At 39.0% G+C, this 119,470-nt stretch overlaps 1 protein-coding gene across 2 annotated transcripts; it reads right to left on the reverse strand.

The window, feature by feature from the left end:
* Positions 1-5,991: 5,991 nt before the first annotated feature.
* On the reverse strand, positions 5,992-93,182 carry GALNT1 (polypeptide N-acetylgalactosaminyltransferase 1). Of its 2 annotated transcripts, none has more exons than XM_048313045.1 (13): positions 92,964-93,182; positions 67,754-67,923; positions 50,681-50,910; positions 43,192-43,366; positions 29,792-29,958; positions 23,745-23,952; positions 22,090-22,260; positions 20,526-20,643; positions 19,379-19,559; positions 11,925-12,064; positions 10,894-10,992; positions 9,996-10,130; positions 5,992-7,358 (listed from the first exon to the last, which is right to left on the reverse strand). In XM_048313045.1, exons 3-13 carry the CDS (start codon positions 50,817-50,819, stop codon positions 7,212-7,214), a joined length of 1,680 nt encoding a protein of 559 aa, XP_048169002.1. In that variant the 5' UTR covers positions 50,820-50,910; positions 67,754-67,923; positions 92,964-93,182; the 3' UTR covers positions 5,992-7,211. The 2 variants fall into 2 exon arrangements, with proteins under 2 accessions (XP_048169002.1, XP_048168994.1); XM_048313037.1 differs by having other exon boundaries at positions 67,754-67,928.
* Positions 93,183-119,470: the final 26,288 nt, after the last annotated feature.

Consider the following 119,470-nt stretch of genomic DNA (forward strand, 5'->3'; position numbering starts at 1 on the left):
GTCAGTGGTGATTTAAGATCACTCCAGATTTATTTGTCACAAATCTGACTTCAGGAACCAATAGAGTTAATGGATTATACTTAAATGGTTTCTGAAGCTTGCATAAGGCTGGAAGATCATTGATCCAATTGGACTGAAGTGTCCAGGAACAAAGTATATCTTAGGAGACTGATCTCTGCACATTCAGGAAACCCAGCCCTGGCAAGCCCATAGCCAGAAAAAACCCAGAACTTATGGATCTGGTTTCTACAAAAGCCATGACTCAGAAGAAGATATAATTTCCTCCAAGTCACATTCCAGCACTGTGGCATAGGGTTGAAATGCATTTTTCAAGGCAAAAGTACAAGGCAGAAAAGTGGAAATGGCACGATTCCTCGTGGCAACCCAGAGCCATGGAAAGGAAGGAGAACAATGAAGCGTCTCCTCACACCAGGGACCTGACTGAGCAGGGTTGAGGTGGCACTGGCCAGTTTCTGTACCAAACAAGACAGGCAGGGCTAATCATGCCTACACCATTTAACAAAGTTGTACAACAGCCTCTTGAGTATAGATTGGGTGCACATGCTCCTGCTGCCGGGTTCAACTTCAGTCCTAATTGAAGCAGTTTAATGTGCTTTGTCTGAACTACTTCACGTAAATACGCACATATGCACAATCTGTAATTGAATAATTCTCTGTTTTCATTCAGTAATTCACATTCAAGATCACAAAAAAACAGGCCAGATCAGAATAATGATTGGCTTTGACTACAAAGGGTAATTCTGAGAGCTACTTCATTCAAGCATGCCCTAAGTATGGGTAATACAGTTGGTTCCTGTGGTTTTCAGCATCTGGGAATGTGAGAGAGGATTTTGGGGTTTGAGATTTGTTTCCAGTTCATCCACTATCTAAGTACAGCCACATTTAAATGGAATTATGTGTGCAACTTGATCTCACTGCCTCAAGCACACATTTCTTTCATTATTTCACACAGGGAGAGGTTCTTTACTGTGGGTAATGGAAATGATACTTTCCACTCCCAGCACTTCCCTGACTCTAAAGAGTACAGGAGAAAGCACAAGCAAAGGGTCATTGGCATTCAACAAGCCATCGCTTACCCTATTACAGAGATCATCTATAGTGACAGCTGTTATATCCTGAGATCCTGGAATACTTACCACCAGAACTGGTCATTTGAGCTGTGTCTATCTAACTGGCATGGACTGAAAATGCTAGTTTGCTAATCTGGGTAGCTACCTGAAAACATTTTCAGACCAAAATGATCCATTAGAGACTCAGATACCCTGATGAATCAATTCATGAACATCAAAACCAGGAGAGAAAACAGCAGCTAGAAAATTCTTCCTGTTTTCACTGAACTTAAAACAAGTTTTTGCTCTGAAACAACCCAGATCTCCTCATCGCACAGCCAAGGCAACTACAAAACTTACTCTCAAGTTCTTTGGTCTGAATATTTCCAATGCTGAAGTCACCACAGCAATAAAAGCTGGGCTTCTTTCCCACTTCTTGTGGACTGGACATGGACCCAACAGTTTTCCTTGGACCATTTCACAGGATAGGTGCCTCTCTTTGCCAACATTAACTTTGTAGGAAAGGCATATTTCTAGAATTTACAGGAAGTAGTGGTGAAGTCTCTTGAAACAGTGGTTTAACCTCTGTTCTATTAGCAGTTCACTCTCAGTGTATGAACTACACATGGCCAACTGCTAATAGTCCCAGAAGCAGGAAGATGACAGTATCTGCGAAGTAAAGATTTATGATTAACTTTGAAAGGCACAGTGAAAGGCACAGAAAAGTTGCAGGAAAGGAAATTCTGATTAGGTACTGGCAGGGAAGTAGGGGATTCTTCACCATGAGAGGGGTCAAACAGGTTGGCCAGAAGGTTGTATCCTTCAAGACAATGAGAAGCTGACTGGGAGAGGTCCTGAGCAGTTTGATCTAACTTTGAGGTCAGCCCTGCTTTAGCAAAGGTTTGGACCAGATGACCTGCAGAGGTCTGTTCCAACACAAGAGAAAAGCAAAAGTGGGAATGTCTGAAACGTGTGACTGAACCAGTATCATTAAGTACTGAGAAAAAGTCCCAAGTTATTTAAGACAGCAAATTAACCAACCCTAGGTGACTAAACAGCATACATGGAAAGAAAGCAAAAATCTATAAATTTGACTTTATGCAAAATGGAACAAAGAATTACTTCTGTAGTCTTGTATAATAAGCTAAATGTTCCGAAGACTAAAATGCCACTGAGGATCACTTCCTGAAAACATTTACTTAATGCAATATTGGAATGCCTAAAAAATAAAGCACAAATAATGCACATTTCTAAGGCAATATATATGTTCTCATCATTATCCTAAACACCACAATCTAATTCTTGAAAATAAATAAAAAATAAAAAAAAAAGAAGACACAGAGAAAGGTGATGAAAATGAGACAGGACTTCACAAGAGGTGATCCCAAAAGGCTTTTCTGAAGAATACGAAGATGAACGACATCGAAGTTATGAGAACTCCTAATGATATCCATCCAGTGAAAGAAAGAAAGATGCATTTAAAATTGAAGGAAGTACTATGTGTCTTACTATTTACTCCAGGGGTGAGGAAACCAGTCATGATTGTTTCAGAGGCAGGTTGCTACCTATGCCCCAAACCAGTGCTATGACAATTACTCGGTTTGTTGTCAGAAGTAGCAGTTTGCTTTCTTCTCACAATGCAATTCTGCTATGGAGCAGTATCACCAAGCCTGGCAAGGTAAGGATCACCTGACACTGCATGAAATGCAAGCAGAATGCTACAAAAAAACCCTCTAAGATTCATTAAGAAAGTGAACAATGTTGTGAATTAGTTTTCTTCTCAATGCCATAATTTCTAGCCTTTAGATAACCTATTAGTTATGTGCCAGTTTTGTTTTCTGCATTAGAAACTTACTATTTCTATTACTATAGAAAAGTACTAATTTATTGTTCAAAGTACCATACACTGTGCTCACCACCTTTACATATCACAACTATGCTTAGCTGAACAATTCTCAATCATCAGTGGTCAGAGTAAGATGCAAACCTGAGAACTATTTGCTTTAAAATGACTGTAAGAAATGCTATAATAGACCTGAGAGCAAACAGCACTGGGACACTCTGCAAGTTTCAAACTTTGCACATTCCTGTCTTGTCCTAAATCTCTACTGTTTAAAATTTCATTCAAATCAGATACAAGGCTCCTAAAGCCATCAAAATTTATTCTGCAGCACTTATGTTTTCCCACATTTCTTCATTTGAAAGCTTGAAGGAACAGTTAACGTAGTGAAGGAAAGATCTGAGTTACTATTTCTTAGCTAATCTTGTGAAGCACATTTGCATCTCCTCACTTACCTTGAAGGGGAAATATAGCAGAATAAATCTGCCAGGGTTTTGCTCATCTCTCTGAATGTGCTACATTACTTGAACAAAGACAAGAAAGAATTAAAAAGGATTATCTTAATTTTGTTTCTAACTTGTAACACAGATTCTCTCTTTTGCTTACAGTACATACCTCAGATGAGGACCATTGCTGTGATAAAATGAAAAGTGACTGCTAAGCCCCTTTGAATGGAACTACCATAAAAATAAAGCTACTAAAATACAACTTAATTTAATACTGATAAAACAAACTGACAGATTGAGACAACAGTCACATGTACACACAGATAACTTCTGCAACTTTCAGTATCTGAACAGACTGAAGAAGACCTAATCAGACCTGGCACAATGTAGTTATCTAAAGTTTGTACCATAATGTATAATTTACTTCAACTTAGTTAAAAGGCACTGGTGTTTCTCAATAAATGTCATTGCACACGCAAATGAAAAGAGATGGAAAATGGAACACAGCCTTTAGAACATGCATAGGAAATTTATGCTAAATACATTGAGCACAGGACAGACAAAGGACAACAAGAGAACTTACCAATTCTCTTCAAAATATAGGTACTGATTTTTTTTCACTACCCTGCATGTATTTGCTATCAAGGTCAAATAAGACAGCAGTGGTCTTTCCCCACCCCCCCCTCCTATGTCTGAACAGCAATAAATGCTGAGGAACTGGAGTGGGATTTCTACTGGAAACTATTCATATGTCTCATAACACGGGTGTAACAGTAAGGAAAGGCAATGCTTTGGTTTTTTTGAAACAGGTTAAATAAAAATTCCTACAGAGATTCTTAAAATTCTATCTGAAGACTTCAGCACAAGAAGACAGACTAGATAGAAAGGAATTAAGTATGCCTGCAACTGATACAGCCAACTAATATTCCTACTCGAAGCTGGTATATAGAAACACTCTGCCTGTAAATGGAGGACCACTGCTGGGTGACACAACTGAGCAGGGTCCTAAGGACCACTTGCAGCAGGGAGCTCTGGTGACACAAGCTTCTGTGTCAAGAGAAGCTCTAAGATAACTCTGTGTGGGAAGCTGTTCCGTGGCCATGTTTGAAAAGTGCTTAATACGACAGTATTTGAAATGCACGTTGGTGCAGGGAATTTTTGCAGAAGCCCTGTGTTGTCCACCAGCACAGCACAGCTGCTGGGTACGTGCCACAGAGACATGGACAGGCTAAGCACAGCCCACTGCCTGCAAAACCAGCACCAGTTACCCACCATGGGACTGGCTGAGCTGAGGGGTTTGGAGCCAAACACCTCGGGGCTGCAGCCGCTCTTGGGTCTGCTGCTTCCCCTCCCCATACTCAGCAGGCAGGAACTGGTAACATATAGGCTGGAAATCTGATTGCTCCTTCAGCTTGCTGACAACTTGATACATGCAGTTTAAGTTGTGCAATTATTTGTACTGCAGTTTTATGTGACCGATATATAAAAGGACTTGTTGAAATAAGAAGGGTAAAATCACAGTAACTTTGAGGCCTGCCTATGAGTTTATCTTGCAAGCCATGGCACTTCAGTTTTGTTAACAGGATATCACAGCAGGAATCATAAGTGTTGAAAATACAAAGTGAAAATGTGTTTTGTGTGTTCAGTGATGTGCTGTGTGCATATGAAATCTGAAAGAAATTAAGAAATTTTGAAAACTTACAGGACTTTTGCACTGCATTTCTGATGCTCCTGCTTCTCACTCCATGAAAGCTTACCCAACTCTGATTTAGAGCCTCTTTGCTGGAAATGTTTTTAAAAGGATGTTTTGTGTTTGGGAAATTGTTTCTGAAGTAAAAGATACCACATTTTTAGGCACCACCACACACACATGCCCTAAAAATGGCTAGTCTGCTAAGATTAAAAAAAAAAAAAAAAATTACACTGTCACCCACCTTATCCACTTCACTGACCATAAGAAAGGAATAAGTCTTCTCACATTCCTCACATAACCATTAAGATGGACTTTTTCCCTTTTTTCTTTTTTAAGTCATCTTGGCACTTTTCAATATATTTCTGTTAAACTGCTTTCATAAATCCACTTCAATCTCATACAATTTGCAGGACTATCCAAACAAAGGGGTCACTATAAGACAGTTAGATATTTGGATGTTTTATCTGATATTAACCCCACACTGTCTCAGCCCATGTATTTTTAAAGTAGCGATGTAATAGTACAATTTGTTAACCATTCCCCTGCTTTCTGCATGAAAACTCTTGTATACTGCCACAGAAATAATGGAGATAACACTGACTACAACAACCTGGGATAGTAAATCTAAAAAGGCCTTAACAGCCAAATATAATTCCACACAACTTTTGCATGAGTCTAGGTTTAATTTGCTTGACAGGACAGTTGGCCAAACAACGACATTTATCATAAAAATATCCTCTCCATTAAGCAAATCTCATTTTTCTTTCCAAAAGAAAATTCAATGAATACTCTGAGTGTTCAGTGGCTCATTTTCAAGATCAGCCCATACAGATTTTTTTTAACAAAACAAAGCAATTCAGTTAAAAAATGCAGACCAATGTAATGACATAATCATATTGCTTTTGGCTATGTTAACTTTAAAAACCATGCCAATTTCGCTATTTTTCTTTAGGTTTTATTAGAAAAAAGCAGCAGATCAACATTACAATTCAGAGTCTAATCTAAATATGCACTTGACAATGAAGCACATCTGAATATGAAGTGAAAAAGGATTCCAGAAAACCTTCAGTTTTGCCAATCTTCTGCTACCCAAATCATGTATCTTTTCTTCTGGCTTTCTGATGACTGAAATCAAACAAGGAACAAAAGATTTATTGCTACGAAAACAAAATTGTAGTAGAGTAGTACAAGTCTTGGGCGCTAAAGCATACTCAAGTTAACCTAATTTCAAAGTGTACTTAAATCTTTTGTTTGGCCATGAAAGTCCATAAGCTGACTGACCCAAGTATAAATTGAAATGGCAGGCCTGGGAAAAAAAAAAAAGTTAGACAGCATGTTAACCTCCAGTTTTCAGACAGTAATAAAAAGATACAATTCCAACAGCCAAGAAATTAAAATTTAAAAAAAGTTGATCTGACATTCAAGAGCTCAGTTTATTCTTATGCTCATTTTGTTTGCGCCCAAAATAGTTTTAGACTCGCCAGGAAAAACAGAAAGTATTTATGGACTATCACACAATTGAAAAAGAGAAACAATTGCCTTTTGACTTGGTTATTTTCCCCCACTGAGGTATAAAATCTACATATAAATTTGATACTTCACTATAACAAATTGTACTTTTCATAGTTCTGATTTAGTTTCATTAAACCCTGTTTACTTTTTGTTCTTAAACCACAGAATTCTTATGTCATGATACTGAATCTGGTTTCCAGCTCTCTCTTTCATTTATTTGTGGATCTATATTTAGCAGTCTGGTTACCACTGCTAACCAGGAAAAAAAGAATTCTTGAAACTTTCTTCATTACAACAGCACTTTCAGCATAGGTTACTGACGTGCAAGCAAACTAAAACGATATGTAGCTCTTCAGAGAGACTATTTCATTGATTATGTTTCCACTGTCCAAAGGTTCTCTAAGTTATTTGCTGGAAGAAACTCTTTCAATCTTGTAAACATCAGTGGGCACAGTTTCACTGCTATGTGTGGTAGTTTCACATCCTTATACAGGAAGGCTGGTTCACAGATACTGAGAAGCTGCAGGAGTTCTAACAGCTGAGGAACTGTGGATTCTGCTGAGCAGAAGTTTCTTCTGTTGCTACTTAACAGTGTAGCCAAAGTATCAGCCGAGGTAGCCCAGTCAATCTTTGCTTTTCTTTAGAACCCCTCAGAATATTTCTGGAAGGGTGACGTTGCGGAGCAGCCACTGCTGGGAGCGGCTGCCGGTGCAGTCTCTGATGCTGGGTACCTGGCTGTCCTCTTCAGTGGCTTTGTCCAGGCACTGGTTACTGTTCACATGCAACAGGGTTAATTTCTTGAAGACAAAATAAAAAGAAATTAGCTTTATAAAAATCACCAGGCATAAGGCAACCAAAAAATTCCTAGTTGGCATCAAAACTTTTTCTGTAAGTAAGAACTAGACAAGACCCTGTGGTTACAGACTCCAGATCCCAATCCTAAAAAACACTTAAATATGCTATTTGACATTGTAGATACTAAAAGCAGTGCTTTATGAAAAACAAAACAGTCTGAACTTGTAAATGATGTTCTTTATCAAGCAACATCCACCATTCTTTAAATAGGACTATACAGCTAGGGATCTTTGAAGAGTTAGAAATTACAGGTTGGTAAGACATACAACTTCAATTATTAGTTATAATAGTAGCTTTTATCAGATCAGAATGAGTATGTTTTCAAAAGTACATTTTTTTCCTCAGCTGGGGACACAATACTGACTTTACACTATGTTCTTTTAGCACTTCTTCGGCTCTTTTCCAAAAGTATGTTCTTTTATAAAAAGTATGTGCAATTTCACGTAAGTATACATCTTTTCCAATACCTACTAATCTCATTTATACAATCTTTGGTAAACCATTCCATCTACACCTCAGCACTACCCTCATGGAGAAGAGCTCTTCAGAAGCTGCATTTCCTGCCACTGTACTATGGATACTCCTCAGTGCACCAACTTGCCTATGGTACCACAGGCATTACCATCAGTGTTTCCTCTCTCATTCAACAGCTCAGCCTGGACACTGGAATGACTGGAAAGTCGTGGCCTTATGTGCACAAGCAGCAAAGCATAATTTAAAAAAAAAATCAAATTCAAAAGCCTGAGCACATCAATCCCCGGCACTCAGAGAGGTGCTGAAGAATGAAGGAAGGAGTCGAACAGAGGCAGAAAGAAAAAAAAACTACAGAAAAAAAAAAAATCACTCAACTATGTAGGCAGGAGTTCTTTTAAGTACCTTATAATTTATTTTTGAGCTTTATTTGCCATCTTTCAGTAATGTTCTGAAGATTATGCCTGGATTTTCTGCTACAGAATATAGCAAAAAACCACATATAACCAAATTTATGGCTAAAGATCAACAAAGGGGAAGTCTGTGGCAATCACTGCAAGACAGACTATTGCGATTAGGTGCCTAAAGATGCATTTTTCTTAGCACTGATAAGGTAGAAACCTAATGAAAACCACTTGCCCTTTGGTAAATCACTGTAGGTGGTAATATTATTCATGTTATTGCTTAAGTCAGGTAAACTAACTACATTAAAACCAAGAACAAATAGTTCCCAAGACCAATTTAATCCTGCAAGCCTTCAGCTTTCTTCAGTGTCCTATAAACAGTTGCCAGCAATGTGCAGAAATCCTAGTAGAGATCCATTGTCTTCCACATTAATGACATTCTAATCAGAAAATCATACTTATATATTTGCTCTTAGTCTAAAAGGCTGCAGGCTTTGTTAACACCTCAGCTACTGAAGTCTATAACAAGTATATTTAGTCAGAAACAACCCCCACCTTGCTTTTTAATTAGTGAAATTACTTTTTAGTAGCTAAATATCTAAAAGTTCTTTTTAAAAACAGTCGTTGCAAATATACTGGCAAGATTCTTCATCCACAAATTGTCTCACAACTGTCTTTTGTAATAAGTGATTTTAAATTAATAAGCTTGAGAACTACTTTTTTTTAACTACCCATGAAGTCAGAGTTCTTGACTGCATTACTCAATCACAAAATCATTTTTAGAGCTTGCAAATCAAATTAATGATGAATTGATCCATGGACAATGATTTCTAGATCTGGCAGATCAGCATATGAACCTCAAAGTAAATTTGAACATTATGTACAAGAAAGACCCTGACTTAAATAAAGGTGTTTTAAGCACCTATACCTCAGACATACCATGATTAGAAATGTACAATCATTTTTATTAGTTTGGAAAGCTCATTTTTTAATTAGACAAGCATTTCCTTGTAACTTTGTGCAAGAGAAGACACCAAGTGCTGAATTTGTCAAACATCATTGTCGCAGCGGGGATTACTGCAACAAGTATATTTCAAACCAGGAGTCCCGTGGAAACGAAGTATATAAGGACAGATTCGTGGTAGATGTTTCAGAGGTGTTTATTTCTCCAGCTGCATGGCCGGGGCTCTGCTCAGGAGCCCCGCAGTCACGGGACCCGAGGGTCCTTGGCGTTATCAGGGAACCCAAACCAACCAATGGGGAATGAGGCTGGCCAGGGGCAGGGAAACCCCGTGCCTCCCCCCCCAGGGCCCCTCTCCCAGGGCTCCATGGCAGGGGAGGGACCCCAACACATCATTACTCTTATCTTTTATTGGTCCAGTAGACACCTGGAACACTTCCCCATTTTTGATCTAACTCTAACACAACACTACGCTCTCTGACTATATTTCTCCAGAGGGTCCAAAAGCACATTCAAAATGTTCTTCCAAAAGCTCCCCCAAAACTCACCAGGTAATTAAATCAACACAGATGTCCACTGTGTGACTACATAGTGAATTAATAACAGAGGGAACATGATCCTGACTTTTGTTTCCTGTTTTGTCTGTCCAGCAGTGGTCCCACACTGGAATAATGTTGCTCTGTAGGCTCATGTAAAAGCCCAAGTTGTCTCATTTTACAGTCAAAAGTCATTAGAAGACTTACCACTGGATCATATTCCCAAAGCTGATTTCCTTTTAGATGGTGGCACTTGAGCATTGTTACTGGGCCGTTAAGTTTGGATACATCTAAACACAAATCATCTGTTCGAATTTCTTTGTTGGCAGTATATGAGAAAACCTAGACAGAAAAAGAATGAGAGGAACTGAAAAACAACTGTTTCAACCAAAAGATTCCTGGAGTGAGGGGAAAGGGAAACATTTGTGCATTACTTCACTTATCCCCACTAATTTTTTCTTTTGTTTTCTGTTCCCTTCACAATAGTGAGGCATAGAAACAATTTTTTTTTATTCGAACAAATATAAACACTGTCTCAAGCTCTTCAGTCAAAACAGACTTCTTTTGAATTGAAGATTGCTTGCTGTGAAGGAACAGGAGAATCCCCAAACACAGGTAATCTCTGTTTATATGAAAACAATTCATCAAGAATCATTAAGAAAGTAGAACAAAAAAATAGATGAAAAATATATCCCACACTGACACCCAGAAAAACACATATTAACAAAAGTTTTTCAGGCATGGGCATGTTTGTTTGTTTGGTTTTTTTAAAGTAACAATGCCAGTCAGGAGTTCAAACCAGAATGCATTTCCAGAGAACCTACAGGAGGTGAAGTCTAGCTCACAACAGTATTGTCCTCCCATGATTTTGTTTTTGACTTTAAAGTTGATCTAAAATGTACTGCAATCAGGCCTCAAAAACATACAAGTACAAACCACCACCAAATCTTCTCATGCATTTCCTCTTACAGGCATTTCCTTTAATGAGGGTTTCCTAAGTATATTTTGAAGATAACTACTGAAAACACCCAAGAATTTCCCCAATGAGCAGTAGTGTCCCAAATAATTCAATACATTAAGAAAATTCCTTTTTAAAAATTGTCACCTGATTGCCACCCATTCCATGGCAGTTAAAGATTCCAACTTTCTCATTTTCTTTTCTTGCCATGTTATCCAGACATTGATTTGTCTCCACATTTCTTATCTAGGAGGGAAAAAGAGCACATCACCAAAGGTTGATATTTTTATCTCCATACACCAGAGGTTATGTGAAATAAATGACCCACATCAGCAATGAGGCATCACTGTCCAAGACTCAAACTCCCAAGCAAATGTTCAAGCTACCAGGTTACAGAACCATGATTGTTTCTGTGCTTTCTTTGGGGGATCCTTCCACCTTGGGAGCACTTTTTGCTCAAAGACTCAGTTACAACAGAATGGACACAATGGAGTCTCCAGCCCAAAACCTTCAAAAGTATTAATCCCTGTATCACTGTACAGTAAGCAGGCAGGAATATCAGGTCTCCTGATAGTCATGCAGAAGCACAAATGCCTGCTCCATTTTGCTAAAAGTGTTTCTTTTTAAACCAAACAGTACAAAATCACTCGACAGCAAACCTGATATTTAGTTCAACATGACTTATAGAGGAGAGGGTGCCTACCTATTTAGGACAGCATCATCTGCACTATTTCTACAGTCACAGCAAGGCTTAGAGGTCACTAGAATTTTCTGGTCACTGATGAGGGTTCTGGGGTAAAGTTCAGAACAGCTTTTAGGCAAAGACCTTGCTTGACCTAGTACAGCTTTCAAGCAAAACTTCACTCATACTGTATGCAGAGAACATTATACAGAAAGTTATCCACAGCTACATTTCTGAAGGAATATTTCCAAAGCCATTTATATGACATTTTGTACTGTAGTAGGAAAAAGGAAAATATTCAAATTACAGTACTGTATACCAAAGTTCAGTGTCTGCCCCACTAAGAAGCCAGATTTGTCATTTTACCTGTGACAGAAACACGGGTGCAAGATACTTGAACTTTGCTGGAACTTGCTTGCACTACTCAGTTCAAAACACAACTTACTGCACAACGTACTTTACATAGGGAAGATGAGTATGAAAGATAAAATCTTACCTCTCCCAGAGAAAAGTAATGGCGTGGGATTTGGGAATCAGGATAAACATTCTCCAAGTACCAGGAGAAAGGCCTGCACTGGAGCTTGCGCCTTAGCCCAAGTCGTGAAGATATGTCCCCATAATCAACTTTAGTAACTCCTGTAGGAACAAAGGAAGTTGTTTTCGATGGCTGCCAATAAATATCATTTAATTCCACTTCATAAGAAAACACATCAGTATAATTTACTACTTCCATTAAAGGCTTTCTCTCTAAAAAGTCACCTCTATACAAAGGGGTTTTTGTTTAATAGAGCATTATGCTGTTTATACTCAGAGAGAACATGTCTGAACCTGTGACTTCTTTTTCCACAACAGATAGAATCACTACATCTGGGCTGTGCATGACAATTTCTTACCTGTGGTTTGTGGAACAATTTGAATGTAGTTGCTTACTAAGTTAACAGAGGAGAAAGGCTGAAACCTTTTTAGTTACTAATGCCATTCTATCCCCAGTGGTAACTGGAGTGCGTATCTATGCAGCATAACACAGCAGTCTCCTTCTGTGGAGCAAGGAGAATTCCAATTTAATTTATTTCTGTAAGCCAGGTACCACCTGCTGGACTCTTCCTCATCTATCTAGCTGCACAAAGAAGCAGGAAGAAAGCAGCCTTCATACAGAGCACTAAACCTTAAATAATTCAGCATTTGTTCAAGATAACCGCAGCGTTTGCAGGAAGTATGTTCACCATTATGACTGCTATCATTTTCTGGTGGTATTTTGCTTGCCTTTTTATTCCTTTGCTCCTCATTTATCAAAGTGCTCCTTTATCCTGCATCTTTCTACTCCTTTATGGTTGCTTTAATTCCTTCTGAAAATTAATTTGTGCAAGTCCCATCTGCAGATGGGCTGAGGATGGTGCGCAAGAACAGTAGGTATTTTTGTTTCGCCTGAATTCAGCACTATTGTATCCAATACAATATTCCAATAATAACAATTAATAAGAGTAGGATAATTTCTAGTTTTCAAGCATCATGTCTTTTTTCTGTTTCCCACACCACACTCCATATCACACAGGTCAAATGCAGTACAGTACCAAAAATCCCAAACAAGAACAAAAACTAGTTGTGACAATTTAAATTCCCCTAAGAGACTACTAATATGGCTCAATTGGCCAGCACACAGACCTCCAGATGCACACATCTTTCAGAAATCTCTCCACTTGGAGGACTGCAAGTAACCTCTAAAATTCTTGAGCTGGGAAAGAGTTTGAGACATTTCTAAGCTGGCATACTGTGTATTAAATCGACTTGCCAGCAGATGGTGTCTTTCTACTCAATTGAGACAGATAATTGGATCAAACTTTAGCTAACTGTCTGTAAATGTCAATGAAAAACACAATTTCAATATTCCAGAAAGAAAAAAATGTTAGCCAGGTTTTTAGGCTTTTTTTTTTTTTTTTAATTAAAGACTTCATTTTAATAAATATATTGGAAAACTATACTGGTAAGGGAATGAAAGCAAAGGAAAGCTTGTTTTTATAGAATCCCAAAAAATTTCAATCTGGGCTTTCAAGTCACAGAAGAAATCCCAAAATCAAAAAACACAAGACAAATTAAAGAAAAAAGAACAAAAAAATCAGCCACAGAATGCTGCTCTATCTTCATGAGAGCAAATATTTGCTCTACAAGAAAAGCAACACTCTTTCAAAAGCTAATGTAAGAACAGAAAGTTTCCAACCACAGCTAAGTACTTGATTCTTCGTTTTTCAGTGATGCAAAAGCAGCTGATGGATGAAGCAGTTTTCATGCCACTCTCACAACAACTATACAACACTCAAAACTTACTCAGGTTGCTACACCAACCTCCAGAAAACAACACTGTTAAGGCTTTGTCACATTACTGAATGGCAATAAGAATTAAAGTCACAGCCATAAATAATTAACTGTAAAGTGAGACTTCACAGCATACAAGCAAGCTGTTTCTTAAGGTAGTTTTAAATGTCACCACAAAAAAGTGCCAGCTCATTTTTCTCTGTTACAAGGTATTCCATTAAACCATTTTTATTCAGAAAGGTTTTTAAAAAATCCTCTCTGAAGTCAGGTCTGCACCAAACCATACACAAAGACTACAGTTAGCATCAGGTCAGCAGATGGAATGAAGAGCAGAACAGGTAGAATTGCCTTGAGGGTGTCCTCCACTAAGGCTGAACTATTCTGTTTCCAAGATTTCTGGTACATTACCAATACTACTCTAAACCAGCTTGAGTATTTCTATCCCGTGCAGTGCCAGTTATTTATGAGGAATTTCTTTTGGGGGGAAAAAAAGACTTGAAGAAAACAAGGGAAACTGCAGCAAAGTATAAAGCCTACCAAAAATTAAGTACAGGTTTAAATCATTATTTCCTCCACAGACCAGTAAAATTTATATGTATATCTACAACAGTGACATATGACCTTCTAGGAGTTTTGGACATTTTGTCAAAGGCTCAGCTAAAAAACAAAACAAAAACCAAACTGCAAAACATGACTTAGCTCAGATTTCCTCCCAGGAGAGAATTATGCCAGATTCTAAAGGTATGCACACCGTGAGGAAGACAGCCATGTCCACTTGATGTTTTCTCAAATCTTTGGTTCATTTAAAAAAAAAAAAAAAAAGAAAAAAATCATATAATCACAGAATGGTTTGGGTTGTAGGGGACTTAAGGATCATCTCATTCCAACCCCTCTGCCACGGGCAGGGACACGCTCCTCTACGCCAGGCTGCTCAAAGATGCATCTAACCTGATCTTGAATACTTTCAGGGATGGGGCATCCACATCACACAAATCAGAAATAGTATTTAAGAAACCTTGCTACTGTTGTCTTTATTTGACCATAACAATATATTTTTCCTCAACCTCCCTGCCCCCAACCCTAATCACATTTAAAAGTTTGGGCCTCCCTGATGATTCTATTTGTCACGCAGCTTGCTGTTTGCTGTGGGACAATCACATGCTTTTTTTCACACACATGCTTAAAGACAAACAAAATATAAATATTGGTAATGCAAAAAAAATCAACACCAAGTCATCCAGCACCAGCACCAGTTCTTTTGTGCAAATATAAGACTGCACTTGCTTGTACCATCACTATTCTTGAAGTTTGGTACACAGAACCAAATCACTCTGATTATTAAATATAATGGTCTTTATTTATACCTTTACAAAAACATAAATGTAATGATGTCTATCAGTAGAATACTCCTTTAAGTTTAATATTCTTTGGCACCTTATATTTAAGCTTCCCATCAGTCTTGTTGCAACAGTTGTGACATCCTCAAAATTTCAAGAGCCAAAAGTTTCCTTGCCCAAGTTTAATAGTGTGTGGCAATATACTTATGCTAAACTCCCTTGAAAAAAAATAGCATGTTTTTATCATCATGAATATAAATTGCTCAGTCATTTTCAAAAGCAGAGTATGAAAACTGTTTCATCTAAATCTAGTCTTCTGATAAAAATAACTTGTTTTTATTTAGTATTATGAAACTCTATCAGCAATAATAATTTAAAACCAATTTGAATAGCTACATTCTTTGCATTCCCAATTAATGCTAGTAGGGAATAGTAGTTGAATACAAAACCACAGGGAAACACTCAGTATGTATTTTGAACACAGGCTTAGCTACACCACAAGATGTGGACTCAGTCCCTCCTCTGTCCTCCCTATCAACCATAAATAATGTTTTCCATTTCCAGTCTGTACATACTGCACCTTGACTTACCATACCTGGCTAGAGAACAGTGCATGCAGCAATTAGATATGAGGCCTACAGATCCAGTTTTCAGGATAACACACCCCTGTCACTGTCTAGGTGACTCCTGCTCAGGTAATTCCACAGTGCTGTCTTTTCAGGCTTTCTGCCTGCCCACTTAGTCCCAGGGCAACACATTTTCTGGGTATATCCCAGAATATACCCTTTGGGGCATACATTTGGTCACCAATGAAATTAATTTCCGTATAAGTTATATAAGGCTGTACCCAAGCTCACTGGAGCTGCTTTTGGGGATGTCTTCAGCTCACCAGCCTAATGCCTTGCAGCTGCTGCTGCCAAAGGGGCAACTTCCCTTGCTGAGCTTCACATTCCTGCTGTACCTCCTGTGCTGCTACAGGTTCTAACTTAACCCCAGGGGACCCAGCCCACAGGAGAAATAATCCTGAGAAATCCAGCAAGTCATAGAAGCAGCTGATGCAGATGAAGGATCAGTAAGTGAGGGGAGGTGAAACCCTATTACCTGCCATACCAGCACACCTGCCATGAAAAGCAAGGCACTCCCCTCACAGCAAGCTGTGAGACTGGCATCACCACCTTGTGAAGCCTCCTCACCTTGGACAATACAGTCTTAATATTTCAGCCTGGAGAAAGTGATGAAAGACCAGCACTGGAAATAAAGAAGTGGCAGAGCCCACAGAAAGAATGACTGGAGCCAGGAAACAGATTATTCACATGCTGGATTTGTTTTCTGAAAGCTGAAGAGAAATAGTCTGGGAAACAGGGCCCTGGTGTAACACACAACTGCGAGAAAAGCTACCAGCTAATGAGAAAGGCCTGCAGCCAATGCCTGTGCTGCCGGGGAGAAGAGCTGCTGCCTGCAAAGAGACAGGCTTGATTTTGGCTGAGCAGCAGCTGCAACAAGTTCCTGCCCAACCTCCATCTGTACCTAACCACTCCTAAGCAGAGGAGTAGGCTTCTAAAATGCACACAGGCTTAAAACAGACAAGTAGCATTTTCTACTGGGCTATAGTTACAAAAGCAGAAAAGGATTACAGGCTTTCTTTTCAAGAGGGCAGCTTTCCATTTAACTGCATTACATCAATAGTAAAAGTCTCTTGAGTTCCTATCATTCAAGCAGCAAGCCTTTTTTTCCCAGACAACACAGATTACGTGAAGTGGGAAAGCTACCTGAGAATCTTACATTTGCTTTCCTGGATGAATCCCTCTATGTTTCACTATCCTAGGGGAACAGAAAAGAAAATATAAAGGAGGAAACAAGTGTCTTTTTAGCTAGGCTCAATGTTGCTTGTCAGTGTATTATCTCCTTCGAAATCCAATTTTTTCATCCATATCAACTAGTGAGAAAAATTCTGGGTGCACAGAGGATTGCCTGCTTTCCACACTCATCTGCACCCAAGGCTTGCAAACCTGCATCAGCTTAAGAATCCTCACCTCGCTCCTTGCAAGAACTCGTGACACTCTCATAGTAATACTGAAAGTACACATTTGTACTAGCAAGCAGTTTCACAGGCTGCATACTGCGCTCTGCCTGAGGATTACTACACCAGCATTCTGTAAGAACTATACATTTAAATTTTTATATTAGAAGGATATCTGGAAAAGCTAAGTGAGCCAAGCTAGCAGAGATTCACTGAGTTCCTAAACAACTAATACCCACAGGAGACTTACTGAAACTTGTACTGATGCTATTTGTTGTCAATGGGTAAAATCACAGTCTGCAACACTCAGCTAAGATTGGAGATACCAGAATAACAAGAACAAGGTGTTTGTGAACTTCCCAAAATAGTAATTCTTGTTAGTTAATATCTACTGGCTCTCACAATTTATGTGGATTTGGGAGGGGTGAGAGGCATGAGCGGCACGGAGTACGTTTGTGTGTTCATTCTCTGAACAAGAGGTTTTCACCAGAGCTAAGGAATGACCCACAGTACTGGGCATTCTCCTCAGCCCCGGGCAACAAATCAATTTCAGAATAACCCAACTTATTCAGATACAATATGATCCTATTCTCGAGACACTTGAAAATTCTGGCATCGAACTTCAGTGCACGGTCAATACGGTCATGGAGACACAAACGAGAGCGTGTGACAGGCGGCAGGTGCAGATGCTCTAAGAGGAGCTTGGCAAGAGCACATCCCTATCCAACAATCACTCAGGCCATTAGCATACAAATTATGCAGACATGCATCTCTTGAAAGGAAAGAAAATATACAGTGCAGTAACAGAGAATTGCTTGTTACTTTCACCATTTCAGAATTTTTACTGTCTTTGGAGAATGCATACATAGTCTACAGTACTGCAATGCTATGAAAGTCCTATCAAAAAAACCCTATCTTACAAAATTCGAAGAGTGTAACTCCTTTTGTAGCTTATGCTTACCACACCAAATTGAAGGAATATAGAGATTACATATAACGTAACAGAGCCTTATCATGGCTTATCAGTAATTTACATTTTGGAAAGGATTTGATTATTTTTTATAATTAGGTCTTCCTGCAACTTTGTATATTTTAAAATCTAGCTTGACATGGATGCATAAGAGCAATCTTAATGAAAAAAGACTACAACTATTTATATACAACTTTTCTGAACATGCTCATGATTGAATTCATAATGCTGTATTAATTACAGGGCAATAACAATAAGTTCTTAGCTTCTGATTTCACCTAAAAAGCTTTGAATAATATCAAGACTTTCTTTTAATTAAAAGTCTTACACAGTCTCATTTGAGTAAAACATTATTTTATGACAAAACCACCGTAAATCTGCACTGTCAGTTGCTCTCACAAGCATCTCTAAAACCCACAATCTAAAATTTAATGCTGTTCAGACTCATATTGCATTGTATTACAGCTTTCAGATGTCAATAGTAATGCAGGTTTAATAAGCAGGTCATAAGGAAATACTAGTTTTAAGGAAATTTACTTGGAAAAGCAGATGTGGCATATAAAACTACCACTTAGTATATAAGGTCTAATGTCTCAAGTATTTAGAAAGGTTGCCTGTTGCCACCCAAAGTTTGTCTTTTTTATACAATAAATATAACCTGTAGTTGAAAGTAATAATTCAATATTTCGCAGGCTTCCTTTCTTCTCCTGTTTTTTTTTTTTCCAGCAAATGTCAGTTTATGGGAAATTTACTCTCATACTTTACATCCTCTTGTTTTGTTAACATCCACATAAAGAAACATAGTAAATACCATCACAGTCAATTGTATTGGCAACTTGCCCCTATACTCTAGATAGTGAAGTACAGATTCTATCAAGACAGACAATATTCACTTTTGCCACTCCTACTTCTGGGTTTCATTTAAATCACTTCTGATGTATTCAATGTGGAATGCCTACAACATAGAAGCCAGAGCCCAAATTTCAGCACGTTACGATACGAATTCAGATGGCTAGTTTTCAGCACTACAGCTGAGCTCTTTCATGTTCCACTGAGTTCCAATTCTATTGCACAGGAAGCTCATTCATAAATCACGTTCATGTTAAAAAACAAACAAAAAACCCTTCAGGGCACATCTCTGGCTAACAAAAGTCTTCTTCAATTAAGACCTTACTTTTTGTACACCTTAATTGAGTTCTGTCTTAACAAACTTCAAAGCAATAACATTCTTATATAAATACCCACTTTATTTCCCAGTAGTAGCAGCATTTTAATTGTTAATAAGTATTTCTCATAACCAAAGACCTGCTCACCTGGGGAAATAATGTAGAAAAAGTTTTTGAATTCATCCATCCAGACTTCTGCGAGCCGCCTGTTATTTTTGTTGATTATCTGCCCTGTACCTCCTGGGAAAGTGTACGGTGTTGCTTTTCTGAACACATGCCCAACATGAGAACAAGTTACAATTTCCAAGGTGCCACCACACTGCCAGATCTGGAAGCGATAGAACAATTATTGCAAAGTTACAAGTTGTTAAAAGAAGTTCCAAAACATTAATCACTTGCTTCTGTTCAAGGTGGGGAAACAACATTAGCTGAGGTCTAGAACAAATGCATACTGCGTGGAAGAGAACTGCATGTTTTTTCCTGCTCAACAGCCAAAGACGCTCACAAGCCCAGGCAAGACAGCATGTGAAAGTACTTCAGCCCCCAGAGCAGTACCACATCAGCCAGAGATTACTTTAAAGAACAGGGCAAGCTGACCACAAAGGAAGGAAAAGGCTCGCATGAATCACAGGAACTAACAGGTGTCTAAAATAGTCCATTATGAAACAGAATCTCCATGTATAAGAATCCATACACTTCCCAAGTCTCTGAAAATATTTTCAGTTTTATTTTGGACCTTGAAAAATGGCAGATTCAGAAAGCTGAAGTACTTCAGAAGAGTCCACCTATGTACCTTCTGCTGACAAGTACAATGAAAGGAAATTGTGCTACTTGGTAGCAACAAAAATGAGAATAACAATGGTTAGATCCAAAACCAAATGAACACATGAGATCATGAAGTTAGTAAAGAGCAAGAAGAGAGGGTTTGTAACAGAGGTGCTCACATTTCACTGACACATTAAACAGCACACTGACAACATCACCCTTAACTGATGCTCCCCCACCACCTTTTCTAACCAAATTACTTTTAACAGACAAACACACACTCTTCAGAATAATCATCTTAATCACAGAGATGGTTAATCTTTTAATCACAAAGCTCTACCAACTATTCACCATGCACATTTCACTGACAGGTACAGTCTATGTGTATCTCTGCTTGAGGAACTTAATGGGGATGGGAAGTGGAGCTGCAAGAGAAGAGCACACTGGTGCAGGCAGCAGATCTTGTGAACTCAAGATGCACTGTCCTAACAAATTAATGATTAATAAAACACTGCAGAGTTTTACCTACCCTGAAGGAAATTTCTAAGTTTTCTCCACCCCAAATATCCATTCCAGCATCGTATGTTCCAATTTCCTGAAAGTAATCTCTGTCTATTGAAAAAAGGCCTCCTGCCATTGTAGGTGTCCTGGGGTGGAAAAAAAATGCACATCAGTCACTAAAAAACCATACTTAGATACATTTCACACTTACACTGACAAAATAGCTGTTTATTTCCCAAATTCCTAACATGTTCCTTCTCAGTAAGCTTCCACTCAAACTCTGTTACCTTTGGTGTACTTGCTAGCTCAAAATTTTCCAGAGCTGGAATCAGGTAGTGGCAATTCTCCTTATTTTCTCACTTCAAACTGGCATCTGGATAGAGAAACAGTCCCTAGAAAGCTGCTGTCACTCCTGAGAAAGACTTCTGCCTCCAATGCTGGTAACTCATAAAAAAGAAACCAGTTTCACACAGGAAAATTATACTTCTGGCTACTGCTTTTGAAACAGTTTTGGGAGGCCATTAAGCAGCCTGCTTGCTTTCACTTTTATTGCTTCATGCAAGAAAATTGTACAGTCAGGGTTACATCCAGATTTTCCTTACAGACTCCTTATTGGTAGAAAATAATAAAACTCTGCTAGTGGCTTCTCAGAGCTTTAGAAACATCTCCCAGATTTCAACTTTTTTGAGACAACTAATATACAATAAGTAAATTATATGTTAGGCTGCTGACATAACTTTGTAGTTCAATTATTTACACTTCTGGCAAAAATGGTTTTATATCACTAGCTATTTTCCTGAAATGCTTTGGGCTTTTTCTGAAAGACATATAAAATACAAGGTAGGTCACAATCTAACTACAAATTTATATGCCTTTTCCCCACTAAAAAGGAAATAGGGGGAAGGGAGGAATACAATTAACCATAACCTGAGAAGACCTCTTAATTTCTTAAACTAAAGACAAAACCCCAAAAAACCTAGCAAAGGTCAGATCCTGAGCTTTACTGCAAGTGAATATTGCCCAGTTTCCAGAAAAGTAAGGACAGAATATGTATGTCAAAAGGTACATATTACATTCAAGCTATCTTTCTTATTACCTTTCTCATAAACCTACACGATATCCAAGTATAAATTCACCTCCCATCCCCCCTTTTAAGACAAAGTTTGCATATGAATGCACATACACAAATACACACACATACCAAAAATCAACGCATCTTTACAAAATACAGTTCACTTTGTTAGAATAAAAGATAAAAATAAGGTTCAATTTAAAAAAGTAATAATAAGCTTTGTTAAAAACTTGTGTATCATTGTGCTATCTGAAAACTAGCAATTCTGCAGTAATTAAGATAGATACTGAAAAGTATTTCCAAAGTGACAAACTGATTGATTCCTTTACTGCTACCAAAAGTTACCGACAACCAATCAATGCAGAAACATTTATGTTATTCCTTCAATCAGACAAAAAAGATGCTACAATGATTAACTAAGTACTTAACAACCTTAAGTACTTACTTTCAAGTTTAACATAAAAAGGTTATGAGCAAACATTAGACAAAGATTTTAACCAATTTAATAATTTCTCATCACCTAACAGGGAGGGTTCGGTCTCCTTTCCGTCGATCCATCTCTCTCTGAGGAACAGGGTACCAACGAAAATTCAGCTTCCAGTTGAATCCACCATAGGTCATATCAGATCCTGCCATATATTCAAAGGTGTCATCACTGATTACATCAATGATGGGACACACTACTGTCCTCCTAGGAAAAGGAAAGAAACAAAATCTATTAACCAAAAGTGTCAAAAAAGATGTTTGGGGTTTTTTTTTAATATTGTTCTTAACACATACAGTTGAAATTTTTATAACGCCATCTCTTAACAACACTATTCAATAAATTATTAACAGGGAACACTCAAATTCTACCTTGCTAATTGTAATTCTGATACAATTTTGGCAATGCCACATCTTTTTTAAAATCATATTTGCATTATTACCAGTAATAAATATTCATCCCTCTGCAGACAGAAATAATGATCCCAACTTTCTCATTGTTACGTAGTAATTAGATAGAAAACAAGAGGTCCTTGTTTCTAGTTGAGTGGCCAAAGTAACTTTCATGTTTTGAAAGTAAAACTTGGGCATTAAGTCTGGGTAAGTATTTTTATATACCCTCGGGACTAAGCGATGACAGTCATTGGTAGAGAAGTACAACTACTACATCATAGTTGACAGAAGGTGGCCTTGTTGACTAGTGTCCTGATGTTATTAATACATATATTCACAGAAACCAATTCTAATCATCTTAAAGACACTTAAGTGTCATGCTCAAGCAGGCTTCCTCTCATGGGAAGCTCTTTAAAAAGATTCAGAGGTTGCTTGCAACTGAATTCAAAGAACTTAAGTGGAGGCATTTGCACAGATTGTAGCAATGGATGTACAGTAGTCTCACAAAACATGATTAATGACAACAAAATTTACTTTGTTTTTGCATAGTGCTGAAAAAAGATTTTTCATTATTTGTAGCTTATTCTTTATGTAACACTATATTTTGTCACGTTGAATTTTAAGTGTGGTTTTTATCTATAACAATAAAAACTAGGGATCTTTAACACCATACCTAATACCTATTCTATTTAATACGTTGTCTACTAACAGACTAGTGCGCAACTACAGCTACTGTTCAGACGTATGCATACTTTACAATGTGGACAATTCTCTCACTTTCATCCCCAATACAATTTCCATCACTGATGTAAGTGTAGATCATCATCATTCCGGTAATTATTCTAACTTTAGAAAATACATCCCAGAAGACCAAGACACAGCACAACCAAAACCATTATGTAATAAAGAAATCACAATGAGAGCCTGGAAACAGGTCTTGCTCACAATGTTGGTGCTACACTACATAAGGGCTCCATTTCTTTCTCAAGAATATCTTCCCAAATTCTTGAAGGAATAGTCCAGGCTGCAGACTGAAGACCTCAAATTCCCTTAATTCCTCAATTTCATTCATTGCTCCTGCTATTTAACACATTATTCCATGCATCCCAATATAGACTTCACATGAAACGGAGTTTTACTTTTAAAAGTTTAACTGAATTAGCCTTTTATCCTTACACAAATGAGAATTTATTCAGCCCTTACGAAAGTAAATATTTGCTTGCAGGCTATTTTGTAATACTTGGAAAATTTCTTAATAACTGGAAAACACTCAACATGGGGGAATAGATGGATAATTACCTGTCAGCTTTGATCCTTGCCAGCAGAGGTTCAAGCCAGCCTACTGTACATTCACAATGAGCATCTAAGAAGGTGATGACCTGGCCTTTAGAAGCAGCAGCCCCCTTTAATCTTGCTCTAATCAATCCAGAACGCTGTTCCATACGAATCACATGAACAGGTACTTTTAATTTTTTCACATAACTCTCCAGTGGTCTTTTCAAGAAGTCTGTAAAGAATATCAAAACAATGAAAACTGTTGGTTATGTAGTTCAGCTTTTTTTTTTTTAATGAAGAGACTTGAATTAAGACACATTTCCTCTTTTCTTGCCTATCCTTTTCTACTTTCTTAGCTGGTTTCCTCTACTGCGTATTCTTCACTTCACAATACTCCTTCCCACATCTCCCAAGTGTTTCACTGGATAGCACAGAAAGTTCTTCCTCCTCTTTATTTCTTCGTTATGGAAAACACAAAAAAGAAGAGAGGGTAGAACGCTTACACAAAACCTAGATGGGATAGGCAAGTTTTTACGGCAGAGAAGATGTGATTCTTACTTTCAAAAACACGCATAAGTGCTCTTGGACATTACACTTCTCCACCAAGGAAATACAGAAATGGTTTGACTAGGTGACCATAATGATTTGTCTCCTACAGTAATGCATCTTACAGATAATTTCTTTGTGAGAAGTTTAAAACACAATCAAACTGACTTTTCATTGTGCCTTCTCTGGGGTTTTCTGGCTAATATTTTTTCCTATTAAATTATCCCTATAATACCTAAAAAAAAAAAGTAATCAGCCATACATAAACGAGAATCTGTAACAACAACAAATCTCAATGTAGCAAGAATTATGCAGAACAAGTTATTCAGAATACAACAGTTGATTACCATATGCCTAGAGACTCAAAGTTACCTGCACTGCAAAGAGCTATTGGGTTGTGATAAATGATGCCAAAGGAAGAACAAAGAAATGAGGGAGAATCCAATGGACAGTCACAGAAATAGACTTCTGCAATAACTCGCAGATTCTAAATGTGAAAAAAAGGCAAAATGGTCTTACTGCACACTATGGAATATTACATTGTACACTCAAAGGACACAGGAGCTGAAAGTTGTACTACAGGAGTGCAAAGCCTGTAGCAGGATTTCACATAAGGTAGTAAGTACCTCATACAAGAGTGACACTGGAGGGGATGGGAAAGGCTCAGCATGAACTCTTAGGGGGTCTTTTGTAAACCTCAAGAGGCAGGGCTGACTTGAAGGTGATTACCATTCCTTACCACTTCCATGGATGAATGACTTCTAATTGCCTTCACATTTTTTTCTGTGCATTGTTGGACTGCCATTAAAACCCACAGAACTAAGTTCTGACATGCCTTGAAAGCTAAACTGTGCTAAAAGTACATAAGAATTTGATACATCTAAATATTTGTTTCCAGAGAAACTCAAAGCAAGTTAATTCTTATTTTGCATATGAACAGAGACTCAAATTAATAAATATTTATTAGTACAAACCAAGCGTATACATGTCTGAACATTTTGCAAGGCTTTGTCTCAACAGAGATCATCTGAGTCTGTAGCAAATACAGACTTATCTCTTTACAGTGTAGCTTTCCAAAGACACTAATTTAAAAGAAATAGTATCATGGCAATGTTTATAGCTTTAATGTATAAGGCTCCCATGATATATATATAGAATGTGCAGCATTCCTCTCTATGCTCACCATCTTACGAGCAAGTCACACAAATCACCACGTTTCTCTGCACATTTCAGGTGTAGTACTGATAAGCTTTTAAAGTAGTTCCATCCACTTTAAACTTAAATGAATGAATATGGGCTGTGACATTGGTTCTTGAATGTAGTTACATTAACAAAACAGTAAAATTCTGGCAGGGGGAAGAGAGAAAGATTGCAATAATACAACTGCAGCCAGTCAAGAACTAGCATAAAACACAAACTTACATTACAGAAAGTCATGCCCAATGTATTGCATATAAAAATCTTGAGTCCTACCTACATTTTCTCTGTAAAGTATTTAAAATTTCAATTTATCAAGTACTTTTCAACTTTTTTTCTCTAAGAAAGAATCACAGATGCGTGCAGTGTTTTCACTATGGAGGGAAAAAAGTTAAGAAGAGTCCTTCTCCCATGTTTAACCATGTCCATAAGAATATTCTTATGAACTATCACCTTGTTCAAAACTTCAGAAGGGACAACTACCCCTCTGACATTGTGACAGACCTTCAGTAACTGTGTTCTTAAAATATTACTAGAGCTTCAGCAAAATAGGCAGAAAAGATAAAGCTTGATGTCTCATCCCTATAAAAGCAGAGTAAATAATTCAGGCATCAAGATTTCCAAAGTTCCTCTGCTACCAGCAGTTAGGGTAAAATGCTCAAATCTAAGCAGCTATTTTCCCTCCAGAACACCCTCTCTAATAGCATCCCTTACAAATATACATCCCTTACAAATTGCTCCCTTTGTTCAAGTAGCAGGAATCTAGCTTTTGTGATTAGTCATGCACCCAGAAACTAGTAATAGTTTCTTATTAGGTAAGCCTTGGTTTTTTCCCTTAAAGAAAAAAGCAAATATTTGAATAATCTTCTAATGACTGTAATACATTTTGGCCTACAAGAAACACCAGGATCAAGCTGTGAAGATGATTTTTTATACAAACCTGTTGGTCATATTTATACAAAATTCTATATTGAACACTGAGATGAGAAGTTTTATGCATTATAGTGTCAGCTGCTTTTAAGTGACCCAGGATTAGAGCTGATTAATTTTTCAGCATTGTTTCATTTACTTCAGAGTGAGGTTTGATAACATTTAAAAAAACCTCAAATATCTCCACAATACTTCTAATTTGGAACAATATTAATTAATGTAGTTTCATAGGTATAACTCTTTGTGGTGGATATTCCTTTCAAGATTTTTCTCTGTCAAAACTCTGCATAGTTTTACCTAGGACTGAGCATCTTCTGTGCAAGTAGCAGAACTAAGGAAGCCAAAAGAGCAAATATATTCTGTTCAAGTCAACTAAGTGCATTAGTTGAAAAATACCTTGCCAATTCTATTACTGAGTCACATTGATATGAATATAAATGAATATAAATGAAAAATTAAGTCTCAAACCTTTTTTTAAAATTAAACTACAATAAAACACAGATTTATCATTTTTATAAGCATGCAAACATGGTTTTTTAAGAAGTATGAACATTTTTACAAGTCTTGTTGGCAGGATTTTGTTGCGGTCGCATTGCTTTGACCTGTATCTCTGTAACTAAGTTCTGTGGATGTGATCTATCCTGATGTAATCTGCCTACCACACCTGGCTATTGGGTGCTGACCTGCTTTGGAATACCAGCAAATCCTGATTTCCCCTGTTAACTGTTTTGAACTAGTTACCAAAGACCAGTACTTAAAAACTAAAGGTGCAATTCTGATCAGTAAATAGAGAACAATGTTACAGATATGCCTTGTCTCTCCAACGCTTTTCTTTTGGGTGTAAATAAATGCACGATATTATGCAAATTCATTCTTCTAAGAGCATGACACTAGCAGGTACAAAGTGTGCTTCAGGCAGACTGAATGCTTACTTTATTCCAGTTAAAATGACTCTGATGTTAGAATTCAATATACAATACTCAGGCTGAACATTGTCTTTTTCTGGAAAAGTATGCTGGTTTAATTCAACACAAACAGAATGCTTAAGTAGCAAACACAAACCCTTCACATCTTCAGTCATCATACCTTCTGTTTTGTTTAATGTAAAAGCATGCTTGATGGAACCGTAACAAGTTCTTGGAAAACAGAACAACAAAAAAAAAACCTCGCAGTAATTGTTGAGAATAACAACAAATAAAAGATGCCTAAGTGATCTGAAATGAAGCTCACAGACTTCAAAAAGAAATACTGGAACAGGTTCAGTAACACCACCAAAAAAAGTATGAAATGCTCTATCTTTCAGCCTGGAATTAAGTTCATTTGTTTATATTACCAAACCCAGAAACAGAAAATTTAGCTAGAGAAAGCCACATGCTTTTTAAAGTGGACTATAATTCTATTATTCATAGTGAGGACATCTCTATTGCTACATTGAAATTGATTTTTTTCTAAAACAGAAATTGAAGAGGCAAAACATAAGTAATATGATGTCTACATCATTCAGATATTAGCTTGCTCTTCATTTCTAGGTCATACTGACAGCTGACCTGTCACAAAAAATAATTAGCACTGATTTGAATTCGTGCCAAGAACTGTTTTGATTTAAAAAAATGTGGAATTTTTATATAAAGGTTAAAAAACTGCAACAAATCAAGGGCTATAATTACACATTACCCACAAGTGCAAAAAGCAAAGATTTGATGTTGTGCAAAAGTTGATCGTGCCTCTCATTTAATCTGGAACACGTTTATGTGGCACTTTGCATAGGCATTTCTCCTCTGCTGCCGGAATGTAATTGTATTTAATGCTTCTGTCTTTTCTTCCAAATTGCGCTGGAATTAGCTGAATCATTTAGAGTTAGGTAAAAAAGGAAAAGCAAAAGCCAGTGAGAGTGCCCGAGAGAGGAAGGGAACAGAGACAAGTGCAAGCACAACCCGAGTGCGTGAGCTGCGCTTCCTCAGGAAAGCCGATCGCTGAGAGCGCAGTTGGCTGACGGGATCTTCCCTCGGCTGCTCCACAACAGCCGTGCTCCACACCTACCCAGCATGGAAAAGGCCAGCTAACGCGCCACGCATCACACACACACCCCCCTAAGCTGAAGAAGCAACTCAGTATATTTTCTACCACCTTAGTGCAAAAATCCACTTCTAATGCTCCTCCACCTACAAAAGCTCCTGTCAGCCATGGTAGATGGTTCCTAACTATCCTAAAACCTCCCGTCAGCCACTGTAACCCACATATCATAGTGCTACTTCGAGCAAATCCAGTGTCTCTCTTCATACATGCAGATCTGGGGCAGATCCTGCTGTTTAGACAACAGTCAGACATCCTACCCTGAATTTGGAATTACCATAAGCAGCAAAACACGAATTTTGCATCACTGGAATCAGAAGCAACAGGCTGAGCTGTGTGAGCAACACTGAGCATGCTGTGTGTAAAACCCTTCTCTGTGCGACACATCGGAATTCCTTCTGATACAGGCGACAGCCTACAAGTGGTGACTGTCAAGACTTTTTCTCTGGTGGCCTACTAGCCATTAGTTCTAGGAGAAAACTTTTGAAATAGAAATATAGAAAAAAAAGGTGGATCAATATAAAAATATAGCCATGTTTTAGATGAAAAAACCTGTACTACCCTCTCACCTCCATTTACCAGCACAGGGGAAAAAAGTACTTCATAACCTCTACCAACAAGAAATATTAAGCAAAGAACAAGCCAAATATCAACTATTAACCAAAATTAAATGCTAAGTATTATATAGATTATTATTTTTATTTCTAATATACTGTAATTTAAAAATACCACGAAGTTTAAAATCTAAATAATATTATATTTTAAGAAAAAAATCAGCTTTAAGTTTTGCTTATTACACATGGCAAGTTTCATTCTGTAGCATGGAGTTTTCGTCTGGAGCACTATTTATCAAGAAGTGGAACCTTCTGCAGCATAGACAACTGAATTTTAACTTCCCATGAACTGAATAATCAAAACTGATCCCTCTGAACCCCAAGCCTAATGGTGGCAGTGATAGTAAATTCAAATGCGTGCAACAAGCAGAATTGCCTTTGCTAGTATTCACCAGGTGATTCAAGTACTAAACACCCTCAAGCTGTATGAACATGCTAAAATTCTAAATGGAAAACACTAAAACTGTAATAGAATAAACCCACTAGCAAACACAAAGTCCATGCTGCCAACAGAAGAGTAACCAGACTGACAAACTTACACCAGTTTTCAGTGCAGAATGATCCATCTGTATTTCAAAATGGGCATTGCTCCCTCTGCCTTCCCCTGCCCCAGGTGCTGGGCTTTGCTAAGAAGGGCTAAGCCCACATCAAGTCAGTTTCAGCTTTTGAAGTATAAAGAGCAGCAAGCTAAAGCATCGATGTCATCCTCACCTCTTTCACTGGCATCATCGACGAGGACGATCTCTTCCAGCATGTGCCGCGGGGAGCGGTTTATCACGCTGTGAACGGTCCGCAGCAGGGTGCTCCAGGCTTCATTGTGAAACACAATGACCACGCTGGTCGTGGGAAGGTTGTCTGCATACACCTTCGTTTTACACCTAGTAAAATTAAAGCATGTGTTTGTAAAGGTCAGGCCTTCAGTTGGAGCTGCAAGTCTGGTGGGGTTCATCTCTTGAGTATTGATGCTAACATTCCTGATACATCAATTTCATGCAGAGTGTGACAAAGGAGCACACAGTGCACATTTGATACATGTTCAAAGTGCTCAGAAGTTCATCAGATTAAAAGAGAATTATATTCACATTCCAAAGTTAGCATGGAAAACCATAGGTTTAGCTGTCCAACAGCACACATATAGGGGATTCACGTAAACTATGACATACACTTCAAGTAACCCCATATGCCGCCAAAATTTTTACATTTTGCAATGCTATTCTAAAACAATCGATGTTTTCATTATTTTCTAGAAAAATCAATACACTGTACACAAAGTACTGATCACAATTCTGAAAAAACTCCAATTCTGCTCTAAAAAATAACCACACAAATTTAAGTGTTCTCTGCAGAGATCTGTTCCTCCTGCACATTTAAAAATGACACGGTTACTTATGTAAGATTTCATGGTATTAATCCTCCAAGAATCAAAGTTAAAGAGATATATGCAGATCTTAAACACAAGGAACACACTGAGGTGGAAAAGGAATTATATTAAATGGAGCTCCATTCCAACAAAAAAGCTTTTATTAGATCCCAAATTGTTAAGTCAGTTCACTGTAATGTAACCTGATCTAGGCACTACAAAAATACATTAACGAGTATTCATGACTAGAGTCCTACCAGCAGCACTGTCCAAGGGCTTGAGAGGCAGAGTGCATATCCTCTACCCTAAATATACAGAAGCAATGCTTAAGGAACAGCCTGCCAATACAACAGGATTATGGTGGCAGCATGCCAGACAGTGACACCAGGAATGTCAGCCAGAACCAGGCTCCCAACATCAGTATTTTATTTTCTGGATAACTCAGCCAGAGCACTTCTCAGAGAGAGCAGCTCTCACAGCAAATCGGCATTTCAGCTCTGAGGTGGTGACAAAAGCCCAGCATGCACAGACATCTCAAAAAGGATCAGTAAGTCCAGGTGCAAATGAAGAAATACCTGGAAGAGCTTCTGTGAAATCATTTCTGAGAACTGAAGCAGTAGGATCAGGCACTATCTGCCTTCAATATTATACCTACTTATTATACAACTATGCCCCATTTAATTATTCATCACACTGAACTAATAAATCTTTATGAATAAAATCTTTATGGAAAGCTTCCATATATCCCTATGTTATCCTGATTTATTTCACATGTGAAAAAAAAAAAAAACTTGCAAAGCATGCCAACTGAAAAAGTTACTTCTTTGGTAACCCTTGAAAAATAAAATAGGTTTTCACAAAAATGCTATGAATTTCAGATGAAAAATTCAATCATAAGCCATGTAATTTTATCTCCATGTTTGCCACTTGTTCAGTCTGCTTTGCTACTTTAAAACCAAAATGTTTTATTCCTTCTGCTGCACTGCTCTCTAGACCAGAAAATAAGTCTCTGACTGTAGACATTCAGCTACAATAGTAATACAAATCCACCATTGCTCCTCTACTTTTTGGAAGAATATTTGTAAAAAAGTCAAGAGAAGCCTGTTAGCAGTTCTCTGTGAAAAACAGTAACAATGTGTCATTCACCAGGAATATCATGCTGGGATAGCCCCAGGATCTACTATTGTAGTACGAAATCTCTCATCTTCAGCCTTGCCTTTTATCATGGTTTTACAGAAGATTTTATTTTACTGAGCTCAAATCTCAATGAACTGGTATAAACATCAGCCAGGTGATCAGGGACTACAATGTTTATACAGCATTACACTGTCTGAAGTATAAATATATCAAAACATTTGAGTTCTGTCTTTGAGGGGGAACTTTTTAGCACCAACAGGAAGGCTTACAGGAATTTTTTGGGGACACCCCTCCCTACCGCAAGGCATCCCTTCTGCAGAAGGTGAATCTCCACTTTGCCATAATGAAACATGTCGATTCTCCCCCCCAGAGATCAGCTCTTCCTGGGCTAACAATTTAGGAGTGACCCTGCACTGGCACTTGGTTGCTGGCTGGGTTTAACCCATGACACTTGTTTACCAACACGTGAAAGGCTGCCAGGCGTAACACAAGGGTGCTTCATAACAAAACTTGGCATTTTTGAATGCTATTCTTAATAAAGCGTTTGGTGTGAAATTATTCTGGAAAGATTCATTGATGCAGACAAGGTAACTGAAAGAATTGATGGTATGAAACCTGTTTTTTAATATCCCTTTTACCTGCCCTTTTCCATATACCTTTTAGCTATATCTGTACAAATTGTTATGAATACATTATAAATAAAACCTCCTGTTTTTAATTTTGAAAACACTGGTAACTCCTTCCCCCCCAGGAAAATATCACTGCAGAATATAAGACAAATAAAAGAGAACACTTGATGCCCATGATTAGACATTAGCCTTCTAAGGAAACTTCATGTTTTATTCTATTAACAAACATTTAAATTAAGAATTCTTTTTGTCTTTCATTTGAAAACAAATTACCCCAGAAAAGACTACTATAGAATTTAAAATACAGCATTAGCTTCAACCAAGTTATGCAACATTAGAAGCAGAATAAAACCATGAGGGGTATGACACACAGCCTATGAATTAAGGATAATTTGAATTTTAATGAGCTACTAATACATTATGTTCCTTTTGTTGGATCATGCCTCAAACAGCTTTAAAATTGAGTGCATAATATTAGGAAGGCATACCATCTCCAGTAATTTAATGAAGACTCCAAACAGCAGCTGAGAATGTCTGCTCCACATGGAATGCATCATCCTTTCCTTAATCTACGGAATTCACTATGCAAACTCTCAGCTAATGTGACTCCATATATTATTTAGATTGTGGAACTCCCCAAAAACATCATATACTTTAAATACAAACAGAGACTTCTGTCCTATTACCTAAAAACACATAAAAAGAATAGACCAGATTATTAAAATATGATCAGAGTGATGATGGTGTTTGTCTTCCCAAGTCACTGTTCCAGGTGATGGAGCCCTGGGGATGGCTGAACACCTGCCTGCCATGGGCAGTGGTGAATGAATTCCTTGCCTATGTGGCTTTTGCTTTCCTGATTAAACTGTCTACCTCAATCCATGAGTTTTCTCACTTCTACCCTTCTGACTCTCTCTCCCAGCCCACTGTAGGGGCAGTGAACAAGTGGCTGCATGGGGCTTAGTTGCCAGCTGGGGTCAAACCACAACAGAAAGTGGAAAATTACATAGGAAATAGAATTAAAATTATCAAAGATTTTAATGCCCCATCAAAATCAGATGTGAGAAAAAATAATTAAGTTTAGTACCTATACTTTTTAAAGCTGTTTTACAAACACATAACTGTAAAGACATGACTCTGCTCTGACCTCTGTAAGATGCTCACACATATTCTCACAGAATTTCATCTCTTTGAAATCTTGCATCACATATTCAGAATACTGAGTACTGCATTCTGTCTGCGGCCATCAACATAAGAAGGACATGCACTTGTTGGAGCAAGTCCAGAGGAAAGCCACAAGGATGACCAGAGGGCATCTCTCCTATGCAGACAGGCTGAGAGAGCTGGGGTTGTTCAGCCTGGAGAAGAGAAGGCTCTGAAGAGAATTTATAGCACCTTCCAGGACCTAAAGGGGGTATAGAAGAGCTGGAGAGGAACTTTCTACAATGGCCTGTAATGACATGACAAAGGAGAATGGCTTTAAACTGAAATAGGGTCAGTTTAGATTAGATAATAGAAATAAATACTTTACTGTGAGGGTGATGAGAAACTGGAACAGGTTGCCCAGTTTGTGGATGACCCTGAAAGTGTTCACAGCCAGGCTGGACAGGACTTTCAGCAACCTGGTCTAGTGGAAGGTGTCCCTGTCCACAGCAGGGGGATTAGAACTAGGCGATCGTTAAGGTCCCTTCCAACCCAAACCATACCATTCCACGATTCTATGGGTCTGTGAGAATAGTTTGGCCCAGTTCACTACAACCACATAGCTAGTCCTAGGTCCGCATCTCCCCAAGAACACAGGGCAGTGTAACAAGTCAGAATACTTTATAACTTGAAATCAAGTTTAATGGACTAAAAGCAAAGAAAGTTGGACAGATCCTAGCATATAACACTGCTAAAGAAGAACAATGACAGCAAAATAAATACACATTGTTGCCCCTTACACCCTGTAGCCAGAACTCAAAGTTTTACATCCATTACAAAAGTTTTTAAAATGAAAGGCTAAAAGCAATGGAGTTTTGTTTTGCTTCTCCATTATTGTGACTCTCTGTGAAGGTGAAAGTTGAATCTTTCATAGAAGCTCTACAGGTTTTATACACAGAGATGTTCAGAAAAAAAACTCTGAGAATTGTATTCAATAGATTAAGTATAACCACTTGGAAACTACCTGATGCTACTTCAAATGCATCTGAAGAGCCTCTGAATAAACTGTTTTGCTGCATTCTCTTTCAGCCCAGAGTACAAATAGTCCACAGGAGACATTACAAAAATAACCAGAAGAGACAACAAGTAAGGCAATTATGTCCAAATAAAATTAAGCCATTAAATCTCAGAGTTTAATTGCAGCTTCAGCATAAACTTGCAGAGAAAGAAGACAACTTTTCATTTTGCACTTTCTACAACACCACAACCAAATATACACTCAATCCTTCTCCACATCTGACAGAAATGGAAGCCTCTCTTCTCTCACACTGCTGAGGCAATAAGGAAACAAATGCACTTCACCACTGCAGGGGCAGAAGAAATCTACCAGGTGATCATACAAGATGCTTCAATTGAATTCATCAGAAGGTGAAATTCTTCTGATACTTATCTGATCTGCTCAATCTCCAACCCAGAGATAAAAAAAGCTACCCACAGCCAGGCATGCAGAGACTCCAGAAACCTGGGACATCACCTGCACTGTCCTCATGCCACCTCTCTCAGTTTACTGCTGGGTCTTTGACAAACACTCCAACTATTACTTTAGGAAAACCCCCAACTGTGCAGCCATCTTATTACAGAATAGCACTTGGCAATTTATCAATGTTCAGAAATTGCATTCACAGATCAATTTAGGAATCATTTCTGAAACCCAAGATTGAGTGCTACATGTGTAGTGTTGGCAAATCTTGAAAGACATCTATTTACAATGTTGGTAGTGATCTGTCTGCACATCCTTCAAACTTATGCTAAATCATTTCTGAAAGTGACAAACAAGGATTTACCATTTGGATAGCTCTTAAATACATTTTCATAGGCTAAAATAAAAAATCACACCCCAAACAAAGCTACAAGCAAGGAAGAGGTCTTGTAGGAAATCAGTTATACACTACCATAATGCTCATGCAGTGAGACACAATGAGGGAAACCTCATTCACTGAGGCAAAACATGAAATAAATTTTAGGTCATTTTCTAGAAAGATGAGGCCATAATTATAGTCTGTATTAGAAATAAATGCTAAATTTCTAAGTACTACAGGGCAAATGTCTCACCTTCTGATGCTGCCAACATGTTATTCTCCACAGAGGAGAAATGAGAGAAGAAGTTACACATTGGAACATTATTTTTTATATGGATTTTTCAAAACAAGGCCACTGATGCTTACCTAATCATGAAAATTAACAGAGTCAGACACTACCTGAGCCATGATTTGCTCTACTTGTTTCCAGTTTTATTCCCATATTCCACCAGCCTTTCAAAGGAACAAGTCATGAACAATAATTTACAGTGGCTCAAAAACATTAACAGCAGTAAAACATGTATGCAATCCTTGTTTTCTAGCCCAGTGCACACAGCCCAGAGCACTCTGATAAAGGACAGAGAAGGAACACAAGAGTGTCTCCTGTGCACTGAGCAGCTCAGTTGGGAAGTCCCAGTGGAGCTCAGATTGTGCTCGTACGTGCAGTACGATAACACAGTGGCAATGCATTTTTGAAAGCTGAACTAGCAACAGGTTGGGGCAGGAAGGGAAGCACATTTAGTCATCTTACAAATTTAGTACAATCTTGTATCTAGCACACTACAAACAACAGTTATAAGTAAAAACTGCAGTTATAAATAAACTGCATCTCAGGACTTAAATTTGACAATGACACATTGGAATAATCCAAGTCTTGCTGAAAATCAGGTTAGAGCTGAAGTATTGAGGAAATACTACACAGCACAGCCTCTGTAATAAATTTGTTTAATATTACTGATGCAGTACAAACAACACACATTTCAGTATCAAAATATATTGAGTGTCTCTGGAAAGCAAGCATCAGTATCCTTTGACTTGAAAACACACATTTATTTTCCTTTGAGGTTACAAAAGTTAATTCCAGATCGATAGAAAACAAAATCGGAAAATCTGAACTCCCCTTGTGAAACCTCAGGTTTAATTACTGATATCTGATGAATATCACTGCAGTGCTATAAAATGTCAGCATTCCATTGCTTACCTGTTCATATGCCTTAAGTTATAGGCCGCAATAAAGTTAATGTAACAGAGCTGAGGCACAGCTATGCCCAACAAAAAACCTCCTCTCTACTTAAATCACAACTGAAAACAAGTTTTGAAATAAGACTGCAAGAGTCACCCCGAAGCTGCTGAGACTGACCTACATTTCCATCAAGGGAGAACGCCCTGTGGCAGAATGTCAGAGAAATTGTCAAAACACTACAACAAGAACCACCAGGACTCAAGTCACATGGTGCTTTTCTGGTAGACACTGCCTTAGTCTTTCCTGGATCACAGAATCACAGAATATGCTGACGTGGAAGGGACCCACAAGGACCATCTAGTATAAGGAGCAGCCTCATAATATCATTTAAGAGCAGGTGTTAGTGAATCTGCTTTTTATATAAATTATAAGAATGCTCCAAGCTCCTAAATTGAAGACAATCAAGCTGGATAAAGATCTGATTTTCACACAGAAGCAATACAGCCGAAAGGACTAAAAGCACTTCTTCTGAGAAAGACGGGATCACTGGCTGTTGTAACATACCAAACCACATTTCACTACTCAGACTTTGCACACAGCCATGACTTAACTTGCAACTGAACAAAGAGAAAGCACTGCAGATAAGGTTGCAACAAAACTTCACACTACCCTGAAGCTGCTTCTTCCAATCAAATCAGAGCAATTCATTTTAGGAAGAGGCCTTCTTTTCTATAATTCATATCACAACTTCAATTAATCTTTGTGAACAGGTGCCCTGAATGCAGGCAAATCCCTTATCCTTATCTAGACATTTCAACGCAGCCTGCTTAATATCTGCCTTCAATAGTATTACATAATTTACCTGACATCAAGAGTATGAAATTTTCCTTTCTTCTGATTTCAAAGATTTGGATATAAGAAAGGTCGCATTATCTCATGAGTCAAGTAGAAATCTTCTTTAAACCCTGAAAACAAAATCCAAAATGGTTCTTAAAACCATTGTGGTTACAGAATTCAAGCAGAACTACATAAAAGTAATAGTAGCTGCAATTGACTATTTTCCTTGTCCTAAAAGCAATCACAGAAAAGCATCTCTTGACAGAAGCAAAAGCAATTCTGTCCACAGAGACTGAAATTGAACCTTAAGATCTCTAGACCAATTATTTTCCATACCTGACCTAACAATCTGAATAAATTTCCGGATATGGCAGCTCATCCAAAATGGATAAGCATGAATAAAAAGATTACAACTAAGAAGGAGATTGCCAAGTATTTGTGCACATATACATCTGTGTGTGTGTGTGTGTATAATATAATCTATATCTATATCTATATCTGAGTGTATAGTGTTAACCCCCTCCAAAAAAAGTTTACAGGAAGTAAGCTGATTTTTAATGGGGTTTTTTTTCCCCACTAAGCTTTCTCTAGGAAAAAGGTTTCTAGGGAATTTCTTTCACCTAACTCACTAAACCAATGTGAACAAGAACAATTCCTAACACTGACTCTACAAGGGGCCAGTAACAAGCTATAGGCACCATGAAAGCCAGACAAAAAAACATTCCCGCTTGAAAGAACAGTAAAGTCTTTAATACCTCACATGCTTTCAGACTTCCATGACATTGCTGAAAGTTACATTGCTGGTGATGAGGTCAGCAGATTTTCTTTACAGATGCCAGGTTAATTAATAGCCTGGATTTCTAGCTTGCATCAAAAGCTCCTGAGTCTTCCACCATTTATGTTGACAACTTTGCTCTTTTTTTATAATGTTTACATTACTGTGACCAGAGCTAAATGAATACCTAGTGTTCACAAACTGCATCACAACTTATGGAGCTATTTAAATCCCTACGGCCTTATGGGGATTTCAAAACTCAGGTTCTGAGAAAGCTTTTTTCCCCACCATATTCCACCTAATCCAGTGTGACTGTGGGCTGCTGCAGAAAGCAACAAACCCACCTTTCACCATTACATTTTTGTCCCGTTCCCTTCTTTCAACCAGATCTGGTAGTCATATGGCTGCTGTGTGTGTTGCTTCAGTTTGCTGAAACAACAAACTGTATTTTTTTTCCACTTTTTGGTGTCCATCCAGTCAGTGAACATCCAGGCCACACAATCATCAGATTAGTATCAATAGAAGTGATGAGAAAACTTCTTTCGTCTGCAATCCACATTTATACCAAATTATATGTAGTATGAAACTATGCCCTTAGCTATTCTCCTGAATTAAACTAACTATAAGTAGAAAGCACACTTTCACAAGCCTCACATAGAAGCAAATACCTTCAGTGCTGCCTTTTAAAAACCCATGAAATATTACGTTTGAGTTCCAAGAGCAAGCTCTTGCATGTGTGCTTTCATTTGTATTACAACAAATAGTTCTACTCAAGCTATTTTCCTCACATTGAGATTGTGTTAATTTTAGGGATATGTTATATTTTGATTCAACTGTAGAATCCTAAAGCATAGAGCAAATAAATTTGCTTTTACAGGTAAAAAATCGAAATTCCAGTGTATTCTCACATGCATATTTCATACTTAAAATCAACGTAACATTTTTAAAGCATAGATATGAAAAACAGATTGTGGTAACTGAAAAGCATTATATTGTATCATCTAATTAACAGTGCCTAAATCCAAATTCTGTTCTTACTCATCAAAGATAAGACAGAATCAGTCAGAATTACTATTTTACTAGATTTACTCAGAAAGAAGCCCAGCATAATTGCCATAAATTCCCCAACATACATGTATAACTTAAACTTGGAAGAATGGTTTTTAACCTGGAAAATTGTCTACTTCCTCCCAGTTGTGAAAGGAAGCTTGGCAGCAGGAACTGAGCAGGGTAGTTTGATTCAGAAAAAAACCCCCTTCAATAATAATAATCTGACAACATTAATGTACCAGTTAAACATGAAGGTCTCAGAGATATGCACCTTTCTTTTTTCCATGAAGTGGCTGAAGTCACAGTTTGTATGGATTCAAACACAGTTCACTCAAATATGTAGGGCCATCTGGCTGAAAACTCTGCTTATACCCTAACAGGAACTATAGCATTCAAAATGCCAGCACACCTACCTTCCTGAGTACAGACAGTTTGAGAAAATGATAGTTAAAAGATCCCAGACTTTATGCAGAACTAACTGAGTTATAACAAGATGTCTGATACCTTTAATTCTGGCAAAATTATACCAAACAGGGAAAAATGACAAGGAAGACCTTTTATGCCAAATTGTATGGAGCCTGTAGCCTTGGAGAAAGGGTTGCTGAGGGATCAGCAAGGAGCGTGGATACTCCTCCTTGCTGCACATCTGCTTGGGGAAGCCCATCACCTTTCCGAGAAATCTCAGCCTGCAAAATATGACACCCTGCTAGCACTGCATCACCAGATCCAGTGGGGACCAGAGCCTACATGAACACAAAATCATTCTGTCCCAGCTATGCCTCCATTGCTTGAAGCCTTGATTCCTTGTGCCTGAAAAAGAAGGGTGTTTTAAGCAGCTCTTTCCAAGTGTAAAAACCTCAGAATTTGGTTTAAACTCTCACAAAAGGGAACAAATGTCCACTTAAAAGTTTTATATATTCCACAAATTGTTAAATAATGAATTCAGGCTGGAAAGCTCAGTCTTAGAACACAATACTCATTCTTCATTTTGCAAAGCAGTTTCTGAAGTCACCTCCAACTGCACCGAGAGCCAAACCAAGTCACAAAACACGTGCAAATTTCATGCTTTCAAACCCCGCCCCCCCTACTTTCCAGTCCGAACACCAATCTAAGGCACACAGGAAAGCTGAACTCATACTTTACTCACTGGCACCTATTTTATTCATTGCCTCCCTCATCTTCAGCAAGATCAAGGCAAGACTCTAGTGCTCCTGATCATCCATCTTTTATTCTTTGCTGTCATGTCAAGCCCACAGCTGCATATTTTCCTGGCAACTGTGAATCAACTCCCACTCTGATGATTGATTCACAGACTAGAATAAGACATACTTGCAAGAATTATTCTATTAACAACTTAAAACCAATCTGGCATGCACAGCTGCTTATTCCCCTGCAAGAGCTTTTGTCCAGAGGTTGTAGCCTTGTCCATTATACTAGTTTGTTACACTAACATGTCCCAGTCCAGATTCTGGTTTAGCTTTTTCTGCTGAGCAAATCACACTCAGCTGGGATAAAGAGAAGTGGAACAATGATAACAGACACAAGGTGACCAGCAATTCAGGCACATGTCAATGATTTTATAGGTGTCCATGTGCCTCAGTAATTTTGTGCCAAATAATAAAAATAAATGTAAACCTGTAAATACAACTGGGGGACACTTGCCAGAACAGAGATGTCAGCTTCTGTAGATGTCTTGTACTGAGGAGTTCCCTTAGCTGGAGAAGTGCCTAGAAGTTATTAAAGAAGCTCGTATTTTTGTTCTTCTAGTAAGGGAACAAAATTTCTTGGCCACAACATAAACAGGATGCCCTGAGTGGGTCATCTGCAGAGATTAACCTATGAGCACTCCAGGACCAACACACTTGTCTTTACACAGGTGATAGGGGTTTGGCAGAACTAGAAATTAATTGAAGGATAATGCACTTTACTGCAAAAGCTGCTCTCCAGCTGACACGTTATGCCATTCCCATTAAATACATGTGGCAAATTGGTCTTGGCACTCTTAATTCCACCAGTTTTCCAACGATTAACCACTAGGCAAAACCTCTGCAGGCTTCTGCACTTCAGAAAAACTGACATGCTGGAGAATTAGAGGACTTGAAATAATCACTTCTTTCCACCACACCACATTAAAGGAAGCAACCCACAAAACTTGTGAAGAAAATAATTACATGGTTGAATAGCTAAGTGTGCCTTTGAACATATCCTGCTTTTTCAAAACCTTGATTGAAAGTACTACTGGCAGCTGTGCTGTAGACACATAAATGTGGTAAGAAATGATTAAAAATTACCCATTCTCCTTCTCCATAAACTATTTCCATATTACCAGGGACATAGATAGAACAAATTATAACAGAAGTAATTCCACTAATGCAGCACAGTGTTTCTGACTTTGGAGTATTTTGGCTAATCAGATAAATAGTTTCATAAGACATACACACAACACCAGGGTATATTTATAAGTTTCACAATTCTGAAAATGGTTACAGTGTTCTGGAATAGTAATACTGATCCACCCATACTGATTAAGATACCCTTGCATTGTCAACACAGTACTGTTCTCAAATTTCCCAGAGAAATGTTAACGTACTCCACGACTTCTTAATTAGCACAACCTTATAAAGTACACACTGAAAAGATAACAAATGGAAGAGGTTTTGGGGAAGCATTTTTCTCTCAAAAACTACTAAAAATGCAAACACATGTAAATGTTAAATTTTGGCAGGAATTTACAAGAACAGAAAAATCCAGCTCTGTCCTGAGACTGTACCTAAAATTTTATACTACGATTCCACTTTCACACACAGAGTATAGCAACAGCATTATATCCAGAAAAAATGGAAGAGAAGCAAATGTAACATTATAAAACTTGTAGCACATGTCTTACTGTGAAACACAATAGCTGCAGAGCATAGCCAAATGTGAAAGACAGAAATTTCTATCTAGCTAAACTGGATTTTGAAATTGCAATTTCACTTGATTGCAAGCTTGAGTGATGCCTAGGTAATAATTTTTTAATAGTTTATAACAATTCCTCTCTCCATTTTTGGCTAATTCAAAGTCTAGACCTCAACAATTGAGTCAACTTTTCAGATCCTCAAATGTATGTTTTCATATTTGAAAATCGATTGAAAACCTACATTATTTCAAACTTGTGAAATCATATTTTGAAAAATATGCCTCCATTATTAAGAACACTAGCACTACCAGGAACTTGCATGCTACACAGAATCACTTTCATCACAACGGATGAAGGCACCTACAAACCAGATCTTTATCACTCATTAAAAATGAAAAGCAGCAAGAGCATCATCTCACTCTGCTAATATTATCTTCTGAGGTAGGAGATGAAAACAAATTCCTCCAGCAGCTAGGCCTTGTGTATACAACAGCAGAGCTTCTAAAGAAATGGGGTTTCTATAGCATCTGATTCTTGCAAGAGAATGTAGATAATTAGGAAAATCTTGTTTCATAAGCTTTATTCAACCTGAATGTCCCTTTCATAAAGAAGGGGGGTTGAGGTGAGGGGAGTCATCAGCTATTCTGCCAGAGTAATCCCAGGAGAGTAAAGCAATCTTATTTTTTGTTAAAATAAGGCTACAATTTTCTTTTTAATTACTTATGACTCAAATAGCTCTGAAAGGATCAATATTCCAGAGGCAAGATCAAAAACAAACCAGATGGATATTAGAAAACATTATAATGCAATCTAAATGAGGCTTAGCACATTTCATTAGGTAAGAAAATTTTTGAAGTATTTCTCTCATCACCCAATCTCTTTTATTTTATACAATGCAGAATTTTAGTCTGCCTCATTACAAGCAGTGCATGAATTTTTTAAACAAGTGATTTTTTCCTGAAATGCCAATGCTTAAGTTAACTTTCCTTCAACCAAAATAATTTCTGTTCCCTGAACAGGCTTCATACTTGTAATCAGATTCAAAGTTAAATAACACTGAAGAAAACTAGTTTCTGCTGGTCCATCTTATTTTACAAATAAGTGTCTTATATACAGGAAATTCTCCAACTGTTTGCTTGAAGAGTAATATCTTCCAGAACTGAACTGTTGCTTTGGATTAGTCTTTGCACATTCTTCATTTAAATAGAGTACATTTTTAATACAACATAAAGTACTTACCCTTCTAACCTGACATCAGGTAAAGATCTGTTGAGTGCAATCATTTCACTTGCCATTAAATTAAATTGATTTATTTTAAACATTTCTTTCATTTTCTCTTGCTCCTCTTTTGGAATGACCACAGGCTTCCCCATCTCTCCAGGTCCTTCATGTGGTTTTTGTATGGGTTCTGGAACTTAGAATAAATAAAATGTTACTAACTCCTTTTATGCTTGTTTTTGTTTGCTTATACATTAATTCACAATGTAGGCATGCTTACATTTAGAACAGTCCTAAACCCACCAGGTTTTGAAAGTGAAAACCAATCTTCACATTTGGGAGTTTAACAGAAATGGTTAAGTGCTATTCTTAGACACCAAAATTCATGTAAAAAACCAATAAGGATTTATTTCTATCCACCATTACATCATAATTGACTTTAGTAAAGTTCCTGTAAAGGAAAATTCAACTTCTCCAGGAAAACCTGTGTGTGCAAGAAAAAAATGGGATATAAATGACCTCATCAGAGTCTACAGCTTCCTCATGAGGGGAAGAGGAGGGGCAGGCACTGATCTCTTCCTGACCAGTGACAGAACCCGAGGCAATGGCCTGAAGCTGTGTCAGGGGAGGTTTAGGTTGGATATTAGGAAAAGGTTTTTCACCCAGAGGGTGGTTGGGCACTGGAACAGCTCCCCAGGTTGACCGAGTTCAAGAAGCATTTGGACAACACTGACAAGAAGCACAGGGTGTGACTCTTGGGGTGTTCTATGCAGGGCCAGGAGTTGGACTCAATGTTTCTGATAGGTCCCTCCCAACCCAGCACATTCTGTGACTGTGATAAATGATGTTCCAGAACAGTAAAGGGTCGATTAAAGTAAAAGTGTAGCTTTACATTTATTTCCACATTTTTATTTTGACAGAATGACATTAGCAGCAACAGTTTAGAAACAATTTCTCTTGTTTACACCAATGTTATTTTTATGCAACAAAATTACATTTTGGAGTTTAACATTAGTACTCAAAAACAGTAATACTACACATCTTAAACCTTGAATATCAAATATTTGATCAAACTAAAGAGAAAGAAAGGGAGAAAAGGAATTCAGACTCTTGAATTAATTAGGGTTTTAAACAAAATAAGTAAAAAAAACCAGAATAGTTTTTAAAAAGTTACACTTCTCTTTACAAGTACCATTCATTCTTCTCCCAAACAGAAATGCTCAAATGCTGAATTTGAGGTGCATTATTACTTTACAAACTCAGCAAAAGTTTTAATTTAAAAAATAGTAACTTAAGATCTAAACAGAGGAACAAAGTATTTTAAAATAAAGGCACCAAATCCCTGAGAACTAAGCCTAGCTTCAAATTATCTTTAGTTTGGATTTAGGATAGCACAGTGTAATTAAACTTTAGGCAGAGATTAAATAGCCACATAAAAAATTTTAAAAAAATTTTACAAAAAAAGCCTGAGCCTTCCATCCTTGCTGAAACACTAAGATCTAAACATGTATTACAAATAAATGAGGCTTTTTGCTGGTCTGCATTTAGGTTCAATTGGTAACAAGCCCAGCGTGCTCCTTGAGAAACTTTCAAGAACCCGAAGCTACTGCACTAGTGGCATTCACACAGTAGCATTTAGCAGAGGAAATCCTCCCATCACAAGGGTGCTTTCTTTTTACCAAACTCTCTGATTGCCAGTTGAGCTATAAAACCCTAGAAGATGCCAGCCAGCCACTCACCCACTGACAATCGATGGAGTCAGCATGTTCAAGCAAACCCTGAACAGATGGGCTGAGGTGCTCGTTTCAGCCATGGGCTAAGCTGAGCAAGCAGTTTGCTTTGCATTTTTGCCCCTTAAGAAGGTATGGTTGCAACCTGCATCAAAACTTGCTGACTTGCAATTGCATAACCTTTTAAACTACAATTTGTGCCTTCTGGAGGGTAAGTAACTTAAAATTATGGTATACAATAAAGTAATTATTTGGGCTTAATTTTATATATTCAGCTTGGTATCATTATGTGGGCTATCACAAAGATTTTTATTAAGTGTATAACAATGAGTACATAGGTTCACTTAGACAGAAAATGATTAGACAATGGGTGTCCCACATACCTAAAACAATTTAAAAACCCTATCAGAATATAGTCATGTGCACCATGCTTTTCAGAGTTCTGAAGAGTGAATGCCTTATCCTACCAAATTACCTATTTAGAAGAAAAAATAAATTTCCTGTTTCATTTATACTTCCAGTTCTTTCTTAACTTTCACTAAGCCAGCTAAACTGATTACCTAAATCAGCCAAAACCTCATCTCTCACATTTGCAGATCTTGCTGTTAAGATGAGACTTTAGCACATCAGTGACTGGGCTCCTGGTGTACAAATTCCACAAATTCATCAGTTGAATTTTTAAATTTCATTAATAAATACATACTGCTTGATTACACATTTTACCTCAGTACTCCATTCTCCTTGCAGAAAAATCCAGCAACAACTAACTAGATCCAGATATTTTGTGCAACTCACTAAATGCAGACAGTCAAACTGGGGCACAGGCAGGGCAATGACTTTCCAAGAAAAGTTAACCATCTTCTCTCAAGTTTCTGAGAACCATCTTGTCTGGGGTTTTTTTATGGTTATCTGCTTTCCCACAAAAGCACGTAGTTTTCACATAAACACAAACCAACAACGTTCTCCAAAAATGACTAATAAACGCATTGTTAAGCATTCAAACCACAGGGCTCTTTTGTCAGTTAAATACAAAAAAAAAAAAAATTTCCTTTGAAGGACTCCATGTACTAATGATATGCTTCTAACAAACAGAAATTTAATTTATAGCTACAGGTTTCAGAACTAAATGAATGACTGAATCACCCCTTGATCAAGTAAGAAATCTAGTAATGTATTTCCAGACATTTCTTGTTTGTATCAGTAAACCATTAGTTTCAAAGAGGGCTTGATGTCTTCCAGATCTTCATTAAAAAATCAGGAACTCTTTATGTCTGTGGACTACAAATTTCTTTTTACCAGGCAATATGCTTGACAAAAACCAGATACTTCAAAATCTAAGACTATCTGAAGACAGGAAAAATGGTTGGATTCTTCTGGTGAGATGTCTTTAGGGCCCAGGTAAACTGACCAACGCAAAGTCCAGCCACCTTTGGAGGCTTCGCCATAATTACAAGAAAGCTATTAGGACAGGTGAAAGTTCAGAGAAGTTCTGCCTCTTACACATACCTCAACCTTAATAGAACAAGACTGATTTATGATGAATGGTTCACATTTTCAAGAATTGTATCTTGAAATTGCTCGCTTTTCTTCTTAGGATTTTTTCATGCAAATGAGATTATTCAGAAGTAAGACATAATTTAGAGATTCCATCTTTACCAGAGCTCTAAATTCAGAACACAAGGCCTTGATTGGCAATTGACAAAAATGGCTGGTCCTAGTTTAACTTTGTCATTGCTCCAGGAAAAGCGCATAAGTAGCAAGGAGCTGAGATTACAAGACTCTTGCAACACACCAGTCCTAATTCTGAAAAATTCACCACCACCCGGGGCTTCTAATCATTATACAAGGGGAATGCAGCTTGAGGGAGGAAAAAAAAGAGAAAAAGGATGAATTTGAAAGTTTAGTTAGAAACCACATCAAGTGCCAAAGCTGGAAGTTGTTTTGCAACCATACCTTTAAGAAGCCTATAGCTGGGGGTAAAGAATGACTCATTTCATCTTCATTTAAGTCAAGACCTCAGAGATGACATACAGGGTTCTTACCTAAGACAGAGCTACACAAAAATAATCTTTATAACTTTATTACTAAAACCGTGGTACTACCTAGGCATATTTTGTTTACAAGAAAGGTCCCTAATTGGACTGTTAGAGAACAGCTTGAACCCTCTCTTTAAGTCTGGAACTTGTTTACATTTGTTAAGCAAGCTCTATTCCAGGCTGTGAAATCTAAAGTGTAATGCCAATCCCCATAATGCTCAAGTAATTATCCTATGAATTTCAGATTTGGAAAAAAATACTGCATAACATGGATGATGCTTACTAAGGTTAAGTGATTTTTTTTTTTTTCCAATTCATAGCAACCTTTAAACTAACAGCAACAGCCTTCCACAGACAACAATTAATTACTCTTTGTGAATTTTACAGAGTAATCATCGAGAATTACAAAAAGGGAACCACCACCCAGAAGATGTGGCAATAGGAAGAATATGTGTGGCATTTTAGGTACGGCGTGTGCACCGTCCACATCATCTGGGTGGCTCAGAGTAGGTGAGGCAACCTCAGAGCTGAGCATTGGGAGAGAGCTTCCCCCAGTCTACTCCCAACCTCTCTGGGGTGGTCACGGCAGGGAGAAGAAAGAGCAGCAATATCAGTTAGGACAAGCACAGGCTCCCTCACAGCTCCCATGGATTGTTGCTGGAAACAATACTGATGGGTGTTCCGATCCCAGTTCCCCAGGTTACCTCCTGAAGCTACTGCAGATGTCTTCTGCCATGGTGGAAGGGGTGGGCAAAAGCTTGAGTCCACAGCCAAATCATCCCACACAATTACAGTCACTAGATTCCAACTATCCCTCCCTATGGTAGAATCTTAGTTCCCCAGGTTTGTACTCACCAGACCCCATGCCAGGCTCCCTTTTCCCAAGGCATCTCCACTTGAGCTGTCTTCCTGCCTGGCTAGTGGCCTGTCTCTTTTATATCTCACCTTTTGTCCCCTCAATTCCACGCTTGTGTCATTTCAACTCCCAGCCCTCAGACACAAAGACTTTTATCTCACTCATCCTACAGTTCCCCATAATCATGTACACTGATTTTTCTACAGTTGCACATTCCTTTACCATTCCTTATTTTGACCAATTTAAAAAATGTAACAGCAGTATACCTAAAATCCAGTATTAGATAAGCTGAAGTTCCTGATTTAAGATGGTAGTATCTTATGCCATCAATACCAAGGAGAAAGATTCTTCTCAAAGACAATTATGACTGTGGCTCTTGCCTAATTCTAAAAAAAGAAAATCCCTCCATTTTCTGTATTAAAGACCTATGGAAAGTATCCTTCTAACTTCATGAAAGCCCAAACTGTCCAAAATTATCCTCAAAATCCTTTGCTCTTGCTGAAATAGGTAAAGACTGATTTTTCCTACTAGAAAAGCACAACTTAAAATTGTCAAACTCTTCAGAAAAACTTACTTATATGTTGAGTAGGTTCATTAAATGCCATGGAATTCTTCCATGAATTGCAAAGAGAAGCTGTATACCAGAGTGACATGGACAAGAGGCTATTAAATTCAGAACACTTGCATAATTTATGCTGAATCAAGAAAACTAATTCAATTATGAAAATTAAAAGCAGAGGAAAATGTGAAGTGAAAAAGCAGATTTGATAAAAGCTGAACAGACAAAATAGCCTCAATGTTATCTGAGAAGACTCCAGGCATTCTGAGCAGGAACAAATCCACTACAGCTTCCAAGCCAGTAAACTATTGGAACAAGTAAAAATATTTATGATCAGGCACGCAGCTTGGTTGAAAGGAAATGTCACAGGGTCAGCCAAGGTTTCTAGCAGGCCTATTTCTGCACATACCTTATACAGATCAGCTGTTTAAAAAAAAATTACCCAAGAAAATGTACAAAACTACACACAAGGTTTTGTTTGGGTAGTTTTTCATTTGTTTGTTTACCAGCCAACTATAAGATATTAAAAATATATCAAGAATTTTAACACACACAGATTTGGGTAAAGGTCAGAATGAAGACTGTACTCAACTAAGTAAAACTAGTGTTGCACAGGGAAAGTCATAACACTATACTGTCAAAACAGAAGACTTTCCCTCACCTGAAGGTTCCCCCAATGACTTCATGTGTAAAGTCATCTGAAATTTCAACATTATCAATATATCACACTAAGTTGAGAGATATTGACTTCACCTGCTGTTTGCTGGCATAAGTTATCTGCTTTATGGGAAGCCAAAAAGTGGATCTATTCCTACATCACAACACATCAGTCATTGTCTTACCATCATAAGAATTACCAAACTTCTGAAAAAAAAGAAAAGAGAGGACAAAAAAAGACTGAGTTCCTGTAGAAGGCATACTTTCTACATGAGCCTACTTAATTTTCTCACCACTTTCCGCTTACTGAAAAAGAAACCCAAAAGATGAAATGCAAGCAACGGAAAATTTAAGTTACTTCTGCAAAATTCAGGTGTATTAGAACCTTTTTAAAATGTTTGTATGCAGTTGTGGAAACAACAGACCAGAGGTGCTAAGCACAGAAATTCTACATTCTATAGAGTGTTCTTCGGGGAGATTTATTGGCTTGTTTTTGTCACAGGGAAAGAAAACAAGTAAACCAAATCTGACATTTCCTAAATACCTCCCTAGTGTTATTCTGTAACAGAGCAACATAATTCTTAAAATACTTCAAAAAATTTCCCAGGAAGGTCAAGGTTCATACCAGATGTCAACAGGTGAAAAAGTTTTTTGTGATGGAAAGCAATAACCTTGAGTGCAATTGGCTGACTGGACTTAACAATTAGCATCTCTGAATAGGTTTCCAATATCAGCAGTGAAATACAGACATAGCCTTTTTGGTGGGAGAGACACCAAACTACAAAATCAGATGTTTCACAAACAAACTGGAGGCAGCAGCTGCCTGCAGTTCTAAAAGCATATGCTGAGCCATTGCAGGGATGAGAAATCTCCCTGCACCACTCCTTTCTCCCATGTGATCAACTATGCTGACTTCCTAAAAATAAAGTTGGCAACATCAATAGTAGTGCTGCCAAAAAAACCCAAAACAAAACAACACCACACTCCACTCGTCTAATTGGTACTCAAAAACAAAGATGGCAATAATAAAACTGAAAACTTATCTGAAGACCTTTAGTAGTGAATAATACAGCTATCACTTACAAGTTATGTACATAAGCACGTGCTCATACTTGTCACTTTTACATCCAAGTCCATTCTATTATCATAAACCTTTTCATGACAATATTCACTGTGCCTTATTGCTAGAGTCATTGTCCAAATTTTGGCTTAGGTGGGTTGTGGGGCAGGAAGTGTCTTTTGGTTTGGTTGGTTCAAGTCTTTTTTTGCAGGGGCAGGCAGACAAATGAGCTTGGCTGTTGGCTTGGTTTGCTTTACTAGCAAGTCTAGTGAAGTTAATAGTGACTTTGCTTTCTCACTCATGGAAATTTAAAATATGCTTTAGACTGCATTAACACGGCTTACATTTCTGAGCTTCTTGTTGCATAGTTTTTTAGGGTTATTTCATACACATTAGTGCTTAAAATTCTACATCTTAAATGTTTTAAGTCTGCAACACACATCTCAGGAAACATGGTTATTTCCTAGTCATTCAAAGAACCATGGAACATTCTGAGACACCTAAATGCTGACACAACGCTACATTGTTGGGGGAAAAAAAAATCCCATATCTTTAAAAAGAGAGCAATTTTAAAGGAGCATAATTTAAAGAATACTCAGGCAGAAAACTTACCATCTCCAGCTGGCAGGCCTCGTTCCTTTTTCTCATCACATTTATTGCATTCACTGAAGTACAGCAATAGAAACATATCCAGAAGGACCCAAACCAAAGAGGTGGCAAGGACCACCTTGCAATATGCAAATTTTTTCATGGCACTTTAAGTCAAATACAAAAATAAAAAAGTATAAATAAAAACATCAACAGGTATTTTTTAATCCAGTTTGAGAGACCACGTTCTATATCTGGAAAAAAAAAAAAAAAAAAAAGATGTCACAAAATTTACCTGAGGACAGATGCTAAAAGCAGAAATTTTAACTCTATTTTAAATGTAACAATTTAATTACCAAATGATGTATGTAATAAAATGAACACTCTATGCATTTCAATGAGATTAAGGGAGCAGGGTCAGTTATAGCAGCATTATTCCAGTCCTTTATGATGTTAACATTCATCATGTGAAACATTAAAATGAGTGACCAAAACAGAGCCCTTGGCTGAGCCACTGGAAAAGAAGGTAGGCACTCTAATGACATGAGAAGAAACTCTCTGGATCCTCTGGAAACCAGAACAACTTCAATGAATGAAAACCAGGAACATCTTGGGAAGTAGGGTCTCAGTCTCTACTGTGTGAATCCCACGGCTAATATTTCTCATGCTTCTCCCATGAAGCACACACTGACATTCTGGGTCCATCACTAGGAATGCTGGCCCACAAATGCCAGGATTTTACACAGGGTCTAATTGCATATTACACATTCATCACAAAGATAAATGCTTTACTTTCAGCAAACCAAAAATGAACATCCCTTTTGGTAAAATTAAACAGTAGGCAAGGTTAACAACGTACCCATAAGCCACCATGATCATTTACTAGGTATGCAAAGCTAAAGTTAGTGATTCTGATACTTAAACTGACTTTATTAGTTTAATATTTGATTACAGAGTAAACCTTTACACCTTTTCAACATGTATACATTACAATTTTAGAATGCCAACCTTTGAAATTCTCTTTTGCCTTATTCCAGTTACAGACTTTGTTACAAAGACTGCATATTTCCATGACTGGTAGGGCAGAATCAAGAACAGCTTTGAGCTTCTTTACACTAAAATATGGAGGGGTTTAAGTTTTAATTTTTTTTTTTTTACCACCACTGACATATTTCAACTCAAAGTACTTCTGAAATGTTTACCAGTGGGAACAGCTTATGACTTAAAACCAGAACTGTAGACACTCTTAACACAGAAAATGAAGGGAATAAAATAAAGAGACTTCAAAGACACACTAGGAGATTTTACAAATTACATACACAAAGTTCTTCTTACATGCTTTCAGTGAAAACTGAAGAATTTACTGAAAAGGGGAACTTTAGCCACAAGCCTTTGTGCTGGTTTGGGCTGGGGTAGAGTTAATTTCCTTCACGGCAATCAGTAGGGGCCATGTTTTGGATTTGTGCTGGAAACATGTTGATAATTCAGGGATGTTTTTGTCACTGCTGATCAGTGCTTACGCAGAGTTGAGGCCTTTTCTGCTCTTCACCCCACCCCACCAGCAAGGGAGCTGGGAGTGCACAAGAGGCTGGGAGAGGACACAGCCAGGACAGCCGACCTCAACTGACTCAGGCAATATTCCATACCATATGGAATCATATAAAGCTCAGCATATAAAGCTGGGGGAGGAAAAAATAAAGGGGGGCATGTTTGAAGTGATGGCTTTTGTCTTCCCAAGCCATTGTTACTCATGATGGAGCCTCGCTTTCCTGATGATGGCTGAGCACCTGCTTGTCTATGGGAAATAGTGAATGAACTCCTTGTTTTGCTTTGCTTGTTTGTGCAGCTTTTGCTTTAACTCAATTCATTTTTCATTTTAATTCTTCCCATTCTCTCCTCTATCCCATCGGGGTGGTGGGGAGTGAGTGAGTGGCTGCTGCATGGGGCTTGGATGCCAGCTGGACATAAAGAACATCAGCTGTAACTATGCAAAAACTTCATTAAAAGCCTTGTTAAGACTTCCCTTCCTTTAGTATTTTACTGTCATAATTTGACCCCTGCCTACCTCCACCCTTCTTAAGGGAAAATACCACGACTTCCCTCTTCTAAATACAGCTTATTTCTTCTTATCGGCAGCAGACACATTCCTATCTCCCTGCATCCCTGTACTCTGAAGTCACACAGGTTTGGATGGCGCAGCAACACAGAAGCCTGTGACCTTCCACTTGTACAAGGTTAGAAGGGTGTACATCCCCCTCTGCTTCCTGCATAGGTGCACATCAAATGCCAAGAATGAATTTTGTTTGGGATCTCAGCTTGTATCTATATAGTTTTGGGGTACAGGGATGACTGTATGAAATTAAGAACTGCAAAAGCATCTGTAACTAACAACTTGATGATAAAGTAACAGATGAAATTACCACAATGAAACATTAGGTGATGTATGTTGAGAAAAAAATCCTAGGGGTTGTTTTGTTTGGGGTTTTTTGGTTGCTTTTTCTGATCTTTTTTTTTAAATAGACATGAGGGTAGACCTGAACTCTGGATCTTGGGAGCTGTACTATAAAGTTCTGTAAAACCAGCAGCAGCAGCAAAAGAAAAATAAATTTGTTACAGACTACTATGTAGAAAACAGAAACCAAACCATCACTGTGCCATTACACAGTATCTGCTTTCCCATCTTGAGTGCTGTGTGAACATACAGTCTTGTCATTTCAAAAAGGATATAGAAGGATTAGAAGGAACAAGTGAGAAGTGCAAAAGGATGAATACAACGAAGAACAGCTTCATTATAAGATGAAAGTAGCATTTTTCCTCTCTGGAAAAGATGCAACCTAAATCAAGTGGCAGGTCTATAAAATCAAAAGCTGTACAGAGATGGCAAATAGAGATCAACTGTTGCCTTTTACTCCTTCCTCTTGTATTGGCAGAAATCAAGTGAATTTAGCAGCAAGAGGTTAAAACCCAAAAAAAGAATGTATTCCCTACAATGGTAGTCATCCAGGGGAACTGCCTGCCACCATCCCCTGCCAGGGCTGCAAGTCTCTTCATCAGCTATTAAATACCAAGTCCTCACTCCTACTTCAGGCAGTCCCTGACCATGAACTTCTGAGTCACTGCATTCCAGGAGAGTACAGCGAGGAAGCATCATTCCAGTTTCCCCTATTCTCTGCCCTAGATATGTATATCAACCACTGGCAGAAACAAACACTGTATACAGACAAAATTTGTCTGACACAGTACATGACTGCACTTAAACTCTTCACACAATAGGTTTCTTTTGCTCCAAACTGGGACACCATAGAAAGGATTTGGCAAAGAATCAAGTCATACCACCACCCTGCTTGTACTTAAAGAACACAAATGCTAATAAAATAAAACGCGTTTTGAAAGAAAACTCTATCAATTCTTATGATTTCAGACTTCTTGAAGTTCAGACTTGCGTGATATTAGGCTATAAAGCAGTGTAAAACACACACTGCACAGTGCTTTGGGGTCCTCAAATTAGGAAGACATCAGGAGAACCATAATCTAGACTAGTGTCCATAAAAATACCAACTATATCAAGTGTTTTAGAATGCACAGCCTGGTGGTATATCTGCCTCTAACACAAGAAAATTCCTTTGTCAGTTCAGTGAAATGTCAAAGAAAGACTTTGCGAACCCTTGGAATCCTCCGAGGGTTCAGGCAAGTGATGAAAAGACAGCCATGCAAAAGCTCAACACACTCTGTTTTCCATTGATAAGGCCCTTCCCTGTGCCTTTAGATGAAGGCTCTCATTCCCTTGGGCAGCCTACCATCTCATGAATTACACTGTATTTTCACCCCTGGTTTTATGACAGCACTCTCCCTCTCTGCTTCCCCGCAGAATTCAGGCAGCACAGCAGTGAAGCAGAGGGGCCCAGAAACTCTGATGAAGCAACTGCTCTCAGCATACTTTGACCCAGAGCTCTGGGAAGAGGGCTCTGCCACCCAGGGCTTGAGCCCTATGTTTGTCTTCTCCCTCTGTTGCTGGAGAGTTGGTGGTAGCCTCAACCATGGGAGGGACGCTCTGCCTGAGGTGTTGCTTCTTCAGTGGAAGAGGCTATGGAGCAAAGTGAGCAAGAACTAACTGTAGGTGGATGTATTTCCACAGAGACCTTGAAGTGCCACAAGTTGGAGCCCCACGATGCAAAAAAAGAAGAGGCACCTAAGCCTTGCACTCAAAGCGTAAGTGGATGGAGACTCCCAAGACAGGGGCTGCGAGAGACAAATCCAGGAAATTAGCTACTTGTGGCAACAGAAGGAAAGCCTGCAGAAGTGCCCTTCCAGAACAATTATACTGGCTGGGATGCTGTACGAAGAAAGACTGACGAATATGCCTGAATTACATTTCCTGAGCACGTGAGGAGGTTCCCACATAATCCTGGAGTACAAGTCAGAACGAAACAAGAGTAGCAACAAGAAAGGCACCTTAAGGATATATAAAAAAAAAAAAGTCTGAGAATAAAGCAGATCCAGTGCTGAGCATGGCAAAGGCTAAGATACTCAGTGGCTTTTTCAGCTTCTTTGTTATTGGGTTCCCCATTCCAGAACCTAGTGGCAGAGTCTGAGAGAGTGAAACTTTACATGCAGGACACACAGACTGAGTCAGGGATCTCTTAAACCACTTGGACATGTGCAGCTCCATGGCATCAGAAAGGTGGCATCTGAGGGTGCTGAAGGAGCAGGTGGATCTTACTGCAGGGCCGTTCTCTATCGTCTGTAAAAGGTCTAAAATGGTGATCCAGAGCTGCCTCAAGATTAGGAAAAAAGGCTCTCATCAAGAAAGAAAAGGAGAATCTGGAGAACCATCTGCTAGTCAGTCTCACTTCAGTCCTTGAAAAGATTATGTAAGAAATCTTACATACAAACACACAAAAAACCAAACCAAACAACAAGCAACAAAACAAACCCAACCCCAAACAGATCACCGCAACACAGAAACCAAAAGGGGAACAGGCAGCATGGATACACCAAGGCCACACCATACTTGAACAACTCGGCAGCTTGCTTCAAGGAGAGCACTGGTTTGGTGAACAAAGGAAGAGCAGTGAATGGTGTTTGCATTAGCTTCAACAGGGACTGTGACAGTCTTCCAGAGTACTTTTTCAGAACTTAATGAGATTTAATCTGAAGAAGTGGGCTATCAGGGGGGTGGACAGCCAGGCTTTATGTGTTCTGACCAGCAGTACAAAGTCCAGCTGACAGACAATCACTGGTAGCAGCTGTCTGAGGCCAGAACTGGAGCTGATACTCGTTAGTGTCCTTACTGAGAAGCTGTGGAATGGGACTGAAAGCATACTCAGCAAGGTTGCTGGTGACACCCAGCTGGGGTGAAACATGCAGACAATAACCTGAAACAATATGCAGGAATGGATCTGGGTGTCTGGTTCAAGGGAGATCCAAAGGTTAGAAAAACAGTCAGGTTAAAACCTCAAAAATTTAGTAAGTAAAAAGTACAAATTCCTGTACTTAAAGGCCAAGTTGGATAGGCCCCTGAGCAACTTGATCTAGCTGGTGGCATCCCTGCCTTTGGCAAGGGGCTGGAACTAGAATGATCTTTGATGTCCCTTCCAACTCAAACTATTCTATGATTCTATGATTATTATCCATATAGGCTGGGTATTACCATGCTAGGAAACTGCTCTGCAGGAAGAAACCTTTGAAGCCTGATAGCAAATTTAAAATTAATAAGCAGTGTGTCCTTATGGCAAAGAAAGTCAACTGCATCTATAAACTAGTCCAGCAACCACAGAAATAATCCCCAAATGCATAGGTTTAATAACTGCATTTACCTACAGAGTAATGTAATAAAACTGAAGATTTTTGCAAAACCAAGTATTTTTCATCTCTTCAAAATACTGGATTATAGATGACAAAACTCTTACACCATGGAAGAAAAAAGAGTATTAAAAACACCTTGGGAAGGGTAGAAACGAAGGCTGTACTTTATCAAGAATAAAGACAAAAGAGGAAAAATGGGTACATTCAAGTCTTGTTACTTCTGAAGGTCAAGTGAATTTTTCTTCCCTGTGACAAAATCCATGATACATTTGACACTATAGGAAAAGGTCATCCTTAAAATTACTGCTCATATAAAGAGCATTGTTTCACATAACCACCTCTTTTACACACACAGTTGGCATGGCACGAAAACTTGCTCTTTTTCAGTATGGCATACAAATACTCAGTCATTTTTATCTTTGGATCAACTTTATCTCTGTTTATACTAGTGATCAGTCTTCAATACGACTTTGTGGCAGACCTGACAAAGGACTTCATTGCCGTTATTCAGCTAAATCAGGATTCTACACTGGATGCAGCACGTAACCAGACAAAGCTGATGTAAAGTTTGTTTTCCAGACTTTCAGATATGAATAAACAGAAGCTGGCACAAAGTAAGGGCTCGTCAAAATCCTGACACAACATCTGCTATATTTAAGCTACTAATATCAATTTAAACTAAATGGCAAATGATTAACTGAACAGCATCTAAGGAAAGACTGAAAGCCTACACAAAGCTGAATTTTCAGCTTCTCCGTCTACTTAGTAATGACAGAAGTGATGCCAACACTACAGTCAGGTTTCAGAACTACTTTTGCTACTGTGCTGATGTGTTTTGATTTTTGTTGTTTTTTTTTTTTTACTGGCCTATGCCCTAAATTGGTTTTAGTGCTTGTTTGCAGAGAGCTGATTACCATCAGAACGTCAGTAAACAGGTCAGTTTGAGGATAAACAAAGCACTACCTTTCAATGCTATAAAAGCAAGTGTAAAAAAATGTTTAAATCAGAAGGTCAGCCCATCACCTGTGGAAAAAGGGTTATTCTTCATCTTTTTCACAGAAACACAAATACATCCAGTAAATTTCAACAGGCAAAAATAATACTAAAGAGTTTGAGGGTGCCAGTACTCTTCTGCTCAGAAGTTAATATAAGAGAAGTAGGTTTCATGGGGCTATGCTCATTGGAGGGATTTTGAAAGGTTTTAGTACTCATCTGTTGAGTACAATTCAGCAAGTAAGTTCTGAGGATGTGATGAGAGAAAGCAGATCATACCAGTCTAAACAGTATGAAAACAAATCATTAAAAGCAAACCTGCTCTTCAGAAAAATCTGAGAAATGTAGGTCAGTAAAATAAATTTCTATTCCTTTTGCTCTGTGTAGGAAGATTGCACTTTTAATTCATCAGAAGTGATGTTTTAATTCATAAGTCAATTTTTTAATTGACCATTTGAAAAAAATATCAATTAAGTTTCTAAAACTGGTAGGCCTTGGAATAAAGGCAGAATAACACAAACATAGAAGTAGCTGACTACAGTTGAAAAACAAGGATGAACTTCATATACCAAGGCAGAAGCTATTGGTTCATACCTCCTTTCCTACAAATGAATAGAATGCATCATTATACTTACAAAAGTAGAAGCTCTTGTGAGGTTAAAATCTCTCATCACATAGAAAACCAATACCCAAAATGGAACAACAGGTATGCACTACAACTACAGTTTTATCAAACTGTTTGTAACTGTATGGGAACCATGCGACCGAGTACTTGAACCTCTGATTCTCCCTGTTTAGAATCACAGAATCATTGACTACTTCACTCTGGAAAGGGCCTTCTTACCCAAGTAGTCTTTACTCAACCCCTAAACTTTTATGGTTAGTTCTAAGTACTTCTACATAGTAAGGAAATTACATTTCTGAATTGAAAAAAAATTGGCTTTTAAAAAGTTTGACTTTTAAAACAAGTTCTTTCAGTTAATTCAGGAAAGTTAATTGAAAATACAATGCTACTTTGGTACCTATAGTTTTCAGAAACCTCTTAGCTATAGTCACTGAACTTCTGAAAACAGCTTATAATTTTGCAAATCAGTTCTTAATGGTTTCTCAAATGAGTTTGTAAGCATGCCAAATGCCCTCAATAGAGCATTTTTGAGAATGAAATAAAATATTATTTACACAACTGCTCAAATGAAAACCTTTGAAATCACTTAAATTACCCTTTTTCCCAGTCATAGTCAGACCTTTTTAGATTGACTTTAAGAAAGCCTTGTCTTGCTTGCAGGAAGAAACTGCAATGGGAAAGGTTTCAAAGGACCAGATGAACAATATCTTAATCAAATAATAAGAGTTCAAACGAATCCAATCCACAGATTTTGGATTTACATTCTTTTTTTACAGCAATTTTTGCTATGCAAGAAAAGGAATAAATTGATCCAGGAGGGAGATGAAATATTCCCTATCAGAATATCACTGTAAATATTGCAAGAGCTCAAGAGGATAGCTAAAATTTGAAAATTAAGAATACAATAAAAGTACAAGGACTCCTGCTGTCATATAACCAGCTGAGATTCACTAGATGTCTGCTCTATGACTTTGAAGTAGATTTCAAATGTCTGAGGCAACAACTTCATTTCTCAGTTGTTCTACAGGTCGAATGAAAATTATCTAAAACCAGACATCTCATTCAGGGATTCTCCACATATTTCCATTTTTTCAACTGCTCTAAAATTTAAAATATACTTCTACTATGTCCAGTGAGAAATCAGAATACATTACTTAATATTGCCAATCCTATATCAAAAAACAACTACACATCTTTTTACAGTACTGCTTCAAATATTTAGAGTACATCATTAGCCCATGTTAACTGCAACACGTAACAAAATGAATACACAGATATACAACACCCTGAAGCAAAGAGAAGTAGGAGGTGTTTGCATGGGCATTAAGCTATTGGGTGTTGCAGTACTGGCAGGTAAGTTCAAACCACTACTATTCAAACCTTTTCCCTCTTAGACTGAAAAGCAGAATTGCCTCTCCTGACAGGTGCAGAATAGGCAATCCTTTTAGGAAAGCAGATTTATAAGCCGAAAGACAGTTATTTCTTTTCCTGAAACAACTGCAGTCTTAAATTGGGTTACTGACACCTCAGATGCTGACAGAGAGCAAACATTCCTCTTCAAAGCCATAGCTACTTCACATGTACACTCTGGGAGGGCTGCTGAGGGTGCTTGACTAAGAGTAACAGCCAGCTAGAGAACACAGGCAGTATTTTCATCACTGAGTATCAGAGGCAGCACAAAGACAATGAGCAATTCATGAGTGAAAAGCTTTTGTTGTTAACAGCAGCAAGAGATGATTTAAGCTCATAAACCCTTGACATGCAATAATTAATGGCTGAAGATGCATCAGTAAGACCTATTTGAGCCTTCTGCTACCCTTCACAGCAGCCTAGAAGGCTGAAGTGGACTAGAACCACTGAGTAGTTTTTCTTTTTGGAAGATTCACAGATGGTGACCCAGCACTTAGCTTTTTCAGCACAGCAACACTCTTGCCGATCAGCATCCCAGAGCTATAAACTGACTCCAGTCTTTAATAAATCCCTGAAGAGCTGTGTTAGCTGTCTTTCAACCTCAACACTGCAGGACTTTTAGAGGAAAATCGAGGTCACATCAACACAGGTGTTCTAGGTGAGGACCTCCATTTCCTTGAGAAAAACAATTTGTCATGTGAGGTACAGACTGCGCAGGTTTACTATTACTCAGAAGAAACAGTTTAAAACTAAGTAATTTTAGGCTCCCTATTGGAGCTAAGTGGTCTTTTAAGAGATTAAAAGCTGAACTACTCAAACTTTATATTGAAGTGGAATAGTGTCACAGTAGTAGAGATTAGGCTATTAGGATCCTATTTGCTGTCTGCAAGGAAAAGCTGTAAACACCTCCATATGTTTAGGTACTTGATCATGTGACAGGATGTAACACAGCATGAAGGCTTCTAGCCAAAAGCAGCATCACTTGGCCTTACAAGGCATACGTTCACTAAGAAACAAAGCATGTAAGCAGTCAAGAATTTCTAATGATCAAGAAGTCATACATTCCAAAGATTATTTTAAATAACTTGGCAGGTGCCAGATGAGCTGTAAGTAGAATAGGCTAGCTGATAGGACTTCTTTTAAAGTTAAAATTCCTTCTGGAAAAAATTAAATTTAGTATTGTGAGAAAGATTCTTTAAGAAATCATATGCAGGAGATTAGATTATGTGGAAGTAAAAGAACAGTAAGCAGTTTCATAGTCTCAATGCTCATATTTTCCATCTTCCTTTAAAATGTTTCTGCATGGTTCAGAAAACCAAATTGTCTTCCAAAATGTTTTAAAAGTTCTATATTTAAATGTCTAACAGAAAACTCAGAATTTACCAGCTGAGACTGAACTAAAATGGATACTATCCTTATCAATAGGTTGCTCTTCAAACAAATGTGTCAAATAACAGAATTTTCTGCAGACGATACTTTCTTCAGTCTGCACATGTCAATGCTCGTAAATGTCAGGCAGCATTTGCTTTTGAAGTATTTTGAGGAAATAAGCAAATTCTTCTTGAAAACAGTGACGAACACAGACAAAAGGGTTTCAAATTTACTCTCTGTTCTTCTATTAAGTTAGAAGAGAAGAAAATTAGAAACTCAGGTGTCAGAATGAAAGAACTACAAACTTCAAGGAGAAGTCTTTTTACTACTTGAAGGTCAGGTGAATTCACCATCACGAAGCTAGCTACACATTTTTCATAGACAAATACCTATGCAGGCTCTGAACAATCAAGTGAATAAATCTTATACAAGACATCCTTGACAGCTTCCTTGTATGTTGTAAGAAATTGTTAAATCTTTCAAGCTAAGTCTCAAATGTTCTAAAATATCAAATCTCTATAAAGCTTCTGATTATTTTTTAGGTATATATCAAAGCCACAAGCTAGAGCAGAATAAAATTATTCATTAATTCTTCAAACACTTTAAAAGATGGCAGAAAATTACATAGGCAAATAGCCATCATTAAGGGTGAATCACTAATGGGCAAGAATTTGATTTAAAGAAAAGCAGAGTCAGCTAATTAGAGAAAAAAATATAGAGGAGATTTCCAGTCACTAGATTCAATCATCCTTGTCTGAGTAACTGCAGAAACCTCTAATCCTGAAAACTTTCTACTGTAGATTAAAAATCCAGAAGGGAAAATTGAAGAAATACCAAATAACTTTGAAGAACACTTTTTCTCTGCCTTCTCTGCCTATGTGGTAAATATTCAAAATAGTGTTTTAGAAGAAAAGCTTTGAAAAAAACACAGATAAAGAAGAAATTATGATACATGCTGGGGCTATAGGGTGTTTATCCCAGAGGAGCTGGCTGAATTCTGCCTAGAGTAACAGCAGAACTTGCTGACAAATCAAATATAGGCGGATATCAAGTTAAAAACTGCTGATAAGATAACACATACTAATCGTGAAGACTTGAAGAATTGGGATATGTAATTTGAAAACATAAAGGCGACAATCATTTAATACATTTAACATTGCAGTTCTACTATCGCAAGTAAAATGAAGAATGATATTGCAAGTAGAATGAAGAATGGCAAAGAATTCAAACAAGTTAACAAGTTCTACTTCCCATTCCTTTAAAAGTGGCACTGCAGATAGTTTAAAATAGAAATTGAAAAGCACCACACCTCATTATGTCTAGGGAAACATCAAAATTCTAACCAAAATAAATCAGTAGTTTTGCAGGGCTAAACACTTTTTGAAATACAGAGAAAACATCAGATCTCCATCCAGAAAAGTCTAGCAACAACAACAAAATATCAGGAAGTATGCATGCTTCTCTTTCTCTAGAAAGAAAAGACTGATGGGATATGGAGAAAAAAAAGAAAAGCATTATCAAATTTTGCAATACATTCATGAAATTTTTGCAATGTTTCTCCCAAAAACTTGTGCTTTATATCCATAGGCAAATAAAAAGTCTACCTAGAGAGCAAAAGGCTGTATTTATACAGAAAGGCCATACAGTTTATAAGCATACATTCTCAGATAAGCCTGTTCTCACATCATAAAGCTGTCTGCTCAGCAGGTAACTTCTGCTGCTAACAACTGCTTTGTTCTTAATTAACACACACAGTATCGCACTAAGGAGAAGATTCTTCACATCCATCCTTCCCTTTCCCCCTTAGACTTCCTTGGTTTAGATGCAGTTTTTCTTAATTCTGTCTTTCCAGAGATCGCTGATGTCTTAGGTTACAACGTAAGACGTAACCAAAAGTATGTGTTCTATCACCATCTGTTAAAACCGGGTAGGGCAGGGTTCTTTATCTCTTCCACGACACACCCCTGACAACTCCCCCTCTAGGGGATATCTTCTATTAATGGGCCATCCAGCCTCACTGCATGACTCATAAAATTACATCCTCCCATTGTGAGGTGCTCTGCCCAGGGGGAGGAACCAAGTATTCCTACCTGGATATACTCTGAGGTTTGGAACACCACACTCAGCCCTTTCCTACTGGATTCCCAGAGGACAAGAGCTACATAACCACCACTGGACCTTCTGAGGAGGACCAGACCCTTCTACAGGATCACTGCTTCAACAGAACCACATCTATCACCTCAAGAGGACTGCAGCCACCATTTAACTGGACTGCTACTACCACCCTGCCCGACAGGGTGTCAGGTTGCATCCTGACCCTGTCAGTGTTTCTGTACTAGTGCATTTATTTTTAATTTTCCTATTAAATTGTAGTTCTGATTTTGAGTCTCTCACTGGTTTGCTTTCAAACTAGTACAGCTGACAACACAAGTTTGAGAAATATCACACTTTTAAGTCCTTGGTTTCAATTGTTAATCCATGCAAATGTACATATGGTATAAAAAGAACAACGATGAGATTTTTTTCAACCATGAGACTCATAAATTTTTCCATGTAAAGTTTATTTCTAAAGTAGGCATATTTTGGGTTCTACACTGAAGAGGTGAACAAGAAGAAAAGAACTGTCAGATAAAAAGCTAAAAAGGCAGAATAATAAACGCAGAGTTCTGGAAATCCTGTAGAACTTGAGAACATTTTCCAAGACTGGACAAGGCAAGAAGAAACTGATAGGGAGAAGCTGCTAGAATAGTTTGCAAGCAGAACAATACAGCAATGGCTCTTCTTCAGGACTAGAGTCCTGGATCTTTGTCCATGTGGCATTTTGGTCGTCAGCACTGGTACTGATATTTCCACAGGTACTGAACTTAAGCTCTAGAATTCAGACTTCAGGTGAGCTACAGAGGTTTGTATGCTGACCTGTGATGCCTGACATTACAAGAGAGTTTATAGAGGTATCAATACTGTCCATTGTGAACAAAGGCTTGCAAAGGCTGGTTTCACACTGAGACATTCTCACCACAGTTCTACTGTCCCTTTCCTTTTCAGTGCCTTTTTCTCTTTGCTATTCAGCAAGCAAACTATCCTTAACTCTGCCAGGGAGCAGCTATCACCAATTCAGGTCTCTGCAAGCAGATGCCCCCTCCTACCCCATTGTTCTTACATCTATGGTAGCTTGCTACCATACCAACAAAAATTAAGATAACAGGTAAAGTAGAGACAGGATGGAAAATGATCTGCTACTGCTGGACTCAAGACTGTAGAAGAAGAGGAAGAGAAAGTGGCAGAAGAACCCACCTATCTAAGAAATATAAAGTAACTCATACGATTCAAAAAGCATGGGGCACACAGCATCCACCCATCCAATTAAATATATTTCTGTAACTGTAAAGGTAGACAAATATTGGCCAAATCACAGAGATTTTAATTGGCCATGCCCATACTTCTTCCTAATTTTCAACTTCATTGACAAATATAGAAATTTACATTCAAGTTCACATTTGGTCAAAAGCAGCACTATGGAAAAGATAAGTTGAATTCTATAGAAACAGCAGTTGTATTTTGTTAACAGCTTCAAAAATCTGCACTTTTTTTAAAAAAAAGGCAAACATATCATGCTTTGAGTTCATTTGTGAAAGAAAATGCTAGAAAAACAAAAATCAAAACTTTTAAAAAATAGTTCTCACTTAGGCCATAGGAATTATTTAAACAAAGTCATTTTCAAAAGAAAATGCTACCTTTTCATTATTCTGTAATAAATGCTTTTCAAATGTAGCTGGATTTTATTTCTTAAATATTTCTTTTTATTTCTTAAGTATTTCTTTCTGTGGAAGAAAAATGGCAGATTCACTCAGACATTAAATTTCAAGACTATACTCTTCAAGCTAGTGATTCCAAAACATGTTTTTCATCTGGCCTAACTTGTAAGTTTTCATCCTAGTATGAAAGACGTTTGACAAATTTAAATAAAATAGCCGTAGCAAGAATAGGAAATGCATCAGTAAGGTAAAAAAGAAAATAAAATTTAGAATTTATTTGTTGTGCAGTACAGCAGTCCAGAGAAATCTGAAGAGTGTGATATGCAATTTGAGGCAGAAAGATTATTTTGTGGAAGAGTTCACTTGTTTCCCCAGTTACCTATAAGTGTGACGATAACAATTTTCTGCATAGTTGCATAGAGAAAACAATCAGCAGAACATTCGGTATGGCAGGTATGCATCAGACTTCACTAAATTACTTACATTTCCTCAAATACTTTGGTGCTTACTACTTTGCCATTCTGTTTTCCCAGAAACTGTCAGGCACTTCATGAAAAAAACAGCTAGTGTATTTAATTTGACACATGATTTTTGAAAGTATAAAGCTTGTAGCAACTTGAGCTTTTTTACAATTCAAAATTAATTCCTGACTAGAAGCCAAGAGACAGACTCACCATAAAAAAGGTCAGTCTGTCAGAAAACATTAAAGAAAGGAATATGATGGAACTGTTTTGGAAATTCAGCTATATATTAATTGAAAATCATGGAATTTGAGAAATAAAAATAACTGTTAAAATTTAAATTAAATCAGATCAGAGATCAGACACTTTTTAAAACATCTTTTAAAATTCTGTGCTCCAAGACATTTAAAATTACTTTTCAGTACCTTTTCTGAAAGATTTTCATGTTCTCTGAAAGCATTAGAATCCTTACAAGGAGAGTAGACATGTCTGAGAAGCCAGACCACAGCTAAAGACTTATCAACACACTATTACTGCGTAAGTAGCTGCTACTCCAACATGCCAACCTTCTGCTCTGCCAGCAAAAATCTACACAGCAAGGAACAAACTTAACCAGAGAACTGACACAACTGAAAAATAACCAAGAACAATTGTGTTTATTCAGCCACATTGGTCCCTCAGTGCAGACCCAGACCAATCCCCCCAACAGAAGTTATTTCTGCTCAAATCTGTTATCTCATTAAACTCAACATTAGAGTCAAAAACCACAGAAGAGGTGATTGGGCTACCATGAAAGAAATATCAGTGAAGATACCACTTGAGCAGCCAAAAGAAGTAAACACAGAAGTAAAAAATTTGCTCTACCTTTTTTTACCCTAGATTTTTTTCTTAGTAGCCTCTACTACTAAAGAGTATTAGGTAGTAATTTTGGATATAATTTTTCCTCTCCTCTAAACTGATACATGTTCCATTTATATCTTTTAAGCACTGAATTTAAGAGTACAAGTTAGATCTTTTCAAGTTGACTGGAAAAGGACCTACTCAAACATGAAACAGGCTTTTCCCATTTTACCCTGCTGAACCTGAACTTCAGAATTGGGCCCAAAGAGTCCTTCAGAACTCAGCCAGTGAAAACTAATCTATGAAAACTGCTAATAGGTTCCAGGAAAGAAAAAAATCAGGATGAAAAATTAGCACAAAATGCCAATACCGACGATTCCAAGTGCAGGACAGCATTTAACATACTAAATACAACTGCACTGGTTAAACTTTTCTGCCAAAGGAAATGGACTTGTCATCCCACATCTTTGCCTGTCCATCCCAATAAACTTTGGTTCTTCATCTTGCTTCAATCAAGCTTAAAAAAAGTGTGGGAGATGCACACACAGAGGAGGCTTCACGAGTACTCAGTTGTTAAACACCTCACTGCACACCCAGTGACTACACAGTGGTAGTTTAATAAATCTTCTTTGGTCTGACAAGGATGCTTTAAGGGTACTGTGTTTGTTGTAGAAACACAGAAAATGAAACTCAGGCTTTCTTAGGTCATCTGGATGGAAAGTTGATCTGAATTCCAGCTCACTGGACTAGATAACTCTTTTCAAGATATACTGAGAAGGTAAAGGTAAAATTAGGAAAACCAATAATGAGGTCTTTTATCCACTTGGATACTATACTTCCCAATACTCAGAGACAACCAAAGTAACAGTTTAATTAGGTCTGCGCTAATATCCAAAGGGTTTCTTACGGACACGTGTTCAGTAGCTGCAGAAAACTGAACTGGTCCAACAGGATGCTGAAGGAACAGTAAAATATGGAATACGCATGCGGAGTATTGACCCTGGCTGGATGCCAGGTGCCCACCAAAGTCACTGTTCCTCCCCTCCTCAGCTGGACAGGGGAGAAAAAATATAACAAAGGGTTTGTGGGTCAAGATAAGGGCAGGGAGAAACCTCTAACCAGGGACCACCACAGGCAAAACAGCCGCATGATGGGGAAATCAGTTCAATTTATTACCAATCAAATCAGAGTAGGATGAGAAATAACAACAAATCTTTAAAAAACTTTCCTCCCACCCCTCCCATCTTCCTGGGCTCAACTTCACTCCCAGTTTTCTCTACCTTCTCCTCCCCCTAGCAGCACAGGGGAACAGGGAATGGGGGTTACAGTCAGTTCATCACATCCCAGCTCTGCCTCTCCTTCCTCCACAGAGGGAGGATTACTCACATTTCTTCCCTGCTCCCACAGGAAACAGCCCTTGACAAACTTCTCCAACTTGAGTCCTTCCCATAAGCTGCAGTTCTTCATGAACTGCTCCAGTGTGGGTCCCTTCCATAGGGTGCAGTCCTTCAGGAACAGACTGCTCTAGCATGGGTTTCCTGTACAGTACCCCAGACACTCTACCACTAAGTGATGGGCTCGGCCTTGGCCAGTGGCAGGTCCCTCTGGGAGATGGCTGGCATTGCTTCCATTGGGCACAGGGGAAGTTTCTAGCAGCTCCTCAGAGAAGACGCCTCTAACTCACTAGCAAAACCTTGCCACGCAAACCTAGTGCAATGCAGTGACAAAGCAGGGGCACACAGGCAGTCATTGAGTGCTCCCTTTGCTCTGACACACACCCAAAGCTGCCAGACCTGACCAAAGCACCAAAAATTCCTGGAACACACTCTGTACTCACCTCCTCTGCAGGCTTACAGCCATCGGGATGGCCCACTAGCACTGGTGGCAAAGTCCCAACACATTGCTGTAGAGCACCTGTGGCAGGAACCATAGAGGAACAGACTGGCCTAGGCCATTCCGACATGAACGGAGAGGCAAAAGAGGTCTTCCACCAGCAAGGTCTTAAGGCTGCCCTAGAAGAAAAACAAATTCAGATAAGTTCCTAGCTCAGTACTGGCAGAGCTTGAGGTGGAAGGGGAGGAAAGTTTCCCATTTAAGATTTCAAAATCTAAAATCCCATGCAAGGAAGAAGGAGTCAAAGATTGTTTCTAAAAGAAGGCAGTGAACTGAGTTTGTGAGGAAAACAACATATGCAGGGTAGAGTGGAGAGGTGGAACAAGTCATCAACATTTTTTAGCCTTCCAGATGATATGATTTAAGTGGGAGGACTGCCTGTCCTCCCAAATAAGCCGTTATCTATTTTTGAGTTCTATATATGTCGTCCTCTATCCAATCATGAATACTTAGCACAACAAACTATGAATTGTTCTCAGTAAGGCAAGAAAACAGCCTCCTCAAAAAACAGCACACATTCACATGAGCAACTCCCCAGATGATCACTCTTTTGGACTAAATCTTCCTATACATATTCTAGTTTATAGATGTAGGGGTTTTTACATTCTTTCATCTCTCGCCCACAAGTTAAACATTAGCATTTATAATGACAGCTTTTGTAAAAAAAAAAAAGGTGTTATTACAGTAACACAGACTTGACGCTTAAGAAGCGACGTTTTTTCACTTCTAGAAAAAAAGTGACACCTGAAAGATGACGGCTGAGCCTTTCCAAGTCTTACCCGTTAAAACTTTAGCAATATTGAATGAATTCCTTCAAATCTCTGCCTTTGCCCAGTTAATACAGCAATGTCTGAAGGAAATTCTAAGCAGCTGAAAAGTAAAGAATGTGTCTTAACATTCAAGAGAATTTTGTTCAATTTTTAATGCAACTGTAATTTGTCTACACTTAGGTAATATTTGCCATATATTACTTAAGCTTGTATCTTGCACTTGCCACATTATATCTGAACCTACAAAGTTACTCAAGTTTCTTGCTCTGCCTGTTTAAACTGTTACCTCTGTACCACCCATATGTGTCCAGATTAACATCTTTGCACAAGGGAAGAAAAAAAAAGAAAAGATGCTGATACTCTGGTAAGATGACGGTATGAAGGAAGTATGCGGTAAGGAAGGCTAAGATTGGCAGCGATAGAAAAGGTGTTTGTCAACTGCCTAATCATTAATTATTACCCCTATACTGAAGCAAGTGAAATAAGCATAATATTTGGCAGTTTCCCGTCTTTTGCATACCAAAGTAGAAGGGCAAAATGTCTTGGCTTAAAGGCTGATTATTAAAAGAACTGGCTAAAGATCTCCTAGAAATGATACCAATTTTTACCAAATCTGAAAAAAAACAGGGAGGTTTCAAAGAGCCAGAAAAATATCTGGCAGGAAACCTAACATAAACATGTTTGTTTCTTTTCTGAACATGTTAACATAAGAGCTCATGACATAATTCTGAAGAGACCCAACCTCCTTTATCAAAGCAAATTAGCTTTTGCCTTCAAGAGGTTAAACAGATTTCTATGATGTATCTGACTAGGCTCTACACACTGCACTGTAACATGCACTACATACACAAAAAAATGAGTGTTGCTTATGGTAAATTAGCCTTTTGTGTAGCACTTTTCTTCACTAAAACTCAGGTGCTTACAGAGGAGGAGAACACGATCCTTTTTTACCGATGGGGAAATTGGTCTGTTACTGGCCAAGTGGCTGGCAAGTCCGGGAGCAAATTTTCTTCTATCTGCTCTAAAGTTTAAACTGAAGTATCTTTCTATACATCTGTCTGGTTACATGAAGATCCTTACTACAGTGATTTTGCTAATTTATATATGTCTTCAAAGGATCCTAAGATTCAGGCTCTTTGTTCAGTGCTGTCCACACACTGACTAGAAATAGTCCTTATAAAACACAACCCCAAAAAGCAAACAGTGAGAGGAGGACACACAGGGTATGGCCCACGTTGCCGCTAGTAAGCAAGGCACAGCTACCAAGGGCAGCTGTTCACTTACTTGTAGTGAGCTTCCACACACTTAAAAGCTTATTATTTCCCTTGATCTTTTCTTTGGGTTACAGAAATGCCAATTCAATTATTCCTTCTGCACATAGCACCTTTTCCAAATCATCAGTCACTACAGTCCTGAGGCAACTTAAGTGTGCCTACATCTTTCTTGAAGTAAAATGGCCAAAACAGATACAATACTTGAATTTCACAATATAGAACAGAGCACAAGGTTCAACTCCTCACCCTCCAGATTATACTACCAATTAGTAATGCCAATACATACACGCACCTCTTCTTTGTCAAAAGTACAGTGTTGGCTTTCATTTTATATTCCATGGTGAGGAATGGGGTGGCAGGAGGAACTTAACAGATGTCCTCCATACTTTACATTATTTTGACCTAAATATAAAGCATTTCACTTACTCTTCTAAATCAAATCCTATTCTCCCAGGCCACCTTTCCAACATTTAAAGCTTTTCTGAATTGCCATCCCACTTTCGTGTAAGTGCATTTATTCCCAAACACATCTTGTCTTTAGATTTCATAACCATATGCTAATTAGCCAGTATGAACAAGAATAGTTAGCTGAAAGAACTATACAAAATCCCATACAATATGCTTTCCTTGCTGAAAGAGAGCTACTGAAAAAAACCTCTGCCTACTGTTAACCTAATGAGTTTACACACATCCTAAAATAGCTTTTTTTATCTGTGCCATATTTCCTTAGTTTGTGTTGTAACCGTATCACATGCGGCTTTCTCCAGTCCACAAGCTTCCTGTTATAGAGGATGTTACACTGGCTTGATTATGCATTTCTGATCTTCACAGAATCATAGAATGGTTTGGATTGGAAGGAACCTGAAAGACCATCCAGTTCCAACCCCGCACCGTGGGCAGGGACACCTTCCACCAGAATAGGTTACTGAAAGCCTCATCCAGTCTGGCATTGAATACTTCCAGGGAGTGGGTATCCATAACTTCTCTGGGCAACCTGTTCTAGTGTCTCACCACCCCCACAGTGAAGTTCTTTCCACATCTAATCTGTATCTAACCTCTTTCAGTTTAAAGCCATTACCTGTTGTCCTGTAATTATCTGTCCTTGTAAAAAGTCCCTCCCCAGCTCTCTTTTAGCTCCCTTTAGGTACTGGAAGGTCTAAGGTCTCCCTAGAGCCCTCTCTTATCCAGGTGGAACAGCCCGAAATGTCTCAGCCTATCTGCACAGGAGACGTGCTCCAGCCTTCTGACCACCTTGGTGTCCCTCCTCTGGACTCACTCCAGCAGGTGCACTTTTTCCTTGCTGGGGACCCCAGAGCTGGATGCAGAGCTCCAGTGGGGTCTCACCAGAGCAGAGGGGCAGAATCCCCTCCCTCTCCCTGCTGCCCACACTGCTTTGGATGCAGCCCAGGACACGTTTGGCTCTCTGGGCTGTGAGTGCACATGGCTGGGTCATGTTGAGCTTCTCATCCATCAACAAAACCACTCCCCACACAACCTGTATTTGTACCCCAGGCCAATTCCCCATCCCCCCACCTCCTGCTTATATACTGAGTACGATGTCCTATGGTATGGAACATCCCTTCGGTCAGTTTGGGTCAGCTGTCCTGGCCATGCTCCCTCCCTGCTTTTTGCACACGCAAAGAGCATGAGGCACTAAAAATTCCTTGACTTGGAGTAAGTCCTACTTAGCAACAACTAAAACATCAGTGTGTTACCAACATCATTCTCATACTGAATCCAAAACACAGCTCTGTACCAGCTACTAAGAAGAAAATTAATTCTATCACAGCCAAACCACTTGAAAATGAAGAAAGGATTATTTGAAACTTTTTTAAACCTAAACAAATTTTAGTCAGTTGCTCTAATATGCTGACCAGATTCACAGCCACAGTGTTTGTAGATTGCAAAATATAACTGTCTCATTTTCAAGCAACTGTCTATACTGAATAGTCTCAATATTTGCATTTGTATTATGCAGAGAACTTCCTTCTGATACATTTAATATTAAAAACAGCAAGAATCATGCAGAGCTATCTATGCCCAATGAAATATCTATCCCAACTTGTCACACCCCACTTACCACTTTCACCTCTTCCTAAATATAATACAGATTGATTGTATGATTTTTTAGTCACACATTACCTTTCTAGTCTGTGCAGTCAAATTCTTTTGTATTCAGTGAAACACCTCCCCACACACACAAAATCATGCACATGCCATAAAGTATGAAGCCAACTCCATTGCATCAAATTACTTTTCTACCAGCTCAGTATGACCCTGCACAAGGTCAGAAAAATCAGTGCAAGAGACTGAACAAAAAAGCATTAAATTATTAGGCTGCCATTAAACTCTGGAGAAAACAGATCTGTAACACTGAGAAAACCACATCATCTTCCTGTTTTCTTGAAGTGACCAAAATACATAAAAAATGCAGAGTGTACAACAAAACAACCACAGTTTGGTTCCTTAAGTCTCCATGGTTTTATCTTATACAGAAAGGCAGCAAGGGAAAAAAAAAATCATTTGAATAAATCTTTCTTAATGGAGACAATCCAAAGATATTTTTTTTCCCTGCATGCAACTTGTCTGAAACAAAAAAGATTTATAGGCATCATTTATAATAGAATCAGCAAAACCATAAAGAGAGGTATTATGTTTAACAACTGTTAAGTACACACTGCTATCATATCATCTCCCCAAAACTTAGGAAAAAATCTGTCAAGGTAAGACTTGCTTTGATCAGACTGACATCTAAAGCGTATGTCATTACTTTTCTTGGCCTTCACTGACAGGTTGTTCACCAACCAAGCAATGACTCTGGCACACACAGCCATGCAAACAATGCAGGAGCACCTTCCTCTCACAGGCCTCCTGCTGCCCATGGGGACAGGGACCCAAAGCAACACAAGCCAACACAAGCAGTGTATGAAAGAGACCAAGAGTGATTGAACACATAGAGGTATTTTGAAGTAAATATTTTTAGAAGTGCACCCCAACCTGTACCCCCAAATCAAGACTACTGAAAAGCTCATTTTCATGTTACTTGAGAGTACTACATGGCTAGAAAGCACCACGAAAAAATAAAAAATACAAGACAGTCTACTGCTCTCACCAGTGAAGTGTCTACTGTCATATTCAGCATCACTACTAAATCTCTTTGGACTGTAAGAAATGGCTTTTTCATAATTCAAGCTACCTACACAGAATTGTTCAACTCAAAAAAAAAAAAAAGCAAGCTATCTTTCATAACCTCACAACTGCTCTCCAGAAAGACAAAAACCCAAATTATTCACAAATAAGGAGAAGCACTGCAGGTTTGTAAAGATGACAGAAATCTTTCTTAACTATCATGACTCAAAAACATTAGTAAGGCAATCAGCAAAACCAGTTTATTTTGATAGCATTAACTTACATCAGCCTTAAGTAGGAGCACAGAGCATCAATCCAGGCATGCTCATCTCCAGTGGGACTATCAACAAAGAGTTGTGTGTTGACTGCTGCGAGCTGGCAGACACCCTCTGCACCTTCTCTTCAGCCGCCAGGAAACACTACCCTCATTGTTTCACAAGTATGCAAAGCAACCAGTGCTGGTGTGTATGGAGGATGTGAGCCACAGTGCAAAATACATTAGACACCTCTCAGCTCCCTCGACTGACAAACATTCACTATGAAGGAACCCAGAAGCCAAAAAAAATTAATTCTGGCGTCAACTAAAGTTTTTTGTTTGCATTGTTTGTTTATAAAGAGTGGGTAGTGTCATTTGCCAGTAATGCTTCTGTTGTAATAGGCTATGAAAACATAAAGACTGAGCTGTACTTTGCCCTAAAAACTCCAACTTCCTATCCAATTTCAACTCCAGTCTTGTCCTTTCACCCCTTGCTTGGATGAGTTCAGGTGGGACCAGCAGCAGATGCACATGCCTGACACTACAGACAACACATTTGCTGTGTAAAGAGCAGTGACTTTGGACTTCACCAGCAACTCTTCACCACAAGTCACATGAAGCTCAGGAGACATCAGAAGGTTATCACTTACTCTAACAGATCAAGTAGTCATCTTCCTCAAAAAACACAAGTATGGCAACAGCCTTAGACCAAGCAGCAGCAACCAGGCAGAATCATCAGCCCCTCCACAGTACAAACCAGTAGTAACCCCAGATACCTACATATGTGTGTGCATGTGCATAGTCATGTACACAACGCGAATTTCTTCACTTGGTTTTTACAAATGTGGCTCAGTTTCCATTTTCAGAATACTGTGCTTTGCTAGAAAAAGTGTGCATAACATTAACACTGGCAAACATATCAATGAGGGTCCCTTCAGCTGAGAAAGATGGTGCTTTAACATTTTCTAGTCTTCCCTAACCTGTAAGAAGACTAAAAGTTTCCAGACCTACTGAGTAAAAACCTATCCTATTTAATCCTATTTAATAATGAATACAAACCAGCTAAATACATAGGTACAATAAAATCAATGACAGCTGCCCTCATAAATTTTACATTCTGTAAAATTGCATGCCCTATGATCAATGCTTTCTTCAACAGCATGCAGAGGGCTTCAGCAGAGCTTCCGGCTTTCTTCTAGGTATAATATTCAAATGAATAATCTGCAACCTCCCTTTCACTGATCTGATGCAAAACACCCAGAGAGTAGTAAATCTTACAGGTATGGATGGCATGGGAGAACAGAGTTTAGGGGAAAAAAATGTACATGAGTTATCCCCATACCCATTTTATTCATTTCCACTGATAATTACTAATGAAACTACAGAGTGAAATAATTACAAATATCTCCCATTAGCTCAGAGATGATCAGAGGGATGCAAAATTACAGACATCCAAATATACTGCTTTAATATTGCTTAAAAGACCACAACCTCAGCCTTCCATGGGCCAAGAAATCAGTTCGCAAGTGTTAACAACTGTGGGATAATAAAGTTACAGCAACTCTATCCTATATGCAGAGAAAGGGAACTACAGAATTGTTCTAGTCAAAGGCTTAGATTTTTTAAGCTCACACACATGGAGTATTATAGCAGGAACGATAGCACATTACTTAGAGTGAGAAAAATGGGAGGGAGAGGTAACTAAGCAAGATCCTAAGACTTGCCATTCACAAGAGGCAGTACTTGAAATAAATCAACCAGTAAATTTGTAAAAGCAAATATCACATTTACACAATGCTTCTCAACATTTACAAAGGACCTCAATGATATTAATATTTTCTCACAAAGATAACAAACAAAGTCCTAAGTGGTAGAAAATCCCCCAAGTAAAACCACCGCTCCACACATCCAATTATGTCTCTTTAGACACTGAGAAATCATTTCTTGCAGCACTCTGGCATGAGACAGACTACTGTCTATTCAGTTCTGTAGCCTCATCACAGAAGAAATATAAATATTAGAGTTCTAAACTAAAGCATTTGTGGCTGTATACAGAGCTAAAAAAGGCTGTTTATATATTTACTGACTTAGGAACTACATGAAATGATAAAAACTCTCACAAATCAAACAGGAAGTAGTCTCTTGCACTATGTAATTAGCACTTGTTAATCAAAGAGGAAAATGAGAAAATTGTATTCTTGTCCACAAGCTTTTACAAAGCCTTACATTATCACACATTACAACATTAGCCCCCAGTAAGTAATGGAAACCTTATTAGAGACAGCAGTTTAAGAGGTGAACAAGCATCATAACTCCAAAGTCCAAAATAACACATTGCTTATTAGGAGGACTTTAACTCAGGGAACAGTTAAGTTCACAGTACACAAAAGTAAACCTTCAGAAAAAAGTTACCCTAGGGCACAGACTAATACATAGAACCTCCCCAGGGGAAAAAAAAAAAAGTTTGGCCTAGGGACTCAATTATTTAAAAATATTAATGCTCTATTTAAAAACAAAATTTTGTGGTGAGGGAAATAAATAGTGAGGAGGGAATAGTTTCCTGCCTTCTGCCAGATTTAAAGCTCTTCAGTAAGACTGTCTGTCAGTGTCAGCAGGAGAAAATAAACCCAAACCAACAAACTGCTTGGCTGAGCATATGTCTTCATGCACAAATACTAACCCTCCCACAGAAATTCTAGTTTCGGATATATGCATCTGCCTCCAGGCAAAGCTCTGCTGCTTGCAACAGTATCTGAAATTTGGCTGAGCTGACAAATGACTATCATTTCTCACTTGCAAGAGTAGGAAGATCACTTTAAACAACAACAGCAACAAAATATTCCATTCTTCTAAGTAAAATAAAGCAGGCAAACTTTTCCTGGCTTCAGGTGAGATAATGGTCCCTAATTCAGGAAGTTTTGTTTACCATGGAGGAACACAGGAAACATTACGTTATCAAGTTTCCAAAACAATGGATTCAGTTAGTAATACAGATCCTAATTTTTTTCTTGTCCCTTTTTTTGTAAAGTCAGTAACTACTTTCAGGTTGTTGAAACAGAATCCTGAGCTATTAACACCGTCAAAACAAGGATGAGGAAACTGCGACAATAACCCAATGAATTAGCTTTTCTAAAAAAAGCACTGCTGTTTTAATGCAGCCTTTGGCAATGCAGCAATCCTGCCCACGGTTTCCCAAATCATGCTGCAAACCTTCAGGTTTCTTCCTAGAAATATCCCATTTCACTTAATTTACTAATTGCTGAGTCAGTCAGCTGTTTGCAGCATCTTTCTTTTTACAAGCACAAAGCCAAAAGATACCTCAGGATGCAGGAAATAAGGTATGCAGTTTACATATACACCATGCTTAAAACAAGTGAAAAAAAAAGAAGTCAAGAATGCTGAAAATCAGCACTGCAGCTCAAGGACTGCACAATAACATCCCCTAGTCCCTAAGCATTTGCTCTATCCCCACACTCCTTTCTGACAACATCACAGTTGAGTACAGAGTAGAGCTAATTCAACACAGAAATATATTGCAATCGAGAAATTTTTGCAATCTATTTCACAATAATTGCCTAAGCAAGGGAAAGAATGGCCAGGAAAAGACTTTACTTCAGCAGCACGGGTAGACTCATGAAGCTAAAAACCTAGCTCTTAAAATTTAAGAGTTGCCACTGTTCTTACACTAAATCTCAACATGGCTATTATATGGCAATTGTATCTTCTATTTTCTCTGATTCTGCAGTGTTTTTCAGTTATTCTGTATCAGTTTTCCACTTCAATTTAAGCAGCTCTTTAGCAGCTGGGCTGCAAACATTGTTAATTACATCATAACATCGTGAGGAAAGGATTATTAATCTGATACTTGGCAGAATGCTTCAGGGCCTGAGAAACTTTCACTACTGGAAATCTCCATCAGTTATTCAGATATGAATTTGACCATTAAGTATTTTCAATAACTGGCAAGACATGAGTTGCTTCCCTAAACACCTGACTGATTTAGGGTTGAGGAATAATTCTTGCTTGAATATTCCAGAAAGAGATGAAACAGGAATCTTCTATATAGAAGCTCATCCTAGTGTACATCAAAAGCTAGGCAGCAATATGAAAACATGCAGAATGTTTAAGTTTCTAATCAGCTCCTAAAACTAAAATTACTAAAGATAAAATAGTGTAACAAGTAGGCTAGGCACCTGCTATGCTGAAAGGAAGGCCAGGATATTGAGAACTATGACTTACAGAAGAATAAAATCTGAACTTTTTATTTGATAAGTGGGAGCTGCTATGCTATAGAACGTTTCAGGAAGCATCAAAAATAAAGAAGGCACCTTTCAAAAATACAGTTAAATAAAACGCAAAAAAAAAAAATTGTACTATTTTTGTTCAGTCAACACTGAATTATTTTTATCCCTTTAGACACATGGGAAAAATCCTTGGAAGTACTATACTGTCTTAAACCACTTACCCCAAAATGTTTAAACTTGTCATGCAGCAAAGCAAGCAGGGAGCTCTCAACACTTCTGCCCACCTCATGACAGGCCAAAACAAAGCCTCCCAACTCATTCAGCTCTAAGCTCAACTGTTTGACAAAGTTACATGCTTTGCAAAGGACTCCTTAACATTGGCTCAGGTGGAAAGTATCAACTGTCTTTTTTGTATATGCTATTTAAAGATATACATATGCTATATGTACTATGCTTTTTAAAGACTCAAATTCAGCTCATCACTACTAAGTAAACTAGAGAAAGCAGTGCCAGATCAAACAGCATTTCTAAAACCTTCCTCTGCAACTGAAAACCTCAGGCTTGCAACTTCCTCCCTGTGAGGCTCCCACCAAAACAGAAAACCATCCATTTGTCAAAATACCTGAGCTGGATTTCCATGATGATAGATGACCGTTTAGGTTCAAAATACTTTGATATAAAATTAAGAAGAACCAACTTATAAGTAGTAGCTCAAGTGCTTCATCAGCTTCAAAAGAATAGCAAGTGCTGAGAATGGGTATTTGCTTTGCAAGCTGAAGTGTTTTACAAACCAAGAATGCTCAAACCAGTGATTTGTCAGCATTGCTCTTAGATTTGTAGCAAAAAGTGTTGCATTCTTCCAGAAAGCAAGTTCTAAATAAACTCTAAATAAAAATATGATTACTTAAATATGATCCTTTCAGCAAAAGCCTTATCAACCTTCCATATTAATGGGAAAATTACAAACTGAATGGGAAATTAAATTTGATTTTCCAAACCGTGATGACATTCTGCTTATTCATCAAGAATGAATATGGCAAAAAAAGTTTGTAAAAGACTTACAAGTCAGTGTTCTCTTCACCACACGAATGTAAAAGAAAATTACAAGTATTTAAAGAACATGTACATCTAACTTCTTATATATGGTCCATGGTTTGGAATACCAGTAACTTTTTGCTCAGGAGACGTATTGTCTTATCCAAATACATAAACTGTCTTTCCCACCCCCTCAACCACTATTCCAACACACCCCAGGACTATATCGTTGTGCCCTATGCTGTAAATGAAAGTAGAGGATGTGCCTATTCTATATTTTACTGGGGCATATAAACCCATCCCAGATCTTGCAAAGATCCCACTGGTATATTCCCGCAAACTAAATCCTATGTCAAGAGCAAATTTTACCCTCGCCATTCAAGAGGGGCAGGAAGAAAGAAGGTCTGAAATTGGCTAGACAGGCAAACCATGCTAGTCAAAACTTTTACCTGCCAACAGGTAAATTGTCCCCAGTCAACACTTCCACATTCTCTTAACAGTTCTGGATTTGCCATCTCTTTTACTAATTACCTTGCTATTACCTCCATAACATCACTATTTGACAAAAGAAATAGTGAAATACTATTTAGACATTTTAATATTTTTGTGATCTTCTAGAGCAACACACTTACATTTTATTCTCTCTTGCCAACTTTTCTGTTTCCTTTTCCTACAGGTTTTATGTTGCCCAGTACCTGTCTGCCTTTATTTTGAGCTCGCAACGAACACTTGCCAAAGCCTCTAATTCTGACACAATGCAAACTACTTTTATCTGCTAAAAGATGCTTGGTAGCATCACTCACACCATCCAATCTCAATTCTCCTCAATCTCAAATATTTGCTCTTTGAGGTAATCTACTTCTGCAATAGTTTTCCACAAAGCAATGTCTCATTATCAGACTTTGGGCAATTTTTTTAAAGCAGAGGCCTAGCCTTTGACTATTTACAAGTTACATACGTACTGAAATAATTCCAAGCTGAGGAGCCAACAGTACAGTATTCCAATATCGTGACCCACTGATTTACTTATAATGCTTTGAAAAGTATGTCAGTGACTCATGAACATCACCAGAATGACAGGAAATTTGAGTGTAGCAGTATGTTTTGTGTTACGTGCAATTCGGAATTTTTTTGCTAATGTGCAGTGCAATCCCTGTTAGAAAGATCAACATAAACATATAATTCAGATACCAACAGATGAAAAAATAGTTACAATATATCCTAAGACAACCTACACTTCTTCTTAGGATTTATTAATTTCAAGGTGTGAAGTAACTACCTCTTTTCATGATTACACTGGTTTATGCCAAGAAAGTTGTTATAATATTATATATCATGTGTATAAAAAGCAGATAATTCAGGTAAAAACTGGAATGAAAGTATAGCTGACAACAATGTTAAAAATATGTCCATTCTTACATTAACATTTCACTTTAGTAACAGTCAAGTCTTTAAAATCATACCAGCTAGTAGCATTCATTCAGAAAAGTGGAGAATATCATATTTTTATTTGCAATATAAGAAGTCTTTCTTAATAGTTTCTATGACACTACAGTGTAGAACACATGTCCACCAAAGAAACAAGGTCATAACTAAATATCCAACAACTGAATTTGAAAGTTCCTTTATTAAATTTTTGAACTGCAGAAAGTTGCTTTATTAATATTCTCGTACACTCTTCTGTGCAAGTAGCTGTCACAGTTAAGAAAGAAGTCTCAGTTTTCTCAGTAAGAGTAAGGTATCCACTTTAATTTTAGTGCAGGAAATATTAGCACGAAGACAGTACATTCAGATTCTTTCCTTCCTTTTCCTCATGCAATTCAGAAAGCAAATAACCTAGGTTATCTCTCTTCCTAATTACATCAGCTTACATACTTTACATGCATGAACAATACATTAATCTTCTCCTCACCTTGTCTATAGTCTGCTCTCCTGTGCTCCTCTTTGGTTTTCCAACAGAGGAACAGGAGAAGTCACACTTATAAAATAGCCACTTTATCAGCTAATTGCCCCTTCTACAAGCAGCTTTCAACTGTTCCCATTAAGAATAAAAAATATGAAACTAACTCTTTCCATAAATTCAGACCAAACAGTTCCTACGCAAACTGTGGAAACTTTGTTTCAGGGAGAAGAAACATGATCAACCATTCATTAATGCAGAGTGGTTTAACTTTTACCACTATGCTCTTCTAAAAAACTCCCCTGTAGCAGCAGCTGGATACTTTTTTTATGATTTAAAAGGACCAGCTGCAGTACCAGCCGCAGCACACTGAAAAAAAATGACTGATGGAATGTTGATGCTTGGAAATAAATTACAGTCTATCTGCAAACAGCCCTTGTTAAAACAATTTATCCTGCCTTGTGGAAAGCAGAACTTTTGGGTTTATCTCCCACTGACAGCAATAACCTCAGCACCTTGTTGCTGCTGCCCCTTACAAGCTCTCCTTTATTCCTCCACCTCCAAAATGTTCATTCCCCTCACAATACTATGACATCTTCCCTATGCCTCTTAATTACCAAATCATCAAGAGGTATCAGATGCTAGGGTTTGTTCCAAGGTTTAGGTATTCCATCTGGCCAGTCAAAAGTAAGGCTCACTGCTGAACTGGCAGGCTAGAAAACAACAGATAACTGTAGAGTTACCTTTCTTCAATTTTCTCCCAGATTGTGCCAATTTAATATTTTGGGGATTTTTGCCCATCAAGTATGACTAAAAGCCATCTACAAATTGGAGCAGGAGGGTGGTAGGAGCACAGGGTAAGAATGATGGAGGGCTGAGGGTGAACACAGCAGGAGATCAAACTGTCTCAAAAAGGCAACTCTTCCTCTCCAGCCAAAATTATTTTTGCTGCCTTACTGGGGCAAGCTTCAAGTAAAAAACACTATTAGCTTTTACAAAAAGGAGTATCACAGGGCATGATGTCACCATATTTGACATACGATCAGAAACCAGACAGACAAACTGTGGGCAGGGAACAGAACCCCAGCCAGTGGTGGTACACCCAGGGAAATGCCCCTCCCATCACTTAAGTCTGGACATTTGATCCATCCATACGCAGGCAAAGCCAACAGATTTACGTTTCGTGTGTTCACTTTTTGTGTATTAAAATTTTGTCTTTAACTTCCCTCTCTCCCAAAGGAGCTTTCTTTTTGAAGTTGAACAGAAGCCAGTATTTCCTCCATAAGCCTTCATTTACAGTGGATACAAAGATTTTCAGACATATACACAGTTTTAACACAGAAGTGTTTTAAAATTTCCCTAGCCTACACACAGTCGACTTCATAAGCTTGGAGACTTTTCAGTTATGTTCCTTCATAAACATTCAAGTTTTTATAAATATTTTTTGGCTTTTTACCCTTCCATCTGAAACAAATCCCTTCTGGAAAAGGAAGGTAATTCTTCAGCAAGTATGCAGAAGGCTGGCTAAACTTCTCCAGTTCCAGCCATCACCAAACAGCCAAACTCCTTTCCTCAAAACCTAAGATTGGGATATGGCAATCTTAAACACAGTGTTTGTCAGTTGGGCCATTTTGATGATCTCCTCTTCAAGAAGCCTGATGATAATTACATTTCAATTTACTTCAAATATGCCAGTCTTCACTTTGCTCTTAAAGAAGTCTTGTCTCTCTCCCCTGACATATCCTAGTTTACCTTTTATGTAACAGTTTAATAAGTTGCTAAAACATAAAGAGACTCATTAAGTTATTCAAAACTACACTGAAATATCTTTAGTAAATTATGTCAAAAACTCACACGCAAAAGAAAATTCAAGACCTTACACCTTTTCTGGATACTCTCCAAGCACCAGTACAGTAAAATGAACATTCTCAGTCAGCTGACTTTGAGGTAATTTCCTTTTTTTAAAAATTTAAATACTTGAGTTACATGAAAAGTGATGATTTTTTGGAAAACACTGAGCTTCACTTTCAAACAGCCAGATCTCTAAGACATATGAAACCATGTATCAAAAGCTCCAAATTACTAGCAATTTCTACTATTTTGACTTCCTTCAGATACATTTCTCCACTCTCATTCTTGAATCATTACCATGTTCTTCTGCATAAAATTAATGATACACCCAACCACTAATTACATACCCAAACAAATGGAAGAAATGGAGAAATCACAAATCATGGAAACTTAAGCTGGTTTGCTACAACAATAATTGATGGGAGTTTTAAAGTAACAATTACCCAGCATTCTACAAGTGACAGATAAAGAAGCAGTCTCTTAGAATAATGAGAAATTCTTCTCGGGTTTGCTCCATAGAAACATACCACACAGCTCATCCCTGCCAACGGAAGCAGTTGTGAATCATAATTTCATTCACCTCTGCAATAAAAGATGGATTGGCTGTGAGAAAGTTGGTTTCAAATATTTTTACAGCCACAGAGTTGAAAATGTAGCTATGAAGATTGCAAAGTCAAACATTTGATTTGGAAATGAGTGCCTGATGTGCATGGTATTAACTCTTCTGCACAGAAGAGGTCATAAAGGAAGTCTGTTCACCTTAGAAACCACTCCATTGTGGATTCTTTGATTAAAAATGCTAGTGACCCAAACTAGCAGATTAGTACGAATTAGTGACCACAACTAACTGCTATTCAACTCTACTGCAAATAACATGGGGTATGCTAGAAAAAAAACACAAATAAAAGGCATTGTTTTCCTGGCAGAAGCCAAGATGTTTTATGAAGTTTTCCATACAGAGGAAAATATGATTAAAAAAGGAGTCCTTAGATGCCTCTCAAATATACATAACACCCGCAAAATATAGAGAAACCATTGTTTCAAGCTCTTAGAAGTTCTTACTGTGTTTGGGAAAGCACAATTTGGGGAGAATGAACAGTCATGATAGTCTAAAACTGCATAAGAAAGCTTCGATATGATCCAAAGCAAGAAAATGACATATTGTTGTACTTTCATGAATCAGATCCCAGTTGAGATTGGGTCAATTGGTTTCTTGCACACAGCAGATTTCAAGCATTAACTGCTTGCAGAAGAGTGATTTGTTTTCCTGGACATGGAAAGACAGAGTAAAAGCTGTGATTTGACAGCTCTGCAAGATCCAAAAGGAACTAAAAGAAAGAAACATGAGAAAGAAAGGAAAGAAAATAAATAATGTCTAATAACAAGGGGGTTGGTTTAACGGTTTTTATAGGGTTTCTTTTTTTAAAGATTTAACAAATTCAATATACAAGATTACTTTGTTTCCTGTGGGCATTGGTTACCGTAATTTTTTTTAAATTAACTACTGCAGGTATAAAGATTTTATGATTTAGAACTGCAGTGCAAAATTAGATATAGGATTTGACAAGTATATTTGGCTAGAGAAAAAAAGTTTTTTGCTGAGTCTGCATACACAATGTATTAATTACTTTAAAATGTTTAACCAGCTCTGTTTGCTCACTAGACTCCTAGAATTCTTCATGGTTTTTTAACACTTTTTTTCATTTGATGACATGACACCACAGCAGAATAATGTGAATAATATTATGAAATAGCATTTGAATTCGTAATAGCAAAAAAAAAAAAAAAAAAAAAAAAAAGGCTGTACCACACATCCTTCAAATATCCAAGTTAAGATTTTCCTCGGATGCTCTTGTGCACCATATTTAAGTATCTATCTTCCAACTGCACTTTTACAGAGTTGATGGATTGTTTAATATTTTCTGCAGGAGTCTGTTAGTGTTACTGGACAGTCACAGTACCCATGCTTTTTTCTTCAACATTTTGTACAGCCAAGTAGTATTTTAACTACCAACACATAACTTCAGACTTGGTAAAATATTAATGCAGCTCCCAGCAATTCAATGAATCTATTCACAGCCAAACACCAAATACAAATTTTAGAGCACAAAAAACCTATGCTGAACACTACTTTTTCTAAAGCTATACTAAGAATAATTTTAAGCTCTCATCACATTAGTTGTTTTGAAGGCTAGATTATCATTTACTTCTGGAACTCTGCGTAGCCTAAGCTGTCCTTAAGGATGATGTTGATCTATACTTTGAATATATACTATATATAGTATAGTATATATTCAAAGTATATATACTATACACTATAATTTGAAACTGTTTTATTCCAATGTTCATAAAACCTGTGATACCATATGTAAAACCAATTTGATGCTGAAAAAAAAAAAAGCCCCAATCAACTAAAACATTTTTGATAAGTATGCCATCTAACATAGCAGCCCCACTCTGTTCTGTTTTAGCAGGGAACTTGACAAAGAATGAAGAATTCCTGAGCACCCTTCCTGTCACATTATTCTCCCTGTTCACTTCAGTGCCCAAATAAACCACAGCAGAAGCTGAAGGAAAGGGACCACCGAGCAGCTTGGAGTTGTTGTTTCACAACTATATCAGACCACATTTTCAAAAGGTTACCAGGCTGCTCTTCTAAGAGGTCAGATAATCAGATTAAAGCTAAGGCTCAAGCAAATGTACGTTTAACTTACTGGACTTTCCCATCATATTTGTAACCCTTCTTATACACCCACAGCACTGGAGCAAGGAACAAGTCCCGATAAGAATCTAAAGGCCTTTCAAAGACTGTAAGAAGGTACAAAGAGTGTATTTTTAACCTGCATTAAGGCTCCTGGAGGTGGTAATGTGCTTCCCTACTCCCTAAAGTTATTGAACAACTTCACATTTTTCAATGCCATTTCTGAGACTTTCAGATCACAAAAATAAACCACAAAATCAAATATTTAGAAACGTCAGCCTGAAAAAGTTCTTCAACTTTATAACCATTCTTTGCAGGCAGAGGACCTTAAGGGGTGAGTTCTTTTTTCTTGAAATATGTATTTCAAATAAATGTATTTAATCATAGCACCTCTGCTGCACATTAGGAAGCTTAATATTTGTTGTATGATGTGTACATGTCCACACTATCTTCAGAATTTGAAAACTGAAAACAAAACAAGTTTACTAAACTATTACTAATTTAAGTACCTACCTTTCTTAAACCTCTGATCAGCAAGTCCTGAAGAAAAAATTGCAAGAGTATATTGGAAAATGGAAGAACAAAGTTACACACTGCCAGCAGGAGTAGGGGCTTTCTTTTCTATTCTAAGTAGAGCTGTTATTCAGGTATCTCTTTGGGACAGGACTGCTCTGGTGTGCTGTCTTCAACCGTTTTTCAGAGATAAAGATAGCAGACATTTGATTCATTCACATGACACTACAGACAGTAGAGTTTAAAACCACAAAGTGATCTAAAAAAAACCAAGTTACATGAAAATGCATACTTAACTTCTTTATGGCAAACTCACAGACTGGACATCCAAAGTAATATTCCAATCAGGCGAAACTGAAGTAATTCCTTACAGAAGTATTGTCTGGAAACAATAGTCAAAGCTGGGGTTTGCACCTAAAATTAGGTTTCAGCTTCTGTGTTTGAAAAGTGTATCAATCCCAATTACCCCGAGTACATAAGAAACTGAAAATTAAATAAATCCATTAGTTTAATTTTAACCTAAATGAGTCCTTAAAGATACTTTAAAAGTGCTCCATCAGTGAATGTTCTCAACTGAATGTATTTAACGCAGAAACATAATGAACAGGATATGCACATAAGAGCCTGGGCTGTTCTTAATGCTAAATTATTCATAGTGGTAATCAAACTGATGAATGTCACCGAGTGAAAAGACAATTTGATCAATCTTATTTTTTCATCCACAACTAACATGCATTTGGACCATCAGAAGATTTGGAGGCCTATCGTACATGTGGTTTGTTTTCTTTATTTTTAAAAAGTAACACCTAGAAAAGTTAAGAACTGACCTCGTGAAATTGCATCTACTTGTTAGCCACTTTTGGTTGGGGTGAGAGACAGCTTTATACTTGATCTTAGTCCTTTCCCACCCTGGCCATGGTAGTTAAAGTCATTTTTGAACACTGTTGTGGAGACACCTGGTCAAGGGAGGGGATTGTCCCTCTCTTCTCTGCACAGGGCAGCCTCACCTTGAACATTGTGTGCAGTTTTGGGCGCCACAGTATGGGAAAGACATTAAACTATTAGAGAATGTCCAAAGGAAGGCAACAAAGATGGTGAAGAGCCTTGAGGGGAAGCTGAATGAGGAGTGGCTGAGGTCACTTGGTCTGTTCAGCCTGGAGAAGAGGAGACTGAGGGGAGACCTCCTTGCAGCTACAACTTCCTCATGAGGTGAAGAGGAAAAGCAGGCACTGATCTCTTCTCTGTGGTGACCACAACAGGACCCGAGGGAATGGCCTGAAGTTGTGTCAGGGGAGGTTTAGGTTGGATATCAGGAAAAGGTTCTTGACACAGAGAGTGGTCAGGCACTGGAAGTGCCTGGGATCCCCTGGGGAGTGGTCACAGCACCAAGCCTGACAAGGTTCAGGAAGAGTTTGGACACTGCTCTCAGGCACATGGTGTGACTCTTGGGGATGGTCCTGTGCAGGGGCAGGAGTTGGACTTAAAGATCCTTGTGGGTCCCTTCCAACTCAGCATATCCTGTGATTCAGACCAATACTAAATACCTCTTTGTCTTTATAGACATCCATGGTAATTTGATCAATTTTTCATTCTGTTTTTCAGTCAGCTTCACCATGCAGGTATGTAATAAGCACTTTCAAATCTCTCTATATATACCGACAATTGATTCCAACCTGTTACCAGTATTTCCATCCCCTGGTCTGTTCCTCACAGATATCTGAAAAACAAACAAAAAAACCCAAAACAAAACAAACAAAACAAAACACCAAAGCTTTTTTAGAAAAAAAAGCAAAACCAAAAGTCCAACACCAAAACTTGTTTCCCTCTCCCTGGAAGAATCCTGACATTATCACTTTCCCTTTAATTTTCAGCATAATTCTGGTTATCAATATGCAATAAAGCACTGCCAGCATACTGAGTGTAGGTTTAAAAGGCATGAAAAAGAGAGAAGATAAAAATGACCCATGGCTATGGAAAAATAAATAGATTGGGATTCAAGTTCTTCAGGTTCTGTTGGCCTTTGTCATGTGATGCCTGTAAAATCAGACCAGTATTCCTGCCTCCTGTCGAGCTACTTATTGTGAGATATTTATGCGCGCTGTTATTATCATCATTCCTGTGGCTGACAGGAAGCACCAGCTGAAACTCCGGAGTCTATTCTAATGCACTGTAAAAATAAAAAGTCAAAGAACATGACATACCCTCTCTCTTGCCTGTAAGAAGTTTTCACAAGCAACTTAGATACTGAATATCATCCTGACTCAATTGTTCCACATAACCAGGATGACAAATTTTGTTGTATGACTTTATTTACACCTCGGGAACTCTGTTACAGGAAGATATATTGGAACTCAACGTGAAAATAGTACTGAATCCCATTACAAAGAAATATTATTTGTACAAAAAAGGCTAAGAGCTCATCTACAGTAGGAAATCCCATCAAAAAAATATAATTCCTAGAGATTCTACCACAGGCACATCTTAACCAATCTTAGTACTAGTGAAAACAAAGTAAACTTTTCCAAAAAATTTACAATATAACACTGGCTTGCAATTTACAGGACCAAGTCTTATAAAGCAAGATGAGAATTAAGCAACAAAAGAGCAGTTCACACATTCTGCCTCCAAAGGATGCTAATGGTCTATCAACTAGACAGCAAAACACTGAACCGGCTTATCTTTTGGATAAGTTTTCTAACAGAGTAAAGTTTCTAGAAGTTGATACCAGCATGGCACAAGAAGAAAAAAAAAAGTATGAGAACATTTCCCACCTTAATTAAGAATGAATTTCACACCAGCTGTACATGAGCTTGTCCCAGAGTCTGAACTACCACAGCAGCAAACTGCTGCTGCTTTATACTGTTCTTCTTTGCAGTACCTTCTCACAGGAGAACAAACACAAATGTCTTGAGGACCATCAGATTACACAGAACAGCAACACAACATAAGCAGTGCTCAAATCCCTACCGGAATATTTCTCTTAAACGCTGGTCAGCCAATAGAGGAGCAACTCACGAGCTGAAACTATCAATGAGAGTTGCTGTGGTCATTAAACGCTGATTCCAATGGAAACGCACCATTATGAAGCTCTTCCTCTTGAGGATAACTTTTTAATTCCAAGGAAATGAAACTGACAACTCCAATATGAAAATGAAATACTTTGGGAAAAAGAAAAAAAAAAGTCAAGCTCCACACCACAGTTACCTACTGCTTAAAGGAAGGAGGAAGAAAAAAAAAAAAGCAATGCCGTGGCAAGGTTTTTTAATATTTCAAAATAAAGCCCTGGATCACAAAAGCAAGGTTGGTAACTGGTATCAAAAGACAGTCTACAGAGACTAGCTTGCCAAGGGTACCTTTTCTAAACTAACCAAGTCTCCAAGCACATTGGCTTTCAGTGACAACTGAGGTTACGAGCTAAACACACCTTTTCCATGTTGACTGTTCAGTTCTATTGGTCAAAGAATGCAGGAATCAAAATCACTTTTCCTACAAGGAACTACAAACCATCACTCAGTAACATGCACAATCCGGGGCTTTAGAATTCAAGCTAATTGTCTTTTGTGGGTTATAAAAACACATTTATGTGAACCCAATGATAAGAATGCCTCCATGAGTTGGAAATTACTACAACAGCACATGCATGAAATCATTTATGCAGTGCTCAAAGTCACAGGCTTCCAATTTAGCCAAAAGTAAATGACCCTAAAGAACCTTCATATTTCATAGTGCAAAACCGTATTTAAGTAACCAAAAAGTGAATAATAGAGCAGTTAGCCTGCTCTTTAATACATTAGCTAAAAGTATATCAATTCCATTGATTTTTACGATGGGCTGATTTCACATAATGGATTAAGCTCTCTAGAAAGACTGTAAAGGGGAAAAATGCTTTGCCAGAGTTAGTGGAAGATGGTGTCAAAGTGCTTTTATGACAAACATGCAGTTAAAACATTTTATTTGGAGATGCTAAATTTAGAGTTCTTCTGTCAGGAATAGACCTGGTGCTAACAGTTGAGTAAAAGCCATGATTTCAACACTACAGATATAACTGAAATACTGAAAATATATTTTCCTTCAAATATTTTATTCCTAGCTAAGAAACAGGAAGTTTGAACTAGGAATATGTAATCAAATTTCAACATGGCAAAAGGTTAGCAGCAGGATGCTTCAAGTATCAAAGCTAGCAACATTTAAAGGCACTAATTAATGAGCTGAAAAAGAAAGTAGAAAAGTTAATAGTCATAGATTTGTCAAGTACATAAAACCAAAAATATAACCAACTGCAAGCTAATCAACCATGATGTACAGATAATATACTGGCAGATAAAAGTCAATGTTAATAAATGCAGAAGAAGTTTCACTGAAATTTAAATAATTACTAGTATGGTTAGCAACCTCCTAAGTTAAGTAGGCCTAGTACAAACAAGAGGATTACAAGCATCCCTGTGGAACTTGGGGAAGATCTCTGCTCAATATGAGAACATTGCTGCTGATAATTAAAAGTATCAAGATTCAAAAGCAGCAGTGGCAAGCACTAGCACAACTGCCTTCATATAAAACTAGTGCTTCATTCTTAATGATGACCTGAAAAAGGCTGCTGCAGCATTAGATTAGATAAAGAATTAGAAATTAAACAGAAAAGTTCAGAGGACAAAGCATGAAAAAACACGGTTATAAGAAGACTAAATGTTAACAGAAGGGAAATAATTTACACCTCAAAAATTAAGATGCTGCTCAGTGAAAGCAGGAAGTATACAGTCCAGAGATACACTTTTTTGATACAATGCATAATTGAATATTCACTTATCTCTAGCACAACTTTATAATAAAGAATCTGTCAATATTCAAATAGGACAGAAAAAATTGACTGGGATGAAGAACATTCCATGTAATGATCCAAGTCTACTTCCATTAAGCATTGGGTGCAAGACCCATACCATAACAGAAGTATCCAACACTTGCCTTCTTTAACACTTCTTATATCTGTCATGAGCTAATCAACCAGATGAACTCCAGATAAACTCCAGCATCACAAAATTTCAATACTAAAATCGCCATGTTGACCCTTCAAAGGAGGAGAGGGGCACCAAAACCACCTCCTTCCAAACAAACTTTAAAAATCAAGATCCTGAAGAGCAACACTGGAATGCAAAAGATCCACTATAACTTGGCCTGAAGGACAGCACCACATATTTCCAGATTTTGGTTATAATTTAAGACAGATAAAAGAACTCCAAAATTCTTAATAAGGTGATTGGTTAAGTATGAAACAGCACCATTTTAAACAGCACCACTACAACTATTAAAAAGTATTTTAATGCATCTTACACACAAAAATAATTTTATTTGAATTTGTAGGCTATTCCTTTTCTTTATAAGCACTGAAAGCTCCCAATACAGCTCAACTTGAATCTAGAGATGGTCCCTGTACTTCCATGAGAAGACACTTAAAGACACAGGCTGGGGAAGACTGTAGAGCCAAAGACCATACCATTTTGGTCCTGTGAATCAAACTTTTGTGCTACATGGACAGTCTGATACCATGCGCACTAAAACGAAAAAAAAAAATCACTAAAAATATAAAATGTAAAATCTGTCAAGAGTCTCTAGTCTCTTGAACAAAACATGATGTAAATTGCATTCAAAGGAGCTAAGTATTTGGAAGTAACTTATTTTTAGATGAGTGTCTCTGGAGCTACTTTTTTTCATAGCCCAAAGATTACACACTTTTTGTGATAGAAAAAATAAAAATATTTAACAAGTTTATAGCTAACATACAGGTTATCAACACATATGCAAGAAAGAAAGGACAGCAGGATACTATTTCCCTACAGCAGCAATTTGGCATTGAAATTTATTCCAAATTACTTCCATTCTTTTTCTGTAAAACTTATTCCTAACTCATTTGAACAAATCCACTCTGAAATGATGAGGGGGGAGGAATAAATCTTTGTATAAAAGTGAAACAGTACCACCTCACCATTAGGCTATGAAACGACTGTCACATGGTATTTTTAAAGCTTTTTCATGACTTTCGTTAGTGTCTTTGAATTGCCCTAGTCCTATAAGAACAAGGTACATGAGGAATAAGGTATACTCATTCAATGCAGCTTACGATTCTGAACAGACAGACATCATCCAGTAATAGTCCAAGTGCTGTCCTTATCACCTTGATCTCAAGGGTGGCTTGTATGTGGTGTCCTTGCCAAGTAACATCTGTATCATTTTTCTGAAGATGACCATGCTGCCACAATTTCCCTACTGACCATAATTGTCTCAGGCTTACATTCGTGTTTCACAGGTAAGCCTGAGAAAATGCAGCAAACAAATTCAAAGTGCTAGCAATACCACTCAAAAAAAAAGGCCAGCATCACAATTCCAAGTCACAGAAAACGATGAAGCTGGCACTAGAAAGTGAAGTGCTTTCTTCCAGATAAGTAATCCTTTGTATTCACAAGAAAAACGAATTCTGTGGTGTTCCAAGTGTTCAGGGTAGCATGATCTTTACAAACGAGTGAAGTTGAGAGCAGCAATGCATAATAATACATGGTTAGTTACATAGTTTTGGTTTGCACAGCTGTTGGCTATGTTCGTTTACTGTTCATCTAGTGCCAACACCATTTATATAAACAGAAGAGGCTGTTTCACTCCTGTTCATCGCCATAAAAGTTATTTCTCTCAGCAGCTGCTGCACAAAAATCAGTTTCTATTTCAGTATCTCACGCTCTAAGTTCACGAAGTGGCAGGTTCCAGAATCCACTAAAAACAAGTGTGACCTAAAGAAACTTGCCCATACTTAATAATAAACGGGGAGCGGAGGTGGAGGGGGCAGAAGACAGGCACTTCTGCTTTCCTAGAGTGGAAGGAGGTAGTAACCCTCTGTTAACACGGCTAAAGACACAGGAAAACCAAGTTCCATTAGGCAACCACTCAGAATGAGAGCTTCCCCGACTCTCTTCAGCTTTATGAATTAAAATGCAATAAAATAAGGCTGATCCGGAGCCCAGCAGATAAAATAAACTCTAGAATATTAGTCACATGTTACGTAATAAACATCAACTGAACGAACTTGATGTGACAGCGGTGAAGAGGTAGAGCCGGGGATGCAGCCCTGGTACTCCCCCCTGCACACACACACACGGCCACGCTGCCGGAGGCTGCTGACACACAGCAGCTCCCGACCCCTGGAAGCAGCAACAGGACGTCCCCAGCCCCACGACCCTTTCCCCGGCACGAGCACCTCGGGAAGGCGCCGGAAGGCAGCCGCAGGCTGTGTGTGCCCGTCCGCCCCGCCGCCTGCCCCCGAGCGGGCACCGCGGCGGGGTCACCCCGCTCGGAGGAAGCGGCGGCTCCTCAGCAAGCGGCCGGAGAGGGAAGAAGCCCGGCACTGCCTGAACTTGGCGCTTCCCTTCCCCCGAGCCCCAGCACGGCTGGGAGCGGGGCGGGGGGAAGCGGAACCCGAGGCGCCCGGAGCCCACACTCACCTCGGCCCTCCTCTCCGTCGCTGCCGAGCGGACGTCGGGGCGAGGCGAGGAGCGCCGCCAGCCCCGCCGCTGCCGCGCCTGTCACCGGGCGCCCGAGCAGGAGAGTCCCGCAGGGTAAATCCTCCGGGCGGCGGCGGGGACGAGCCGCGCTCCACCCGCTCGTCGCGGCGGCCGCTGCCTCGCACCAAGTTGAGGCGCGGCCGCCGCTGCCGCTGCGCCGCCGGCGGCTGCCGCTACAGCCACGGGGAGCCGGCGCCTCCGCTCGCCGCCTCGCTCCGCGGCCGGGGAAGCAGCGCTGCACCGCCGCCGCCGCCGCCTCGGCCCCCCTCTTCTTGCGGCTGCCGGGAGCCGCGCTCCGGGCGCAGCGGCGTGGTCACACGGAGCCCCGCGGAGCAGCCGCCGCCGCCGCCGCCTCCCTCGGCGCCTCGGAGCCCGCAGCTGCAGCCCCCCGGCGGCGCCCGCTCCGCATGCCCCGCGCTCCGCCGCTCCCGCTGCTGCCGCCGGCGGCAGCGCCCCCACCCGCTCTCCCGCGCACCACCGCTGCCGCCCGAGCCCCGCTCAGCGCCGCGTCTCCATCGCCGGCGGCGGCGGCGGCGGCGGCGGCGCGGGGAGGCGGGATCAGGGAAGGGGCGGTGACCGCCCCTCGCGGCCCCGCTCCGCCCCGCCGCTGCCCCGGATGTGCGGGGGTCGCCGTGGCGGGGATGTCGCTGCACGGGGCGCTGTCTCGGGCGTGCGGATGCCCGCCGCGGGAACCGCCGCCCGCCCCGGTGCAGCAAAGCCGGCGGTCGCCGCTGCCCTCGGTGCCCGCGGGTCCCCGGGCGAGGGCGGCTGCCGGCTTTGGCGGGTTCTAGTGCAACACGTATCGACCCGGGGGTCCCTGGCTGAGGGGGCCGCGCGGTGCTTCGAGCGCGGCCCTGCGGGCTGTGGGTGCGTGGCTGCCAGCCGGGTTGCGGCTCTCCGTGGTGTGCAGCGTTTGCAGCCGGTGAGCAGGTGTGGTGTTTTCCTGTGTCATCCCTGATGCGCTGGCACCTGCTGCACCCGCGCTTACGTGTGCTTTAAAAGTAGGTCTGGTCGGTGGGGACGAGCGAGGACCGCGTGGCACCGTCTTGTCCTTCCTACGCCTTGTGATGGGGGTCAGCAGCAGCTCCCAGCTCCTTGCTGGGCCCACGGTTGGCTTTGGCATAGCTTGTGTGCCGTCAACGTGGTGCGCCGACAGCGCTGTTGGGACGCATAGCTGAAACACGTTGCATTGGGTCATGAGGTTGAAAAAAGCCTCTTCTTAGCAGTGGCCCCTGGGCAAGGAAGCATCAAAATGTTACGTATGTGCCCTAGAACCACATTTGTGTACTAAGATTATTCAGTACAACCAGACAATTACTTCACACACACACACTCCAAGATATATTCTGACACTTGAATTCTGTGAAGTGTTTTATCTTCTCCCTAATCTTAAATTCAGCTTTTTAAAGTTTATAGATCAAAGTTTGTATGTCCCCTTTAGAAAGTCTAACTCACAAAGTTTCAGCGAGAAAACGTTGGGTTTCCTTGACGAGTGAATCTTAAGTCTCTGAAATGATGTATAACTTTAAAGAGGTATTTGTTTACAGAACCCAAAAACCATGCTGTGCTCATTATAAACATTTTCAACAAGTTTCTTGGCAGAAACCCTATATTCAAAATAGAACTTAAACAGGGAAAGGAAAAAAAGTGTGCAAAGTTAGGTGAATGCTGAACACATGTCATACTGATGCCTCACAATTTTGTGGGGAATTTTGCTGGTGCTTCCATTTATTTCTCTCTTTAAAGATCTTTCTGTTCAGTCACTGACTGGTTCCAGCCCTTTATCCACAACAGAACTTGAAGTTACCCTATGGTGTTTTTATTTTATTTAACCCTACGAGCGATTTTTTTTAAATTTTCTTTGCAACATCTGCAGGTGCTACTTGCTCTTGCTGCCCTCCAAAGTAACTTAGGCTTTTTTAGAGGCATTTAGGTTTTCCAGCCACTCATTTGGGATGCTTTTTCTTCAGACAAAACCAGCGAGTTCAGAACCCTCATGTACCCACACAGATCCACTGAGGATGAGTACTTAGTTTGCGAGGTAGCATACAGGACCCTGTTTATCCATATATTTTGATGCATATTTTGAAGCTCTTTCAGGCCCAGCCTCTTTAAGGAGAGTGCAGGCAGCAGCATGGTGGTTCTGCTTGAAATCCATCTGCCTGTTCTCCCCTCACTGGGGAAGAGTCAAAAGTGCAGGATAGATTCCTGAGAAGACATCTAGCCAGGGTGCACTGAGGATTAGACTAAAAGGGGATTTGGCTAATATTGACTGAAATAGTTTGAATTTAAAAAAAAAATATTTTGGAAAATGCCTAAAGGTGTAGTCAGGTGACAGAGTAAACATTCCTGTGAAAATACCAAGGTAGCCAATGCATAAACAGTAGGACAAGGGGGCATTCTTTGCCCAGTGGAGGGCTCTCACATATGTTCACCTTCAGTGAGCTGAATGGGATTCCTTGTGTGCTTAAACAACTTAAATGTTTGAGCTTTGCTGTATTGCTCAGCTGATACATCCACCAGGGAGTGTGCACTGTGACAGGTAGCTTCCCTGTGAGAGGCAATGCACACAGGAGCTGTCGAGCTGCCTTCACTCAGCATTTATAGGCTGGGCTCTAAATATGTGTGCGCTTATACCCAGGCAGATAACACAAGAAGTATCAGGCTTTTCTATGCAAAAAAGAAACCAAAACAAAAGTGTGTTTTATATTTACACTAAATTTTTTTTAAGTGATCTATTGTATGCAAGCAGCTTAACACTTTTTCTGTTATGATTGATGATGCCATAGGATGTATCCCAAGTGCCTCTGGTGGAATGTCTTTATGACACCTCAATTATCTATTCTATTGCATTGCAGCCAAGTCCAGGAAACTCACTTAGCAAAAATGTTATTAATTTCATGAAAAGAAAAAGTCAGTGTGAGATGTCTAGATACAGCCAAAGACACTTTAAGAAATGACATGAGTTCACTAAACTCTGTAAATAAAAATATATAATTTAGGAGTAAGTGAACTTTCAAAAATATAGTTTATAATTTAAGGACTGATTTTATGGTATTTGTATTTAGAGAATTATACTGAGATTCAGGTTTATGGATTGTTGAGCACTACTAAGTCAACTTTGTAAAATTACTATTGGAGGGATGTTTTACAACATGTACATCTTTAAGGCATGAGAACAAATAAATACTTTTAAAAATCTTTGTGTGGTCTGTAATTATAGTCAGTGCTAGCCTTTTGATTTCATGAGACTCTCAAATTCTTCTAACATACATGTTGCACAATTGCCTGGAGGGAAGCAAGAAAAAACTTCGAGTATTTTTCTTACTTTGGTTATGTGTTTACCCAAGCTGCACCACTCCTCCTCCCAGAACCCCATGAAATACCAGGTCTAAGGAAAACAGTAGAGGAGAACCTCCTGTGTAATTTGTACTACAGCAGGCACTAATGGGCACAGTTCCCTGCATAGGTAGGTCTCCATCCTACATCTGGAGCCCACCTACAGCTGCAGAGAGGTGAATTGACCATGACAAATGCCAAAGCTGCCAGATGAGGAACTGAAGTTCAGGCTACCTACAAGATAAATGGAAGCATCAGTGACTAGACCCCATAGGCAAGGTACATGTAACTATAATTCACATCAGCAGCATGACTTAGTGTCCTGAGGACAACAGCCAGGAGTAGCCTTGCCAAAGAACCCCCACAGAACTGGGATTAAAATACTCCCCAGCTGAAGGAGGTCACAGTGTCAGGGTTTTGCAGTTTGCTGCATCTGAGGCAGCAGCTCATTTGAACTGCAAATGGGCAGTACCTTAGTGGAGGTCATTTTGCACTCATTCAGTATTTAGATGGTACTTAGAAATCTTAGAAATAAAAAGTATACTTATGTGCCAGATAGAGTCCGCTTTGTCAAAAGGAAGAAATATGTAAATACTGTCTGCACATCAAATTTGGGGAAGTGTTTGTCTCACCAGAGCTAATTGCCAATGAGGAAATTGCCATTTATTGTTGAGGTTGGTACAAAGGGTGTCATTAACTAACTTTATTACAGCAAAAGTTGAACTGTATTTGCATTATTTCCATCGCATCGTCTTTGCTATACAAGCTGTCTGAAATAGCTGTTCCTGGAACGTCTCCAACAAAGCATTCTCTTCGGGGCTACTAACTGCAAATAAGATTAAACTTTAATATGCCTGGTAATCAGTTGTCTTTTAAAGAGTGCAGTCTGATTTCTTATGGTCAGTTGGGATCCCACATATCCTCGTCTCCTCTGTTTTTCAATTTGCTGCTTTCAATAACCCAAAAAGGCAATTTGCCAACAGATGTCCTTTCACCACTTTTCCTGAAATGGAGCACCATCTGAGAGGCAGTCATACACAGCTTCTACTCTAGAATCCCAGGCTTCTGTCTTTTCAATGCAACCTCTTTTTTTTTTTCCCCCTTGAGCCTTGGGAAGAACAAAGTGCTTTATGCCCTTCATTTGTTCCCATGACATGCAGTGAATAAAGGTGGGTTAAAGCTCCTTTGCTCAAAACTGAACAACAGGAGCAAGTAATCACTCTATTCCTCACTCAGATCTTTGATTTGCTCCAAAAGAACTGTGGCTGTACTGAATGGATTTTTCTTGATATCAATTAAAACACCCTTTGGGGCAAATGGCAAAAAGAAAGAGCACCACAAGAACTTGTCTGTCTTTCATGAACCCAGTCCTACCTCCCAGCTGATCTGATCTCACCCGACTTTTAAGGATGGAAGGAGGGAACAGCTGGGTTTCTGCTGATACCCAGATGGAAGGTAAGAACACCATCTCACCTCCCAAGGTGAGGAGTACAAAGGTCCCAGCACTCTCACTTCCCATGAATGCTCCCTGAGCCGATGAGTGGAAAGCCCTTGTCTGATTTGCTCCTTTGCTGGGAAGGACTAAAGGGAGAACAGGTCTCCTTCACAGCACCCTTCCCCCTATATTGGACTGGCACTAGGATGCTGTCCTTTACCTGAGGAGAAAATTAAGGACAGAAAAACAGTGAGACCGGACCTGCAAGACTGGACTGTGTAAGCCTAGCCCTAAAGACATCATGTGGGTTTGACAGCCTAATAATTATTGAATTACTTGGCATCCCGTGCAAGCTGCATAGCAGCCACAAGGTGCTACTGACATCTATGCTGCAATACTGTACCATGGAAGGGTCGGAAGTTGCAGGAGACCATGAATCATTAAGCAAAGCTTTTCATAAAAGAGCATGCTGTAGGTGACTTTGCCAGGTTTTTTCCAATATTCCTAAAATTCATCTTGACTGATACTATACTTTTCCTATTGGGCCTACTGGAGGAAACCACCAGAGACTAACAAATTCAGACTTAGTTCCCCATTGGGGGATAGTTTCTCAAATCTCAGTCCTTAATATTTTTTTTTCTTAACTCTCCCATTGAACAGGTTGCCCAGAGCAGTTGTGGAGTCTCCCTTACTGGAGATATTCAAGAACTGTCTGGACACAATCCTGTGCCATGTGCTCTAGGACGACCCTGCTTGAGCAGGGAGGTCAGATGAGACAACTCACTGGGATCCCTTCCAACCAAACCCATTCTGTGCTGAAAACAAGCTTTCACACAGCATCAGAGCATATCAGTATATTCATCAATTTGGTTGTCAGAGGTCCAAAAGGATTTAAACCAAGCTGGCCAAAGTAGGAGGTTGCTCCTAGATATAAACATTTCAAAGAATGTGAACACCAGTTTTCAAAACGTTAAAAGGTTTTGGCAGGTATGAAAGTGCTTCCATTAAACCTGGAACATATTCATCACTCTTACACAGTCTGTTGTTATTCCATGTGTGATAATTTGTTTTGATACTTACAAATAAGTCCTGTAACATGAAAAAAAAGGCAAGTGCTGTGTTTCTAGGACATTTCTGTCACAGCAATGTTTCAATATATTACAAAACACTTAATCCACAGCTACAAAATGTGGATGTTCAAGAGACAAAAGAAAAATAACTATTACATTTCATTCAAATATACATGCGACCAAAAGGACTGAAGATTTATCACAAACAGCTCCAGCCTTTACCAAGTGGTCCCATTCTGCAAGAAATATGAATGTGCTTTCTCCCAAGAAAAATGGAGCCAGCCTGAGGGCAACATAAAGGTATAGTAAGCTTCTAAAAGATGAAGTCTCTATTTTATTTTTTACCATAATAATTTTATGTTATGGATAAACAAAGACAAGACATAATTTTATGCAGCCCTTTGAAAGTTCATAAGCCTGGCTAAAGCAACTTTTCACGAGCAGCCTTAAAAAACAACAGTAAAACTAGCAACTAATATGTTTGCCTGATACACTGTCATGTCTACAGGATAGTAAGGTCTGTCTAACACTACCAGCTCTCCCTGCAGATGGGATCCCAGTGTTCCTATTTCAGCAGGATGTTTTTGTCACTGACTTAAAAATAATAAGCGATTAAAGCGAGAGCAGATACTAAGTGTTTTCACATAAAAGCCTGTCACAGATTTCTCACCCAAATGTTTCCATCTATCCTTCACTATTTACCATCACTGTTCACACAGTGGGTCAGCAGTATAATTTTTTGCCAAAAGTGAAACAAGGCAATTTTGTAGGGGATGCTGGAGGCCACTTGGAAACCAATTGCTTGAAGGAGAAGGTACCTTCTGAAAAGGGACTGTAAAAGTGGCACCCGAGGCTTCAACTTTGTACCTCGATGGCTTCTTTAATAAATAGGCTCTGTTTATCACATACAGAAGAGCAAAGAAGAGGAAATGGGCTTCCCACAGACAGGTCTGCAAGGCGAAGTTACCGTCTGCTTCACACATCATAGATTAAGCAGAATAAAAAGGCTGAATTCATCAGTGTAGAGATACACTGCATCATTAAATTATGCCTTCAGTGACAACTAAATAGTCCATTTGCCTTCAGCAGGTTTCTAGTGGAGGCAATGACTGGAACTTAATAAACAGTTGTGTTAGAAAAACACTATTTGTTATATATATGGCCTGTTAAGCACAAGGAACAGATGAAAGCAGGAACATTTCTTTTTTTTTTTGTTACAAGCATCAGAAGAAATACTGGCAGATAAAGAAATCGGACTGATGTGATAAAAATATACTACTTACCACTCACTTTCCAGGTAGAATAAGCCTTTAAGATGTATTTGGTAAGTTTTCCTTACCTGGTAATTCTGGTATTCCTAAAGTGTGCATTAAGTAGCATTCCAACATGTTATTTTCAGTCAAAATACTCCACCCCTAATCTAGATTCCAGTTTGATTTCCCAACTGGGTTTTTAAAATGATTAACATCCACAGCAATTCAATTGTTTAATTATATTTACCATTTACCTAAATGGCATTGCAAGTGTGCTACACCTGCATCAATGAATGGTTTGGGATAGACCAAAGGTGTGTCTAACTTCATATCCTCTCTCTGACATCTCACAAAATGAGTACCCTGGAAAAGATTACGAGGGCCACTACAAACACATGGTGACACCTCCCCAGCTTCCAGCTGAACTTGGGTTTCCTTCCTCTTTTCAATACAAAGGTGATTTGTACTTCACTTGTTTTCTACAACTTGTAGGAGTCTGCAGAGGCAATAACCCTGAAGATGATCCTTAGCTAGGTCTCTCCTGAAGTACATGCCTAATTGAAATGTACTGACAATATGCAATTGCTGCAGGTGAGCTTTGTAGACAAGCAAGCTGCTGGCAAAAGCAAAAGGCAAACATCACCTCTATGTCTTAATTCAGTTTCTCCATTATGATCATTCCTAGACCATGGGAATTCACATACCTTCCCTAGGGGGTTGATTTCTGGAAACAGTGGATGATGTGTATGTGGGTCAAATAATTTATCCAAAGTATAAAGATGTTTTTCTGTATAACCAAGGAACCCATCACTCAGAGCTCTTTGTTAAAAATTTTCAAGAATTAGGAAGATGTCTAAATTTTTACAGCTCTGTTATTATTAAATCCTTCTACCCCACAATATCAAAGTATATACAAGTATAAAATATTTGGCTCAGGATATGTTTAAGTGATACGGGCATTCTAACATGTTTCCTTCTGTCTTGCTGTGTAGCAATGATCTTTGATCTTAGTACGTTCACTGCCTCCCTTCCAGGCTTGCACTGATTTTAGACAAGGTGGATGGAAATCCCTCCACCTGGAGCTATTTTAATGCTTACTGCCCAATTTTTAAATCCTGTACAGGAACAGAGTGCACTGTGGCTGAGCACAAGCCCAGGATGGAGGGATTAGAGAAAAAAAATCCAGCACCTCAAGGCAGTACTTGTCAGCTGCTGTTTCAGCCCTAGAGCTAGAGCAGCTGCCACAGCCAAAGCAGTACTGCTTGGCACAGACAAAAAAAGGAAGGTTTGCCTGATGTGCTTTTTCCCACCTTGTGGCTGGCCTGCATTTTTTTGCTCTTCTTTTACATGATGCAAATAATTCTACCTGGAGAGTAATCTTGTGGATCCAAGAGAAAGATTATGTTTTCATGCCTATTACACAATACAGCCACAGAAGCCTCCCCTATATTCCCCCAGCCAATTATTATGCTAAATTAAAAATAAACCTCATTATTTTCCAAAATTATATATGAAATAATTATGTATTCTTATACATTACAATTATATATCAGAAATCCTAGCACAGGTGGACAGTAAGAAAGATCCTTTCCTCAAATGTAACAAACATGGAGACTGTGCAAGCAATGAGCTATACTTTTTGGAAAAGATGAGAAAAAGATTGCATATAGTCTAGAACCAACAGAGCAGCATTAATGTATTTAATTCTGTATGAATCTATTTTCATACCTTTCTTTTCCTCAGTCTTTTCTAGAAAAAGGTTTAACTCTCCAGAGTGCCATTTCTGAGACAGCTTCCCATAATGCAAGAGGGAAAAGTCTATGAGCTTTCCAGTATAATAAGCGAGCAGCAGATGTGTGTGAGTACAGCTCAGTAAGTAGGTATTTCCAGAGAGCTTAGATAAAGTGCTTAATACAATGCCCAAATACCACAAGTCCCAGTGGGATAGTGAGGCTTGCTATGGAAAAGAGACAATGGAAGAAAGTCAAAGACAGTGCAGGAATATGATCATTCCTTTTTGAACTGTTTCAAAGCCTTTGTGTGAACTCATCAGCCTGATGCAGTCAACAGAATGATGCAGCACGGCCTGTGACCATGAAGGGTAAAATAGTACCTGCTCAGGGTTATTAACTGCATTCCAGCTGTCCTGTACTTATTCTGGGGCTAATCATCAGTCAGGAGTAAGCACACTACAATTTATAAAGTAGCATCTTTGCATTTAAACAAAGTGTAGCTTTTTGCTACTCATCTGAACGTACACAAGATCTGAGTTTTATTAAATATTGGGAGCACTGGCACTGGTTAGCGCAAGTGTTAGGTGAGTAAACATATATATCCCCCATGGTTTTAGCCTGAGGTTCTCAGCCTGAGGGTCTTCTGAGCTTTTGCAGATGCAACTGCCTCAGTCCCCTTCCTTTTAGACAGACAGCTACACTTGCATCAAGGCCAAGAGACACCACACCGAATCCTAACTACACTACATGTGACCCTGTAATGCAGGGTGCAACCCTGTGACCTCCCTCCCTGCTTCTCGGGAGGCCAACTGGGGTCTTGCCTCAGGCTGCAGAGCAAGTCAATGACCTAGTGCCAAAAGGACTCAAGGTCTCACTTCCCCTCCTATTCCTGGGCCACATTATTAAGTCATGCTTCTATTTTGTTACATGCAGCTCACTCTTCATTACAATGTATCACTGTGTAGCAGAGTTTTAACAATAAAATTTACTTTTTGATTTTAAGCATCCTTCTTTGGATAAAGAGAAAAGCATTTTCGTCAAAAATACACTCCCATCTTGCAATGTAAGTGTTAAATCTCTAGCTGAAAGACCATTTATGGTCTGCATAGTTATTCTTCCAGGGTATGACATCATTCTCAGCACATGCATAGCCCAGAACACAGTAAATTATTCTTCCTGAAAATTCCTTTCATTACTCTCAGATTGTTAAACATCACCCAGTGGCAAATTAGTAACTGATGTCTCTTGCCTGAAATTGATTTGCATGCTTATTTCTTTTGTTAACTCACTGGGGTCTCTTACCTTTTGTGTCCATAATAGAACTAAGGTTGTACATATTTTAGGATTGAGAGAATAAATTATCCTAGCCTATTTGCTCTTTTCTAAACCTGTATTTATTTACTTCTTAAAAAAGACTTTTTTATTACAAACAATACTCTTTCACACAGTTACACATCCTCTGGTATTACCTCAGATGCAAAATACAATTTTCTACCCAGCTTTTGATGTAGGACTTCAACCTCATCTGCAGCCAACTTCTGCCCATGGCCACTCTCTCTGACTTTGCAAAGGAGTGACCTCTGGAAGTTAACACCATTTCATTCATTCACTATCACTACTCCAACTAGTTGAACACTATCAGGATGATCTGAGGCTTCTGAAAGCAAAACGTTTAATCAGAGCCTCTCATTCAGTCTTTGGAAGTATTCTTCAAACACAAAAAGACAATACAGGGTTAAAATTGATTTCTTGCAGGACCTGTGAGTGGCTGCTGCAGAGAATAAGGAGATGGCACAGATAGAAGTCCCACGAGGAAAATCACTTTAACCTGAAGAACACTGGAATTCCCAAAAGCTGAATGGTGATGAAAGCAATTACCTGAAAACATAGGCAGTGTTTTGATGTTTGTGCTATTGCCTTTTCTTCCTGGCTTTTGGAGCTGTTTTTCTCTTAGTTCCAGTAGTAAAGCCAGCACCTGCAGTTTGCTGCTGTCTATCAGCCAGTGGCCAGTATTGCCCTTCTGTTATGGTGGATCAGGCCCTGAATCTGAACAGTACTGTCTGTAATGAATCAAACAACCTCCAGGGCAGTTCTCCTGCATATGGCACAGGTATTTACTTCCATGTAAAACACGCTTTTTAGGCACAAGTGCTGTGCTGCTTCTAATACCCAAACAGCGATGAACTCCTGGTCACATACTCAAAAAGAGCAGGAAATACCTCCCTTTCTAAATTTCTTTCAGCTGTGCTGTCAGTCAAACAGAGTTTCTGTTTCTATTAAGTGGGCAGATTTGCCTTCCCTCATGTGTCCAGCAAAAAGCAACCTGCTCTAGTGGAAGGTGCCTCTGCCCACAGCATATGAGTTGGAACTAGCTGATCTTTAATGTCCCTTCCAACCCAAAACAGTCTGTGACTCTCTATTTTTTTGTTTGGGCTCTCATAGTTGATCACCTCGCCAAACAACATACCCCAATGTTCTGAATAGCGCCTTTATTAGGATTGCTGTTCTAGAGGCACTTCCTTATTCAAATGCAAATGAAGTTTTGGACATACACAGATACAGAGGTAAAGAAAGGAAATGGACAAAACTGATTATTTTTCTATTAGAAAACAACTTTTCCTGCTGTTCTAGACAGACGGAGAGGAAAAAATATAGTACTTAATGAGGTGGGACATATTGTACTTCTTGACAGCACTACTGAGCCAGAATACCATTTTTTAACAAGAAAACCAATGTAGTAAATAATGTGCCTTTCAAATACAGATTTAAAGTAAAAACCAATACACGAAACAACTCATCTCACCTAATTTTCTCATAACATAATGGTTTTATTGCTTGTATTTGTATGTATTACTGCTCCCTCTTCCTCCCATTTCCTACCCCACTCTTTTTTTCTCGAAAGAGAAGATAACAGATGCTAGCAGAGTAACCCTCAAGATAAAAACACCTAAGAAACTGCGCACAATTTCCCATGAATTCTTTCAAAGCATGGTCCTAAAGGAGTATCGTCATGCACTGCAGCCTCATAACTGAGCTCTGGTCAGTGTGGGACATTGTTTTACACTGCTAGAATAGAAATGCTGCTCTAACTATATCAAAAAGCTTCCAAAGTTTATAAAATTGCAAAGTTTAGAAATTTTCTGCTGGCAAGGTTAAATTACCCCCTGCTCTCAAAGATTGAAACCATCTGGGAAGGAAAAAAAAAAAGAGGTGTCAATTATCTAGAATGAGCTTGTGCTTTACATACAGCTTATTAATAAATATATAGGCAGACCACAGCAATTCTACTGAGCCACCCCAGCCCGCAGAAAACTTATTTTATGCATGTGATTTGGGAAGCATGAAGAAAAGAAGGCTCATCCAGCGCTGGTGCGCTCACTTGGAAAAATGGTGTTAACTGGAATGGAGTTCAAAGGACTCTGATGGGTAAAAGCAGATACCTTTGGCTGCCAGCATCAGAGTAAAGAAAAGCTGTGATCTTCTACACTTACTCCCAGCTGCATAGAAGCCAAAGTTACCTTGACTATCAGTGTTCATCAGTAGGCTGGAATCTTACTGTCCAAGGTCTACAATCCTTCCTCTCTCAAAAACCCCAAAGAAGGCAAAGTGATACAATCCCTGGAGCAGCACTCAAAAATGTAGCTTTTGAAATTTCAGAAAGCCAACTCAGATTCTTTAAATGTAATTTTGGAATAATTCTAATTTAATTGTTGTGTTTTGCCTCAGAGTTTTTGTGCCTATGTGTTTCAATTAACATTTTCAAGCCAAAACCTAAAAGCATTTTGCTGTAAGTAACAGTAGAAGGTAATGTAAAAGCTAATGGAGATTGTTCTTACAATTGAATAAGGCACAAACGAAAATAAGAGCCCCAAAGAATTTACCATCTAAGGGCTCATTAAATTCAGTGGGACTACTTCCAAGATTAAATGAACACTTCTGGGCTGAGTATTTGTGAGATCAGTTTCATATTGCAGACGTAAGATACAAAACTTCCCCTTGAGACTGGGAGAATAATTATGCATAACGGGAGGCATGTACTCACTGTACTCCATAGCAAGGCTTTAATGATACTAGGAGAGCCCTCTGAAGTCTTCCTACACACACTCACTTATATCTCTTTATATGTATATATAGACTTTTTTTTTTTTAATCTATATATATTTGTGTCTGGGTATGTGACTTCCAGTCACATAATATTGAGGTCCCTGTATATTCATATATATATTTATTCAAATCCAATCAATCACTGCTGTATGGCATATAGTGTAATAAGAATTCACAAGCTAACAAAGCAAGGGGGCAGTTAGATACAAACTCTTTCATACAATTTGCAACTTCATTCTCATAAGACATCAGAGATCCCACTTGCAGTTATAGAGAAATACCATCTCCTTAACTACATGAAATACCTCCTCTTTCTGCGGGAATTCTAGCTCCTGCTATGGGCAATGGAGAGTGTTCCTCTGCTTCCAAGAGGAATCAGACCAGGCCTTGCTCCATCCAAACAGAAATCACTCAGGCAAGACTGTGGTGTCCCTGCTGATGCTGGAGTTACATATTTTAAAGCAGAAGATATTGCATGACCACCAGTAAAGGAAAAAACCTCCAAACAACACAAAACCCAAACCACATGCAAGCAAGCTTATTTCTTCTCTGTATTGTTTCAGATGTAGCAAAATTCCCTCTTTGCAACCTCATGTATAATTTTAAACAATCAGTTAGAGTCTTATGAAAGTCGAAGTGGACATTGACCACTGCTTTGGGACTAGGCAGGTTTAAACCTTAAAATTACAAGGGATTACGATCTGCAGGAAAACCCTTACATCTTGCCGGCTGTTCAAACTAGTTTCTGGTATTCATATTGAGCTCCTATCAGGTTGGGTATTTTGTTTGAACAAAATTTGGGATTTATGCAAACATTCCTGAAATACAATGAACTTACATCTTTTTAAACAGGAGACTGAAAACTGCCTACCTGCCTACAAAATCATCATCGCTTCATCAGTTAAAATCACATCCCATATTACTCTCATTTAATCAAATGCCAGTCTTCTTAAGTTAGTAAAAAGAGGTAGCTCATTGGTGTTAGCTAACACCAACATTAAACAAATCAAAATAAACTACTAGCTCATTCAAAAATTAAGGCAAGTGTGGAAAGGAAAAAAAAAATATAATTGGAGTAGACTCTTCTCCAAGAAACATAAAGAAAATACCATCAATTTTCAACAAGCATTGGCAGAGCACACATTTAGAAAATCACTTAAGATTTCATCACGGCAAAAACAAGATAGCATCAATATTTTAGATTCTGTAACATCTGTTTACAGTCAGGAATTTTTTCTGAAGTACTATAAATTGGCAATTGTTTATGTACAGTAATGGACTCAATTACTCCTACCCCAGATTATGCAATAAGCATATTCAGTAACTGAGATAATTAAGCAATACACATATACTTTGAGCTACAGCAAAGCCTTGCCAGCATTAATTCTGGCAAATCAGAAGCCATGCACACATTGCAATGTCATTTATTCACACTTCGTTTTTCAGTGCTTCGTCCTTCACTGCTCTCTTCTGTAATGCTAATGTACCATTGCTTTGCAAATAATTAATATTATGGTCTGACCACATGCAGTTTGCAGAAATTAACGGGTGACCTTCAACACTACACAGAAACACATACATGATAGAAAACAAGGTTATGTAGCATTAGGGAAACTACTACATAAACTTATGCACATTATAAAAATCAATACACCAACCAAAATTTTAAGACACCTTTGGATTGCACAAAGATGTATGCATTACAGCCCTACATTACAGAAATGTTTGGTTTTGTTTTTTTTTTTTTTTAAAGTCTCCCTCAAAGTCTCAACCACCATAACTTGTCTCCAGGCTTTAAATCTGTCAGAAATATTCTCTATTTCCATTAATATTTCTTTTTTTTTTTTTAGGCCCAACACTTAAGTTGCTGATAGTTGTCTTTGAAGGCCTAAACCTCCTTAAATTTACTACATCCATGGCAGAACAAAAATGCTTCACATCACCAAACTCACATTATCTAACATCTCTTAGAACTTACTAATTGAGAGAGACTGAACGTCACTGCAGATTAATGCACCTCCTTTCAGTTTGAGCACCTGAGTTGAATCTAATCTGCACAAAAGTGACTAAAAATCAATCTAATCTGACAGTGGTGAAATTATTAGGTATAATTATATGCATTCTCAGATTTTTAGCTGACAAATTCCTTTAAATACCTCAAGAGAGGAATTTAAATATTTGTAGGTTTATTGGGGTTTTTTTTAAACAAAAAACCAGGCAGATAATATTTTCAATCATAAAAGATGAAAGGTGATCAAGACAGTATCTTCTGTTCATATCAGCCCTCAATATTTGCCACAGGAAACAACACATTCCCATGCCAGGAGTGTGTTGGAGGAAGGAAGGAATTGGGGGAAGGGAAAAACCTCGAAAAGTACTCAGATACATAATTTTTAATTACCTGAAAATGTGCATTACATTTTTAATGATGGGCTCTTTTCCATTAAAGGGGCAGAGATCTTAGCTTGCTCATATAACAACATAATCAGCAACATTTCTTGTTTGCAAAGGGCTGTACATATCCACCTAATACAGGCAAGTAAACTCAGCCTTTTTACCAAATTCAGAGCAATGGACATGACCAGGAGAGCATAACCCTGACTTGAGGCTGCTTTTTCTTTTTCCTCACTCAGTTTGCTGAGTTATATTCAACTACAAATTAGAAAATATAAAAGACAATACACCTATTTTTGTCAACAATCTCAGCAATAACACAACGCTAAACAGTACTGAGAAAAAAATGTCATTTGTTTCAATAGGCATGATTAGTACTGAAAAGACTCAAATTGGTTTGCAAATTTTTTATTGTACAACATGACATACTCAACAGCACACAGTTAACAATGTTCTTCATCAGAATCTTTCTTCAAGCGGTAAAATGCATGCATTTATAATGCCAGTACTAAAAAAATTAAGACAGAAATGATGACATCATTGCATTCTGAGCATTAAAAAGCACAGAAAGGCCATGTGTCAGAACGTGGAAAGTGACAGTGTGACTAAACCAGCAAATTTGTATTTGGTGAAGAGAATAGTTTCTCATGTCAAAGATAACCACACTGTTTGCTACTACTGTCTTATTTTTATTCCCAAATGCACATGGACAGTGGAAATCCAGATGATACAATCTATCAGGATTTCCAGAAGGGTTAAGGAAGCTAAGGACAGATGAAAAAAATAATGAAGGCCCTTGCACAGATGAAGAATTTTTCAAAAATAGAATAAAATCACCTACAAGAGTTAAGAAAGCCAGAAAAGGAGATGTAACAAGGTGGCAAAAGTTGCTGATGCCACTTCATTATTTAGGGTGTTGAAGGTGAGGGTTTACAATGAAGAGCCACATACAGACCTTACATGACTTAGAAATTCAGCAATAATCCAGCACAGGAAATTAGCTGTAGACAAATGTTTAAAGATAGACAGGAGAACAAAGCTGTCCAAATGTCAAATATACAATGAGTTGACCAGCACTACTAAGGAAGAGGGGCCTTGAGGTTAGGACAGCAGATTATGGAAACAGAAGGTTAGTGCTCAACAACATCACAAAAAGAAAAAAATCACTTATTTGAAAAGGAATTGAGAGTAAAACAAAGAACATCTCTTTGCTACCTATACAGCACCTGCATCTTAACTTCTAAATTACTTTTGTTCCCTCCATCTGAAAGGATGCAGAGCTCAAAATGTTCTAAACAGGGAAACAAGGAGAATCCAGGAATCATCTACCATATAATAAATAGCTAAGTAAACTAGAACTTTTGAGGCTAGACACAGAAATGTTTAAGAATGAACAAGGTAAAGGTTTATAAAGTCTTTAGCCGCAATGGAGAGGGTGGGTCTCTAATGTCTGTCTAAAAGAAAGAGCCAAGAAGCATCAAATGAAGCTAAAAGGAGGTCAGGTTCAAAACCAAGAGAAAGGTTTTCACACAGGTGACTGAGCTGCAAGAACTTCTGGTTGTGGAATACCATGAACACCAACAGCTCAGACTTGTTCAAGGGGCACTGGATAAATTAATGGAACTGGAATCTAACGAAAGCTACTAAATACACAGAAACCATCTACAGAAAAGGTATCATCCTGTGTAGTCACCCCATTTGTACAGTATTCCCTGCACATCTGCTTTCAGCTCCCACTGGGAAGGTGCACTGGGTAAACAGTCTGACCCCGTCCAGCCAGCCTCACATTCTCACTGCTTTGTGTGAAAGCACATGCCTCTAACGAATAACCACGGAGTTGACAGAATCACAGAAAACAGAACTTCAAAAATTATTGAGAGGTCATTTAATCTACTCTCCTGTCTCTGGGCAGAATCAGTTGTGCATGATCTGCTGTGGCAGATGTCGAACCTGTTTTTCAAAACCTTCAAAAGCAAGCTATTCTAGTGTGAAGTGGGCCTTCTCTGAAAAAAAGTTCTTTGTAATACAACCTGAATCTTCTTTGCTGCAAAGTTAATCCCTTTATTTCTTCACTGTTACAAACACAGAGAGAGATGGTCCTCCCCCTTTTGCAGTGGCTTTTCATATCCTTCGACTTAGCTACCAAAACCTAGAAAGAAAACCCAAGTCCTTTCAAATTGTAGTCACCCTATCATTGAAAGAAAAAAAAAAAGCATCATTCCTTGCAAATACCAAAATTCCTCCACATATACCCACTTGAGTGCATCACAGAAAGTAACAAAAGAGATTCTTCTAGTAGGGACATTGTTAGTAAAAAAGAAACCACAAACACACAAACTCAAAAATGTGTGAAGTCTGGTTATTATATAAAGAATGGCCTATAGCACATAATAAATTGAGTACATCTACAACAGGCACAGAGAACAGCTCTTCCTTTTCTGCAGGAATCTCCTCCAGTCCCCTTCTCCTCCTTATCCTTATGCCACAGAGATAACCCAAATTCTCAATCACTCTTCACAAACTACAATCCCTAGACCTCAGAGCATCCTCTTCTTCTCTCCGAGAAAGACAGGAAAGATTTGGAGAGAGTCCAGAGGTGTAATGCCCAAAGCTAGGCATAGCATTCAAATTGAGCCTAACCAAAGCTTTGACAAGAGAAGGGAATAGAGCGTGTGCCTTGCAGGCTTTCTGCTTCCGTGACATGTGTGTTCAGGGCACTGCAATCCTGCTGATTCATAGCCAGCTCATAAATCACCCAGGCTCTGCAATGCCTCCTACTGCAACTGTTATCCACTCATTTTTACCCCAGCCTATGATTTATGCAGTTCAACTAATTTTCTTTTTTTTCTTTCATATAGAACACTTTTTATTCAAGAAGAGACGATCCTTTTAGGAATGTCTCAAAAACTGCAGTGATGATAAATATTAATTTGCTTCTCTTGGTCACTTCACATGGACTGTAAGGATTTCCCAGGATCAACTGGTGACACTTTTAAAAATCTAAAAATCACTGGCTGTACAAATTGTGAATTTGTGCTTGTCTGTGCTAATTTAAATATATATATATATATATACATACATACATATATATATATATGAGATTAAGAAAATAACAACAAAACAGCCCAGAAACATTTTCTCTAGGTTCTAATCTTGTGCTCCAACTGGGCTCCTCTTGAGTATCTGCACACTTAGGGCTTTTTTGTCCATCCAATCATCTGGTTTGCACAGTAGCAACTCAGAGCAGACACCTTGGCTAAGACACTGGGTGCAGTCTGACTAGCTCAGCACACACCAGAGTGGTTGTCATAGGTTAGCAAGCTAAGTCTCGGAAGTGATGTTCTTCCTACAGCTTTCTGTATGACCTGATAGACCTGGCCAGTATTCAAACTGGCCAGTTTGAATATGGACAATTCTTTAAGCCACTTAAAGTTGTGACCGCCTCTGTGATCCACACTTAAGAATAGACAAACTCCCCCCCAAGCTCTCTGTCTCGTTTCTGGTGCTGGGACAGGTGGCTGCGGGCCCCGTGCGGGGGCCAGTGGGCACAGCCCAGGCCCTGCTCGGGCCAGGCCGGGCCGGGCCGGGCCATCCTGGAGCCGATGGGCGGAACCCCCCCCCACTCCCCGAGCAGGGCTGTGGGCATCGAGAGCAGCTCGGCTCCCCCCTCCCCTCCACTGCGGCCAAGATTTCAGCGAAAGGGGCACCGCTGTCCGGCAGAGGTCAGGTGACCAACAGTGATAAACCACATTCCAGCTGCAAGGCCTGGGTGAGATTAACCCTTTTAGTGCTGTGAAGAGCTGAAAACCTGAGGGAAGAGAAAGAGGAGATGCTTCAAGCTGAAATTCTGTTCTGAAGCTATGATGTATCAGAGTATCCCGCTGTAATTTCATGAAGATATGGGGGGTGGAGTGTTCAGTTCAACTTATGAAGCAAAAGCACCTGTGCTGAGATAGGCAGATGCTGACGCAGCTGTAATTTCATGAGAAGTTTGGACAGGGAGAGATGGACCAGATGAGGACTTTTGCTCCAAATGGGAAAGGAGAAAACCTCAGTTCTAGAGATGCTCCCAGAGATAGTCCTAAAGATGAAGATGAGGAGGACCCTTTGCTCCCAGGGAAGGAGAAGGTCCTCTGTTCTTAGAGATTAAATGCTCCCAGAGATGGGTGAAGAGAACTTCTGTTTCTGAACGGCTCAACCTTAAAATTATACCCCAAAAACCTTCAAGAGTGGACCCTCGAGAGCAGTTTCAGGAAAAGCTGCAAGTCGGGGGAAGGGACTCACATGGGAGCAGAGAGACTCCTCTTCCTAAATGGACTGAACAAAGTTATTTGGAAGTGGGCGGCTGTCTGGTTGTGATAATGCGTTCATAGCATGGGCAAGAGAGACTCCTCTTTCTAAATGGACTGAACAAGGTTATTATGGAAGTGGTAAACAGACTGAACATCTCAAGGGTTGTCTTTTTACATTGTCAGTGGGAGAAGGGAGAAAGGGGGGGGAGGAGAAGAGTTCTGAAGGTGGTATAATTTTTTTTTTCTTCTTTTAGGTCTGTTAATAAACTTCTTTATATTCTTTCAAGATTGGTGCCTGCTTTGCGTTTCTCCTAATTCTTATCTCACAGAAGATAAACAGTAATGAGTATTTTAGACCAAACCACTACACTAAATTGGTGTTTCTGCCCAGTTACAAACCCAACCCACTACAGTGGTTTATCTAGCACTTGAAGTGCTATTTAGCATTTAGGGAAAAAAACCAAGTGAGATTGACAAACAACCACCAAAGTCAAGATGTCATCAAGCAGATGTCACATCTTGGCTGAATTCTGCATCTTCACCATTTGAGTTTTTTTCTTGCATTGAGAATTAATAGTGAGCAAAGTAAATAACATCCACAAATTGCCCACTAACAGTTAGAGACACTGCTGGCATTATTGACTTACTCAAATTTGTATCCCAGTTGCAATAAAAATACCACAGGCTTAATGTACAGGCAAATGCAAAATTACTAGAGAATTAAGAGTGTTATAGCACCAAAAGACTTGTTGTAACAAGCAGAGATGTGTGAGCTAATCCCTCTGAGCAATTTATTCAGTGCCTTCAACCCCTGTTCTGTTAATGAATTCAATGGGACATATTTATTTCTGTGAATTTATTCCTTGGAATTACTAATAAATTAATTATATAACCATGCTCAGTCTCCAGATTGCTTGCAAACTAATAGCCAACCCACCAAGATTTTATGTTCCTAAATCAGATTACTTATTCAGCTAATCCACATACTTTTCAGTCTACAAACCCACAGCATTTTCAAGGTGGTTACTACATTAAAGATTATGCAAATGAGTATCATGACATTTTTATCTTTCTCAGCTGAGCATTTCGGAAATCAAGAACTTGTTCACATGAATAACTGCAGAAAACATTCATCAGGCTCTGAATGCAAACTAAATAGGGAAATTCTTAACCCATTTTCACTTTCAAAGAGATAAGATTAAATTTAATATGATAAACTAATTCATAAATCTTCTGAGACAGTACCTAAATATGCTAAATATTGCATAATAATTAATTATCTGGGATATACAGAACACAGGATTCCATTAACTTGCACAATGGTCAGCTTCTTCCTTTCATACTGTATGCAACCAGAACAATGTTTAAAATCAAAGTCAAATATTATATGTACCTTTTTTTTTTTTGCCAGCATAAAACTTTATTTTACCATAGTGAAATCTGTATTTAACAAAACCTTTTGGGTTGGATTTCCCTTGCCTACACAGTATTTTGGCAAAACCTGCCAGGCACAGCATGAATAAAATTTTTGGTCAGTAGTCCACACTTCAAGTAATAACACTGATAAGTGGCCAGTGTGCTACCAACATAACTTTACTTGACTTAGTAGCAAAACTTCAATTAAAGTACAACTAAACTGTAAACCGAACAGCACTTTGACTCTTATTGCTCATTTCTGATGTGTCAAATTTCTCACATTTTAAAATAAATTTTGAGAAGGAGAGGCTACTAGGAAAGTGACAAAAGGCATTTCTAAAGACCCTGCTTTTCTTTCTGTGTTACTAAGAATATAGAAATGACTTCAGGCAGATTGCATTGAATGTTAGATATTTGATGTGCACAGTAAAAAGGCCTTTAATATTACCAAAGTAGTCTCCTTAATCCACAGTTCAAATACCTATTTTAAAGGCATTTGGCATTATATTTAAACAAAGCTAGTGCAATGCCTGCAGCTGCAAATTGCAGGGAACAAATGCAAATCACAAGAGTTCACACTGCAGGCTCTGAAAAGTCATCAAAGCCTCCAAGTACTTTTAAAGAATAAGGTACAAAACACCACCAAGACCCCACAAGCTACCCTGCAGAAATCCATTGCCTTCTACCTGATACAGCACTGAATATAAGAACTTCAATCCTTCCCTTTTCCAGAGCCTCTATGAAAATTCAAATGACACCCAGTAGACATATACACAACCAAAAGGGGAAAAAACAGTTGTTGTTTTTGTTTTTAATACAACTTGAGTCTTTTTGAAGAGTTAAAACCTTACAAATTATAGCACAAATTGCACCTGTGCAACGCTGCTAAAAATGGCTAAATTAACAGAAAACTTGCCTGAGCGTGTTGGATACTGTTGCCAGGAAATTGTAATGGTACAAATCACTATGTAACCATCACTAGGAGCTATTTCCTAACTGGCACAGCTTCCTAACTTCATTTCAACCTACTGTCCAGTAAAAGGTTATCCCCACTTTGTACATACAAAAAAACAACCAACCAACAACAACAACAACAAAACTAGACCAGGAGGAGGTTATGTAAGAATTCTAAACCCTTCATTTCAATTCAGTGATATAGAGAGGGATTATACATATTCTCTTGCACCATTTTAGCTACCTGATAATCTTACAAACTGCAATACAGCCAATGAGTAAAGCCATAGATAATTTCATTTTTAATCCACCTGTTTTTTTGCAGTACAGAAGTAAGAATAGTAGGAATACTGAAAGCTAAACAGCCAGGCGGGATGTAAGTTGGGTACTGAGAGAGATTTAAGTTCAAAGCTTGAAATAGAATAAATACACAGTTACAGATACTAGCCTTTTCCTTTTGATGGAGCAGAAGAATACCCATGCATTTGGACTGAAAGCATCCAACACATTTGCTCCCAGGCAACCTGAATGTGTCAGTCAGAAGGCCTCCCACCACAAGCAGCAACTCCACTGGGCCAGCTCATCGGTAGGAAGAGAGCTGGCACAGCTTTCTACTTGCTGGGGAGCTGCGCTTGGGGCTGAGGCAGGGAGCAGCTCTGACTCACACAGCTCCTGGGGACCTTGCTCTCTCCACTCTGTTTATCCTAACTCATGCTAAAGATATTTCTGCTGCCTTTCCAAACATTTTTTTTCTCCCAGCACTTTCTTCCTTCATGAAAAAGAATTAAATCTTAAGTCGTGAGGCACCCGCCACCCTTCACACATCTCAAAAAGCTTCCCTGTACTTGGGAAGCTACACTTGGTCCCCTCTGCATGATGAGAAAACTATCATGGTCAAATTTCATCCAACCAAAGGGTAAAAAACCCAAAACCCCAAACCAACAAAAAATCCAAAACCCCACCTCACAAACCTGGGATAAGAGCCTGAGATGTTCTTCCTTAATTCAGAAGATTCCTGCATTTTGCTCCAAATATTACTAAAAAACGTACCAGGGGCCTTTCCAGCTCCCTGAGACTATTATGAACAGGCATGTTGGTGACTATTCACATCAAAGAGCATGCAGAGTTGTTGCTGAGCTGTATTTAATTTTCTTATTAGCAAGGTAGCATATAAAAATATACCGGTAAGGGAAAGGCATTCAACTCAAGTCAGGTTCAAAATTAACAGCAGGAACAGCCTTATTGCACCAAGCCAGGTTAGCAATTGCAATTTGCACTTCTTCAAATGAGCCCTCATCTGTATCACAAAGCGACTGCTTATTTAAGTGTGTAACAGGAACCCAGCAAGATACGTATGGCACTTATTCAGCAGGAAAACACCTCTTCACTTTCAGCAGGGGTGGTTGCAGACAGCCACTCAAGGAGCAAGGAGAAGGCACCATGCAACTCCACAGCCCTTCTCTCATTCCTAATTCTATTACTCATCCCCACGGGCACTGTCAGTGTTTACACTGTCATTGTCCCTATTTCTGTATGAGTTATGGGTCTTCCAGGATTGTAAGTGAGGTGGATTGAGAACTGGCTGAACAGCAGATCCCAGAGGGTCACAATCAGTGGCACAGGGTCCAACTGGTCATTAGTGGTGTCCCACAAGGTTCAATACTGGGCCCAACACTGTTTAACTTATTCATCAATGACTTGGATGAAGGGGCAGAGGCCTCCTCAGCAAGTTCACTGATGACAGAAAGCTGTGAGGAGTGGCCAATACCCCAGAGGGCTGTGCAGCCCTTCAGAAGGACCTCGACAGGTTGCAGAGATGGGCAGAGAAGAACCTTCTGAAATTCAACAAAGGCAACTGCAGGGTCCTGCACCCGGGGAGGAATAACCCCAGGCACCAGTACAGGCTGGGGGCTGACCTACTGGAAAACAGCTCTGTGGAGAAGGACCTAGGGGTCCTGGTGGACAAGCTGACCATGAGCAAGTTCTCCATAAGCCATGACCAAGAAGGCCAGTAAGATCCTGAGGTGCATTAGGAACGTGAGTAGGTCAAGAGAGGGAATCCTGCCCCTCTACTCAGCCCTACTGAGGCTGCATCTGAAGTGCTGTGTCCAGTTCTGGGCTCCTCAGGACAAGAGAAACCTGGAGCTCCTGGAGCAGGTCCAGGAGATGGCAACAGATTAAGGGGTTGCAACATCTCTTATGAGGAAAGGCTGAGGGAACTTGGCCTGTCCAGCCTTGAGAAGAGACAACTGAGAGGGGTCCTCATCAATGTCTGTAAGTATTTGAACGAAGGGTGCCAAGAGGGTGGATCCAGGCTCTGCTCAGTGGTGTTGAGCAATGGGACAAGAGGCAACAGGCAGAAACTGATGCACAGGAAGTTCCACCTGGATGTGAGGAAAAACTTCTTCACTGTGCAGGTGACCGAGCACTGGAACAGGTTTCCCAGAGAGGTTGTGGAGTCTCCCTCACCAGAGATACCCAAGAACTGTCTGGACACAATCCTGTGCCTTGTTTCTGGGATGACCCTGCTTGAGCAGGGAGGTTGGACCAGATGACCCACTGTGGTCCCTTCAACCTGACCCATTCTGGGATTCTGTAGTGCATTTGGTACTATGTAAAATTCCATTGTACTTAATATTGCTGCAATACACATGGGCCTTGTGATTTTTTAGTAAACCAATTGATAAAAATGGGTACAGATAAGAAAATGCCTGGCTAAGCACTATTTAAAAACTTTCACTGATGCAGCATGTTAATTCTCTGCATGATTCACTTGCATTAAAGATGCTCCTCTCAGTAAAAACATCCCTGTGATAAGGTATGCTTCCTATTTAATTGGGCATGCCTGGGAGCTGAGCACGCAGCATGTGCATGGGAAAGGGATGGGACCCAGCCCTGGGAACAAGAAAAGGCTGACTAAGACAAGATCAACATTTTGAGCACACAACAAAGCAAATCTGGCTTTATCAAGGGACACAACTCCCCTTTGATTCCCAGTGCCCCTGCTAATTCCACTCAGGCCACCATTTTGAGCATGCAAGGGGAGGCTGTCAATTGAAGCGAGAAGAAACATGAACTGCAGAGCACACACAAGCCTGAAACACTCACTAAGGGCAAATGCAATCCAGTTTACCAGTTGGCTTTGTGGTGCTGCTGGCAGCCTGCATGCTCAGACAGAAAGACAGCAACTACAGTTGGGAAGGAAAATATGGGACTTGGATGTTTGTACAAGGCCCTGCTTATGCCCCTGGAAAGCAAATCTTGTCCTGCTTTTCTACTACATACACAGGTGCCTGGAACACAGCCTGGAAGTCCAGGCTTTTGTCTTCAACTCTCTTTCAGGCCACCTTCAAAGTTTTTGTTTTACACAGCACTGCCTGGCACCCCTACTGTGCCCAAGTTCAGTCCTCATTACAGCACCGTCTATAAACGTGACCTAATTTTTATGCCTGAATATCAACTTCTTGGACTTCTGCCTCTCCGCAAGGCATGTGCTGGGACAGGATCTCATGCAGCTGCAGCTGGAAACCTAGGAGACTGGCATTGCATAGAAATAGCTCAAACAAGCATGGCAGTAAGTTGCCTAGCATGTTGAATACAGGTGACCACAAGCATAAAGCTCAGAACTTTTCTCAGTCATCGAGCAGCTTAAGAACTGTGCAACACCACATCCAGTTCTCTAGGGCATGGTGTGGAACAGCACAGACAGTAAGAGGACTGTGGAAACTCTTTAGACCACAGTCCAAATCCATCAAATCTATTCTGGTACGTTTCTTCAGTGTAAAACTGCTCCAGATTCCAAGAAGAGGAAAAATCACTAGACCAGGCCACTAGCCAGGCCAAAACATTGTGGAAGCAACCAAATCTTTAGCAGTATGAATTACCCAGACAGGCAATCAGTATCAGCTAGCTGGAGTTATAGTCTGAAATTTTTAATGTTAACTGTAATAACTTGCAACTTGCATATTGAAAGATTATACAGTTAGAATCACAGGCTTGTCAAAGTTGGAAGAGATCTTTAATATCATTAAGTCCCACTATTAACCAGGCACTATTCCTGTGACCCCTAAACCACATCACCTAGCACATGATTCAAGCACCTCTTAAACACCTCCACAGACGGTGACTCCACCACCTCCCTGGGGAGCCTATTCCAATGCCTGACCATCCAAACAGTGAATTTTTTTTTTTTTTTTTCTAATATCTAATCTGAATCTCCGCTGTCTCATCTTAAGTCCACTTCCTCTGGTCCTCTCACTGCAGTCACGGTGGAAGAGACGGGCTCCATCTCACTGCAGCCTCCTTCCAGGGAGTTGCTGCAGCTCAGCATGGCCGGTCACACTGAGCGCTGGCTCGGCTTGTCAGAGCTCACCACCTGAGAGCTGAAGTGAGCAGTTAAACCCCTCTGCGTATTTTATTGAGACAACTGGAAAAAACCGACACATTTGAGACCCGCA

Source organism: Corvus hawaiiensis, chromosome 1 (assembly GCF_020740725.1).
Source record: "Corvus hawaiiensis isolate bCorHaw1 chromosome 1, bCorHaw1.pri.cur, whole genome shotgun sequence".
Classification (NCBI taxonomy): domain Eukaryota; kingdom Metazoa; phylum Chordata; class Aves; order Passeriformes; family Corvidae; genus Corvus; species Corvus hawaiiensis.

What these genes read in the sequence shown, in the direction of transcription:
- GALNT1 (XM_048313045.1), bottom strand. Translation starts at nt 50,819, where the DNA reads ATGAAAAAATTTGCATATTGCAAGGTGGTCCTTGCCACCTCTTTGGTT. An exon ending in AGGCCTGCCAGCTGGAGATG is followed by an intron (nt 43,367 to 50,680) that starts GTAAGTTTTCTG and finishes ATTTATTCTAAG; the next exon opens with TTCCAGAACCCATACAAAAA. An exon ending in ATTACTTTTCTCTGGGAGAG is followed by an intron (nt 10,993 to 11,924) that starts GTAAGATTTTAT and finishes TTTCCCTCCTAG; the next exon opens with ATAAGAAATGTGGAGACAAA.